This window comes from Pogoniulus pusillus, chromosome 4 (genome assembly GCF_015220805.1).
Source record: "Pogoniulus pusillus isolate bPogPus1 chromosome 4, bPogPus1.pri, whole genome shotgun sequence".
NCBI classification, from domain to species: Eukaryota; Metazoa; Chordata; class Aves; order Piciformes; family Lybiidae; genus Pogoniulus; species Pogoniulus pusillus.
This window is the reverse complement of record NC_087267.1, coordinates 21,121,131-21,264,230: the sequence shown is the minus strand read 5'-3', so window position 1 is coordinate 21,264,230 and position 143,100 is coordinate 21,121,131. Positions and strand designations below refer to the sequence as shown.

General features: G+C 46.9%; 2 protein-coding genes across 2 annotated transcripts; both read right to left on the bottom strand.

Moving 5' to 3' along the window:
• Positions 1-28,212: 28,212 nt before the first annotated feature.
• GALNT8 (polypeptide N-acetylgalactosaminyltransferase 8) lies at positions 28,213-58,029 on the bottom strand. Its single transcript, XM_064142871.1, has 11 exons — positions 57,834-58,029; positions 55,101-55,389; positions 49,653-49,819; positions 47,486-47,669; positions 44,274-44,471; positions 39,610-39,724; positions 38,518-38,703; positions 37,406-37,543; positions 36,177-36,272; positions 34,024-34,191; positions 28,213-28,377 (listed from the first exon to the last, which is right to left on the bottom strand). The coding sequence occupies exons 1-11, from the start codon at positions 58,027-58,029 to the stop codon at positions 28,213-28,215; spliced, it is 1,902 nt and encodes a 633-aa protein (XP_063998941.1).
• Positions 58,030-65,490: 7,461 nt separating this feature from the next.
• On the bottom strand, positions 65,491-88,320 carry NDUFA9 (NADH:ubiquinone oxidoreductase subunit A9). Its single transcript, XM_064142356.1, has 11 exons — positions 88,214-88,320; positions 83,825-83,995; positions 82,743-82,840; positions 82,456-82,547; positions 76,071-76,212; positions 73,861-73,963; positions 72,700-72,767; positions 72,447-72,523; positions 69,905-70,000; positions 67,711-67,777; positions 65,491-65,756 (listed from the first exon to the last, which is right to left on the bottom strand). Exons 1-11 carry the CDS (start codon positions 88,269-88,271, stop codon positions 65,586-65,588), a joined length of 1,143 nt encoding a protein of 380 aa, XP_063998426.1. The 5' UTR covers positions 88,272-88,320; the 3' UTR covers positions 65,491-65,585.
• Positions 88,321-143,100: the final 54,780 nt, after the last annotated feature.

The following is a 143,100-nucleotide window of genomic DNA, read 5'->3' as shown; positions in this document are numbered from 1 at the left end:
CCACTACACTCTGAAGCTGAACCTTTTGAGCAGGCAGCCAAGGACTCTTCCCTCCAGTCTTTCCAGGGGAAAATAAAAAGCTTTTTCCCCATAAAACATTGGTGTCTGACAACATGCATTTTCCTTTGGAAAACTGTTATCACAAAAGGTTCTCAGTCAGCCCTGGTTAGAATGGAATTCCCAGATCATAGCATCATAGAATTATACAATCAACCAGCTCAGAAGAGACCTCCAAGATCATCCAGGCCAACCTAGCACCCAGCCCTATCCAGTCAACCAGACCATGGCACTAAGTGGTTTTCTTGAACACCTCCAGAGATGGCAACACCACCACCTCCCTGGGCAGCCCATTCCAATGCCAATCACTCTCTCTGACAACAACTTCCTCCTAACATCCAGCCTAGACCTCCCCCAGCACAACCTGAGACTGTGTCCCCTTCTTCTGTTGCTGATTGCCTGGGAGAAGAGCCCAACCCCCACCTGGCTACAGCCTCCCTTCATGTAGTTGTAGACAGCAATGAGGTCAGCCCTGAGCCTCCTCTTCTGCAGGCTGCACACCCCCAGCTCCCTCAGCCTCTCCTCACAGGGCTGTGTTCCAGGCCCCTTGCCAGCTTCATCACCCTTCTTTGGATATGTTCCATTATCTCAACAATAAGGTCACACTAAGGCAACCTTCTTGTGGCCTTTCAGTATCTGAAGGGGGCCTATAAAAAAAGCTGAAGAGAGACTTTTTAGGCTGTCAGGGAGTGACAGGTCTAGGGGGAATGGAGCGAAGCTGGAGGTGGGGAGGTTCAGACTGGTGGTGAGGAGGAAGTTGTTGAGCATGAGAGTGATGGGAACCTGGCATGGGTTGCTCAGGGAGGTGGTTGAGGCCCCATGGCTGGAGGTGTTTAAGGCCAGGCTAGATGAGGCTGTGTGCAGCCTAATCTAGGGTAAGGTGTCCCAGCCCATGTCAGGGGGTTTGGAACTGGATAATCCTTGTGGTCCCCTCCAACCCTGACTGATTCTGTGATTCTATGAACATGTCTCTTGAGTTCAGGAGCTCAGAACTGGACACAGCACTCAAGGTGTGGCCTGACCAGTGCTGAGTACAGGGGCAGAATAACCTCCCTTGTCCTGCTAGCCACACTCTTCCTGATCCACACCAGGATGCCATTGGCTCTCCTGGCCACCTGGGTACACTGCTGGATCATCTTCAGCTACTATCTATCAGTACCCCCAGGGCCCTTTCTCCTGGCTGCTCTCCAGCCACTCTGGCCCCAGCCTGTAGTGCTGCTTGGGCTTGTTGTGGCCAAAGTGTAGAACCCTGTACTTGGCCTTGTTCAATCTCATCCCCTTGCCCTCTGCCCACCCATCCAGCCTGTCCAGGTCCCTCTGCAGGGCTCTCTTATCCTCCAACAGATCCACACCTGCTCCTAGCTTGGTGTCATCTGCAAACTTACTGATGCTGGACTCAATCCCTTTGTCCAGATCATCAATAAAAATACTGAACAGGGCTGGTCCCAGCACTGATCCTTGGGGAACACCACTAGTGACTGGCCATAGCATCATAGAATCATTTATTATGGAAAAGACCTTCAAGATCATTAAGTCAAAGCATTATCTAACTCTACCAAGTGTCGTCCTAAACCCTGACTTTCAGTATCACATCTCTGTGTCTTTTAAACACCTCCAGGGATGCTGATCCAATCACCTCCCTGGGGAGCAGACTACGACCTTCATTGTTTGAAAGAGAGAATATCTGATTCTCATCTTTAAGTCCACAGGAAGATAAGAGAAGGAGGCCAGTAAAGAATCACTGAGCTTCTGAGCTCAGTGTTATTGATGTTCCCTGGGTAAACATGCAGAAATTTGTTTGTAGCCATCAGGATTACTGCAAGTCAACATTAGTGTGACTGTGTTCCAAGAGACCCACTGAGCACTGGGGAGGACTGCTCAGTCACCAGATAATTAATACTTGTGTGCAGAATTCGATCCTAGACCAGGAGTGACTGAAGGAGCTGGAGATGGTTAGTTTGAACTAGAGGAGGCTGAGGAGAGACCTCATTGCTGTCTACAGCTGCCTAGGAGAACCTTGTGAAGAGATTGGTGCTGGTCTCTTCTCACAGGTAATTAGTGATAGAACAAGAGAGAATGGCCTCAAGCTGGAAATGGGTAGGTTTAGACTGGATATTAGGAAAGGATTTTTCCCAGCAGGAGTGGTCAGGCATTGGAATGGGAGGTGTTTGAGTCACCGACCCTGGTTGTGTTCAAAGGTTGTTTGGATGTGGTGCCTGGGCATATGGTTTAGGATGGACCTTGTAGAGTAGGGTTCTGGGTTGGACTTGGTGATCCTGAGGGTCTTTTCCAACCTGAATGTTTCTGTGATTCTGTGTAGTGGGAATGAGTGGACCAGGGGATGGTCACAGATTTAAGTTTAAAATATAAGGCAGATGGTTATTTATAGCCTGTCAGAGGGCTTCCTCCAGAGCCCAACCACAGCACCTGTTCTTTTCAAGGGTATTATAGCAGGTAGCATTCATGATAAACACTTCTGAGGGTCCCAATTTGTGTTCTCCAAAATCATAGCAGTGGGTGTGCTGCACATCAAATATGAGGTACAGACCAATATTGCAATTTAGATAATCAGGTAAGAAACAAAAAGTAGGGATCCCCATGAAATGCAGTTCTTTCTCTGCTGTTCCCAGGTGATCACCATTAACTACAAAAGTAGAACCACAGCAGAGAATTCCATATGGGCACCCAAGCATTACGCTTGCTAAAACCTCTTATTTCTTAGGAAGCATACCAACCTCTACAGAGGGGCAGGGGAGGAAAATTAAGAGCAGAGTGACTTACTTTTTCTCCTTCTATAGTTATGACAGAGTCACTTCTATAGTATACAGAGTCACTATATTCACTCTCAAGGTCAAATTGCTCCCCTGGACACAAAGAAAGTTGCTTCTGGAGAAGACTGAACTTAGGCATGAGCTCATTAGTACACATTCACAAGGAGTTGCTGTGTTTGTGTGTTCTTGGTACACATCCAAGTGGAGGCCAGTGACAAGTGGAGTCCTTCAGGGATCAGTCCTGGGACCAGTCTTGTTCAACATCTTTGTCAGTGCCATGCACAGAGGCACTGAGTGCACCCTCAGCAAGTTTGCTGATGACACCAAGTTGTGTGGTGCAGCAGACAGGCTGGAGGGCAGGGATCCATCCAGAGGGACCTGGACAGTCTGGAGACGTGGGCACAAGCTAAGCTCAGGAGGTTCAACAAGACCAAGTGCAGTGTGCTGCATCTGGGTCGGGGCAATCCCGAGCACAGCTACAGTGAGTGGCTGGAGAACAGCCCTGAGGAGACAGACTTGGGGGTGCTGGTGGATGAGAACCTCAAGATGAGCCAGCAGTGTGCACTTGCAGCCCAGAAAGCCAACTAGATCCTGGACTGCATCAGGAGAAGTGTGGCCAGCAGGTCGGTGGAGGTGATCTGCTCCACTCTGGTGAGACCCCACACAGAGTACTGCTTCCAGTTCTGGAGCCTCCATTACAAGAAGGATGTGGATGTACTGGAGTGTGTCCAGAGAAGGGCCATGAGGATGCTAAGAGGGCTGGAGCAGCTCTGCTGTGAGCGCAGACTGAGAGTTGGGCCTGTTTATTCTGGAGAAGAGGAGGCTCCCAGGTGACCTTCTTGTGGCCTTCCAGGATCTGAAGGGGGCTTGCAAAAAAAGCTGGGGAGGGTCTTTTTAGGCTGTGAGGGTGTCGTGGAGGGCCTGTAGGCCTGAAAAGAGGGTTACTTATGCCTTGCCTTGCCTGGACATGTTTTTCTGCCAGGACTCCTGGTTGTAAACAGGTTGTGTAAGCCCCCCACACACACAGCTTGTGTCTCCCTGTGGTAAGCCCATGTGTTCCCCATATTTGGGAAAGTCCAGGCAAGTAGCTTCTGCCTATTATGGTAAGGTTTAGCTAACTGCCAACCTGATTGGTCATTCGAGTGGCCAAAGAGGCCATTAATCTTGGCCCACAGTCAATAAATAGGGGTGCACAGGTAAACAAAGTGTTCTGACCCTGCCCGCATCTCAGCTTGGACCCCATTGCAGCGCCCTGCTGCTCTGACTCACCTGCACAGCTCAGACATAGCTCTGACCCTCACTTGCAGCGCTCAGAGGCTCAGACCTCGTGGTTTGACTCATTTGCAGCTCACCTGCCTGCGTACCTTTCTTGCAGAGCTCATTTAAGGCTGCATATATATATATATGTATATATATGTAAGGAGCCTATAGCTTCCTAAGCCAGCTGTGCACATCTGCATGCTATATTGCTACCAGGACCAGATCCTGCTTTGATTTACCTACAGAGCTCAGACTCCCAGCAGCCGCGCACACATTGCATGCCCGCTGCCTATCGTTGCCTGGTAAAAGCCACTGCTGCTGCGATAACCAGGAAGCAGACTCTGGATTGTCTGCACTCACGGCCTGAAGCCATGAACAACCATTCTCCTGCTCCTGAAGTCCTGCCAGCTGATAATCCCTGGACACAGAATCCAGAAGAAGACAGCAGCACCAAGGCAGGGATCACATCCTTTGCCAGGAGAAAAGGTTAGAGAAAAACAGTATTTCCCCAGAGACTTGGAAGATTTATCCTCTCCCCTCAAGCCAGGAAGATTCCAGCCTCAAGAGTCCACGGGCAGAGATCCTGGAGAACTGGACACTAGGCACAGGCTGTGATGCAGCCCCGATGGGTGATTAATAATTGATAAAGAGTTGTGAGTAAAAGCTTCAGTACCTCTGTAATATAAGTTGTCTCTGCCATAGAGCAGAAAGAGTTTCAGCCAGCTCTGCTGGGCAAATAGCATAAAGATCCCAAGCGGTATTAAGCCGCAGGGAAAACTCCTCTCTCTGTTTATAGTTTGAATGTTTGCTAGTTAGAACAAATCCCTGTACATATTTTATCCTAAATTGTTTCCATAACCATGTGCTGAAATGAATATTAATATACAGTGGTTGGGGATGGCAAGAGTTCAGATTATTGAATTTAATAAATCTATATTTTTATATAAAATTATATTGCCCCAATTAATTTCTCCACTCCGCCAAATAGGTGTAGGTACTGAAATCCCCCTCTGCAACATCGGGAGTGACAGGACTGGGGGGAATGGAGCACAGCTGGAGGTGGGGAGATTCAGAGTGGACGTGAGGAGGAAGTTGTTCAGCATGAGAGTAGTGAGAGCTTGGCATGGGTTGCCCAGGGAGGTGGTTGAGGCCCCATCCCTGTGTGGTGGTAGGCCTGATAGGGCAAGCATGAGCTTATCCATGCCCAGACATATTTGCCTGCCCTCTCCTCCTTCTGTGCTGGGGAAGCAACCTTGGGAGGGGAGGGCACAAGCCCTGGCTATGCCTAACCTGGTAAGGCCTGGCAAAGTGCCACTCCGATGGGCTAATCGATGCCCAACGCCCCACTGGTCGTGGGCTGGATAGTGATAAAAGGGATGTGCAGGTAGCACGAGGCTGCTGCTGCTGCTGCCTCATTTTGCATCCCGAATTTGCCTGGAGAGCTGGCCAGGAGCAGGCTCCAAATGCCTGCAGGCGATCGCCTTGCATAGCCCCAGCGTGACACTGCGCTGAGACTGTGCACACCTCAAGGCATCCTGCCTGCCCCTGAAAGTCTTCCTGCTAAGACTACAAGTGCTGGAGATACACAGATCCTCCAGAGGAGCCGGGGATGAATCAGGGATTGTCTGCCTCCTTTCAACAAGCAATCAAGTCTCAGTGGCCAGTCAGAGTTCCACCTGCTTTGGGTATGTCTGATTCACAGTTTTGTAAATGCTTAACAGCCTCTCCCAGCATAATGTTCACGTTTGCCACTTTAAGAAATAAGTGCCCAGGTGTCACCTGTGCCCTGCCTGTATAGATTTCCAACCTGTGCATTGTTTTGAACCTGTGAATAAGTTTCTGGTGAGTTTTAATGTTAATAAACAGCTTTCATAGTTATTAACAACCATCGCCTGAAGATCAGAATTAACACAGATTATTAAGTTTGCCTAATCCTTCACACCCTGGAGGTGTTTAAGGCCAGGCTGGATGAGGCTCTGGCCTGCCTGCTCTAGGGTAGGGTGCCCCTGCCTATGGCAGGGGGGTTGGAACTAGATGATCCTTGTGGTCCCTTCCAACCCTGACTGATTATATGATTCTAAGTGCAGTTCTGAATCATTAGGCCTAAACCCCCAAGATGCAGACTTCATCCCAATCTGACTGACATTAAAGAGAACCTGCTGACAAATATGAAGATGTCCTGATCAAGTTATAAAGGAGGTAAAAAAAAAATCTTTACCAGTAAAGTGACAGGAGGCAAATGTCTCAGTCTTCTTGTAAAACAAAAGGTCTATTGAGCCTCAGTTGTTCAGGTGAAAGAACCCTTTCATTTCAGGGAAGTTTGAGTATAAATTGAGTAGACTACCTCTCAGAATACAACCATCTTTTGTCTCTCTGTTATATTCAATCAGGTCAGATTCAGTCTCAGAAGTCTGCTGGAACTGACTGCAAGCCCCTAGTTTTTAAGGGTCTTTTGAGAAACAACTATCCAATGTTTCAGGAATGTCTTCCACCCAAACTTCTGGATTCAACTTTAGAATTGCTGGGAGCTTCACCTTTACTCTGTCCAGATATGCAGGTAGCTATTAATGCTTAAAACCTGTGGAATTTGTACAAATCCTTAGGTCTATGTCAGCATGAGTTTGCAGATGACACCAGGCTGAGTGGTGCTGTTGATACACCAGTGGGATGAGATGGCATCCAGAGGGGCCTGGATAAGCTGGAGAGATGGGCACAGGTGAACCTCAGGAGGTTCAAGAGCAAGGGCAGAGCTCTGCACCTGGGAAAGAGCAATCCTCACTATCAATACAGACTGGGGGATGAGGAGATAGAAAGCAGCTCTGTGGAAAAGTACTTGGGAGTGCTAATGGATGAGAAGCTGCACATGAGCACTTAGTCTCAAATTGCGTCAGGGGAGGTCTAGGCTGGATCTTAGGAGAAAGTTCTTCAGAGAGAGAGTGATTGGCATTGGAATGGGCTGCCCGGGGAGGTGGTGGAGTCACCATCCCTGGAGGTGTTGAGTAAAAGCCTGGATGAGGCACTTAGTGCCATGGTCTAGTTGATTGGCTAGAGCTGGGTGCTAGGTTGGACTGGCTGATCTTGGAGGTCTCTTCCAACCTGCTTGATTCTATGATTCTATGAGCAGTCTATGAGCTTGCAGCCCAGATGGCCAGTGGCAGCCTGGGCTGCATCAAAAACAATGTGGCCAGAGATGGAGAGAGGGGATCCTGCCACTTTGCACAGTGCTGTGTCCAGCCCTGGTGCCCTCAATATAGGAAGGACATGGACTTGATAGAGCAGGTCCAGAGAAGGGCCCTGAAAATGACCAGGAGCTGGAGCAGCTCTGCTATAAGGACAGGCTGAGGGAGCTGGAGTTGTTCAGCCTGGAGAAGAGAAGCCCTAATAGCAACCTTCCAATACCTGAAGGGCACCTGCAAGAAGGATGGAGAGAGACTGTTTACAAAGGCCTGCAGTGACAGGGTGAGGGACAATGGTTTGAAATGAGAGAAGAGGAGGTTTAGATTGGGTGCTAGGAACAAGTTCTTTAGCATGAGGTTGGTGTAACTTTGGAACAGGTTGCACTACCAATTGAAGCCCCATCCCTGGAGATATTCAAGGTGAGGCTGGAAAGGCTCTGGACAACCTGATCTAGTTGAGAATGTCCCTGCTGACTGCAGAGGGAGTTGGGCTGGATGAGCTTTGGAGGTCCCTTTCAACCCGAACCATACTATGATTCTATGTTTGCAAGCACAGGTTTGGTTGCAGGGCTGTAGAATAATTCACTGGTTGTAGAAATATGTGTCTTTGTAGATTAATGCATGAAAATGTTCTTTAATCATTTAGGGAGTTGTTTTTTTTTTTTTTTTTCCCACCATATATCTCTACACACACATTAAAAAGTGCTGCATTCACTCTCCTCATGGGTTTTTTTCCTGGTCTCAGGTGTTGGAGAGCAAGTGGCTGATGACCAGCAAGAATAGTGAAGGGTGGAAGGCTTACCTTAAAGCAAGCAGTTCGGGTACACTCTGCATCAGAGGAGCATCACTTCATATCTTCTTTTCACTGCAAAGGTTCAAATATTTATTCCAGGAGAAATCAGGACTGGATGGCTTCAGAGTCTGAGGTAGACTCTGGTAATTTAGCCACAGAAAATAGCTTGGTGAGCTTCAACTCAAAGCTTCAGAAGATGAGCACTCCTATTTTTGGTGCAGCACTCCCTGTAAATTAGCCCAGCTGGAATTTTCCCCAGACAACCTACGAACTCCTAGATGCTTCCTTAAAAAGGATGTGGCTTTAAAACAGGCCAGCCCCAGCGATGAGCATCTTTTTGTAGGTGAGAAAAGGACACAGCAAGCTGAGAGCCAAAGGACACAAAGTACATCAGTGACAGAGTGAGCCCCAGAGCTGAGGTTTTCTTTGCCTCAGTCCAATGCTGTAATAAGCCCATATCTATGTGTGGAAATGTGCCATCACTTGTCACCTAGAGCACCTCTCAGCTGAGCATTCTTGGATGTAGCATTCAACTAAGAGACCTCTAGCTAGGGGGTTGGAGGCTGATAGAGATTTGTGTCTTTAGAGTGGATTTGTTTCAGACAGGAGGTTATCCTGGGGTACATCAGGAAAATTGTGTCTAGCAGGGCTAAGGAGGATCTTCTCCCCCTCTGCGCTAGTGAGACCACACCTAGAATACTGTGTCCAGTTTTGGGCTCCTCAGTTCAGGAGAGACAGGGACCTGCTAGAGAATGTCCAGTGGAGAGCCATGAGGATGAGTGGGGGACTTGAGTATCTCCCCTATGATACTGAGAGCCCTGGGGCTGTTGAATCTGGAGAAGAGAAGGCTGAGAGGGGATTTGATCAGTGCATACAAGTATCTGAGGAGTGAGTGTCGAGTGCATGGGGGCATTGATCTGCAGCAATAAGGCAAGGAGCAATGAATATAAACCGGAACACAGAAGGTTTCACCTCAACATAAGGAGAAAATTCTCTACAGTGAGGGTGACAAAGCCCTGGAAGAGGTTTCCCACAGAAGTTGTGGAGTGTCCTTTTCTGGAGACTTTCCAAACCTGCCTGGATACACTCCTGTGTGAACTACCCTAGGGGATCCTGCTTGGCAGGGTGCTTGGACTGGATGATCTCTGAAGGTCCCTTCCAAGCTCTAAGTTCTGTGAGTCTGTGAAAAGTCTATCCTCGATCCTCCCCACCCCAGATGCCCTATTCTCTCTCTGGAGGACCTCAACTTGCATGTGTCTTTCGGGCAGAAAGGATGGTGAAATATTATAAAACAACAGAAATGTTTCCCATCCATGAATGAAACCAGAGGGAAAGTCAAGAAATTAGAAGCAAGGATTTGCTGTCAGAGAAGCAGTTTTACTCTAATTGGACAGAGGGCACCTGCTCATACTTAGATCTGCATCACTCACAGCTAATTCACCTGCAAGGAAGTGAACAGAATATGTTCTGGCCTCATGAAAACAGGATGAGAACCAGAGACAGGCTGCCCACAGAGGTTGTGAAATATCTCTCTGGAGATGTTCAAAACCTGACTAGATGGGTCAAAAGTGGCTGGAGGGCTGGGCCCAGAGAGTGATGATGAATGGTGCCACATCCAGTTGGCAGCTGGCACTAGTGGTGAGCCCTAAGGATCAGTGCTGGGCCCAGTCCTGTTCAATACCTTCCCTGATAATCCGGACAAGGGGATTGAGTCCAGCATCAGTAAGTGTGCAGATGACACCAAGCTAGGAGCAGGTGTCAATCTGTTGGAAGGTAGGAGAGCCCTGCAGAGGGACCTGGACAGGCTGGATGGGTGGGCAGAGGCCAAGGGGATGAGATTTAAAAAGGCCAAGTGCAGGGTTCTGCACTTTGGCCACAACAACCCCAAGCATTGCTACAGGCTGGGGACAGAGTGGCTGAGAGCAGCCAGGAGGAAAGGGCTCTGGGGGTGCTGGTAGATAGTAGCTGAAGATGATCCAGCAGTGTGCCCAGGTGGCCAAGAGAGCCAATGGCATCCTGGCGTGGATCAGGAGCATTGTGGCCAGCTGGACAAGGGAGGTTATTCTGTCCCTGTACTCAGCACTGGTCAGGCCACACCTTGAGTGCTGTGTCCAGTTCTGGGCTCCTCAATTCAAGAGAGATGTTTATATACTGGAAGGTGTCCAGAGAAGGGCAACAAAGCTGGTGAGGGGCCTGGAACACAGCCCTGTGAGGAGAGGCTGAAGGAGCTGGGGGTGTGCAGCCTGAAGAAGAGGAGGCTCAGGGCAGACCTCATTGCTGTCTACAACTCCCTGAAGGGAGGTTGTAGCCAGGTGAGGGTTGGTCTCTTCTGCCAGGCAAGCAGCAACAGAACAAGGGGACACAGTCTCAAGTTGTGCCAGGGGAGGTCTAGGCTGGATGTTAGGAGGAAGTTGTTGTTAGAAAGAGTGATTGGCATTGGAATGGGCTGCCCAGGGAGGTGGTGGAGTCGCCATCCCTGGAGGTGTTGAAGCAAAGCCTGGCTGAGGCACTTAGTGCCATGGTCTAGTTGACTGTCTAGGGCTGGGTGCTAGGTTGGACTGGCTGATCTTGGAGATCTCTTCCAACCTGGTTGATTCTATGATTCTATGATGTGTTCCTGTACAAATTCCCCTAGGGGATCCTTCCTTGGCAAGGAGGTTGGAATGGATGATCTCTGGAGGTCCCCTCTGTGATTCTATGGGTTTTTTAAATGACAAAGGCAAAAATATATCCTAAGGCTCAGATCCCATTTCACAACAGCCAGCTGGAAACAAAGTGAAGCCTCCGAGTCTGCCACACTTGGAGCTTCAGAGACAACAAAGAGAGCTTGAGAGTCCTAAGTATAGGTTTGTAATTTAATTTATGTTTATTTTGGTCCAAGGTTGAGGTCAATGCACAATGAGGAGGTTATCAGATGACTCATATTAGCCCAAGTGCTGTGCTGGGATAAAGTTAGTACTATGCCTACTGGGAAGATGTAAGATTGTCAGACGGCCACAGTGCAGCCTTATATAATTCATTTCTATTCCTGAAGTAATTCTCTTGACCAAGTCAGAGAAGGGAAGGAACATTCTTTTGTAGTGTGGAAGGGCAAATGAAGCTTTACACATAATGTGCTCAGCTGAATTGACAGGAAAGCTTGTTGAGTTGCAGCATTAATGGCTGTTACCTGCAGTGTTTAACACTAACTGCAAGGATAAGACATACACAGTGACATCTACTTACAGTTCTTTTCTTCCCTACCTGGCAAAACACAGGTGTACATTTCTAAGCAACAGTTCCTTGCTGGTTTGCCTAATTATTAATATAGGCAGAAGGAATAGGATGAAAACTTAAAGAACCTTCTGAGGGTTTTGGTTTTGGTTAGTTTTAAGTCCAAGGCAAAAATAAAAGTCAGTATTTTTATCCTAGAAGCAGAATAGGCCTCCTGGGTGTTGTGGGAGAGACACCTAAAAATAAAGACTATCACCCAGACAGGATATAAAGGAGATGTGGAACAAATGCTTTGCTCATATATTTGAGCATAGGCCTATAGGAAATCCAGTCAAAATGGTTTTGCCATTATTATCTATTATTTAGATGAAACATAATAAAACCTCCTAAAGCACAAACAGCTCTTTCAGGGAAACTTTTAAAGAGAGATTAGAGTTCATCAGGAAGAAATGCTTGTGGATACAGTTTTTATCTGGTGGAACAGAAAGTCCATCAGGAAGTCTTACACTATAGATAAGGTCATAGGTCTATGAATCATAGAATCAACCAGGTTAGAAGAGATCTCTAAGGCCATCCAGTCCAACCTAGCACCCAGCCCTATCCAATCAATCAGACCATGGCACTAAGTGCCTCATCCAGGCTTTGCTTGAACACCTCCAGGCACAGCGACTCCACCACCTCCCTGGGCAGCCCATTCCAATGCCAATCACTCTCTCTGCCAACAACCTCCTCCCTAACATCCAGCCTAGTTCAGCTATGATTTTATGATTCAACTGTTAGAGTTCTCCAGAACCTGATCTGCCTTTAGAGCTGATCCTGCTTTGAGCAGTGAGTTCCTCTGCTAACATCCAGAAATGCCTCCCAAGCCAAACAGTTCTGTGGTTCTAAGCTATGGCCCATGGAATGATAGCTGCTTACATCCCTGAATTCTGTGTGTTTTGTGCAAACAGATGGGAACTAATAAAGGTCATTCTATGCCTTCCTGGCTTCTGAGGCTTCATGAAACCATCACCTGGAAACACAGAGGACACAATAGGAGATCAAGGCCATGAGGGTTTTTCTCGAAACAGTGCATCCATTGTGGAATATTCACATTTTCAGGCAAAACAGTTAGGTGTTAGGGCTTTCAGAAGACAGGAAAGTATCTAAGCTAGTTTATAAACAGTAATTAACACCCTGAACCCAGCCTGCATGCCCTGATCTCCAGTTTGAGGCCTGATTATCCTAAGGATCAGCCTTTTAATTTTTCCTAGAAGTAAGAGGGCCAAGTATAGATCTGGCTTAAACTATTAAAGTGTAATACACTAAATCACCTTAAAAGCAGCAGACCCACTAATCTTTATTTCTGCAGTAACAAGCATATTCTTTTCTTCACTCATGGATTTCTGCAAAGCTTGTTCATGCTACCTGTTGTTGGATGCTGAGTTAACACAGATAATTTTCAAGGGCTCCAGTGTCACAGTAAGTCCATGTTTGGAGGTCTTCAGGAATCATAGAACAAACCAGGTTGGAAGAAACCTCCAAGATCAGCCAGTCCAACCTAGCACCCAGCCCTAGACAGTCAACTAGACCATGGCACTAAGTGCCTCAGCTAGGCTTTGCTTCAACACCTCCAGGGACAGTGACTCCACCACCTCCCTGGGCAGCCCATTCCAATGCCAATCACTCTCTCTGACAACAGCTTCCTCCTAACATCCAGCCTAGACCTCCCTTGGCACAACTTGAGACTGTGTCTCCTTGTTCTCTTGCTGGTTGCCTGGCAGAAGAGACCATCCCCCACCTGGCTACAGCCTCCCTTCAGGTAGTTGTAGACAGCAATGAGGTCAGCCCTGAGCCTCCTCTTTCTCCTGGCTGCACACCCCCAACTCCCTCAGCCCCTCCTCACAGGGCTGTGCTCCAGGCCCCTCACCAGCTTTGTTGCCCTTCTCTGGACACATTCCAGCACCTCAACATCTCTCTTGAACTGAGGGACCCAGAACTGAACAGAGTACTCAAGGAGTGGCCTGAGCAGTGTTGAGTACAGGGGAAGAATAACCTCCCTTGTCCTGCTGGCCACACTCTTCCTGATCCAGGCCAGGATGCCATTGGCTCTCGTGCCCACCTGGGCACACTGCTGGCTCATCTTCAGCTACTATCTACCAGTACCCCCAAGTCCCTTTCCTCCTGGCTGCTCTCAGCCACTCTGTCCCCAGCCTGTAGCAATGCTTGGGGTTGTTGTGGCTGAAGTACAGAACCCTGCACTTGGCCTTTTTAAATCTCATCCCCTTGGCCTCTGCCCACCCATCCAGCCTGTCTAGGTCCCTCTGCAGGGCTCTCCTACCTTCCAACAGATCCACATCTGCTCCTAGCTTGGTGTCATCTGCAAACTTACTGATGCTGTACTCAATCCCCTTGTCTGGATTATCAGGGAAGGTATTGAACAGGATTGGGCCCAGCACTGATCCTTGGGGCACACCACTAGTGCCAGCTGCCAACTGGATGTGGCACCATTCACCACCACTCTCTGGGCCTGGCCCTCTTGACCCATATCAGAGTGAATCTGTCCAAGCCATGAGCTGAGAGCTTTGCCAGGAGCTTGTTGTGGGAGATGGCGTCAAAAAAAGAAGAAAAGCGAAGAAAAAAAAGGAAGGAAAAAAAATAAATAAAAGAAGAAAATAAAAAAGAAGAAAAAAAAGTGTTATTTGAAATGTCTCCTGGGTGCATCTGTGTAAGACAGATTAGGCTTCTTTTGCATTAATTTCAGATCAAAGCTCTTCACATTTTAAGCAGGGAACCAAAGGGATCAAGTAGAGTAAATATTCTCTTCTAACAATTTCTGTCCAATTTCATGTGCAAATAATTGAGTCTTTAGGCTGGGGAGAGATGATTTGGTAGTTCTGCTGCCTTTATATCCTGTTCTTCACATGGATGACTTTGCTCTTGCTCAGGATTTTTTTAGTATGATGATTATATCTAACTAGAGGTAGCCTGGTTGATGTCATCGCAGTCCTCCAGATTACTCCCTGGAACAGGCTGAACAGGAAAGAGGGGGAAAGCTTTGTACCACTGAAGCAGGTCACATGTGATACATTCTACTGGTCACTGATAGTAGGGGCATGAAGTCCCATTCTTGCATTTAGGAGATCTCTACATCTCTTCTCCCTTCATGAAGTCACATGAATAATGCTTCATTAATTACAACATCCTTCCTGATTCTAATTTTCTATCTATAGTTCAATATCTTTGCTGGTGACATGGACAGTCTTTTCACTGTGCCCATCTGCAGAATGTGTCTCTCTTCTCTGTAACTCCTTTTCCTTTCCATTTCATAGAGAAGAGTCACAGAAACACAGAACTCTAGAGGTTGGAAGGGACCTCCAGAGATCATCGAGTCCAACCTCCTTGCCAGCAGAATCCCCTAGGGTAGGTTGCACAGGAAAGCATCCAGGCAGGTTTGGAAAGTCTCCAGAGAAGGAGAATCCACAATCTCTCTGGGCAGCCTGTTCCAGGGCTCTGTCACCCTCACTGTAAAGAAGTTTCTCCTCATGTTGATGTGAAACCTTCTGTGTTCCAGTTTCTATGCACTGCTCCTTGTCTTATTGCTGCTTGCCACCAAAGAGAGATTGGCTCCATCCACCTGACACTCACCTGTCAGATACTTGTACACATTGATCAGATCTCCTCTCAGCTTCCTCTTCTCCAGACTAAACAGCCCCAGGGCTCCAAGTCTCACTCCATAGGGGAGATGTTCAAGTCCCCCAAGCATCATTGTGGCTTGCCATTGGACTCTCTCTAGCAGGTCCCTGTCTCTCCTGAACCTGGGGGTCCAAAATCAAACACAGTATTCCAAGTGTGATCTCAGCAGGGCAGAGTAGAAGGGCAGGAGAACTTCTCTAGCCCTTCTGGACACACTTTTGCTGATGCACTCCAGGCTGCCATTGGCTCTCTTGGCCACAAGGGCACATTGCTGTCCCACGCAAAACTTGCTCTCCACCAGGCACTCCAAGGTCTTTCTCCACGGAGCTGCCTTCCCAACCTGTACTGGTGCCTGCTGTTATTCCTCCCCAGGTGCAGGAGCCTGCACTTGTCCTTCTTGAACTTTATGAGATTTGCCTTTGTCCAGCTCCCAGCCTGTTTAGGTCTCATTGGATGGCAGCACAGCCTGACAGGTGTCAGCCACCCCCACACACACAGTTTGGTACCATCAGCAAAGTTGCTGAGGGTGCCCTCAATGCCCTTATCCAGGTCATTGATAAAAGTTATTGAACAAAACTGGACCCAGTACTGATCCCTGGGGAACACCACTGCAATTAGCTCTCCAACAAAGCTGCTCTGCTTCAAGATGAACAAGCCAAGTACCCTCAGCTTCTTCAGTATATCATGTGCTCCAGCCTCCCATCCTTTTAGCTGTTCTCCATTGGACTCCCTCTGGTTAGTTGATACCTCTCTTGAAGAGTGAGGCCCAGGCAACCAGCAACACAGTCTCAAGTTGTGCCAGGAGTGGTCTAGGCTGGATGTTAGGAGGAAGTTGTTGGCAGAGAGAGTGATTGGCATTGGAATGGGCTGCCCAGGGAGGTGGTGGAGTTGCTGTCCCTGGAGGTGTTCAAGACAAGACTGGATGAGGCACTTAGTGCCATGGTCTGGTTGATTGGCCAGGGCTGGGTGATAGGTTTGACTGGATGATCTTGAAGGTCTCTTGCAACCTGATTGATTCTATGATTCTATGCTGATTTCCTCTGAGGCTGTGCTTTTGCTATCACGTATCAATGTTCATCTGGCCTTGCTTGCTGACTTCTGTTCCACTTGTTGTCCAGCAGGAATCTCATGCTTCTCCTCACAGAACTGCTCACTAGCCAGGCAGCACCCAGCCTGCACAGTCATATGAGGTTGTTCTATTCTAAAACTTCACATTTATCTTTGGTGAGCTTAATGAGGTTGTGGTCAACCCAATCTATCAGCTCATGAAAGTCTAAATTATGTTCACGGTTCAGTAAGTTCCCAGGCTTAATACAGGAAGAACTAGATGAAGTGTCATACCCATGGTCATTAAACATGTGGGGATGGATGTACATGAAAACAAAGTGAGTGCAGGCTTCAGATCCACATCTAAACATTCCCCAAAGATCCCAGACAACTTACAGGCTGTATTATACTGCACTGCTGTACAAACATTGACAGTGATTGTCCAGTTTGGATTTCAATCCTACGCAGATGGAGTCTGCCACACTCCTAATTTGAAATATACCTGGTGGTGGGAAGTGCACAGCCAAAAGGTCAGTACCCAGAATCCAGTTTACTGGGGCTGCTGAAGAAAGTTCCTTGCAGCATTTCACCACCATACCTGAAAGCTGATCTGAACTCGAATGATGATCTTTTCTTTCCGTCATTAGCTGCTGTCTGTTGGCTGTGCTTTACACCTCTAGGCTCTATTAAGCTCTTCCACTCACATCTGAGAGAGTGCTTGATGCCTCCTAATTAGGGGAAGCAGCTGCCACAAAGCTTCAGCAAGCCATGGGTCAAGGACACCTGTCTAAGCCTGTTAGAAACTTCTAGAATTTCTGCAAACAAACAAACAAACAAACAAAACCCAACACAACCTATTTTCATCATGTCCTTTTGGTTACAACTTCTGATGTGAACTTGGGATGAGATTTAGCAAGGCCAAGTGCAGGCTTCTACACTTTGGCCACAACAACCCCAAGCAGCACTACAGGCTGGGGACAGAATGGCTGGAGAGCAGCCAGGCAGAAAGGGACCTGGGGGTACTGGTAGATAGTAGCTGAAGATGAGCCAGCAGTGTGCCCAGGTGGCCAAGAGAGCCAATGGCATCCTGGCCTGGATCAGGAAGAGTGTGGCCAGTAGGACAAGGGAGGTTATTCTGCCCCTGTATTCGGCATTGGTCAGGCCAAACCTCGAGTCCTGTGTCCAGTTCTGGGTTCCTCAATTCAAGAGAGATGTTGAGGTGCTGGAATGTGTCCAGAGAAGGGCAATGAAGCTGGTCAGGAGCACAGCCCTGTGAGGAGGGGCTGAGGGAGCTGGGGGTATTTAACCTGTAGAAGAGGAAGCTCAGGGCAGACCTCATTGCTGCCTACAACTCCCTGAAGGGAGGCTGTAGCCAGGTGGGGATTGGTCTTTTCTGCCAGGCAACCAGCAACAGAAGAAGGGGACACAGTCTCAAGTTGTGCCAGGGGAGGTCTAGGCTGGATGTTAGGAGGAAGTTGTTGTCAGAGAGAGTGATTGGCATTGGAATGGGCTGCCCAGGGAGGTGGTGGAGTCACCGTCCCTGGAGGTGTTGAGTAAATGCCTGGATGAGGCACTTAGTGCCATGGTCTGGTTGACTGGATAGGGCTGGGTGCTAGGTTGGACTGGATGATCTTGGAGGTCTCTTCTAACCTGGTTGATTCTATGATTCTGTGATTCTGTGAGCTGTGCCTGTGAGGTTCACTGCTCATGTGATGTTTGGAGGCACTTGTTAGGAATTTCCTCCTTTTTCCATGGAATCTTTCACCACTGAGAGCTGGCTTGAGGCTGCTTATTCATCTGTGCTGCACTCATTTGAGAGCCTACAGCTTTTTGCCATCTCCCTCAAATCACAGTGGTAGCTGACCCAGCATCAAGTGGGGGACAGGGGTATGGTAGCTGGTTGTGTTCATAATATCACAGTATCACAGTATCATCAGGGTTGGAAGAGACTTCACAGAACAAGGGAGAGATCTTTGAAAGATATGCTAAGTGAAGTCTTTAGGGAGCAGATTTCTTCTCTGCAGTTTGTCACAACCCAGAATTCTTCAACTGGAAAATGTGGCTGGTTTGTGTGGAATTGAAATGACACATTTCAGTGACACAGTTTGTGAAGTCTGAGCCTTACCCAATTATGAAGTTCCTTCACATTGTCAAACACAGCACAGATTTTCTCTACCCTGAAGAACTGATCCAAAATCGATGTGTACATTGAGACTGATCAATGTGTACAAATATCTGAGGTGTGGGTGTCAAGTGGCTGGGGCCAATCTCTTTTTGCTGGTCAGCAGCAGTAAGACAAGGAACAACAGCTGCAAACTGGAACAGAGAAAGTGTCACCTGAACATGAGGAGAAACTTCTTTACAGTGAGGATGAAGGAGCCCTGGAAAAGGCTGCCCAGAGAAATTCTAGAGTCTCCCTCTCTGGAGACTTTCCAAAGCCACCTGGATGCCTTTCTGTGCAAACTACCCTGGTGGATTCTGCTTGGCAAGGAGGTTGGAGTCAATGATCTCTGGTGGTCCATCTGGATGCGTTCTTGTGTGACCTGAGATAGATTGTATGGTCCTACTCTGGCAGGGGGGGTTGGACTGAATGATCTCTGGAGATCCCTTCCAACCTCTAAAGTCCTGTGATTCTGTGAACACTTTCTAAGGGTCCTGCTTTGGAGAGCTGCCAGTAAGTACTGAGAGAACCCTCTGCCTTTTTCCCTTGAGATTGGCCACAAGATTTACCCTAGAGCTATGCAAAGTAGAATCCAGGGAGTTCCAAGCCTTGGGGCTGGGTGGAAGCAAGGCAAATTTCTGCTTATGTGTTTGCAGAAGTTTTGGATGCTGTATTTTTCAAAGGCAGTGCTTCTTTTTTTTGGAAGTGTGGTTCCTTGGAAAACACTAAGGCAGTTTTTTTCTTGCTCTTTCTTCTGCAGAGAAAGGTCAATCTTCCACCCTTCAGGAAACTCTAGCTAGACTGGCACAGAACTGCCTGTCTGGAATGCTGCAGGCTCAAGTGTTTAGATGGGTAAAAACTCATTTGGAAAAAATCAATAATTCCAATCAATAATTCCTTCTTAGGTTTCCCAGCCCCATTGACAATCGATTGTGGTGTCCTTGCCTGTGGAACTCAGGATGTGCTTCATTCAAACCAACAGAAACCAACTCTCTCTATACTCAGGTAGGTGCTCGTTTGTACATTTCTCAACATTCCTGACCCCATAGCCTTACTTTCAAAGCTGATACTCACCCAATATTCCCACTTCAGATGAAGCCATTTTTTTTTCTTGCTCTTTTTCTTCTTTAAGCACTTAAATGCCCAGACACAGTACTCTAGATGTGGCCTCACCAGGGCAGATTAAAGGGCAAGGAGAACTTCTCTTGACCTACTAATCCCAGCCCTTCTAATACACCCCAGAATGGCATTGACCTTCTTGGCCACAAGAGCACATTGCCATGGTGGCTTTAGACTTGCAGGCTGTGTGGACTCTCTGTGTGTGAGGCATTATCATAAACACTTGTATTGGCAACTACTATAGAGCAGAGCTGGGAAATGCTTGCACAGGATTTTCTTCATTGCATCTATCAGACAAAACTGCTGAATCTTTCCTGAGTTGCTGAATCTTTTCTGCAGATGATGAAATCATTGGAGCTTGAGTGCCATCACAAAGCACCTATGTGATGGCCAAAGGATCAGGCCCAGCCAGCACGGGTTTAGGAAGGGCAGGTCCTGTCTCACCAACCTGATGTCCTTTTATGATCAGGTTACCTGCCTGGGGAATGTGTGGCAGGCTGTGGATGAAGTCTACCTGGACTTCAGCAAAGCCTTTGACCCAGTCCTGTTCAGCATCCTTATTGATGATCTGGACAAGGGGATTGAGTCCAGCCTCAGTAAGTGTGCAGATGACACCAAGCTAGGAGCAGGTGTGGAGCTGTTGGAGGGTAGGAGAGCCCTGCAGAGGGACCTGGCCAGGCTGGATGGGTGGGCAAAGGCCAGTGGGATGAGATTTAAAAAGGCCAAGTGCAGGGTTCTACATTTTGGCCACAACAACCCCAAGCAGTGCTACAGGCTGGGGACAGAGAGGCTGAAGAGCAGCCAGGCAGTAAGAGACCTGGGGGTGCTGGTAGATAGTAGCTGAAGATGATCCAGCAGTGTGCCCAGGTGGCCAAGAGAGCCAATGGCATCCTGGCTTGGATCAGGAAGAGTGTGGCCAGCAGGACAAGGGAGGTTATTCTGCCCCTGTGCTCAGCACTGCTCAGGCCACACCTTGAGTGCTGTGTCCAGTTCAGGGCCTCACAATTCAAGAGAGATGTTGAGTGCTGGGATGTGTCCAGAGAAGGGCAATGAAGCTGGTGAAGGGCCTGGAGCACAAACCTTATAGGGAGAGGCTGAGGGAGCTGTGGTTGTTTAGCCTGGAGAAGAGGAGGCTCAGGGCTGACCTCACTGCTGTCTACAACTACCTGAAGAGAGGCTGTAGCCAGGTGGGGCTGGTCTCTTCTGCCAGGCAACCAGCAACAGAACAAGGGGACACAGTCTCAAGTTGTGCCAGGGGAGGTCTAGGCTGGATGTTAGGAGGAAGTTGTGGGTAGAGAGTGATTGGCATTGGAATGGGCTGCCCAGGGAGTCACTGTCCCTGGAGGTGTTGAAGCAAAGCCTGGCTGAGGCACTTAGTGTCATGGTCTGGTTGACTGGCTAGGGCTGGGTGCTAGGTTGGCCTTGATGATCTTGGAGATCTCTTCCAACCTGGTTGATTCTATGATTCTATGAAAAGGTAATGCCAGAATGGCTACATTTTGACTAAAAAACATAGAAGGAAGCAAAAAAAAAAGGCTTTATTCAGTCTACAATGTAGGTTAACATTTATTTTCTTCCCTGAGGACCAAATATTTACTATGTGTGTAACATGCAGTGTTCTACTTAGTACAACACTCTGAATGTGAAAAGCAAGAGATTTTGTACACTGCCACCACTCTCAGTTGACCAAGAATGTGTAGTATCTGCAGACAGATCCAACCCAGGTCAGCATAATATTGATATTATATTATTTGTACAAGGGTTTTGAGTGTGGAATATCAGAGGGGCAGCACAGCTATAACACAACATTATTTCCAGAAGCAGGTTTCCCATGAACTCAAACAATTATTTCTTTGACCAGAGAACATAGAGGCTACTCTTCATGTCAGCCTAAACAACCTAAAGGACTGAGAAGTGAGAACATTCAAGAATCACAGAATCTTAGAGGATGGAAGGCACCTCCAGACATCATCCAGTCCAACCTCCCTGCCAAGGCAGGGATGATCCCCTAGGGTGGTTCATACAGGAACATATGCAGGCAGATTTTGAAAGCCTCCAGAGAAGGAGACTCCATAGCCCCTCTGGGCAGCCTGTTCCAGTGCTCCAGCACTCTCATTGTAAAGAGGTTTCTCCTCATGTTGAGGTGAATCCTTCTGTGTTACAGTTTGTGGCCATTGTTCCTTGTCTTATTGCCACTGACCACCCAAAAGAGATTGGCCCCAAGAGAAGAAGCGATAGGAGTTGTCCAGGAGAAACTGCTTACTGGAGAGAGGCTACCGAGGCTTGTCCATTCTGCAGACCATCACCCACCTTGCTCTTCCATGTGAGCTCCCTCACCAAGTCTGCAGATAATACAGAACTGGGAGAGGAGGATTTATCAGCTGGTTGCACTGCCTTTGGACAGGCTGGAAAGCTGTACAGGGAGGAACTTCACTAGGTTAGATGAAGAGAAATGCAAAGCCCTTCTCCTGGGAAGGATGACTCCATCCACCAAGACACATTGAGTATGGACTGGCTGGAGAGCAGGTTTCCAGCAGGTTTCCTTGGCACAATCATGTGCAATCCTTCCTTTCTCCAAAAAGTTCAGACAAGCCCTGAGATGTACACAGACAGGTCTTGCACTCACCTCATGAGATGTTGTAAAGTATCACTTTGGCCGTCAGGTAATGGTTGGATTCAGTGGTGTTAGAGGTTAGGTTTTTTTTCAAGCCAAAAAAATCTTTGATTCTAGAATGCTTCTATGTAGATAGTCTGAGAGTGCTGGGATCATTCTGCCTGGAGAAGAAAAGGCTCCAGGGAGACCTCATTGTGGCCTTTCAGTACTTAAAGGGGCTTACAGGAAGGATGAGCATTATTTTTTCAGCAGGTCCTGTTGTGACAGGACAAGGGATGATGGTTGTTAAACTGAAAGAGGGGAAATTTAGACTAGGTCTAAGGAAAACTATTTTTTGCACTGAAGGTGGCAAAAACTTGACTCAAGTTGTGAAAATCTCATCCTCAAAACATTTCAGTCCAGACTGGACAGGGCACTAAGCAACCTGCTCCAGTTGCAGATGTCCCTGCTGACTGCAGGGGCTTGGATTAGATGATCTCTAAAAGTCTCTTCTGACCCAAATTATTCTGTGATTGATTCTGTGATTCTGTTGTGGGGTTTGTTGTGGACAGCAGGCTGACTGAACCAGGAACACAGACTTGCTGCAGTGAAAGCCAGCAGCATCTTGTGCTACATTACAAAGAATCTTGCCAGCAGTTTGAGGTAAATCATCTTTCCCCTCTCCTCACAACGGGCACGGATACAGACATGCCTCCTTGCCTCACCCCACCCCCACGGTGGGCTTTGCATGGCATGGTGATTGGAAGCCCATTTGATGCTGCATGGCTTGGGATGCCCAGAATCTGAAGGGATCTAAAATTGGCTGTGCCTTCTTTAGAGCATTACCTCTGATAAATAGAGCATTACCTCTGATAAATAGTGTTTTTAGTGGTCATTCATAGACTTTTAGTGAACTTCTTAAGAGGGTCAGAAAAAGCCAGCACCTCCCATTGTGAACAACTGCTGATGACATATCCTCAATGCTGTGCTCTAGGCTCCCTGTACAAGAGAAGAATAAACTTAGTGGATCGAATAAGTAGAGCCCAAGGCCACAAAGATGGTTAAGAGTCATTCCTGCCTGAAGAAGTGAAAACTTGAGCTGGGGTGTCTTATCACTGCTGATCCTTATGGATCAGTATTGGGTCCAGTTTTGTTCAATAACTTTTATCAATGACCTGGATAAGGGCATTGAGGGCACCCTCAGCAACTTTGCTGATGGTACCAAACTGTGTGTGGGGGGGGTGGCTGACACCTGTCAGGCTGTGCTGCCATCCAATGAGACCTAAACAGGCTGGGAGCTGGACAAAGGCAAATCTCATAAAGTTCAATAAGGACAAGTGCAGGCTCCTGCACCTGGGGAGGAATGACAGCAGGCAGCAGTACAGGTTTGGTCTGCCCTGCTAGAAAGCAGCTCCATGGAGAAAGACCTTGGAGTGCTGGTGGAGAGCAAGTTTTGCGTGGGACAGCAATGTGCCCTTGTGGCCAAGAGAGTCAATGGCAGCCTGGAGTGCATCAGGAAAACCGTAGCCAGAAGGGCTAGGAAGGTGCTTCTGCCCCTCTAGTCTGCCCTGCGAGACCACACCTGGAATACGATGTCCAATTTTGGACTCCCTGGTTCAGATGAGATAGGGACCTGCTGGAGACAGTCCAATGGAGAGCCTCGAGGATACTTGGGGGACTTGAGCATCTCTCTTATGGAGTGACACTTTGGGCCCTGGGGCTGTTTAATGTGGAGAAGAGGAGGCTGAGAGTGAGTCTGATCAATATCTGTAAGTAGCTGAGGGGTGAGTGTCAAGTCACCAATCTGGTTTTGGTGATCAGCAGCAATAAGACAAGGACCAACAGCTACAAACTGGAACACAGAAGGTTTCACATCAACATGAGGATAAACCTCTTTACAGTGAGGGTGACAAAGCCTTGGAACAGGCTGCTCAGAGAGGTTGTGGATTCTCCTTCTCTGGAGACTTTCCCAACCCATCTGGATGCATTACTGTGTAAACTAGCCTAGGGGATCCTGCTTGGCAGGGAGGGTGGACTTGATCTCTGGAGATCCCTTCCAACCTCTAAGGTTCTGTGATTCTGTGATCACTATGCACATACACCTGATGGCAGGTCACAAAGAAGACAGAACTGGACTCTTCTCAATGACAGTATGTGACTGGACAATAGGCAATACAGTTCTATCTGAAGGGAAGAAAAAACCTAGGAGGCTGGACAAACACTGATATAGGTTTCCCAGAGAGTCTGTGGGGTTTCTATTCGTAAGGAACATTTAAAATCCAGCTGGACATAGTCTGGGGAACCTGCTGCAGCTTAAGCTGCCTTGAAAAAGAGTGGACTTTCAACCTCAACCATTCTGTGGTTCTTCGGACTTGCTCCTGGTGATGTAGCAGCACAAAGCAGTGCAGAAAAAGAAAAAAATGGGATCCTGTCAAGGCTACAGAGGGTTCTGGTGAGATATAGAACTGACCTCAGCCATACTGTCCAGTGAAATGTCTGCCAGTGAATTCAAGTTGCTCTGGGAATACAAACTGGAAAGGAATGGAAGGGCCAAGAAGTCTCAGTGTTTCCTTTCTGGACAGAGCACTCTTTAGATCCCCCTTAGTGCATCATGAGACCAGGTTGGATTGAACAGTCAGATAACTGAGGCCTTTAGAAAGTTCTGGGCATACTGTCACAGAAGCAAAGTCCACTGCATGGTCCATGGCATGATGAGACCAACATCAAAGCACTTACAGTCATCAAAAACAACGAAAGAAGCAGGGTGCTTTTCTGTATCAGCAGGCAGCACAAAGCATAGCTTGGGACAGTCTGACTGGACAGGGGAGACATAGACTGAGAGATGAAAGCAGCAGCTGCAGAAACAAACTGGTGAAATAAATAGCTACAAGCATCTGGGTCGAGGCAATCCCAAGCACAAATCCAGGCTGGGCAGTGAGTGGCTGGAGAGCAGCCCTGAGGAGAGGGACTTGGGGGTGCTGGTGGATGAGAATCTCAACATGAGCCAGCAGTGTGCACTTGCAGCCTGGAGGGCAAACCAGATGCTGGGCTGCAGCAGGACAAGTGTGGCCAGCAGGGCCACGGAGGTGATTCTCTCCCTCTACTGCGCTCTGCTGAGACCCCACCTGGAGTACTGCATCCAGTTCTGGAGCCACTGTTACAAGAAGGATGTGGAGATGCTGGAGTGTGTCCAGAGAAGGGCCACGAGGATGCTCAGAGGGCTGCAGCAGCTCTGCTATGAGGACAGACTGAAAGAGTTGGGGCTATTCAGTCTGGAGAAGAGGAGGCTCCAAGGTGTCCTTCTTGTAGCCTTTCAGTACCTGAAGGGAGTCTACAGAAAAGCTGGGGAGAGACATTTTAGGCTGTCAGGGAGTGACAGGACTAGGGGGAATGGAGCAAAGCTGGAAGTGGGGAGATTCAGAGCGGACGTAAGGAGGAAGTTGTTGAGCATGAGAATGGTGAGAGCCTGGCATGGGTTGCCCAGGGAGGTGGTTGAGGCCCCATGGCTGGAGGTGTTTAAGGCCAGGCTGGCTGAAGCTGTGAGCAGCCTGCTCTAGGGTAGGGTGTCCCTGCCTGTGGCAGGGAGGTTGGAACTGGATAATCCTTGTGGTGCCTTCCAACCCTGACTGCTTCTGTGATTCTAGGAACATGTGTCTTGAGTAGAGGAGGCACTCAAGGTGTAGCCTGACCAGTGCTGAGTACAGGGGCCGAATAATCTCCCTTGTCCTACTGGCCACACTGCTCCTGATCCAGGCCAGGATGCCATTGGCTTTCCTGTCCACCTGGGCACACTACTGGGATATTTTGATGAGAAGACTTAGATTACAGGCTGTGAAAAGGAAACAATGGTGATGTCTACTGTATTCATAGGCTTGCTGAGATGTGTAAGAACAAGAACACAAACATAGACAACAGAGTCTCTCTCTGTCTCTGGGGTTGCATGAACTTCTCTCTAACCTAACCTGCCATCTGTGTGACTAATCCATCTGCTTCCTAATCCCCCTGGCCGACCCTCCAAACTACCTTGAGCATAAAGTAAAGTCTGGGGTGAGGTAGAGGTGTGGGCAGAAGGTGGAAGGGTGGTTGGGAGCCCCTCCTGGGGACTCTGGTTTCTGGGAGGGCTGTTGTGTTTCTGTAGTCCTTTTTAACTTGTATATTTCTGTATATATTGTAAATATCTGTTTGCATATTGTGCTAAGCTGTAAATATAAAACTTCATTCTTCAAATTTCCAGCTGGGCTGAGTCTAGTCTGGGTGATTTCCTAAGTGTGAGGGTGCAGGTAACACCCAAACCATCACATTCTATGATGTAGGTGCATATATCTGACCTAAGCGCAGGACCTTACACTGTGCCTCACTGAACCTCATGAGACACTCCTCAGCACACCTCTTCAGACTGTCCACATGGCTATGGATGGCATCCCTTCCTTTAGACTTATCAACCACACCACTCGGCCATAAATGCAGTTGGAGACCTGTAGAACCAGGCAGCTATCCTAGAAGTCACCTCCTGATGTGTCCTCTCTTTGTTTATGCCACAGCAGCAGGTGTGTGTGCCATCATCTTCTTCTGAAGGCTTCTTTCCTTGCAGGCTCAAAGGCACACTTTTAATTGGGCAGTGCTAGCCACCAATAGTTAACGAACAGTGATTAGCTGAGCTTTAATCTCTTGTGCTTCTAAAAAAGGAGCTCACACCTTCAGGGAGAAAAATCAACCCTCATGATGTTTTTTTTCTAAGTTATAACCAGAATAATTCTTTTCCCTCTGAAAGAGCAGCAAGCCCTGTCACAGCGTGACATAAGTAACAAACTGTGAGTCTAATTAAGTGTGTAATTATACAGCAGATTGCAGCACAGTATGCTATTACTTGAATCAACTGACTTGCCTGCCAGAAGCATGGCAGTCCTAGAAGCCACAGTGCTCAGGGCAGACTGAGCTGAACCACAGCAGGAACCACTTCCAGGAGAGGTGAAGAAGGCGTCAGGTTCAGTTCATCCAGGCTAGTGGCACCTGCATGCATCCAACAAAATAAAAGGTGGCAGACAGGTAGAAGTTCAAAGCCTAAAAGAGGTGCAGAAGCAAAGTTTGGCAAGTCTGTGGTGTGGCAGCTATTGTGTGGACTTTTTGTCACATCACTTTGTACACATTTGTCTCAGTCTCTGTTTGGATGTGGTTGTCAGTGTAGAGCTCTAATCACAGAATTGTGCTCAGGACCATATAACAGCGTTTCCAAAGAGAATCATAGAATGGTTTCAGTTGGAAGGGGTATTCAGAGGTCATCTAGTCCAAACCCCTCTGCAGCAGGCAGGGAAATCCTCCACGAGATCAGGTTGCTCAGAGCCCTGTCCAGATGACACCAAGCTAGGAGCAGGTGTGGAGCTGTTGGAGGGTGGGAGAGCCCTGCAGAGGGACCTGGACAGGCTGGATGGGTGGGCAGAGGCCAAAGGGATGAGATTTAACAAGGCCAAGGGCAGAGTTCTACACTTTGGCCACAACAACCCCAAGCAGCGCTATAGGCTGGAGACTGAGTGGCTGGAGAGAAGCCAGGCAGAAAGAGACCTGGGGGTGCTGGTAGATAGTAGTTGAAGATGATCCAGCAGTGTGCCCATGTGGCCAAGGGAGCCAATGGCATCCTGGCCTGGATCAGGAACAGTATGGCCAGTAGGACAAGGGAGGTTATTCTGCCCCTATACTCAACATTGGTCAGGCCACACCTTGAGTGCTGTGTTCAATTCTGCATCCCTCAATTCAAGAGAGATGTTGAGGTACTGGAATGTGTCCAGAGAAGGGCAATGAAGCTGGTGAGGGGCCTGGAGCAAAGCCCTGTGAGGAGGGGCTGAGGGAGCTGGGGGTGTGCAGCCAGGAGAAAGAGGAGTGGAGTCGCTGTCCCTGGAGGTGTTCAAGAAAGGCTAGATGAGGCACTTAGTGCCATGGTCTGGTTGATTGGACAGAGCTGGGTGCTAGGTTGGACTGGATGATCTTGAAGGTCTCTTCCAACCTGGTTGCTTATAAAAAACAAACAAACAAAACCAAAACCACCCACCAGCATGAGCACACCTTTACAAGAAGTTTTCTATCACCCGTATCACACAAGACAAGAAAAATGGAGACCTGGTCTTTCGTTTAGGAGCAGAGGTAGGCACTTCCAAAGGACAGCATACGGAACTTACTCATAAATTTAACTGCTTCTTTGTGGCGGTAATAAAACAGACCAAAGATAATCCCTCTCCTACTTGAGGAAGTTCAGGGGGGTGATGCAATGTCTTGTTTAAGCCAACTCTGGAAATCCTGATGATCAGTGCTGTGTTTGGAGTGCAGCAATTGGCCTGCAATCAATGCTTCGGGTGCTATGTCCTCTGTTCCAGATCCTTTTCCTTTCCCCAGTCCCTAACTGTGTGTTGGATGTTCCATTTTTGTCCTGTGCAGGTCTGCATTACGAGCCTGTATGAAGATTGGTTGTCTGCTGTGATTTCGAGGCATCTTTTAGTGCTTCTGTTGATTATGGCTGATCCCTACAAAAGGAAAGGGAAAGTGAGAGAACTGAAGGGCTTATTAATTTAGTACTCAGGATGCAACTTACTTGGCCTCTGCAACCGTGTCTGAGAAGTAACTAAGAGGTCACAGGATGTTAGGGGTTGGAAGGGATCTTCATGGATCATTGAGTCCAACCACCCTGCTCAGGTCACACAGGAATGCATGCAATCATGGCTTGAAAGTCTCCAGAGAAGGAGACTCTAGAACTTCTCTGGGCAGCCTGTTCCAGTGCTCCCTGACCCTTACAGTAAATAAGTTCTTCCTCATGTTGAGTTGGAACTTCCTGTGCTGTAGTTTCCCTCCATTGCCCCTTGTCCTGTCCCAGGGCACAACTGAGAAGAGTTTGTCCCCACCCTCTTGACCCCCAGCCCTCAGATATTTACAAACATTGATTAGATCCCCTCTCAATCTTCTCTTCACCAGACCAAACAGCCTCAGGTCTCTCAGCCTCTCCTCACAGGGCAGTACTCCAGTTCCTTCATCATCTTTCTAGCCCTCTCTTGGACTCTATCCAGTAGACCCCTGTCCCTCCTGAACTGGGGAGCCCAGAACTCGATCCAGTATTCCAGGGGAGGTCTCAGCAGGCCAGAGTACAGTTGTTCACACACCTGAACAAAATAGGTTGCATTTTCCTTAGGACAATTGTGCATCACAGAACTCTCCAACACATATAAAAATCACAGAAAGCTAGGGGTTGGAAGGGTCCTTCAGAGAACATTGAGTCCAACCTCCCTGCCAAAGCAGGATCACCTAGGGCAGGCCACACAGGAATGCATCCAGGTGGGTTGTAAAAGTCTCCAGAGAAGGAAGCTTCACAATGTCTCTGGGCAGCCTGCTCCAGGGCTCTGCCATCCTCATTGTAAAGAATGTCTCCTCCTGTCGAGGTGGAACTTTCTGTGTTCTAGCTTGTACTCATTGACCTACCACTGGGCACCACCTAAAAGATACTGACACCTTGACATGATATTTATAGACCTGTACTTTATGTCTGGTTTTGTTTTTGTTTTTTATTTTTGTTTTTTTGTTGTGTTTTTTTTTTTTTTAAATAGAGGAGCTACCTTGGCTTGGGGATCTTAATTTTGTTTAATAGTTCCCCCCCGAAAAGTATTTTTCACTACATTTTAACATTACATCCTGTTATGAAAGAAGAGAGGTAGCAACAGCTATGAATATTCATCTCTTATTTCTAAATCAGCATTTCATTACTAACTCTTGTACACAGGGTGGAGTGTGGTTAAGTCAACTCATTGGTCAGGAAATGAGGATTTTCTTAAGGAGGTGGACTGCAGAGCAAACAAGATCTCCTCCTTCTCCTTTAGACAGCCACTTGTTTCACTCTGATAATGCTGATGCATACAAGGAACTGAAGGTTTACTTTTAAGGTGGGCCTAACCCTTCCAGAAACATATCTCCACCTTTTTTCTAAGCTTTCTGCTGGCAGAGCAATCTAAAGGTAAAGGAAAGGCCAAGTTAGTGGAATTTCTGGCAACCATTTCTTGGGGTTATATCACCAAACCACTTACCTTTTCACCAGTCAAACTCCTCTACTCATAGATCCACTCATAGATTCACAGTTTAGGTTGGAAGATCATAGAATGACAGAATGGTACAGGCTGGGCTGGACCACCAAAGGTCACGTAGTCCAACCCCCCCTGCAGTCAGCAGGGACATGCTCCACTAGATCAGGTTTTCCAGAGCCCTGTCCAGCCTAACCCTGAATATCCCCAGGGTTGGGGCCCCAACCACCTCCCTGGGCAACCTTTTCCAGTGTTCTATCACCCTCAGAATCATAGAATCAAGCAGGTTGGAAGAAACTTCCAAGATCATCCAGGCCAACCTAGCACCCAGCCCTATTCCGTCAACTAGACCATGGCACTCAGCCAGGCTTTGCTTGAACACCCCTAGGGATGGCAACTCCACCACCTCCCTGGGCAGCCCATTCCAATGCCAATCACTCTCTCTGACAACAACTTCCTCCTAACATCCAGCCTAGACCTTCTCTGGCACAACTTGAGACTGTGTCCCCTTGTTCTATTGGTCGTTGCCTGGCAGAAGAGACCAACCCCCACCTGGCTACAACCTCCCTTCATGTAGTTGTAGACAGCAATGAGGTCAGCCCTGAGCCTCCTCTTCTCATAGTAAAAAAACTGTTATAAAATGATAGAATTGTCAGGGCTGGAGGGGACCTGAAGGATCATCTAGTTCCAACTCCTCTGCCACAGGCAGGGACACATCTCACATTAAATCAAGTTACTCAGAGCCACATCCAGCCTGGGCTTAAAAACCTCCAGGGATGTGTCTCACCGCTCTCATGGTGGCTTCTGTTGCTAACACCCAATCTAAATCTGCTCTACTTTGAGCCCATTGCCCCTCATCCTATCATTAAAGGCCTCTGTAAACAGTCTTCTGTAGGCCCCATTCAGGTATTGGAAGGCTGCTATTAGGTGTCTCTAGAGCCTACTCTTCTCCAGGCTGCACCACCTCAGCTCCCTCAGCCTGTCCTCATAGTAGAGCTGCTCCAACCCTTTGATCATTTCCATGATGGTCCTCTGGACCTGCTCTATCAGATTCATGTCCTTCCTTACTATGGGCTCCAGACCTCAAGATCATCTAGTTCCAAACCCCCTGCCATGGACAGGGAAACCTTCCACTAGATTAGGTCATCCTGGCTTTGAACACCTCCAAGGAGCAGACACCCATGACTTCCTTAGGCAACCTTTTCCAATGTGTTTCCACTCTTACTGTAAAGAATTCTTCCCTAATCTCCAGTCTAAATCTCCCCTCTTCCATCTTCAATCCATTCCCTCTCATCCTTTTAAAAAGTCCCTAGCTCTAACCCTAGCCCCCTAACCCCAACCCCAACACTAATGCTAACCTCAACCCTATTATCTACCACTCTCTCAAAAGATTTGTCTCCTGCTTATATTCTCACTGAGAGTGAGATACAGGCTCATATTAGATGTAAAAATAATTAATAATTAATTATTAATTACACAAGCTAATAATGTTTGAACTGCCAGGGAGGGGAGAAGCTGAATGGCTGCCTTTCCCACCTCTCCCTCCATCATTATTGCTGCTGATTTTTCATCCTGCCACAGACACACGGCAGGATCTGTCTTAGACTAGCTGACTAGGCCAGTATGATTGTTTTCTGCATCCAGAGGCACTGCAAGCAGCATATGAAAATAAGTTAAGATCCTAAGGATCTTAAACATGTCAGTACTGCCTGCCATAAATCCTGCCCAAACGGAGACAAGTGACCATGGCATGAAGGTTCTAATAATTAGCTGCAAGCTGAGCTCTGGAAGGGTGAATCTAACTTTGTCTCCAACAAGGATTTCTTTGTTCAGATGCTGGTACAGAAGATGGTACCAGAGAGTGAGCAGGTATCATTACCCCACTGTTTCCTAAGACCAGCAGGTCCATGGCAAGACTGGGAAGAGAGTGAAGAGTGAAGAGAGTTCACAAAATGTAGTCAAGCTGTCAAAAGCAACAGAGGCACTTGGGCTTGCACACTCCCTGCCTGTTAGCTGAGCTCTGATGATGAGCAAGGGAGTCTTAGGCTTAAACCAGATGATTCCACCAAGACAGACAGCTGGAAAAACTAAGTGGTTCAGTCACTGATTAAATTCTGGTGACTCAGAATTCTGGTCTCTGGTGATTCAGAATCATTCTGGTGATTCAGTTGTGTGACTGTCACATTAAGCGTGAGCTCATAGAATCATAGAATGCACTGAGTTGGAAGGGACCTCCAGAAGTCATCTAGTTTAACCCCACTGCAGTGAGGAGGAACATCTTCTGCTAGATCAGACTGACCGCAGCCCCATCAAGTCTGGCCTTGGATGTCTGCAGGGAGGGAGCAGCATCCACCACCTTGCTGGGCAACCTGTTCCGGTGTTCCACCACCCTCATGATAAAGAACTTGTTCCTATCATCCAATCTAAATCTTCTCTTCTCTCATTCCAAACCGTTGCCTCTCATCCTATCACTACAGACTGTAGTGTTTGTAAACAGTCCCACCCCAGCTTTCTTGTAGCCTGTCTTCAGGTATTGAAAGTCACTATAAACAAACTCAAGTTGGTAATCGCCAGATAACATCCTACAAAGTCAGAGATACTGACTTTGGGAGAGATTATTTGCAAGGTCTTGTTATGACAGGATGAGGGGTAATGGGTTTAAATTGGCAGAGGGGAGATTTAAACTAGATGTTAAGAAGAAGTTCTTTACCTAATCAGGGTGGTGAAACACTGGAACGGGAAGGCTGGGGAGGGACTACAAGATCTTGTAGAAACAGGACAAGGAGTAATGGGTTTAAAATGGCAGAGGAGAGACCTAAACTAGATGTTGGGAAGAAGTTCTTTATAGTCAGAGTGGTGAAACACTGGCACAGGCTGCCCAGGGAGGTTGTGGATGTTCCTTCCCTGGAGGTGTTATAGGCCAGGTTAGATGGAGGCCTTCAGCAATTTGTTCTAGTGGGAGATGTCCCTGCCTACGGCAGGGGGGTGGAACTGGATGATCTTTGAGGTCCCTTCCAACTTAAACCATTCTATGATTCTAAGAAATCTCTGCAATAGCTTCAGTATATCATATAAATGCTAGCAAAAGGTAAGCCATACAATGAAGGTGCAGTTCTTACCACAAAGGTGTCTCTGTCTTAGGTGGAGGAAAAGAAGCACAACCCATCGATGGTCCCTGTATCTGCTAAAGCTTCAGCCCTTCCCTCCTACCGAGCTGTTCTGCTTGTGGCTTTTTATATCCTAACCCAGCTGCCTCTGCCTTTAGATGATGTTTAGCCTGCTTTGAGTGAAGTAGCATAGTCATAGATGTGCAGCATGCACTTTGTTTGACTCATTAACATACTTAGCAGTGGAAACTTCAGTATGATATTTGCAGTTAATTAGGCAAAGTTCTTCACTCGATCACTGCAGCCTTTGAAACCTGTTTTGGAGCTGCTTGGCCATCTTTAGCCTTTCCTCATTAGTTTTAGCCAAAACAAGACCATCTCATCTTCACAAGACCCCCTCCACTAGCCATCTGGAAGCCCAGCTCTGTGAATCTATATTCCCAGAGATGACACAAGCTTGTCTTGGTTGTAAGCAACCTGCTCAATATCTTTACTGATGATCTGGATGAGGGGATGAGTCCAGCATCAGTAAGTTTGCAGAAGACACCAAACTAGGAGCAGGTGTAGGAGAGTAGGAGAGCCCTGCAGAGGAACCTTGACAGGCTGGATGTGTGGGCAAAGGGCAGTGGGATGAGACTTAACAAGGCCAAGTGCAGGGTTCTACACTTTGGCCACCACAATCCCAAGCTTTGATAAAGGGTGGGGACAGAGTGACTTGAGATGATTGTATGATTCTATGATCTCAAAGAGCACTAAATGAGCCTGCATTCCTGTAACATGGCAAACTAGGCAGTCATGTCACAGTGACCATCCCCTTGTTTTTAACATCACACCCTCCTGGACACTCAGCCACCTTCAACCTAGCTCTTAGTGTGGCAACTGCACATCTTACAATCGGGGCAATGTTTTGCAGAAGCAATCTGGTTAGCAAGGGAAGTGTCTAAAGCCTCATTACCACGGGAGCGCTTATTGAAATGCAGAGATATGCAAATCCACCTACCTGCTTAAAATCCCAGTACATGTTCAGGCCTTTATTCACACCTATGGGACATTGCTCTAGAGCAGGTAGGTCCCCATTTCCAGGGTCTGTAAGGCATCTGTCAAAGTTATTCCTTCGGGCATGTAAACCTCCCACATACATTTCTCCAGAGCTCTGATAAAAGATGAACTGAAAGAGAAGGTGACACAGATATCAGGGAAATCACATCAGAAGGTGGTGGAAGGCAGTTCCCAAACTGATGTTAAGAGATGTTGGCTGTACAGCACCAGCATTCCCTGATCTCTCAGTAATTAGATCAGGATGAATTGGACCCTCTACTCCATCTTTCTGCTTTCCAAAGAAAAGAAAGAAAGATGCTGACAGTCAAATGATAACCCTTACTGAGAGGGTAGGTGCAAGGAAGAATTTCTCCTGTCTTCCATTCATCTCACTTGATCTTCTGTTAGTCAATAAAATCAATCAGTATCAACACAGAGCCTCCATCTTTCAGCAAGGCTAAACCAAAAGCATATTTTAGATGCACTTCGAGCTCTGTGATGGTTTGGGTGTTCCCTGCCCCCCCAAACTCTAGAAATCACCCAGACTAGACTCAGCCAGCTCTGGAAATTTGAATGAAGCTTATATTTACAGCTTAGCTCAATATACAGGCAGATATTTACAGTATATACAGTTATAGACAGAAATAGACAAGGGAAAAGGTAATACAGAAACACAACAGCCCTCCCAGAAACCTGAATCCTCAGGAGGGGCTCCCAACCACCCTTCCACCTTCTCCCACCCCCCCACCTTACCCCAGATGTTGCCTTGTGCCCCAAGGAAGAACGCAGGGTTGGCCAGGGGGGTTAGGAAGCAAGTGGATTAATCAGAGAGACAGAGGATGAGGTTAGAGAGAAATGCAGCTCAGAGCTCAGGCGAAGAGTGACTCCCTTATCTGTGTTTGGATTCTTGTTCTTATACATCTCAGCAAGCCTATGAGAGAAGTAGACATCACCATTGTTTCTCTTTCACAGCCTGTGATCTAGCTCTTCTCACCAAAACATTCTAGCTAGCTTCAAACTAGCACAAGCTCCATGAGAAACAGCTCTGCTGCCCATTGCATCAGGGAGCAGAATTTGATGAAATAAAGGTTACTATTCACCTTCAGATAGCACAGAGCCTATAGTTTTGAAGTGCTTACTTCATGGCCCTGTGGAGGTTTGGAAAGAAGAGTTAGCAACAAGTTACGTGGCCTGTAACTAGTGGAGTCCCACAGGGGTCAGTACAGGGACCAATTCTGTTCAATATATTCATCAATAATCTGGTTGAGGGCACAGAGAGCACTGGCAGCAAGTTTGCTGATGACACCAGACTGGGTGGAGTGGCTGCCACACCAGAGGGCTGCGCTGCCATTCAGCAAGACTGAGACAGGCTGAAGGGTTGGGCAGGGAGAAACTGAAGGAAATTCAACTAAGGCAACCCCAGGAATCAATATAGGTTGGGTGCTGAACTGTTGGAAGACAGAGAAGGAGAAAAGAGCCTGGGGGTCCTAGTGGATGGGAGGTTGGCCATGAGCCAGCAATGTGCTCTGGTGGCCAATAAGACAAGGCCATTTTGGGATGCATTGAAAAGGCTGTGGCTAGTAAGTTGAGAGAGGTTCTCCTCCCCCTCTACTCTGCCCTGCTAAGGCCATATCTGGAGTGCTGTGCCCAGTACTTAACACACCCTCCCCCCTTCAAGAAGGACACAGAACTGCTTGAGAGAGTCCAGTGCAGAGCCACAAAGGTGATGAAGGGAGTGAGACATTTCTGTTAGGAGGAGAGCATGAAAGAGCTGGGGCTATTTAGCTTGGAGAGAAGGAGCCTGAGGGGTGACCTCATACATGTTTATAAATATGTAAAGATTGAGTGCCAGGAGGATGGAGCCTAGGAAGCTCTGTCTAAGCATGAGGAGGAATTTCTTCACTGTGAGATGACAGAATCCTGGAACAGGCTGCCCAGGGGCGGTTGTGGAGTCTCCTTCTTTGGAGGTGTTCAAAACCTGCCTGCATGTGTTCCTGTGTGATCTGGTGTAGGTGATCCTGCTCTGGGAGGGGGCTTGGACTGGATGAGCTTTTGAGGTTCCCTCCAGCTCCTGACATTCTGTGATTCTGTGACCTGGTCAGTTGCTTGCATTACCTGTGGTGAGTACGAATGACAGGGATACAGAATTGGTGTCTGTCTGCGGACATCACCTTGATCAATACAGACATCTTCTTTCAATGTGTTTCTCACCTGCAGAACAAACCAGGAGATTTACCATCAGGAACAGCCAATCTTGTTTTCAACTCCTCACCTCTAATTTTACTAACTGTTCTGAGAGCAAGGCTACTTTGTTCAGAGCTCTGCACTGAATCCTGAAGAGGAAGACACAATATAGATTTGGCTAATGTATCTCAGATACTTTTGTAGAAATGATTCATCACAGCAATAATTGAAAGCAGATCCAAAGTCTTTCAAAGACTCATTAACATCATCCCATGTAGCAAAGTCATCAAACAGCTCCAAAGAAGTGGGCACAGCTTCCCAGATCCAGCAAGATATTCAAGCTTGGGTCCAGGAAAGGGCTACTTATACTAAGAAACTCCTTTATGTTGGGTGTTTGGTTCTTTCATTTGCAAGTCCATTGGATTGCATGCTAGCTTGATTCATATCTTCCTGCTTTCCACATCATCCTGTTAATCTCTACCCCACATAATTTAGCTAAATAATCAGGCCCTTACAAGAAGGTATTGACTCATTCTTCTTGGTCAACAGAGGAGTTTTGTTTGCACGTTAAACACTTTCCCAAACAACGTTTCAGCTCTCATAGAATCATACAATGGTTTGGGTTGGAAGGTACCTCCAGAGGTCTTTCAGTTCAACCCCCCTGCATTCAACAGGGACATCCTTCACCAGATCAAAGCTCAAAGCTTTGTCAAGCCTCACACTGAATATCTCCAGGGATGGGGCTTCAACTACCTCCCTGGGCAACCTGTTCCAGTGTTCCACCTCCCTCATGGTGCAGAACTTGTTCTTCACATTCAATCTAAATCTGCTTTTCTCTCATTTCAGACCATTGCCCTCATCCTGTCACTGCAGACCTTTGCAAACAGTCCCTCTGCAGCCTTCTTGCAGGCCCTCTTCAGATATTGGAAGGCTGCTACTAGGTACATAAACAATAAATACAGTTTAGAAATTCCAGATGGACAACATGAAAGAGACTTTAGAAAACTTAAGTGCCTAGAAGGACACGTAGGAGTCTTTTTTTTTTCAGTTTCTAGGATAATATAATCGTCATCAGCAAAATAATGTTCACAACATTTTTCTTCCTGACAGTAGAGCTGATGACTTGTGCCATATTTCAAATAAATGGACTCAATACTTACAGTTCCATAGCCAACAATGTTGGGAAGAAATATTAAATTTGGGTAAATGTTTTTTATGTACCAGTCAAAGCCTTTGCAGTTGAGTTTTTTCCTTAGCTCTTTTCTAGAAGAAACATCTCCATAGTCTATTCCATGATTCTGCAAGAACAACATATTTAATTTCAGAACTATTTAAGGTGGCTTGAGGAAGTAGGTAAAACACAGACTTGTTTCTCCATGTTGTCTATTCATAGAATCATTCAGGTTGGAAAAGACCCCTGGGATCATCAAGTGCAGTTGTTAACCCTGTTCACCACTAAACCATATCCCCAAGCACCACTTTTAAAAAACCTCTAAGCACATCCAGGTGACCTAAGCAGCAACAGAACAAGGGGACACAGACTTAATTTGTGCCAGGGGAGGTCTAGGCTGGAAGTTAGGAGGAAATTGTTGGCAGAGAGAGTGATTGGCATTGGAATGGGCTGTCCAGGGAGGTGGTGGAGTCACCGTACCTGGAGACGTTCAAGCAAAGATTGGATGAGGCACTTAGTGCCATGGTCAAGATGACTGGATAGGGCTGGGTGCTAGGTTGGACTGGATGATCTTGGAGGTCTCTTTCAACCTGGTTGATTCTATTATTAACCACTTCCTTGGGCAGCCTATATCATAGAATCATAGAACTGTCAGGGCTCGTAGAGACCTCAAAGATCATCTAGTTTCAACCGCCCCTGCCATGGCCAAGGATGCCTCACACTATATCAGATTGCTCAAAGCCACATCCAGCCTGGCCTTAAAGGCCTCCAGGGATGGGGCTTCCACCACCTCCCTGGGCAACATGATCCAGGGTCTCAACACCCTCATGGTGAAGAACTTCTTCCTAATGTCCAGTCTAAATTTCCCCTCCTCTAGCTTGGATCCATTCCCTCTAGTCCTATCCCTACCCAACATCCTAAAAACTCCCTCAGCAGCTTTCTTGTAGCCCCCTTTCAGATACTGGAACATCGTAAGAAGATGTCCTCATAGCCTTCTCTTCTCTAGCAGCACACTATGCCTCTTTTTCTGTGCCCAGAGGCTTATCTTTGAATGACTTTTAGGCTTTGGATTCCCATTTACACCTAGGGCAATAGTGCTACCTCAAAGGGAAGATTCCAGGCAAAGTAGACCATGTCCTTGTACTCATCCATCCACACCTCAGCTACACGCAAGGCATTGCGCTTCATCGCTATACTCAAGTCCAACAAGTAAGGCTTGTGAGCTCTTTCCAAATGAGCAATTCTTGAACAGGGCAACACTTCTACTTTACCTCCACACTGCCAGGCCTAGGTGAAGAAGAGAGAAATTGAGGTGAAGTTGCCTATTTATTAAATTCTTTGCACTTTTTTAGTTAGAGTTCTTCTATTTCTGCTCCTCCCTCTCCTTCAAAGTATCACAGGATGTTAGGGGTTAAAGAGACCTCTGCATATCTTCAAGTCCAACCTCCCCTTCCACAGCAGGACCATAAAATCTACCACAGGTTGCACAGGTACACATCTACCAGATAAAAGTATCTTTCGATCTGGCAGGCTGAAATGAAGAACTCTTCCAGTGTTCTGACTCCTCAATGAACAGAGGGCAAGGAGAGAGCATAACCTGATGTAGGTTCAACACATTAGCAGGCCTGGATGTGGAAGCAACTTTTCCACTGCCTCCTTTTGAGTGGTGCTTATGAGACAGCAGATCACAAACAATACATTCTTGTCTCTTCTGCTGCAAAGCAGCAGAGTCGAACTCCCTCTCAAACAAATTCCAGAGTTTGAGAGAAGCTTTCAAGCTTCTTTTGCTCAGTTATGGGCCACAAAGTTAGGTTAGCTGTGTAAAATCTGCAGACTGTGGTGCCTGGCACTGACAAGAACCAAGTTTGAGCAGAACTTCAGAGACCACAGGATCACAGGATGTTAGGGGTTGGAAGGGACTCAAAGAAATCATTGAGTCCAACCCCCCTGCCAGAGCAGGACCACACAGTCAAGCACAGATCACAGAGGAACACATCCAGACAGGGCTGGAAAGTGACCAGAGAAGGAGACCCCACAGCCTCTCTGAGCAGTGAGGTTCTTCCTCATGTTGAACTGGAACTTCCTCTGCTGTAGTTTCCATCCATTGCCCCTTGTCCTATCCCAGGGCACATCTGAGAAGAGTTTGTTCCTGTCACTATTTTTTTCAGAGAAAGGTGAAAGAAATAGGCTTACCCTCAGGGCAACTTCCACATTTTCTCCCCCATATATGTGCATTCCACTGTCCAGCACACCAATCTCTCCTAGGAATTTCCTATCTGCAGCAAGTATCCCCATTATGGATGGGCTTCTGTCAAATCAAACAAGTCAAGTTAGAAACAAAAGCAGCAGTGATGGAAATAAAGTCACTCAGCCATCAATCTCATCACAAACTTCCAGAAGAATTCCAGTTGTATCCAAGGGAAAGCAACAGATTTCATGCAGAACAACATTAAAGCATCCAGAGGACAGCAAATATCAGTGGTTTAAACTGTATGACGTAGCATTTTTGAAGAATGAAATCTCTTTGGAGAGGTGCAAGCAGGATTTTCAAGTGTTTTATCAAGAAGAAAGGGATCAGATTAAACTGTAGCAAGGAAGGGCTGTGTTGGACATTCTGGATTTTTACCTAATATTAAGGAAACGGAAACAGCAAGGCTTGTTGCCAAGGGGGGTTGTATGATTGCTATCACCTGAACATGGGGAGGAACTTCTTTACAGTGAGGGTGACAGAGCACTTGGAACAGGCTGCCCAGAGAGGTTGTGGAGTCTCCTTCTCTGGAGACTTTCAAAACCTGCCTGGATGCATCCCTGTGTGAACTACTCTAGGGTGCCCTGCCTTGGTTGGAGGGTTGGACTTGATCTCTGGAGGTCCCTTCAACCTCTAAGGTTCTGTGTTTCTGTGATTTGAAGTGAGGTTTTGGAAGAAAAGCCAACTGCTCGACAGGACCAGTTCCACTGTAGATGAATCCAACTGACAGGTGGGGGAAGGACAACTGAAGGGAACTTCAGTTCCCTACTGGGAAAGGAATTCAGGGTCAAGGCAATCCCAAGCACAAATCCAGGCTGGGCAGTGAGTGGCTGGAGAGCAGCCCCGAGGAGAGGGACTTAGGGGTGCTGGTGGACCAGAAGCTCAACAGGAGCCAGCAGTCTGCACTTGCAGCCCACAGGGCCAACCAAAGCCTAGGCTGCATCAGGAGAAGTGTGGCCAGAAAGGCAAGGGAGGTGATTCTTCTCCTCTGCTCTGCTGAGACCCCACCTGGAGTACTGCATCCAGTTCTGGAGCCCCCATTACAAGAGGGATGTGGAGATGCTGGAGTGTGTCCAGAGAAGGGCCAGGAGGATCCTCAGAGGGCTGGAGCAGCTCTGCTATGAGGACAGACTGAAAGAGTTGGGGCTGTTCAGTCTGGAGAAGAGGAGGCTCCCAGGTGATCTTCTTGTGGCCTTTGAGTATCTGAAGGGGGCTTACAAAAAATCTTGGGAGGGACTTTTCAGGCTCTCAGAGAGTGACAGGACTGGGGGGAATGGAGCAAAGCTGGAGGTGGGGAGATTCAAATTGGATGTGGAGAGGAAGTTGTTGAGCATGAGCATGGTGAGAGCCTGGCATGGGTTGCTCAGGGAGGTGGTTGAGGCCCCATGGCTGGAGGTGTTTAAGGCCAGGCTGGATGAGGCTGTGGGCAGCCTGCTCTAGGGTAGGGTGTACCTGCTGGGGATTGGAACTAGAAGATCCTTGTGATCCCTTCCAACCCTGACTGATGCTATGATTCTATGAACTTGGTACTCTTGATACCCCCATTCCCTGTGACCAGAACCATGTCTTGTTTTCTCTGCTCTAGGAACTGTGGACATAGAATCACAGGCTCACAGAAGGTTAGGGGTTAGAAGGGACCCACAGATATCATCCAGTCCAACCTCCCCCTGCCAGAGCAGGACCATTTAGGGCAAGTCACACAGGAAGAAATCCAGGCAAGTTTAGAAAGTTTCCAGTGAAGGAGACTCCACAACCTCCCTTAGCATCCTGTTCCAGGGCTTTGTCAGCTTCACTGTAAAGAAGTTTCTCCTCATGTTGAGGTGGACATTGTTGAGCTTATATTTGGTTTACTTTCACTCCATTCTCCTGCCCAAATGGTTAATGTCCTCTGAACAATGTTTTTAACACATAGAGGTGTCAATGTCATCCACAGTTCTTTATTTAGATAACTGTGCAGCCAGCAAGGTGGTTGGGACCCCATCCCTGAAGGTATTCAAGGTGAGGCTCAACAAGGCTCTGGGCAACCTCATGTAGTGGAGGATGACTTCCAACCCAGACCATTCTATGATCCTATGATCTCCAATTCTCGGTTACCAGGTGCAGTAGGATACAAATTAAGACATCTGCCATTTCATCTGACAAACACAATACCTTAATTTCTCTTTTTCTCTTTTTTTTTTCTTTTTTTTCCCCCCTCAGGATCTACACAGTAAATTTTAAAGCCATTGATATAAATAAGTATGTTGAGTTAACCTTAGCTGGCTGCCACCAACTGCCCACAAAGCTGCTCTCTCATTCTCAACATGACAGGGGAAGATAAGACAAAGAAGCTCAGGGGTTAAAATAAGGATAAGGAGGTCATTCACCAGGTAACATCACCAGTAAAGAGATTCAAGTTGGGGAGGACTAATTTAATTTAGTTTATTACCAATTTGAATTAAAAGAAGAGAGAATAATAGAATCATAGAATCAAGCAGGTTGGAAGAGACCTCCAAGATCATCCAGTCCAACCTAGCACCCAGCCCTAGCCAATCACCTAGACCATGGCACTAAGTGCCTCAGGCAGGCTTTCCTTGAACACCCCCAGGGATGGTGACTCCACTATCTCCCTGGGCAGCCCATTCCAATGCCAATCACTCTCTCTGCCAACAACGTCCCCCGTTAGGGGGGGACTGTGCAGCCTTTACTTCCCCTGACACAACTTGAGACTGTGTCCCCTTGTTCTGTTGCTGGGTGCCTGGCAGAAGAGACCAACCTCCACCTGCCTACAGCCTCCCTTCAGGTAGTTGTAGACAGCAATGAGGTCAGCCCTGAGCCTTCTCTTCTCCAGGCTGTACACCCCCAGCTCCCTCACCCTCTCCTTGTAGGGTTTGTGTTCTAGGCCCCTCACCAGCTTTGTCGCCCTTCTCTGGACACATTCCAGCACCTCAACATCTCTCTTGAATTGAAGGACCCAGAACTGGATACAGCACTCAAGGATGTTTTGTCTCATGTTTCTTCCTTGCTCCTCTCACTCACTGCTGCCACACACCTTTTTTTTTTTTTATCCTATTTGAAAGAAGTTATTGCAGAGGCCTCAGCAGCATTGCTGACTGCCCTCCTTTTGACCTGCTCCATGTCCGTTTTGAAGCCAGCTGGAAGTGACTCTGCCCAGTGCAGTGGGGCAGCCCCTCACCTCTTTTCACAGAAGACAACCACACAGAATCTTGCCAGGTAAACACAATAAGATAAGATAGGGCTAGAAAAGTCTGATGACTGTATCATATCTCATTGTTAGTTTTTCTAACATTGCTTGACAGATGGCAGCTAATAGCTAAGGAACAGCCCACAACACCTTACATCCTTGTGGAACAAGGAAGTAAATGGTTTTATATCTTCAGCATGAGATAGCTGCTGGTATCATAGAATCATGGATTTGTCAGAGCTGGAAGGGACCTCAAGAATCACAGAGTCATAGAATCAACCAGGTTGGAAGAGACCTCCAAGATCATCCAGGCCAACCTAGCACCCAGCCCTAGTCAGTCAACTAGACCATGGCACTAAGTGCCTCACCCAGACTTTGCTTGAACACCTCCAGGGATGGTGACTCCACCACCTCCCTGGGCAGCCCATTCCAATGCCAATCTCTCTCTCTCTGCCAACATCTTCCTCCTAACATCCAGCCTAGACCTCCCCTGGTGCAACTTGAGACTGTGTCTCTTAGTTCTGTTTCTGGTTGCCTGGCAGAAGAGATCAACCCCCACCTGGCTACAGCCTCCCTTCAGGGAGTTGTAGGCAGCAATGAGGTTCATTTCCACACCCCCTGCCATAGGCAGGGACGCTTTCCACTTATCTATTGAGTCAGAGAAGAACCACATGTCACATAGTAAGTTCACAGAATCACAGAATTGTCAGGGTGGGAAGGGACCCCAAAGGTAGTCTAGTTCCAACCCCCCTGCCATGGACAGGGACACCTTCCACTAAACCAGGTTGCCCAGAGCCACATCCAACCTGGCTTTGAAAATTTACAGGGATGAGGCTTCCACCACCTCCCTGGGCAATCTGTTGCAGTGTCTCACCACTCCTATGATGAGGAACTTTCTCTTAATGTCTAATCTAAATCTCCCCTCCTCTAACTTGGATCCATTCCCCCTAGTCTTATCCCTACCTGATCTCCTAAAAAGTCCCTCACCAGCTTACCTGTAGGATCCTTTCAGATACTGGAAGGCCACAATAAGGTCTCCTCAGAGTTTTCTCTTGTCCAGACTGAGCAGCCCCAACTCTGTCAGTCTATCTCCATAGCAGAGGAGCCCTTTGATCATCCTCGTGGCCTTTCTCTGGACACGCTCCAGCATGTCCATATCCTTCTTGTACTAGTGGCTCCAGACAGCACTCCAGGTGGGGTCTCACGAGAGCAGTCTAGAGGAGGGGAAATCACCTCCCTCGACCTGCTGGCCACACTGGTCTGTCATGCACTGCTGCCACAGGGCTGCTAAAGAATCTACACTCCCCAATCATCTATGTGCTTTGCAGGTATTGATCCCATCACCTAAGAAACCTCCTTCCCTCTGCTAGCTGCACATTGGACATCCTGGATCTTGGCTCACTCCTGCATGCTGTTCATACTCACCGGACTGGAGCAGTATCATCTTTCAGAGCATACCACTCAGCTGGCAAGGGCTCATAAAGGCACCAGAGTGCCCAGTCGAATCCATCTGCAGCCACTGAATACTGTGTAAGCCCAAAGTCATCAAAGCGAATGTTATCGAACACTGGCGATATTATAACGGTGCGATCCTCTTTCAGTCGAGACAAAATAGGTTCAGCCCTTCCAAAAATCAACAAACAAAGTCCATTCAGCTTGAAAAAGTGGAAATCCAATGAACAGTACTAAACAGGACTACCTGCTTCTAGAGCTAGGTTAGCTGCTTTGGCCTCTACAAGAAGTTTTATGGCAATCTTGGAGTGATAGTAACCTAAATTGCCAATGCCAGGGCATGGTTTTCCCTTCCACTAAGCTGCTTCTACATTTTCATAGAATCATAGAATCAACCAGGTTGGAAGAGACCTCCAGTTTATTGCTGAGTCTGTTTCCTAGAGGGTCCAAAGAATCTTCATTATCTACATATCTACAAGACAAGAAGGCAAAAGGAAAGGAAGGAGGGGTGCTGTGAACCCTGAGATTGACCATTCATTGTCTTTCCCCTGTGCCATCCTGCTGTGGCTGCCATGTGAGGTAAATAACATGACTGAACAGTGGATATCTATGATGGAAGAAGGCTTAGAGAAGATAGGCAAGGAGGATGTGTTTATGAAGCTCAGAGAAGAATATAAGGAGTGACCACAGCTGTCTTAAAAGAAGCTGAACTTATCAAGAAGACTGGAGATTGACCTTTTTTCCAAATAAAGAGCAGTATCAGCCTGCAGGTCAAGTTGCTTGTGCAGACAGAAGACATCCTGAACCAGCCAAATCAACATGGGAGAAGTGTATATATGTGGCTTAGCCCAACACACAGTATAAAATTAAAACATGCAGGAAAATGAAGTTTGAAGGCAGCAAAACACTGGAGTCTGCTCCAACTAATGTATTTGCTCCTAGCAAGTAGGGATGCCCAGCATCTGGAGAGTGAGCATCCAGAGAGCACCAGTGTGAGTCCTGTCTGTATCACAATTCAGCTGTATATTGCAATGCATAGACTCATAAAATCAGTCAGGGTTGGAAGGGACCACAAGGATCATCTACTTCCAACGCCCCTGCCATGGGCAGGGACACTCTACCCTAGATCAGGCTGGCCACAGCCTCAACCATAGAATCAGTTGGGGTTGGAAGGGACCACAAGGATCATCTAGTTCCAACACCCCTGCTATGGGCAGGGACACCCTACCCTAGATCAGGCTGGCCTGATCAGTAACTGTGTTGTGATTTGAGCATATTGCTGTGTACTAAACCAAAATCCCATGTATCTAAAATAAGTAAATATAGCATTACAACCAAAACCCCTCCTCCTGTGGTGTAGCCCTAAGAATTTGGGTCTCCAGCAGTCATTTTGCTTGAACTCAGTTGCTGCTAGGTTTAGAAGAACTGAACTTATCTCTCAATACATATTTTTGTCAGCCCAGCTTATACAAATGAATCCTGAAAGCCACAACTAAATGACTTCAGCATTACCTTTAACATTTGGGGAGCATCAGTTAGCATGTTATTAAGAGAGAAAGAGATCTGAGCTGTGCAGATCTATGCAGAACCATTTTGGCCTGAGAAGGGCTGGGAGAAAACCACTGGTCCCCCAAAATGAGACAACACAGATGATAGTCTACCAGTGAACCCAGACAGGAGACAATATAAAGACATTTCACATAAAACAGTGCTGCAGACTCCAACAGCATGTAAATCTCCATCATCAGAACATAAATCAGTTGCTTGTTTTGCCCCTCTCTGCAATGAGAGTCCTGCAGAACTGGGGCACACTATAACTAACAGGAGGCAGTAAATATACATTAGGAACAAATTCTTTTGCCACGAGGATGGGGGAACATTGAAACAGGTTGTCTAGAAAGGTAGTTGAGGTTTCATCCCTGGAGATATTCAGAGTGAGGCTTGACAAGGTTCTGGGTGATCTGATCTAGCTAGGGATGCCCCTGCCGACTGCAGAGAGGATTGGACTAGACGACCTTTGGAGGTCTCTTCCAACCCAAACCATTCAATGATTATATGATTAGTCAAAGCTGGAATAAGAACCACATCAAAGTCATTAGGTATTATGGCTAATATACTTAAAAGATCCAAAGTTGCTAGGAGTGTAGCTTCATAACATGCATTCTTCTTAGGTTATTAAACTTCATGAAGTCTTTGTTTCTGTTCCCCAAAATGTAATAAACACACAGAGAAGGTTGGCATTTCTCTCTTCTTTTCACTAAACAGCTTATGCTGCTGCCTGCCTGCTTTGTTGCTGATTTCAAGCAGTGGCATCTCTTTTCCTCTCAAAATTAAATGACTTGCTGGCTGTCAGGGCATAGAATCATAGAGTCATAGAATCACAGAATGGTCTGGGTTGGAAAAGGATCTCCAAAGGTCATTTAGTTCAAGCCTCATATGTGGCAGGTAATGTGGCAGGCCAGAAAGGAGGACTACATCATCACAGAATGGTTGTGCCTGGAAAAAAACTCTAAGATCATTGACTGCAACTGCCAACTCAGCACCACCATGTCTCACAGTGCCATGTCCACATGTTTTTTTTAACACCTCTAGGGGCAGTGACCCCACTAACTCCCTGGGAAGCCTGTTCCAATGCCTGACCACTCTTTTAGGAAAGAATTTTTTCCTAAGATCCAGCCCAAATCTCACCTAGCACAATCTGAGTTTAGCCTGGAGAAGCAGAGGCTCAGGGATCACCTCATTGCTGTTTACAACTACCTGAAGGGAGGCTGTAGCCAGATGAGGTTGGTCTCTTCTGCCAGGCAACCAGCAACAGAACGAGTGGATACAGTCTCAAGTTGTGCCAGGGGAGGTCTGGGCTGGATGTTAGGAGGAAGTTGTTGGCAGACAGAGTGATTGGCATTGGAATGGGCTGCCCAGGGAGGTGGTGGAGTCACTGTCCCTGGAGGTGTTGAAGCAAAGCCTGGATGAGGCACTGAGTGCCATGGTCTGGTTGAATGGCCAGGGCTGGGTGCTAGGTTGGCCTGGATGACCTTGGAGTTCTCTTCCAACCTGGTTGATTCTATGATTCTATGATTATGAGTCCATTAATCTATGGGATACCTATCCCAGCTATGCAGTTACACTCCATGTCCAACCCCTCCTCTTCCCACTCCAGAAGCCTCCTCTAGTCTTCATGGTCTTACCATGCAGTGTTGACTTCAATATGGGCATCCAAAATTGCAACAGCATCTGCAGTTGATGCCTCCCAGCCAGTAATACGGGCTTGAGTTAGGCCTTCTCTTTTCTGATGTCTGATGATCTTCAGCAGTCCGGGATGTTTTGCATTGTAGTTTTGGATTTGCATTTCCAAAGGTCCCTTCAGATCATCTGCAACAGACCCCAGAGTTTAATGATTAAAAAGCAACAAACAAAGAAACAAACAAAAAATCTTAGAATGGTTTGGGTTGGAAGTGACCTCCAAAGGTCATCTAAGAAATAGAAAAGATTATGTAGCTTTCCAGCTTCTTCCAGTAGAATTATTCAGGTATGCATAAAGAAGCTCATTTCAATCACACCAGCTTCCATTCCAGGAGTTCAATGAGTACCTAAATTTCATTTACAAACAGTGCTATTGTACTGCTTCTAAGCTGTACATAAATACATCAGCAGGTAGACACTTCAGGTGCATGACGTAACTGCACGTTCCACCACGTGGGAAAGAAAATTAAACCCAAAGAGCCCTGGAATGATGAAATGCCACAATTGTTTCCTACAGATGCCATTCTGGGGTGGATTAGAAAGGCTGTGGTTAGTAGGTTGAAGGAGGTTCTCCTTCCCCTCTTCTCCACCCTGCTAAGGCCACATCTGGAATATTGTGTCCAGTTCTGCCCCCTGCCCCAGTTCAAGAAGGACCTCAGGGAACTGCTTGAGAGAGTCCAGCACAGAGCCAAAAAAAAAATGATCAAGGGAGTGGAACATCTCTTTTATGAGGAGAGCCTGAGGGAGCTGGGGCTTTTTGTCTTTGAGAGAAGAAGCCTGAGGGGTGACATCATTCATGTTTATAAAGACATAAAGAGTGAGTGCCAGGAGGATGGAGCCAGGCTCTGCTCAGTGATACCCAATGACAGCACAAGGGGCAATGGGTGGAAGTTGAGGCACCAGAAGTTTCATGTAAACAGGAGGAGGGATTTCTTCACTGTGAGGGTGACAGAACACTGGAAGGGGCTGCCATGGGGGGTTGTGGGGTCTCCCTCTCTGGAGATACTCAAAACCCACCTGGATGCATTCCTGTGTGATCTGGCTTAGGTGATCCTGCTCTGGCAGGGGGGTTAGACTGGATGAACTTGAGAAGTTCCTTTCAGCCCCTGACATTCTGTGGTTCTGTGATTTTACAACATTTTCCTCAGCTCAGTTTCAAGAGCAGCAATGTAGTCATTGCTTCCCTTAGGAGCATTTCCCTAAGACACCACTCTTCAAGTAGTTATTGCAGATACCTACAGAGATTGCTTTCTTAGCACACACCTACTTTGGTACTGTGCTTCAGCAGCCAGTGATGACAAATAGAATCATAGATTCAGCTAGGTTGGAGAAGACCTCCAAGCTCAACCAGTCCAACCTATCACCCAGCCCTGTCCAATCAATTAGACCATGGCATTAAATGCCCTATCCAGGCTTTTCTTGAACACCATTGGAATGGGCTGCCCAGGGAGGTGGTGGAGTCACTGTCCCTGGAGGTGTTCAAGAAAAGCCTGTCTGAGGCACTTAGTTCCATGGTCTAGTTAATTGGACAGGTCTGGGTGCTAGGTTGGACTGGATGATCTTGGAGGTCTTCTCCAACCTGGCTGATTCTATGATTTTATGATTCTATGCCCTCCAGGGACAGCAACTCCACCACCTCCCTGGGCAGCCCATTCCAATGCCAATCACTCTCTCTGACAACAACTTCCTCCTAACATCCAGCCTAGACCTCCCCCACCACAACTTGAGACTGTGTCCCCTTGTTCTGTTGCTGGGTGCCTGGCAGAAGAGACCAACCCCCACCTGGCTACAGCCTCCCTTCAGGATGTTGTAGACAATAATGAGGTCACCCCTGAGCCTCCTCCTTTCCAGGCTGTAGACCCTCAGTTCCCTCAGCCTCTCCTCTACCACTTTGATTTTTAACCCTTCCAAATGCTTACACAGCAGCATCCTGCTCCTTATTATCTGCAGTTTCCCAGGTTATTATGTTTGTGGGTTGGTGTTTTTTTCTTTTCTGTACTCCATTTATTCAGTTTTGAGCAGTCTCTCTGTGCACTCCAAAGGCCAACAACATTCATCTAATGCAATAGTGGCATAAATTACTAAGGCTCCTGCCTTCCCTAGGCCACTTACCATTTGAACTGTAATCATCTACCAGAATGATTTCTTTCAGCAGATGCGAAGGGGTTCGGTTAATTACGCTGGTGATTGCACGTAAGACGATTGACAGTGCTTCGTTCATAAATATAAGGACAACGCTGAGTGTTGGAAGGTCTTTTGGGTAGGTTTTCCTTTTACAGCTGGAAGAGAAGACAAACACCTTTAGCACTGTGCCTAAAGAAAGTCAGAGAGCAACGATTGAGATGTTGGGCTTAAAAACTGGAAATTATAGAATCGTGGAATCATAGAATCAAGCAGGTTAGAAGAGACCTCCAAGATCATCCAGTCCAACTTAGCATCCAGCCCTAGCCAGTCAACTAGACCATGGCACTAAGTGCCTCATCCAGGCTTTGCTTGAAGACCTCTAGGGACGGTGACTCCACCACCTCCCTGGGCAGCCCATTCCAACGCCAATCACTCTCCCTCTGCCAACAACTTCCTCCTAAGGTCCAGCCTAGTCCTCCCCTGGCACAACTTGAGACTGTGTCCCCTTGTTCTGTTGCTGGTTGCCTGGCAGAAGAGACCAACCCCCACCTGGCCACAGCCTCTCTTCAGGTAGCTGTTGACAGCAATGACAGCCCATTCCAATGCCAATCATTCTGTCTGGGAAGAACTTCTTCCTAACATCCAGCCTATGTCTCAGTGTTAAGGATGAAAAAAAGGAAATGCCAAATGTAAACATCCTTGTTTATTTGACTTGTGCTATGTATGTGTACAAACTATTGGGGTGAAGTGGAAAGTTTGGTTTGTTAAGTTCTTCAGCATGAGAATGGTGAGAGCCTGGCATGGGTTGCCCAGGGAGGTGGTTGAGGCCCCATGGCTGGAGGTGTTTAAGGCCAGGCTGGATGAGGCTGTGGGCAGCCTGCTCTAGGGTAGGGTGTCCCTGGGCATGGCAGGGGGAGTTGGAACTTGATGATCCTTGTGGTCCCTTCCAACCCTGACTGATTCTATGATTCTATTCCATGATTCTATGGCCATAAAAAAAAATCAAACAAACAATTACTGTTTCTCAATCCAGAATGGTTATAAAACATTGAAAACATATAGAGTCATAGGATGGCTCAGGTTTAAAGGGACTTCAGAGCTCATCTACTCCAACTTCCCCACCATGGGAGAGAACACGTCTCAACCAGACTCAGCTGCTCAAGGCCTCATCCAGCCTGGCCTTGAACAACCCCAGGGAGAAGGCAACCACAACCTCCCTGAGCAGCCTATTCACCACCTTCATACTGAAGTACTTCTTCCCATGATCCAGTCTGACCCTGCTCTCCCTCAGCTTTAAACCATTCCACCTTGTCCTGTCTCTATATTCCCTGATGAAAAGTCCCTCTGCAGCCTTCCCGGGGGATCCCTTCAGGTACTGGGAGGCAGCTCTAAGGTCCCCCTGGAGTCTTCTCTTTTCCAGGCTGAACAACCCCTGCTCCCTTAGCCTGTTCTCATAGCAGAGATGCTCCAGCCCTTGATCATCTTTGTGGCCTCCTCTGGACCCTCTCCACCAGCTCTGTGTCCTTCCTATGCTGGGGATGCCAGAACTGGAGAAAGGATTGGATATGAAGTCTCAGCAGAGCAGAGTCAAGGGGCAGAACCCCTCTCTTGCCCTGCTGCCCACACTCCTCTGGATGCAACCCAGCACAGGGCTGCCTTCTGGGCTAGATGAGAGCACTGCTGGCTCATAGGAGCTTCTCCTTGATCAACATCCTCAAGTCTCTTTCTTCAGACCTGCTCTCAACCCACTCTGCACCCCACCTGGATTTGTGCCTGGCACTTGTCTGATCCAGATAGAGATTTGAGTAAATTGAACACAGGCAATGATTATTTACTTATGAGGGAGGGGACAAGCAAGTGACCTCCTGGTCTGGATAAGGAGCAGGTAAAAGGTAATACAGAAACACAATAGCCCTCCCAGAAACCTGAGTCCCCAGGAGGGGCTTCCAACTGCCCTTCCACCTTCTCCCCCCGACGTCAGCCTTACCCCAGTCCCAAGGAATGGAGGTTTGGCCATGGGGTTAGGAAGCAAAGTGGATTAGTCAAAGAAATGGCAGAGAGGCTAGAGAGAGGAAAAAAATGCAGCTCCCCAGCAGAAGTACCTTACCAATGCTTGGATTCTTGTTTTTATACATCTCAGCAAGCCTTTGAGTGAAGTAAACACCAGCCTTGTTCTCCTTCCACAGCCTATAATCCAGTTCTTCTCACCAAAATGTTCTAGTTAGGCTCAAATTTTCAACAGTAAGGAGAGAGGAGGAGGAGGCAAATGGCCTCTTAAACTGGGGGATGGGGTCAGGGAGCAGTGTGTTGCCCTGGAAATTCATGAGGAATTAGTTCAGGACCTGCTGAGCCATCTGGACACCCACAAGTCCATGGGACCAGATGGGATCCATCCCAGGGTGCTGAGAGAGCTGGCAGCTGAGCTGGCCAAGCCACTCTCCATCATTTTCCAGCAGTCCTGGCTCACCGGAGAGGTCCCAGGAGACTGGAAAATGGCCAACGTGGTCCCCATCCACAAAAAGGGTCGGATGGAGGAACCTGGGAACTACAGACCCGTCAGCCTGACCTCAGTGCCAGGGAAACTGATGGAGCAGGTTCTCTTGGGGCCAATAACTGCGCACCTGAGGGATGGCAAAGATCTCAGGTCCAGCCAGCATGGGTTTAGGAAGGGCAGATCCTGCCTTTCTAACCTGATCTCCTTCTATGATCAGGTGACCCGCTTGGTGGATGTGGGGAGGCCTGTGGATGTGGTCTATCTGGACTTCAGCAAGGCCTTTGACACTGTCCCCCACAGCAAACTGCTGGCTAAGCTGTCAGCCCGCGGCTTGGATGGTAACACTCTATGCTGGATTAGGAACTGGCTGGAGGGCTGGACCCAGAGAGTGGTGGTGAATGGTGCCACATCCAGCTGGCGGCCAGTCACTAGTGGTGTCCCTCAGGGATCAGTGCTGGGCCCCATCCTCTTTAACATCTTCATAGATGATCTGGATGAGGGCATCGAGTCAGTCATCAGCAAGTTTGCAGATGACACTAAGCTGGGGGCAGATGTGACTGAGCTGGAGGGCAGAAGGGCTCTGCAGCGGGACCTTGACCGCCTGGACAGATGGGCAGAGGCCAGTGGGATGGGGTTCAATAGCTCAAAGTGCAGGGTGCTGCACTTTGGCCACAACAACCCCATGCAGAGATACAGGCTGGGGTCGGAGTGGCTGGAGAGCAGCCAGACAGAGAAGGATCTGGGGGTACTGATTGATACCCGCCTGAACATGAGCCAGCAGTGTGCCCAGGTGGCCAAGAGGGCCAGTGGCATCCTGGCCTGCATCAGGAGTGGTGTGGTCAGCAGGAGCAGGGAGGTCATTCTGCCCCTGTACTCTGCACCGGTCAGACCACACCTCGAGTACTGCGTTCAGTTCTGGGCCCCCCAGTTTAGGAAGGACACTGAGATGCTTGAGCGTGTCCAGAGAAGGGCGACGAGGCTGGTGAGAGGCCTCGAGCACAAGCCCTACGAGGAGAGGCTTAGGGAGCTGGGGTTGTTTAGCCTGGAGAAGAGGAGGCTCAGGGGTGACCTTATTGCTGTCTACAACTACCTGAAGGGTGGTTGTGGCCAGGAGGAGGTTGCTCTCTTCTCTCAGGTGGCCAGCTCCAGAACAAGAGGACACAGCCTCAGGCTGCGCCAGGGGAAATTTCGGCTCGAGGTGAGGAGAAAGTTCTTCACTGAGAGAGTCATTAGGCACTGGAATGGGCTGCCTGGGGAGGTGGTGGAGTCGTCGTCCCTGGGGCAGTTCAAGGCAAGGTTGGATGTGGCACTTGGTGCCATGGTCTAGCCTTGGGCACTGTGGTAAAGGGTTGGACTTGATGATCTGTGAGGTCTCTTCCAACCTTGGTGATACTGTGATACTGTGATACTGTGAAATTAGCACAGGCCACAACAACCCCAAGCAGCACTCCAGGCTGGGGACAGAGGGGCTGGAGAGCAGCCAGGCACAGAGAGACCTTGGGGTACTGGTAGATAGCAGTAGCTAAAGATGAGCCAGCAGTGTGCCCAGGTGGCCAAGAGAGCCAATGGCATCCTGGCCTGGATCAGGAACAATGTGGCCAATAGGACAAGGGAGGTTATTCTGTCCCTGTACTCAGCACTGGTCAGACCACACCTTGAGTGCTGTGTACAGTTCTGGGCTCCTCAAGTTAAGAGAGATGTTGAGGTGCTGGAATGTGTCCAGAGAAGGGCAACGAAGCTGGTGAGGGGCCTGGAGCACAGCCCTGTGAGGAGAGGCTGAGGGAGCTGGGGGTGTGCAGCCTGGAGAAGAGGAGGCTCAGGGCTGACCTCATTGCTGTCTACAACTTTCTAAAGGGAGGCTGTAGGCAGGTGGGGGTTGGTCTCTTCTGCCAGGCACCCAGCAACAGAACAAGGGGACACAGTCTCAAGTTGTGGTGGGGGAGGTCTAGGCTGGATGTTAGGAGGAAGTTGTTGTCAGAGAGAGTGATTGGCATTGGAATGGGCTGCCCAGGGAGGTGGTGGAGTTGCTGTCCCTGGAGGTGTTCAAGACAAGACTGGATGAAGCACTTAGTGCCATGGTCTAATTGATTGGGCAGGGCTGGGTGCTAGGTTGGACTGGATGATCTTGGAGGTCTCTTCCAACCTGCTTGATTCTATGATTCTATGAGAGCTGGGCACAGAGGAACCTAATGAGTTTCAACAAGGTTAAGCGCCTGCACCTTCGAAGGAAAAACAACCTGCACTAGGACAGGCTGGGAAGTGATCCATGGCACAGCAATGGCCAAGGTCAATGGAATCCTTGGGAGCATTAAGAGGACTGTGGCCAGCAGATGAAGTGAGGTTTCCCTCCCCCTCTGTTCTGCCCTTCTGAGACCTTACCCAGAATGTTGCATTCAGTTTTGGGCTCCCCAGTTCAGGAGGGACAGGGATCTACTGGAGAGAGTCCAAGGGAGGGCTACAAAGACGATGAAGGAACTGGAGCATTGCTCTGTGAGGAGAGGCTGAGGGACCTGGGGCTGTTTGATCTGCTGAAGAGAAGACTGAGAGGAGATATAATAAATGTCTATAAATACCTGAGGGCTGGGGGTCAAGAGGGAGGGACCAAACTCTTCTCAGTTGTGCCCTGGGATAGGACAAGGGGCAATGGATGGAAACTACAGCACAGGAAGTTCCAGCTCAACGTAAGGAAGAACTTCTTTACTGAAGGGGTCACAGAGCACTGGCACAGGATGCCCAGAGAGGTTGTGCAGTCTCCTTCTCTGAAGACTTTCAAGCCCTGTCTGGATGCCTTCCTGTGTGACCTATGCTAGATGCTATGGTCCTGCTGTGGCAGGGGGGTTGGATTTGACCTTTGAAGGTCCCTTCCAATCCCTAACATCCTGTGATCCTCTTCCCTTTAAATTCCTTTCTCCTTGTGAATGTAAAGAGTGCTTATACTGCACCTGAGAGATCTGGTGTCGTTGAGAGGTCGATCCAGAGGTAGACGATCACTGAGGTAAACATTATACCCGTAATTTAAGAACAAGTTCTGTGCAACAGTTTGTTCCTCTTCACTTAAATCTGCTCCCCAGTGTTTGAACAAAAATGAATCTGGGTACAGCAGTCGGTGCTGAGTCTTCTTTTTCTCCTCCATGCCAGCAGCTCTGTGTGCTTTAGCCTCGGCGTTAGCTTGCAGCTTCAGCTCACGTTCCAGACGGTTCATGTTTCCATGGAATGCCTGCACTGACTTTGCTGATTGGAAACAGAAGAGGATTGAGCAAAACAGCAAAACCATCATCACAGGGCAGCCAATTCAGAGAATGTTACAGGTTGGAAGGGATGTCCAGAGATCATGGAGTCCAACCCTCACTGCTAGATCAACTAGGGCAGGTCGCACAGGAAAGTGCTGGGTTGTTCACTAAGTCTTAGAGTGCTTTGGGTTAGGAGGGACCTTAAAGATCATCTAGTTCCAACCCACCTGCCATGGGCAGGGACACATTCTATCAGCCCAGGTTGCTCAAGGCGTCATCCAACCTGGCCTTGAACACCTTCAAGGAGGATGCATCCACAACCTCCCTGGGCAACCTGTCCTAGTGTCTCATCCACCCTCACTGTAATTTCTTCCTAATCTCTGGTCTGAACCTGACCTCATCAAGCTTCAATCAATTCCCTCACCTCCTGTCACTACAAGTCCTTGTAAAAGGTCCCTCCCCAGGAAGGTTAAAAGGAAATTCTCCTTGTAACAGCACAGCACAAGAGGCAAATACTCTTACAGTATCTGTGCAGTATACAGTGCAGTTACAGCTAAGCTGCTATTCACATGAGTAGCCTCAGACTCTTCCTCCTCCACAAGAACAGTTTTTTAACCACACCCTGCATCAGATTCTGCTCTCAGTTGCAGGAGCACAGAGCGAAGGACACTGCACTGGCATCAGCAGAGAAGTCTGGGTGTAGAGACAAGACACAGGCTACTAAATGGAGGTCAAATAATTGCCATCTTGTTATATTTTAATCGATGACTCATAATAGACTTCCCATCCAAGTCAGGTTGGTGATAACCATGTTTATCTTGAAGGTAAACACAGTACATAAGCCTTTGCCCTCTCTTTTTGTAAGTTTACTGGAATTATTTACTTGTGGTCAGGAGGATGTGAACAGGATGAACCCCAACCCCTGAGAGGTTTTATTAGCTTCACAGTATTATGCCATTAAAAAAAAAGCAAACCAAATCAAACCAAAACCCACACCCACAGACGATCTGAGGCTATTCAGGACATATTCCCGAAGGTAAATATGGTAAACCAGCCCTCTACAGCAGAACAAAGGAGAATCTCAGAGTCATAGAGTTCATAGAGTCATAGAATTCAGAGTCATAAAGTCATAGAATTCATAGAATCCTAGAATGTGAGGGGCTGGAAGGGACCCTGAAAGATCATCTGGTCCAGCCCCCTTGCCAGAGCAGGATCACCTAGAGCAGTTCACACTGAAATGCATCTAGAGGGTTCTTGAATATCTCCAGAGAGGGAGACCCCACAACCTCCCTGGGCAGCCTGTTCCAGTGCTCTTTCACCTCACAGGGGAAAAAAAAAATCTTCCTCAGGTTCACATGGAACCTCCTATGCCTCAACTTCCACCCACTGCCCCTTGTCCTGTCGCTAGGCATTCATAGAATGGTCCTGGATGGAAGGAACCTCCAAAAGGCATCTAGTCCACCCCCACTCAGCCAGCAGGGACATCTTCCATTAGATCAGGTTGCTCAGAGCCCTGTCCAGCCTCACTTTGAATATCTCAAGTAATGGGGCCTCAACCACCTCCCTGGGCAGCCTGTTCCAGTGTTCCACCACCCTCATAGTAAATAACCTGTTTTAAACATCCAGTCTAAATCTGCTCTTCTCTGCGTTGGAGCCATTGCCTCTCATCCTATCACTGCAGGCCTTTGCAAACAGTCTCCATCCATCCTTCTTGTAGTCAGGTACTGGAAGACTGCTATTAGGTTTCCCTGGAGCCTTCTCTTCTCCATGTTGAACAACCCCAACTCCATCAGCCTGTCTTTGTAGCAGAGGTGTTCCAGACCCTTGATCATTTTTGTGGCCCTCCTCTGGAGCTGCTCCATCAGCTCCATTGTTTTGTGTGTAAGTAGAGAAGTTTGGCAACTCTCATGTGTGGGCAGCAGGGGAAGAGAGGGGATTCTGCCCCTTGACTCTGCTCTGCTGAAACCTCCCCTCCAATCCTGCTTCCAGTTCTGGCATCCCCAGCATAGGAAGGACACAGAGCTGGTGGAGAGAGTCCAGAGGAGGCCACAAAGATGATCAAGGGCTGGAGCATCTCTGCTATGAGAACAGGCTAAGGGAGCAGGGGTTGTTCAGCCTGGAAAAGAGAAGAGTCCAGGGGGACCTTAGAGCTGCCTCCCAGTACCTGAAGGGATCCCCCGGGAAGGCTGCAGAGGGACTTTTCATCAGGGAATATAGAGACAGGACAAGGAGAAATAGTTTAAAGCTGAGGGAGAGCAGGGTCCCCTATCAACCTGAGCCATTCTATGATAATCTTCTTCAGGATTACAAGAAAAGCAACAAAAAATTAAATAAACCTGCCAAAACTGTTGAGGGACACCCACTGCTCCCTGATATTTTTTTTTCCCTTCAGGAAATCTGGACACCTAATCCTCAAAACATGGAGCAATCTGGCACTTTACTTACAGAGATTATGAAGGTTCCAGTCCAAATGGTCCAGTCTCTGAAGGATGTTCATTTGCTGGTCCAGAACACCACCATTCATTCCCAAGGAAGCAAGCTTTCCCTTGCTCTTCTCCTGCAGTAGGTGCACAAGGTAACACACAAACCCTGCATTGATGAGCAACAAGGCGACTTTATGGGGTCTCTTCCAGGGTGCCATTGCGAGCTGAACAAGGTCTCAGTGCTCTGCAGCTGGTTGGAGTTTGTCTGTGGTTCTGCACTCTTCTTTCCCAACACTCCATTTCAAGTTGCTTTTACTGCTTTGACTGACAGCTACGATGAAGCAACAGAGAGAGTTTAATGAGTCATAAAGCAGATTATGATAGGATCAAGCTTAGACCTGTTCTCCACTTACGTGGAGCTAAATGAGCTGAGCTTTACAAAACACCCCAGGTCAGGGAAGCTTGAATGACTTTTCTGATCCTGGAACACCAACAGCAAACATCAAGCAGTTCCCTCAAGTCCTTTTCAAACTGACAGGCCTAGAACTAGACAAAGTGTCCTGGATGCAGCCTCACCAGGGCTCCCACCTCTTTTGACCTGCTAACCACTTCCCCTTCTAATCCACCCTAGGATACCATTGGCCTCCTTGGCCACAAGGGCACATTGCTGGCTCATGGTCATCCTGTCGTTCACCAGTACCCCCATGTCTCTTTCCTCTATGCTGCTTTCCAACAGGTCATTCCCCTGATAATCAATAGGATTTTTTGTTTTCTTCCTGATGCGTATAGCAAAATGTGCTTACTTGTGCTAAAATACTGCTGCTGCTTCTAGACTTTCAGAACCTTTTCTTGGTTGTTTTTGTTGTGTTTGGGGTTGGGGGTTTTTTGGTGGTGGTGGTGGTGGTTGGTTGGTTGGTGGGGTTTTGTTTGGGAATCATAGAATCAGTCAGGGTTGGAAAGGACCACAAAGATCATCTAGTTCCAACCCCCCTGCCATGCCCAGGGACACCCTACTCTAGAGCAGGCTGCCCACAGCCTCATCCAGCCTGGCCTTAACAACCCTGATGATACTGTGATACTGTGATACCTCCAGCCATGGGGCCTCAACCACCTCCCTGGGCAAACCATGCCAGGCTCTCACCACTCTCATGCTCAACAACTTCCTCCTCATGTACAGCCTGAATGTCCCCACCTCCAGCTTTGCTCCATTTGCCCTAGTCCTGTCACTCCCTGATAGCCTAAAATGTTCCTCCCCAGCTTTTTTGTAGGCCCCCTTTAGATCCTGGAAGGTCACAAGAAGGTCACCATGGAATCAGAATTGTGGGTGTGAGTGTATTTTGTTGTTCGTTTCTTCTTCTTTTTGTCTTTGGAAGGGGAAAGGTTGGAGCAGGGAGGCAGAAATAAAAAGATGAAGCCCAGCATCAGAATGAGTTGTGTGTTTGGAAAGAAAGAAATCAATTTTATTTTTTTCCCCACAAATGTTAGCAAAGGGAAGGCAAAAGTGGTTTCAGCAGAAGATACAGATCCTGCTTTTGTCTAAATATTATGGAAATCCAGGCAAGAGAAAAGTAAAAGATCTCAAACAGAAATGGGTCTTGAAACAAACAAATGAATTAAATAGAATCATAAAGGCTGAAGAGATCTCCAAGCTCAAGTCCAACCATAACCCAACTACCATGACTTCAGCTGTATCCTGAAGCATCACATCTACACCCTTCTTGAATGCCTCCAGGGATGGTGACTCCCTCACCTCCCTGAGCAGCCTTTTCCAAGTCCTCACCACTCCCTCACTAAAGAAGTTTTTCCTCCTGTCCAATCTAAACCTCCCCTGGCATAACTCAAACCCATTTCCTCTCATTCTGTTGCTGTTTACTTGGGAGAAGAGAGCAACACCAGCCTCACTCCAACCTTCTTTCAGGCAGCTGTAGAGAGCAGTAAGATCTCTCCTCAGTCTTCTCTTCTCCATAATGAGATTCAACTTGCAAAATGAAGAAAAAAAACCAAAACCAAGCTAGCAAGAACACAACAGAGTGTCTTGTGACATGCAGCTGCCATCAGATCAACCATTGTGTGAAGGGCTAAGGTGAAAAGGCAGAGCAGGTCCAGGGTTCACACACCACCACACACAGCACGGTAAACCTGCTGACCACAGCTGAAATACACTGGGTTTATTGCAAAGCTCATTTCAGAGCCATTAAAAAATACAAGAGAGAGAGAATGGGAAGGAACAAAGAGCAGCTTGTGCGACGAGGCTGATGAGAGACCTCAAGCACAAGCCCTACGAGGAGAGGCTGAGGGAGCTGGGATTGGTTAGTCTGGAGAAGAGGAGGCTCAGGGGTGACCTTATTGCTGTCTACAACTACCTGAGGGGTGGTTGTGGCCAGGAGGAGGTTGCTCTCTTCTCTCAGGTGACCAGCGCCAGAACAAGAGGACACAGCCTCAGGCTGTGCCAGGGGAAATTTAGGCTGGAGGTGAGGAGAAAGTTCTTCACTGAGAGAGTCATTGGACACTGGGATGGGCTGCCTGGGGAGGTGGTGGAGTCGCCGTCCCTGGGGCAGTTCAAGGCAAGGTTGGACGTGGCACTTGGTGCCATGGTCTAGCCTTGAGCTCTGTGGTAAAGGGTTGGACTTGATGATCTGTGAGGTCTCTTCCAACCCTGATGATACCGTGATACTGTACTATGTCCTAGTGAAGTCACAAACACCTTGCTATGCACTGCAACAGTATGAGTGCAGCGCAGCAGTATTTAAATACTGGGTCTTGTAAAATATATAAAGCACTCAATGCTTGCTTACAAATACCAACAAAATTACTTCTTTGGTAATTAAGGAGCATTTTCTGCATGGTTTGAGTAGGCTGGGGTGAAAACAAGAGTGAACATAAACATGCCAACGAGATCAGTACCATCCCATTCACTTCCAGGATCATGAAGTGCTCCTTTATGTGTGATACAGTTAAAAAAGGAGGGAGGGAATACAGCTTCTGAGATGCAGAAGTTCTGAGGTCACACACTCAGCATTCTCAGCAGGTAAGAAGGAAACACTAAGTGAAAGTCCCACACTAACTGAAGTCAGTGGCATTTTATCCAAACCTAGGAATTCTTTTTGAGGTCAGGCTCTGAGCAACCTGATCTACTGGAGAGTGTCCCTGCCCATGGCAGGAGAGTTGTAACTAGATGATCCTTGAGGTCCCTTCCAACCCTGACAATTCTGTGATTCTTACTCTCTGTGGTACCACCCAGAGCAGGCTCCCAGGGCCACCAGTCTTCCAGGGCAAGAAAGGGTAGTACATTGGTACTGTAGAAAGAAGAGATAAAAATCATAGAATCAAGCAGGTTGGAAGAGATCTCCAAGATCACCCAGGCCAACCTAGCAACCAGCCCTGGCCAATCAACCAGACCATGGCACTAAGTGCCTCATCCAGGCTTTTCTTCAACACCTCCAGGGACAGTGACTCCACCACCTCCCTGGGCAGCCCATTCCAATGCCAATCACTCTCTCTGAAGAACTTCCTCCTAGCATCCAGCCTAGACCTCCCCTGGCACAACCTGAGACTGTGTCCCCTTCTTGCTGGCTGCCTGGGAGAGGAGACCAACCCCCACCTGGCTACAGCCTCCCTTCAGGTATTCTACAACTACCTGAAGGGAGGCTGTAGTCCACACCAAGGAAATATCCAGCAAGAAAAAAGCTGCGTGAAGGCAAGAACAGAGGGGACAAATGGCAAAGCCAGAGTAGGAACCAGGCTGCAAGGAGCAGCGGCACCCAGCCTGCTTCAGGAGCATTGCCGCTTTCTGCTCTACCGGTGCCCTCTTGTGGGAAGGACGGGAAGCAGCAGCCCTTTGCTTCCTTCTCCCCCAGGGCTGTTAAGCGGGAGTCTCACACCCACACATTTAAGGAACCTTCATGGCTCTGCAGATTGACTGAAAAACGATTGCAAGCTGAGAAACTAGGGGTAAGAAAGAAGATCCTCTCACAGATAAACGAGTAGGGAATGAAACAAAACCGAACAAACAAACTAAATTCACTGATGGAACTGAATTTATTTTTTTTACTCTGGACTATTCCAAAATAAGCAACTTCCCCCTCCCCCCTACCATTTCAAGATTCCTAATGGAATCGATTTAGTCCAGAGGAGGGCCACCAAGATGCTCAGAGGGCTGAAGCACCTCTGCTATGAGGACAGGCTATGAGAGTTGGGGCTCTGCAGCCTGGAGAAGAGAAGGATTCGAGGAGACCTTATAGTGGCCTTCCAGTATCTGAAGGGGACCTACAGGAGGGCTGGGGAGGGACTATTGACAAGGTCTTGTAATGACAGGACGAGGGGTAATGGGTTTAAACTAGCAGAGGGGTGGTTTAGACAGGATGTTAGGAAGTTCTTTCCAGTGAGGGTGGTGAAGCACTGGAATGGGTTTCCCAGGGAGGTTGTGGCTGCTTCCTCCCTGAAGGTGTTTAAGGCCAGGTTGGGTGAGGCCTTGAGCGACCTGCTCTAGTGGGAGGTGTCCCTGCCTATGGCGGGGGGTTGGAGCTGGATGATTCTTGAGGTCACTTCCAACCTGGACCATTCTATGATTCTCTTCTACGATACAAAAGAAATCACACTGTACTTTGAACAAAGTAGGAAACAAAATTGCTGTAAGACAAAGTGTTGTGGAAAACACCAAGAGCCACACAGGGCCTCCAACTGGACACTGCACTGCTGATCACAACTCTTCCAAGCTCAGTAGCTGAGCCAGTTGCCAGCTCAGCTCACAGTTCAATTATCTAACCCACCTTTCTTGAGTTTCCTCTTCTATGTGCTGTGGAGGCAGGGAATTAATGTGGCCGAGTCAGCAATTAATAAACAATAGAACAATTTCATTTTCCTGGAACCTCACCCCCAAAACTATATTAAAAATTAGTTCAGTTTATTAATAGATTCAGTCCAATCAGGAATTTCTTCCAAAAGGATATTGCAGATAAATTTAGACATTTAGAAGTCAGGAAACGGAAAAGGCTAAGCTATAAACACAGTTTTACCCCACTATCAGGCTGAGCAGAAGATTAAGGGAACAGCTTACTCACAGAGGTGAGATAGGCATTTGGCAATGATCCCTTGCTGGATTCCTCCACAGGAGCAGCCTTCTCTTTTGCCAGGCATCCAGGAGTAGAACAAGGGGACATGGTCCCAGGTTGTGCCAGGGGAGGTCTAGGCTGGATGTTAGGAGGAAGTTGTTGGCAGAGAGAGTGATTGGCATTGGAATGGACTGCCCAGGGAGGTGGTGGAGTCTCTGGAGGTGTTCAAGCAAAGACTGGATGAGGCATGGTCTAGATGACTGGATAAGGCTGGGTGATAGGTTGGAGCGGATGATCTTGGAGGTCTCTTCCAACCTGCTTGATTCTATGATGCTGCAGGCAATATCCAGTAATAGAGATCCACACAGCAGAAGCCCTTAGGCGAGTGGCAGAGCCACCAAACTCGGAAATGTCTCGAGCACTTCTTGCCAAGTGGGACAGTCATGGAAGGATGCTGCCTTCACAGTGGCAGGGGAGAGCCAAAACTGCTAGCATGCACAGTCTGGGAGGCAGCCAGGAGGTTGGCTACTGATAGGGTCTGAGAGGGGGTGGTCCAGACACTGCCAGTGACTCTCAAAGGACCCCGGGGCTTGCCAAGCCTACAAGTTTGCACAGAAGGGTGCAAAAGTGGGAGAACCGTCCAAAAGCAGGGACGAGATAAAACCAAGAAGCATTCAAAAGCAGGGACGGTCCAGTCACGGCAGGAACCTGTCCTTCGCAGTGGCAGGGGACTCAAGATGGAAACTCTCAAGGTGGGAACCTTTGTTCTATTTATCCTTTTTCTAGACAAAGTGTCCATTTACCATTTATACTGGGTACAAAAACCGAGACAACCCCCAGCCCAGTTTCAGCACAGGCTCCCACATGGGTCAGCCCACATGCAGAAAGGCAGCTTTTGCTGCCCCCCTTCAAGCCCACGGGGTGGGGAAAGCACTTTTCACACCTTCTTCTCCACTCAAACCCGCAGAGGGGGAGGGAGAAGAAAGGAATTTGTGGTACCCCTGGACAATATGTGGTTAGGGATGGCCTCCAGAATGAGCTGCTCCACCAGGGATGGAGATGAGGCTGACCAAGTCTGTTTCCTGGGTCTTCCTTCTCATCCTCTGTGAAGACCAGAGTGACTCTGGTCCTCTTCAAGCCCTCAGGGACCTCTCCTGTTTTCCACATTCTTTAAAGAGTTGTACAGCAACAATACCATCCATCTCTCTCAGCACTCGTGGATGCATTCCATCCGGGCTCACTGCAGGGGGCTTGAACTAGATGACCTTCAGAGGGTCCCTTCCAAACCCAAGTGATTCTACAATTCTAAGATTTGTGGGAGTTCAGTTCCTCGAAGCGATCTCTAACCAACCCACACTGACCAGTGGAGACTCTCCTCTCTCCAGTTTTGCTCTCTTACCTCCAGTGTCCAAGATTCCTGAGGGCTGGTATTAGCAATAAAAACTAAGACAAAGAAACCATTCAGGGATTCCACTACCTCTGCATCCTCTCTCACCATGTCCTCCACATCATTTAAGAGTGAACCCACTTTTGCCCTATCCTTCCTTTTACAGATGTATTTAAAGAAGCCTTTTTTGTTACCCTCCTTTGTGGCCAGATTTAATTCCAAGTGAAAGTTGGCCTGACACTTGTTCTGACAGCATTTCAGGCAATTACACGTCTGTGACCACACAGCACACAAAATTATCACCAGAGCTCTGATGATATGTAGAAACTTGTTTCCATGTTTGATTGATGCTCATTACCTCAGAAAGACCTTGTACCACCCTGCTCTGGCAGGGAGGTTTGGACTAGAGGACCTTCCAACCCCTAATGTTCTGTGATTCTGATTAGTATTTTCTATAACAGCTGTGCTCAGGGAAGTACACAAACATCAGATAAGTCAAGAACTTCACAGGGGAGTTTTACCTGAGGCCTCACAGCTTGAGTAGGTGGCAGCCTCTGCTCTCCCTGTTGGAAAGAGCAGGTACTAGGCCACACATTCTTCAAATCACTTGTGCACTTAGTACAGCTCAGTGCTATGCTTGCTCTGAAAGCCAAGGCAGGTACTGTCTAGTAGCACCTGCCCTATATTTTAATGCTCATGAGAAAAGCAACAATATATAAATTTGCTCTTGTGATGACCTTTTACAGAGATGCTGCACTTCAATCACAGCCTTCCCTAATTGGAATGTGTCCAGAGAAGGGCCATGAGGATAACCTATGAGAACAGGTTGAGATAGTTGGGGTTGTTCAGCTTGCAGAAGAGAAGGCTCCAAAGAGACTTTATTGTGGCTTTCCAGTATCTGAAAGGGGAAAGCTGGTGAGGGACTTTTTAGGAAGTCAGGTAGTGGCAGGACAAGGGGAAACAGCTCCAAGCTGGAGGAGGTGAGATTCAGATTAGATGTTAGGAAGTTGTTCTTCACCATGAGGGTGGTGAGACACTGGAACAGACTGCCCAAAGAGGTGGTGGAAGCACCACTCATGGATGTTCTTAAGGCCAGGCTGGATGTGGCTCTGGACAACCTTATCTAGGGTGAGATGTCCCTGCCCATGGCAGCATGTCTGGAACTAGATCACCCTTGGCATCCCTTCTAGCCCTGAAAATTCTGTGATTCTATAATTAAGACAAGAAAACTGGTGAAACAGTTTATGTGACTTAATGTATTTTACTCAGTATGTACACAGTTCTCCAAACAAATTGAGTCGTACAAAGGCAGTTTAATTAACCACCACATCAGCTGTTACATGGGATAGGTCTTAGCTGGTTTTGCTTCCTCCAGCTCAGTGTCCAACCAGCGGAATCTGCGGTGACGGCGCAGGACTTCAATCGCTTTTTGTTCTAGGGGTGTTGGTTGCACACCCAGGTCTTTCAAACCAGGAAGGTCAGGATGGGTCATGTCTGTTGTGTGAAACTTTTTAACAAAACCAAAGCAGAAACAACAAAACAAAAAGGAAAGGAAAAAATTATCTCAAGGTTTTCTTTCACAGAAACAAGCTACCATAAATCCATACTGCTGGGAACATTTTAGTATGCACCAAAACAAATCACCTGGGAGATTCTACTTAAAATTGTCAAGGGTGTTTCCCCTATCCCCCACCAGAAAGAACCCTACAATAAAAGACACTGCTGTGTCTTGCAGATCTGAAGACCAAATACAAATGTGGACTCAGGCAACTCTGCATCAGCTTCAGTTCATTTGCTGACTTTGATTCAGTCTTTTTAACTTGGAAGGAGGAAAAGAATCAGCATGGTCCTACAGAACCATGGCAGTGTAGACCTTGACAAGAAATAGAGATGTTCTGCATCTGGCAAAAAGTCACAGAATCATAAAATCAAGCAGGTTGGAAGAGACCTCCAACATCATCCAGGCCAACCCAGCACCCAGCCCCATCCATTCAACTAGACCATGGCACTAAGTGCCTCAGCCAGGCTTTGCTTGAACACCTCCAGGCACAGTGACTCCACCACCTCCCTGGGCAGCCCATTCCAATGCCAATCACTCTCTCTGACAACAACTTCCTCCTAACGTCCAGCCTAGAACTCCCCTGGCACAACCTGAGACTATGTCCCCTTGTTCTGTTGCTGGTTGCCTGGGAGAAGAAACCAACCCCCACCTGGCTACAAACTCCCTTCAAGTGGTTATAGACAGCAACGAGGTCAGCCCTGAACCTCCTCTTCTCCAGGCTGCACACCCCCAGCTTCCTCAGCCTCTCCTCATAGGGTTTGTGTTCCAGGCCCTTCACCAGCCTTGTTGCCCTTCTCTGGACATGTTCCAGCACATCAACATCTCTCTTGAATTGAGGAACCAAGAACTGGACATAGCACTCAAGGTGTGGCCTGACCAGTGATGAGTACAGGGGAAGAATAACATCCTTCAGGAATAAACAGCAGAGAGACATGCAGAAAATGGCTTCAATTTCTCTCCATCAGATATACATTACCAGCAAAATGTACTGCATTGCAACCACAAAGCTCACCCAGATCTGTAAGAGTGTATTTGAACTGCAATTACATACATTCTGCTTTGCCTAGAAAACAGATGGTGAGTTATTTACCTGGGTCACAACCACCCCATGGTAAGCTACAGGCTCAAGGACATGTGGTTGCAAAGCTGAAACTCAGAGAGGGACCTGTATTGGTTGATAACTGACTGAATATCAGTCAGCAGCGTGCCCAGGTGCCAAAAAAAGCCAATGGCATCTTGGCATGGGTTACCCTGTGGCCAGCAGAGACATGAGGTGATCATCCCTCTGTGCTCAGCACTGGTGTGGCCACACCTTGAGTGTTGTGTTCAGTGATGGGCCCCTTGCTACAGGAAGGACATTGAGGGGCTGGAGCATGTCAAGAGAAGGGTAACGAGGGCGGAGAAGGGCCTGGAGCACCTGGCTTGTAAGTAGCATCTGAAGGAGCTGGGGATGTTCAGTCAGGAGAAGGCAAGGCTCTGGGGACACCTAATAGTGCCAGTACCTGAAGAGGCCCTATCAGAAGGCTGCAAAGGGACTGTTTGCAAAGGTCTGCAGTGATAGGACAAGGGGCAATGGTTTGAAATTAGAGAAGAGCAGATTTAGATTGGATGTTAGGAACAAGTTCTTCACCACAAGGGTGGTGGAACACTGGAACAGGTTGCACAGGGAGGTAATTGGGGTCCCATCCCTGGAGAAATTATTAGGCAAGGCTGATCAAGGCTCTGAACAACCTGATCTAGAGGATGCTGTCCCTGCTCACTGCAGGGGAAACAGACTTGATGATCTTCGGATGTCCTTTCCAATCTAGACCATTCTATGATGCATACATATTTAAGTGCAAATTACAAATACACAACAAACCATTTCCCAAGAAGCATCTGTGAGTAGCCCTAAACTTACCCGGTCCACTTTGTCTCGTGTTATCCATGGTTCAAATGGATTAATCTCAAAGAATCTTGCAGCTAAACTGTAACCAGAAAGAGTATTGCAGAAGTGTGGTCATTTTCCAGAGGCACAGAAGAAAATGAGAACTGGTAAAAATATTTCACACTTAAGAGACAGTGAACAAGAGCTTGTTCTGTAGCTGTTCTTGCACATTATGAATTCATTAAAGCAGTGAATTTGCCAGCCAGCAAGTTCTCAGTTGTGCTTCTGGTAACTTTAACTGTTTTCTACTGTATTATTTCATCTCCTATTCTTTTACTTTGGAAGGGAATGGAGGAGCAGGTATCTAAAAGTAAAAATGAGTGTTAGTGGATGAAGAAAATCAACCTCCACATCCAACTTCCCACATGCTGCAGTTCAGTCTTGTCCCTGCCTTTCCTTCATTATCCATTCCCTGGTAGTGCAGGCAACAATCCAATCAGCCATGAAGCTTGATTCAATGCCTCCCTGAGGAAAAACATGCTTGCTGACAACTAAATGACTTAACAGCCATACAAACAAGATGATGGAATCTTGAATGATCTGCATCTATCAAAAGGATGAGGATTAGTATATTTGAAGTTTCCAGAGACAAAATTTACCTTTAAAGAATGAAAATCTGACAGAGGAAAAAAAAATTACACAGAAGCTCTTGCTCAGTGTCTCAGGGTTAACAATACTCAACGAGGAGGAGTCTCTTACTCAAATGCTCCCCTGGCAGGCCAGGTTGTTACTAGGTGGCTGCACATAAACAAAACTAGGCTCACCCAATTTTCAGATGCACCATTTCCTCAAAAATACAAAATACCACTTAAAACTAACCCACAAATTAAAAAGCATAACATGCACTGCAGCTAAGGTGATTAAAACTAGTAAGTACCCACACAGCTGCTTTTTAAACAAGCTGCTTTGTGTCAGCTGTATCAAGTTCACCTCTACAGCAAATCCAGGAACAGCCACAAAATGTTGTTCTAGTATTACTCATCATCAGTTACATGAATCCAGTGTTGAGTCCCATTAGCTGACTGGTAGAAAGCTCAGAGCATTGGTGGATTTTTTAGCTTAGAGTTTGAACCATACTAAAACTGATTAGGACCTGCAACCCAAATGTGTAACATATCTCAACCATGTGTTGAGTACCATTAGCTGACTGGTAGAAGGCTCAGAGCATTGGTGAATTTTTTAGCTTAGAGTTTGAATCATATTAAGATTGAGTAGGACCTGCAACCCAAAATATCTCAACCATGCTGAGGGTAACCTATGAAACAGCGTTTGCTGTTTGAGGTAGCTCTTCAAGAGGATGTGATGATGCTTGGAGGACTAGGTCCAGGCACAGCTTTATACTGCACTTTTTCATGCACTATTACTCAGTACCTGCAAGTCAGCAAATCAGCTTCTATCCTCAGTGTCCCATGGCCAAAACATACAGCTGTAGAAGCAGCTCAGCACATGAAAACACAGCCCTTGCAGTCCATCCATTATGTTCAATCGATTCTACATCCTCCTCTTTTATCTTCCAACTCACTACCATCTTCTAAAGATGTTACTGCCCTCATATTGCAGACTGAAAAAAAATGATTGCTGACCCATGCACTGCTTAAAATCCCAGGCCAAGATTTCAGAACAAACTTACCTCCAACATTCAAATCAATACAAACCACTGAACAAACAATAAAAAGTCACTCAATACTCACATACTCCCCCTTATCCCAAATCTGCTCCTAGGGCAGCAATGCTTACAAGAATGGAAGCACTAGTGACAACAGCAATATCTTAAGGTGCTGTATAAAAATCTGCCCCTACAACCAGCAACATGCACACAGACTTTCCTCGTGCCTCTACTAAAGCTCTGTTTAGTTTGCTATTACTACTTAGGACCTTTTGCTACTTCCTGACACAAAACTATTCCATGATTCTGGGATAAATTAAACTAATTCCATTTTCCACATAGATGCAGGCCTGAGCAGGTGAGGCTTGCTCATCAAATGCAGGCCTGTAGCTGAGCAGAGACCTCAAAGCTAGCTAATGAGTACCTAAGGAAAACCAATTTCTACAGCCCTGCCACGTTAAGTAACAGCTGGTAACATCAACCCACTAAGGCAGCAGTTATTTGTGCTTCTGTGCTGACTGGTGGACAGCAGGTTCTTTGTGAGGGAAGAGTCCTACTTACCGGTAGAGAGGACGTGGCAGTGGATAGGGAATAAAAGCTCGGAAGGAAACAGCATAGATGTATTCTACCATGTCGTACAGGAGGTATCGGTTAGGTCTGAAAGACAAACCAACAAACACTTAAGTATACCTAATTTACCTATAATAATTACAGCAAGAGGCAAATTTTAAAGCACTCCACCTCCAAGCCTACCTAGGACCTGTTCTCTTGAATCTAAATTTGTCATCTGTGTCATTTTTCTTACAAGAGCAGAATAAACTTTGGGTCTGCAGATTCTGTGCTGTCGTGTTCACAGGTAATTAGTGATAGAACAAGAGGGAACAGCCTCAAGCTGCACCAGGGTAGGTTTAGGCTAGACACTAGGGAAAAACAGAAACACTGAAAGAGTGCTCAAGCATTGGAACACGTTTCCCAGGGAGGTGGTTGAGTGAATAACCCTGGAGATATTCAAAATCTGGCTTGAGAGAGCTCTGAGCAATCTGATCTAGTGGAGGATGTCCCTGACCACTGCAGGGAGATTGGACTGGATGACCTTTGGAGGTCCATTCCAATCCAAACCATTCTGTGATCCTAGCACACAAGCTCTAGAGAGGGAGATAGGACTGGATGACCTTTGGAGGTCCATTCCAATCCAAACCATTCTATGATCCTAGCACACAAGCTCTAGAGAGGGAGATAGGACTGGATGACCTTTGGAGGTCCATTCCAATCCAAACCATTCTATGATCCTAGCACACAAGCTCTAGAGAGGGAGATAGGACTGGATGACCTTTGGAGGTCCATTCCAATCCAAACCATTCTATGATCCTAGCACATAAGCTCTAGAGAGGATTAGTATTCAAGGCAGAAGAATTATTACCCAGTGGATGAAGCAAAAACCTACGCCATGAAGGAATGAGTCAAACAGGTTAAAAAAGAAACAAGCTACAACAAAATCATCAGTCATTCAGGAATAACAGTGACATCACTCTATAGGAGGAAAGAAAAACTAACCCAAATCAAACCCCAAAACCCACAGAAACAGAATATTCTTTATCCAAAAGTATTATTTTAATCTGAAACTGGTAGCTCCTCTAAAAAATAACAAAGAAACGTCTCATACAGCTGTTGTCAAGGGTTATAGCGGTTATGCCCCAGAGTTCCTTTGGTTTTCCAACAACACTGATTTGGATCTTTGGATCACAGAATCAGAGTTCTTTGGGTTGGAAAGGACCTCCAAAGATCATCCAGTCCAACCTTCCTGCAATGGTCAGGGACATCCTCCACTAGATCAGATTGCTCAGAGCTTTCTCAAGCCAGATTTTTAATATCTCCAGGGTTGTTGACTCAACCACCTCCCCGGGAAAGGGAGTCTTCAGTTTCAATCATTGTTCACTCAAAATCTTGTCATTCATTTTTTAGGTGCTTGAAATGACAATTCCTTGCAATGAGAACCTGGCATCTTTGCTTGAATTTCTGTCTCTGAAGCCTGGGCACTGAACTCCTGGCCTTCTGTAAACTGCCAAAAAATTGAGATTTGGAGGCTGCAATGATACGTTCCAAATTTAGCTACCTGCAAATAATGTTCTGTTCATCAGTGGAGTGAGTGATTGGCACTGGAATGGGCTGCCCAGGGAGGTGGTGGAGTCACCATCCCTCGAGGTGTTCAAGACTGGATGGTCTAGTTGACTGAATAGGGCTGGGTGCTAGGTTGGACTGGATGATCTCGGAGATCTCTTCCAACCTGGTTGATTCCATGATTCTACATATTTGCTAGGTTTTGAACAACAGAATTTTGAAGATCTGCTTGCTGCCTTTGACAGAACATCAGCATAGCTGCCAGGGTAACATCATCAACAGCTCAGTTACAGCACCAAAGAAAGTGGCATTACAGGAGTAAAATGATGAACAAGCAACAGTCTCTGCACTGCAGGAATAAAGAGCTGCCACTGTAACAGCATCACCAAATGACCATGGGAAAAGCAATGTAACTTCAGATTATTAAGCACATGTTTTGGTATCTAAGAGAGGATATGCACAAGAGCTACTCAGCATCATTTGTATTTTGACTGAAAGCTTTTAACACCAGGCTGGAGGTGGCTGTGGGCAACCTGATCAAGTGGAAAGTGTCCCTGCCCATGGCAGGAGGGTTGGAACTAGATGATCCTTGAGGTTCCCTCCAACCCTGACAATTCTGTAATTAGCTACTGCTTTCTTTATCAGTTCCAACGTTTTTATCCATTCTAATCCATTCTTTTTCCAAGTGGTTTCCACATAGCTTTAGGAGAATTTACTCCCAATCTGTGTTGTCTAGCATGTTCCCCAAGACTGCCTACTTCTTTGTGTGCACACACATAACACAAAATGCAATGGGGCCCAAACTAGGATTTTCAGAGTACTCACAACAACAGCCTGAGTCATTTTTCCTCCCAAAAAGGAGGTGGAATTTATTGCAGCTCAAACTGTGTGCATGGATGGAGAAATTAAATGTACCATGCAGCATGCCAAAAAATGACACTAAAAAGAAGTACTGAAGTTAATGAGAATCAGAAAAGTAACCTACCCAGCCAAGGCGTATGTTTTTCCTTTAGTATCAGGATCCTTAATTGCATTAATTATTGCCTTTGCTACATCAACCACCTGTGAGAAGCAAATTCAGACAATGACCAATATAAAAGAGATATCCATGTACACAGTCCTCTTTCAGAATTGAGTTACAGGAGGGGAAAGGGAGGGGAAAAAAAAAGCAAACCCAGAAACAAATCACAACACACAGACATAGGAAGGATTGGAGAGCTGTCTTATTAAAAACTTACATAGACTGGCTGCTTCACTGTTTTTTTGCCCAGAGAAATAAGAGGCACTCCGCCAAACCAGCGCATGTCTGACAGAAAGACACACATACATCACTTGAGTAAAACTACAGAATCACAGAATGTTAGGGGTTGGAAGGGACCTTGAAAGATCATCCAGCTCAACCCCCTCTCCCAGAGCAGGGTCACCTAGAGCAGGTCACATGGCAATGCAACCAGCTGGGTTTGGAAGTGCTCCAGAGAAGGAGACTCTACAGCCTCTCTGGGCAGTCTGCTCCAGGAGTCTGGCACCCTCACAGGGAAAAAGTTTTTTCTTCTGTTCACATGGCACCTCCTCTGCTCCAGCTTGCCCCCACTGCCCCTTGTCCTGTCACTGGACATCCCTGAGCAGAGTCTGGCTCCGTCCTCCCAACACTGCCCTGCACATCTTTATCCATATGAATGAAGGCAGCCCTCAGGCTTCTCTGCTCCAAGCTCCAAGCCCCAGCTCCATCAGCCTGTTCACTGCCTTCAGCATCTTTGTGGCTCTGTGCTGGACTCCCTCAAGCAGTTGCCTGAGGTCCTTCTTGAGCAGAGGGGCCCAGAAATGGACACAATATTCCAGATGCAGCCTCACCATGGCAGAGTAGAGGGAGAAGAGAATCTCTCAACCTACTAACCACAGCCCTTCTAATACACGCCAGGATGCCATTGGCCTTCTTGGCCACAAGATCACATTGCTAGGTTGTGGTCATCCTTTTGCGCACCAGGATTTCCAGGTCTTTTCCCCCTTCACTGCTCTCCAACAGGTCAGTCCCCAACCTCTACCAGTCCATGGGGTTGTTCTTTCTCAGATGCAAGACTCTACACTTGTCCTTGTTGGATTGCATTCAGTTTCTCCTTGCCCAACTCTCCAGCCTGACGAGGTTTGGCTGAAGGGCAGAACAGCCTTCAGATCTGTCAGCCACTCCTAGTTTGGTGTCATCAGCAAAGACCAATGAGATTCAGGAAGAATTCAGTAATGAGATGAAAATTTATGTTTCCCATTACAAACCTTCAATTAAACAAAAGAGGGTACATTTCTGATGAAAACACATCTCCCTGCTTTCCAAAAGCAAACCCCATTTTCCCCCTGTACAAGACCACAAACCATACCTGGCTGTATTATTTCAAGAGCATACATACTTGCATAATGATTGAGAAATCGATCCTCTCTCCCAAACATCTCAGAGGGTTTCAAAATTGTAGCATCTGGAAATTCTTCCCTCACTGTTTTCTCTCCAACAGCCTATCATGCAATTAAAATGAATGCATTTGTTAGATCTATCCTGAACAGACCAGAAGAAGACCTTTCAGAATTTAGTATGTCCTGACTAGTGAAAGAAACCACCTCAATAGCATAAAGATTATTTATATCAGAGCCATTTAAACTTTGAGATTCTGTGCTGAGATAAAGATCTCAGCACACCCCAAAAATTACATAAAACCACAGATCATTTCTTCTCTTTGAGATACAGAATCACAGAATTGTTCAGGTTGGAAAAGACACTTGGGATCATCAAGTCCAACCATTAACCCTACTCCATGCAGTGCAGTCTCTCTAGTCAAGCAACACAACTTTCAAGAGGTAAAGGCCTAAAATATCAGAAGCCTTAACGTAAATACCTCTCTTGATTTCAGATTAGAGCTTGGAAGAAAAGAGAAGGTTTACATAATCCATACTGCATTATCAGAACACTCCAAGAACTTCTTAAGTACAGTCAGAAGCTTTCCACATGACAATAGCCAATACAGTATTCAGGAATTATCTCTGAGTTGTTACACACTGAGAGCTATCAAATCTTACTCCCAGTTTTAAAAGAAAAACTAAACTGAAGAGAAAGCAGAGTACACTGTGCTCAAAGAAAGCAAAACCAGCTGAAACTGGCTACATTAAAAAGAGAAAAATGGCTATACGAAAAAGAAAGACCAGTAACAGAAAATTATACCTCCTAATAAGAAGTAAAATGAAATAGGATATCAAAGCAGACCTCTCTTTTTGTGTACAAGAGCAGGTAACAATCCCACTCCAAGGGCAGTGACTGCAGTAATCATCTGTCTTTGCAACATTTATTTTGGCATCTATTTATTTTGCTAGGTCATTCCAGTCTTAGACACAAGGCCAAGGTGAATGAGCCTTGAGCAACCTCATCTAGCCAAAGGTGACCGGGCCCATGGCATGGGGAGTTGGAACTAGATGATCTTCAAAGTCCCTTCCAACCTAAACCATTCTATGAATCCATGAATCAGATGTCAAGCCATGAGATTGACTCCTTATTAACAATAGTTTTAGATGCAAAGATATTAAAAGATATTTTGGGGAACATAAGAACTATTTCCCTCCAAAGCCCATGAAATACAAAGGAAGACTTCTAGCTCAAATAAGCAGAGTAACTCAAAAACTCCTCAACTACAGAAAATAGAATCACAGAATGTTAGAGGTTGGAAGTGATCTCAGTTAAACCCCCCTGCCAGAGCGGGATCACTTACGGCAGCTCACACAGGAACATAGCTAGGCAGGTTTTGAAAGTCTCCAAAGAAGGAGATTCCACAACCACTCTGGGCAGCCTGTTCCAGGGCTCCTCACCTTCACCATAAAGAAGTGTCTCCTCATGTTGAGATGGAACCTCCTGTGTTCCAGCCAGCACCCACTGTTTCTTGTTCTATCACTGGGCACCATCAGAATGAGCCTGGCACCTTCATTTTGACACCCAACTCTCCGGTATTTATAGACATTTATAAGGTCCACTCTCAGCCTTCTCTTCAAGACTAAACAGCCCCAAGTCTTGCTATCTTTCTCCATAGGAAATAGTTCCAGTCCTTTCATCATACCTGTAGGTCTCCATTGGACTCTCTCCAGCAGATCTCTGACCCACTTGAATTCAGGAGCCCAGAAACGGATGCAGTATTCCAGGTGTCATCTCACCAAGGCAGAGTAGAAGGGCAGGAAAACCTCCCTAGCCCTGCTGGACACTTTTATTGATTCACCCCAGGCTGCCATTGGCTCTCTTGGCCACAAGGGCACATTGCCGTCCTATGCAGAACTTGCTCTCGACCAGCTCTCCAAGGTCTTTCTCCAAGAAGCTGCTTTCCAGCAGGGCAGACTCAAACCTGTACTGGTGCCTGCTGTTATTCCTCCCCAAGTGCAGGACCCTGCACTTGTCCTTACTGAACTTTATGAGGTTTGGCTTCATTCAGCTCTCAGCCTGTCCAGATGTCATTGGACAGCAGCATTCTGACAGGATGCCAGCCACCCAACTACCCCCAGTTTCATGTCATCACATTAAAAACCCCAACCCCCCCAGACTTAAAATGCAGGCTCTCAGACAATATATTCAATATGACTTCAGACTTACTTTATTCCTGAGATATTTGGATGGACTCTTCAGGCTGGCATTCAAGTGAGAGATATGAATGAATTTTTCCACTCCAGCTTCCCTACTTATCTGTGCAATACTTTTAGGAATATTTACAAATTCATCTTCAAAACTGAAGTTTCTAAAATGAGACAAACAACAACAACCCAACCCCAAATTTTACTTCAACAGCAACCAACAGTGCCTGCCTGCCAAGTAATTAGCAATCATTACATATCACTTGAGTGTATTTCAAAAACTTCATTTAATGCTGTTAGAAGCAAAATTTTCTTTTATTCATATAATAACAACTAGAGGTTAAGTGAAATGCAATGGTAAACTCCAATCACAGTTTTAATAGTGTTCATTTTTCACCTGTTAAGCTTAAATTAGGACGGCAAATCCTCTTACCCATTTGTTTTGTGACGAACACAAAGCTCTTTCCCAAGTGGAAATGACTCATTTTATGGTTAGGAGGACTGCTGCAACCTGAGATTTGCATGAAGCTTTTTACAACACTTGTTCAAAATTTGATTTCTTTTGATGAATTCAATTGCACTACCAAAAAAGAAATTAAAAGCTCTAAAATTCTGAGCAGTCTGAGTTAAGGCAGATGCTAGGTATGGGGGAAGTGGACAAAGCCCAAAGAACATACATTTGCTTATGTAAATGGAGGGTTTTACATTGACACAACAGTCAGAACCATTTCACAGCAGTTGCAAGGGACTTCAAGAGAAGCAGGCACAAAGAACAAATCCAATCATATGGCATTCAAGAGGCCTAAATTAGGGGGTTTAGCTGTAATCTAGTTTGGCATCTGATCAAGAACAATACAGAAGCTCTGCCTCCAAGCAGAACTGACACTATAGGTTGGCAACAATTCCAAAATTCTTTCCAACTATTCCAAGACTACACGAAGTAAATCGGCTTCTCATGTCTTTATATTGTCCTTGCAAGCACCCCACTTCATCTTCTCCACTTGCTTTGGGCAACAAACATCTTGTTCAAATGCCTCTCTTTCTGTTCTTATCTACTCCCACAGTTCTTCAGATCCCACTGGAGTCTAAAGAAAGCCTCAAAAATAAAAAGTTATTTTTGAGCCGTCAACTAATCTGATCCTGGGAACCATCCCTCCTGTTCTACTCACAAAAATAGATTTTAGAAACATACAAGAAGGAACAACATCCCTCCTGTAACTATGGAGTCCTCAAACAACATAGTACACACAGCTGAGACTGTAACACCACTACTAAGCAAGGAAGAAAGTATTTAACGGCAGGCTTTCCTCTTGTTTTTGATGGATCTAATAATTTCCAACACCTCCCTCCTCCTTCCCAGCTTAATTTTTTCAAAGGCTTAGAATCATAGAATCGGTCAGGGTTGGAAGGGACCACAAGGACCATATAAGTCCAACCCCCCTGCCATGCCCAGGGACACCCTACCCTAGAGCAGGCTGCCCACAGCCTCATCCAGCCTGGCCTTACCTCCAGGAATGGGGCCTCAAATGCCTCCCTGGACAACCCATTTCAGAGTCTCACCATGATGGTTAGCCTGATCCTGTGTTTAATAGTTCATAGTATTTTATCTCAGGGTTCCAACACTATCTAATGGTGTGGTCAGCAGGAGCAGGGAGGTCATTCTGCCCCTGTACTCTGCACTGGTTAGACCACACCTTGAGTACTGTGTTCAGTTCTGGGCCCCCCAGTTTAGGAGGGACATCGAAATGCTTGAGCGTGTCCAGAGAAGGGCGACGAGGCTGGGGAGAGGTCTTGAGCACAAGCCCTACGAGGAGAGGCTGAGGGAGCTGGGATTGTTTAGCCTGGAGGAGGCTCAGGGGTGACCTTATTGCTGTCTACAACTACCTGAGGGGTAGTTGTAGCCAGGAGGAGGTTGCTCTCTTCTCTCAGGTGGCCAGCACCAGAACGAAAGGACACAGCCTCAGGCTGCGCCAGGGGAAATTTAGGCTGGAGGTGAGGAGAAAGTTCTTCACTGAGAGAGTCATTGGACACTGGAATGGGCTGCGAAAGGACACAGCCTCAGGCTGCGCCAGGGGAAATTTAGGCTGGAGGTGAGGAGAAAGTTCTTCACTGAGAGAGTCATTGGACACTGGAATGGGCTGCCTTGGGAGGTGGTGGAATCGCCATCCCTGGAGCTGTTCAAGGCAGGATTGGACGTGGCACTTGGTGCCATGGTCTAGCCTTGAGCTCTGTGGTAAAGAGTTGGACTTGATGATCTGTGAGGTCTCTTCCAACCCTAATAATACTGTGATCTTTGATATCAACAAGTATAAACCACACAATAACGACATTGTGCAATGAAATGCAGCATTTTGGAATGCCCAAAAATCTTTATCATGTGCTAAAGCTCCTCTGCTTTTGAATCTGTTCACATTGCCCAGAGTTACAAAGTTTAGGGGGATTTAACTGAAATTAATCTCCTTATTGTTGAAGTGTGACAATGCCCACAAAAAAAAAAATCCCTTCCTTATCGAAGTCAGGCTTTTCACTTAAGTCCAGAAATTTCAGAGGAGGAGGGACACATGAAATACATAAAGAGAGATTACACTGTCCTTGGGCCGACTGCATAACCTTTCTTGTCTTCCCTCACTCTCACATTACAAAGAAATTTCAACTGCACAACCTTTCTTGTCTTCCCTCACTCTCACATTACAAAGAAATTTCAACTGCACAACCTTTCTTGTCTTCCCTCAGTCCTACATTACAAAGACATTTCTTCCATTTGACAGCACTAAGCATTTCACTCAGAATTTAGTAACAGTGCAAAACAATTCTGACAGCTCAGTTGGTACATTTTTACCTATATATTGAAGTACGAAGAAACAAAAAGAACCAAAACCACTTTGCCAGATGCACAATACAGAAATTAACTAAGGTTTGGCCAGGCCTTTCCCCAAATAAATAAGTTAATAGACTCCAACAGTGAAATAAGAAGCTAAATGACTATCAGAACAACAAAAAAATAAATTCCACTACGAATTTGAATGTGAAATTGAAGTGTTGTCCAGAAGCTATGTAGGGTGAGGAAAAAGGAAAAAGTTGGGGAAAAAAGAGAGAAAAAAAGAAAGGGGGGAAAAAGGAGTGAACAAAATAAAAGCAAGGGGAAAAAGGGAGCAAAAGATAAAAGGAAGGAAAAAAGGAGCAAAAAAAAAAAAAGGAAAAAAGGAGCAAAAAAAAAAAAGGAAAAAAGGAGCAAAAAAAATAAAAGGAAAAAAGGAGCGAAAAAAATAAAAGGAAAAAAAGAGCAAAAAAAAATAAAAGGAAAAAAGGAGCGAAAAAAATAAAAGGAGGGAAAAAAGGAGCGGAAAAATAAAAGGAAGGAAAAAAGGAGCGGAAAAAATAAAAGGAGGGAAAAAAGGAAGGAAAAAATAAAAGGGAAAAAAGGAGCGAAAAAATAAAAGGGAAAAAGGAGCGAAAAAATAAAAGGGAAAAAGGAGCGAAAAAATAAGAGGGAAAAACGGAAGGAAAAAATAAGAGGGAAAAACGGAAGGAAAAAATAAGAGGGAAAAACGGAAGGAAAAAATAAGAGGGAAAAACGGAAGGAAAAAATAAGAGGGAAAAACGGAAGGAAAAAATAAAAGGGAAAAAAGGAAGGAAAAAATAAAAGGGAAAAAAGGAAGGAAAAAATAAAAGGGAAAAAAGGAAGGAAAAAATAAAAGGGAAAAAGGAAGGAAAAAATCAAAGGGAAAAATGAAGGAAAAAATAAAAGGGAAAAAAGGAAGGAAAAATAAAAGGGAAAAAAGGAAGGAAAAAAAAAAAGGGAAAAAAGGAAGGAAAAAAATAAAAGGGAAAAAGGAAAGAAAAATAAAAGGGAAAAAGGAAGGAAAAATAAAAGGGAAAAAGGAAGGAAAAATAAAAGGGAAAAAAGGAAGGAAAAAATAAAAGGGAAAACAGGAAGGAAAAAATAAAAGGGAAAAAAGGAAGGAAAAAATAAAAGGGAAAAAAGGAAGGAAAAAATAAAAGGGAAAAAAGGAAGGAAAAAATAAAAGGGAAAAAGGAAGGAAAAAATCAAAGGGAAAAATGAAGGAAAAAATAAAAGGGAAAAAAGGAAGGAAAAATAAAAGGGAAAAAAGGAAGGAAAAAAATAAAAGGGAAAAAAGGAAGGAAAAAAATAAAAGGGAAAAAGGAAAGAAAAATAAAAGGGAAAAAGGAAGGAAAAATAAAAGGGAAAAAGGAAGGAAAAATAAAAGGGAAAAAAGGAAGGAAAAAATAAAAGGGAAAACAGGAAGGAAAAAATAAAAGGGAAAACAGGAAGGAAAAAATAAAAGGGAAAAAGGAAGGAAAAAATAAAAGGGAAAAAAGGAAGGAAAAATAAAAGGGAAAAAAGGAAGGAAAAATAAAAGGGAAAAAAGGAAGGAAAAATAAAAGGGAAAAAGGAAGGAAAAATAAAAGGGAAAAAGGAAGGAAAAATAAAAGGGAAAAAGGAAGGAAAAAATAAAAGGGAAAAAAGGAAGGAAAAATAAAAGGGAAAAAAGGAAGGAAAAATAAAAGGGAAAAAGGAAGGAAAAATAAAAGGGAAAAAGGAAGGAAAAATAAAAGGGAAAAAAGGGAAGGAAAAAATAAAAGGGAAAAAAGGAAGGAAAAAAATAAAAGGGAAAAAAGGAAGGAAAAAAAGGGGAAAAAAGGAGAAAAAAATAAAAGGGAAAAGAAGGAGAAAAAATAAAAGGGAAAAAAGGAGAAAAAATAAAAGGGGAAAAAAGGAGAAAAAAATAAAAGGGAAAAGAAGGAGAAAAAATAAAAGGGAAAAAAGGAGAAAAAAATAAGCAGAAAAAAGGAGTGGAAAAAATAAAAGGGAAAAAAGGAAGGAAAAAATAAAAGGGAAAAAAGGAAGGAAAAAATAAAAGGGAAAAAAGGAAGGAAAAAATAAAAGGGAAAAAAGGAAGGAAAAATAAAAGGGAAAAAAGGAAGGAAAAAAATAAAAGAAAGGGGAAAATGGAGCAAAAAAAATAAAAGGAAGGGAAAAAGAGAGAAAAATTAAAGAAGGGATAAAAAGAGCAAAAAAAATAAAAGGAAGGAGAAAAAAAGAAAGAAAAATAAAAGAGGGAAAAGAAAGAAAAAATAAAAGAAGGGGGGGAAAAGAAAGAAGAGGAAAGAAAGAAAGAAAAAATGAAGAGGGGAAAAAATAAAAATAAAGAAAGGAAAAAAAAGAGAAGGCTATTAGAGGCATTTTAAACCTAAAACAAATAAGGGAAATTTTAATACATTTCAAATAAGAATTCTTTTAAAAAACGATTACAAGAAAATGCATCTGTAACTAAGAGTGCCTGTGCCAAAATCCTACCAAGGAATAACGCTATAATCCTAACCACTGGGACTCTCCATTAGCTATTGCTGTTTATTAACATTCACCAGAGACCAGGAAAAGCTTGATCATAGTTTATTCTATTAGGCTACAATTCATCACTACAGTGCAGTCACAGGACAAAAGCCCACTCCTGAAATAATGTAAATACGAGCTCACAGAGCCTTGGTGAGCCTCTGACAGCTGTACGACTCACAGAATGTTAAGGATTGGAAGCGACCTCAAGAACTCTTCCAGTCCAACCCCTCTGCCAGAGCAGAATCACCTATACCAGATCACACAGGAATATGTCCAGGTGGGTTTTGAATATCTCTAGAGAAGGAAACTCCACAACCCCCCAGGCAGCCAGTTCCAGCGTTCTGTCACACTCACAGGGAAAAAATCCTTCCTCGTGTTTACATGAAACTTCCTATGCCTTAACTTCCACCCACTGCCCCTTGTCCTGTCACTGGGCATCACCAAGCACAGCCTGGCTCCATCCTCTTGGCACTCATCCTTTACATCTTTATAAACATGGATGAGGTCACCTCTCAGTCTCTTCTTCAAACTAAGGAGCAGCCTCAGTCTCTCCTCGTAAGGAAAATGTTCCACTGCCTTAATCATTGTTGTGGCTCTGTGCTGGATTCTTTCAAGCAGTTCCCCGAGGTCCTTCTTGAGCTGAGAGGCCCAGAACTGGACCAAATATTCCAGATGTGGCCTCACCAGGGCAGAGTAGAGAAGTAGGAGAACCTCTCTTGACCTACTAACCACAGCCCTACTAATAAACACAAGAATGGCATTGGCCTTGGCCACAAGACCACATTGCTGGCTCATGGTCAACCTTCCATCCACTAGGACCCCCAGGTCTTTTTCCCCTTCACTGTTCTCCAACAAGTCAGTCCCCAGCCTATATTGATACTCATACAGAACATTTGTAAGCTGTAGGAAAGCATCACATTGAACTCCAACAGAACAAAAACTGTACACTAGGAAATTATAGAAAGCATGCACTTTTGCAGCAGGCATTGGATGTAGTTATGAGGTGCTCTTGAAATCTATCTATATAGGAAAAAAAAAGGAAAATTACTTTGTTTCCCATTCCTTTCCAACAAGATTAACGACCACATTGCTGTGCTCCACGGCTCTTCTGATAGAGTCTTTGTCCTTACTGTCCCACTCCTGTAACCAGAGCATCAAACAGAGAAGACAAAAAGGAGATAATGTGTAAATAGGCACAATCAGAGAAAGCTCTTTCACACCATTGCCATTTAGAGGCTAAACAATAGCTGCAGTTCTGGTTTTGACAATGATTAACAGACTTCCTTGTATAGCAATGGTATTGTATTTGATCTAAAGCCAAAGCAAAAGACTTACTAAGAAGAGAAGTTGCCCCAGGTCACCCATGGGCCGCAGATACATAAGGTCATACTGATCACAGCGATAGGGGATGATGACTTGGGATCCAATACGACCTAGGCATTCAAAACAAAAGGAAATGCTTCATTTAGCTCAAACTGCTACATGATATTAAGTAGATGAATTTCTGAAGACACAAAAATTTTATTTTATTGTTTTACTCCCCCATCATTAAGCACACCAAATACTCATTAAATGGTTATCCACAAAGCTAAAAGTAGAATTCAACTAAGTTTTTGAATCTCCATGACTGGAATTTTTACACAGTCATACACTTGAGTATTTGGGCTTGGAAGACAAAATATAGAAGCTTACAAGAAGCTTCTTAACAAATAACAACAAAAAAAAAATACTACACTCCATGAATATCATACAACACCTACCAATGTGTCACATCTAAGGATATTTATACTGAAATATATTGGGTGGTGGAAATACATTGGGAGGTATTGAAGGCCACACCCCTGGAGATATTCAAGGTCAGGCTTGACAAGGCTCTGAGCAACCTGATCTAGTGGAGGATGCTCCTGCTGACTGCAGGGGCATTGGTTTAGATGACCTTTGGAGGTCCCTTCCAACCCAAACCATTCTATGATTCTATTCCAAGTTGCATGGAAACAAGAAAGAAAAAAAATGAAAAGTTATGTTCTAAAAACTTCAATTCAAAAGGGCAATTTTAAAGAATTACAACCAAAGTCCTGCAAACATTTTAGGAAAATGCCCCAGTAAGTCCAGAACAAGAAAAATTAAATAGATTCTTGGACCTCAGATCTTCACTTAACAGACTGGAAGACAGGACTTGAAGAATTACTTACTAAAGTAGCTTTAACCTTCAAAATTTCTTCTAATTTCCTACATTAGAAGTCTTTACTGTCACATGTTGGATCTTTAGCAGAGCAAATACTATGACAGCATCACACAAAACACTTTTAAGATGCAAACTGGCAGAGATTTCTAGATTATCCTGCAAAGTGAACCAAACCCAGTTTTGCTAACCACAATATATTATGTTTTTTGGTGGTACTAGTGGGGAACGTTACCTAAACGGTTGACAACGTATCGTCCTAGGAAGCCTGTGGCTCCAAAGACAGTGGCCACGATGCCACTAACAGAGGATCGTCCACTTCTTCCATGAGGGATCACTGCATGATGAACTTGACGGTGCTGCTGCAACACAGATGGTGCTGCAGCCAGCACAGAAATGCCAAGGCCTACAACACAAAACAGGAAGGAGTATGTGAAAGAAGCTAAAAGCAGCATTGAGCCATAGTTCACATTATTTTTCTCATTAGAGATCCATTTTCTCTAATCTCCACCAAAATTTCTCCTGACAGGCTTAAGAGACACCTGAATAGATCAGAGGACAATAAGCTTGGGAGAGCTGTTGATAAATTCAGAGACCAAGCTAAGATATAAAAAGGGCAGACCCAGGTTATCAGTTCCTGAACTGACTAGCATTAGTACTTGATGTATAAGGTGAAGCACAGAAACTAAGCAAATAAACAATATGGGTACCATCCATGTACATTCACATGCTCCTCCCAAACCTGGATGAGAACTACGGGGAAAAAAACCTCAGAACCACTCTAGTCACAGTTAATCAGACTTTTTACCTCAGCCTACATATAGCAGACCCAATGTTGAAAGAGGCAGCAGTCCTCCTGTATCATAGAGAGAAGGGCAATGAAGAGATGCAAAGAGTCAGATCTATGATACACCAAATACTGCCTCAAAGCTGTTTCTTTTCTCAAGGAGCTATGAAAACTTGAAAGCCATGGCACTCTAACATGACTAGGATATTGACAAAAATTGACAAGGTAGCTCCAACAGGGAGTTTGAAATGAAGAAACATCATACCTTCTCCAGTTTAGCTAGTCAAAACCAAGAAATAAAATGGTTGCAAGAGATTTCTGAAATTAGAATTTTTTTGTCTCATTACATGTCCATGCTCATAAAAAGGCAGGAAAAGATTAAATATAGAGTGCATGAACACACCACAGACACCAGGCTGTGAGAGTTGGGGCTGTTCATCCTGCAGAAAAGAAGATTCCAGGGAGACCTCACAGCAGCCTTCCAGTACCTGAATGGGGTCTCCAAGAAAGCCAGGAAAGGACTTTTCCCAATGGCTTGTAGTTATAGGATGAAAGAGTATGGATTGAAGTTTGAAGAGGGTGCATTTTTACTAGATATTAGGAAGACATTCTTTAGAGTGAGGGTAAAGAAACACTGCAACACATTGTCCAGGGATGTCATGAATGCCCTCGAACTAGAGGTATTCAAGGCCAGGTCAAATGAGGTCTTGAGCAGCTTGGTCTAGTGGAAGGTGTCTCAGGGCAGGGAGTTTGGAACTAGATAATCTAAAGGTCCCTTCCAACCTTAGCCATCCTACGAATCTATGCATTTGGCTGTTGACAAGAGTAAACTGTAAGAGCCATCACTGGAAAACTAACTTGACGAAACATATGTAAAATATATCACATATATCTACGAACCAGAAATCTACCAAACAATGCTCCAACTTTCAGTAATTCATGGCTACAAGCATTTCCTGGGTGACAGAATGACAGAGGTTGGAAGGGATCTCTGGAGATCATCTAGTTCAAATCCCTTGCAGAGTCCATTCACCTAGAGCAGGTTGCACAGGACAGCATCCCAGTGGCTTCTGAACAACTCCAGAGATGGAGAGACTCTGCCACCACTCTGGGCAGCCAGTTCCAGAGCCAGTGCTCTACCATCCTCAATGTAAAAAAACCCTCCTCCTTGTGTTTAAATAGAATTATAGAATCAACCAGGTTGGAAGAAACCTCCAATATCATCCAGGCCAACCTAGCACCCAGCCCTGGCCAATCAACTAGACCATGGCACCAAGTGCCTCATCCAGTCTACTTTTAAACACCTCCAGGGACAGCAACTCCACCACCCCCCTGGGCAGCCCATTCCAATGCCAATCACTCTCTCTGGGAGAAACTTCCTCCTAATATCCAGTCTAGACCTCCTCCACCACAACTTGAGACTGTGTCCCCTTGTTCGGTTGCTGGGTGCCTGGCAGAAGAGACCAACCCCACCTGGCTACAGTCTCCCTTCAGGGAGTTGTAGACAATAATGAGGTCAGCCCTGAGCCTCCTCTTCTGCAGGCTGCACACCCCCAGCCCCCTCAGCCTCTCCTCACAGGGCTGTGCTCCAGGCCTCTCACCACTTCATCACCCTTCTCTGGACATGTTCCAGTATCTCAACATCTCTCTTAACTTGAGGAGCCCAGAACTGGACACAGTACTCAAGGTATGGCCTGACCAGTGCTGAGTAGAAGGGCAGAAAAACCGCTCTTGTCCTACTGGGCACACTGTTCCTGATTCAGGCCCAGATGCCATTGGCTTTCTTGGCCACCTGTCATGCTGAGAAATAACATCCAATAACTGTCTTCTCTGACCTTTGTGTGATGCAAACTACTGTTGCCTGCAAAGTCTTTCTGGCGTACATCTTTTCTTGTTCATTACCTGTACAAGATCTGTCACAAATTATCAGCAGTTACAGCCATGTGTTCAATTATGCTATTAAAAAGGTTAAAATGTAAGGGTATCCATGAGACTTAAAGAAAGAGTGCTGGTTCTCATGCAGATTGTCACAACCAGTAGAGGACCTTACACATGGTAAGAAGCCCTGTCAAAATGAAAGATAAGGTAACTCAGGATAATACAACAGAACCATACAGCCTTCATAACTCCTCTCTGCACCTCCAGACTAAGCAGCACTGCTTAAAGCTCTGGGCTCCTGTGTTAACACAAACTCCCACAGTGACTCTTTCCCAAAACAGCAGAATTTAACTTTCTCTGCTACCCAGAGTCTATTGTTCTTTGGAAGTTAACTTTTACAATGCATATTTTAAGCAGTTTATCAATACTGGTTTGAATTAAAACTTAAATATTCACAGTAAATGAGAATCATCTTTTTCTTGAAAATATGCATTGATCCAAAGTATGGCAAAGCATTTGGCACTTTCTGCCACAACGAGCTCCTGGCAAAACTGGCAGCTTGTGGCTTGGACAGATTCGCTCTGATATGGGTCAAGAACTGGCTGGAAGGCCAGGCCCAGAGAGAGGTGATGAATGGTGCCACATCCAGTTGGCAGCTGTTACTAGTGGTGTGCCCCAAGGATCAGTGCTGGGCACAGTCCTGTTCAATAATTTTGTTGATGATCTGGACCAGGGGATTGAGTCCAGCATCAATATGTTTGCAGATGACACCAAGCTAGGAGCAGGTGTTGATCTGTTGAAGGGTAGGAGAGCCCTGCAGTGGGACCTTGACAGGCTGGATGGGTGGGCAGAGGCCAAAGGGATGATTTATCAAGGCCAAGTGCAGAGTTCTGCACTTTGGCCACAACAACCCCAAGCAGCACTACAGGCTGGGGACAGACAGAGTGGCTGGAGAGCAGCCAGGAGGAAAGGGACCTGGGGGTACTGGTAGATAGTAACTGAACATGAGCCAGCAGTGTGCCCGGGTGGCCAGAGGAGACTCAGGGGTGACCTCATTGCTGTCTACAACTCCCTGAAGGGAGGCTGTAGCCAGGTGGGGGTTGGTCTCTTCTGCCAGGCACCCAGCAACAGAACAAGGGGACACAGTCTCAAGTTGTGCCGGGGGAGATCTAGGCTGGAGGTTAGGAGGAAGTTGTTGGCAGAGAGAGTGATTGGCATTGGAATGGGCTGCCCAGGGAGGTGGTGGAGTTGCTGTCCCTGGAGGCATTCAAGCAAAGCCTGTCTGAGGCACTTAGTGCCATGGTCTAGATGATTGGCTAGGGCTGGGTGCTAGGTTGGCCTGGATGATCTTGGAGGTCTCTTCCAACCTGACTGATTCTATGATTTTATGAAATTCCTTCCTCATCAGTATCAACTAACAAAACCTCTTTCCCCAACCACTTTCCTCATCAGAGAAGCATGTGCTGACACAATTAGCTAAAAATTAGTTCTATTTTGTTATCAAATACCCAAATAGAAGCTTTAAATATGATTTCAGTAGTTCAGCTTGTTTACAGACCATGGTCACAACGTTACGGTTATCTAAGATATCGTCAGAAGGAATGCATACTTTTAGCGTAGTATTTATCTGCTGAGGTTCTGACAGTCCCAGAGTGACAATATCCTGTACAGCCACACCGGCAGTCCTGAGCCAAGCCCCTGCCACCCCTCTGAGCTACAACAGGCGGCAGGCAGGATCACTTCTGTCAGGCGTTATCTGAGCCAGATGCTCTTCAGACGCGGCTCTGGGATCCCTCCCCCAGGCTCTGCTCCGGGCTACCTCTGGGAAAGAAGGCAGGCCCGCGGGCAGGCGGCGGGCACGACACCGCACAGACTCGGGCAGAGAACGCAAGAGCTGCCTGACTCCTCACGGGAAAAAGGGAGACGCGGGTCCAAGCCCTCGCCGGCGGTGACACTCACCTGTCCTTGGCAACAAGGGGCCGCGGCGAGCGCTGCCACAGCGAGCTACGGCTGCCATCTTGCCTTACCCAGCAAGCCTCGCGGCAGGCGGCAGGCGGGCGCAGCCGAACCGCGTCCCCTGGCGTGCGCAAGCGCAATGGACTGGGGGGCAGCGGTGGGGAGGGGAATGGTGCTGCGTTCGCTGCTCTGCCTGCGGCACCGGGGATGGGTGGCAGGGGCCGATCCGTTCCACTTTCCCGTGGGGGGCGGGAGGTGGGAGGGATGCTTCAGGTGCTCTGCAGCTGCTGTGACCGCGCGATCTTCCTGGAGCAGCTGCCGGCTTTGCTGAGCCCTAACCTCTGCCCGGCCCCGAGCAGAGCTGTGGGCAGCCAAAGCCCCTCACAGCGGAGGGGGTTCCTGAGCTGGTGGCCTGGAGCCAAACCGGCCAGGGAGTGGAAGGGGAGGCTGGGGGTGAGCTCCTTGGCAGGATGTGGTGCACAGCTTGAAACCGATTGGGGATGTATGTTTGAGGTCACTGTTACATGTTACCTTAGGCACATGCCAGTTCGTACCAAAGACTAGGAAATGCATTCGTTACAGCGAAAGCAAGCAGTGCTGGGCAGGACAAGAGACTCCACCCTGCCGACTCGTTGCTCTACCAACCCTGAGTGCTGTGTCCAGTTCTGGGCTCCTCAATTCAAGAGAGATGTTGAGGTGCTGGAAGGTGTCCAGAGAAAGGCAATGAAGCTGGTGAGGGGCCTGGAGCACAGCCCTGTGAGGAGAGGCTGAGGGAGCTGGGGGTGTTTAGCCTGGGGAAGAGGAGGCTCAGGGCTGACCTCATTGCTGTCTACAGCTACCTGAAGGGAGGATGTAGCCAAGTGGGGTTGGTCTCTTCTACCAGGCAATCAGCAACAGACAAGGAGAGGACACAGTCTCAAGTTGTGTTGGGGGAGGTCTAGGCTGGATGTTAGGAGGAAGTTGCTGTCAGAGAGAGTGATTGGCATTGGAATGGGCTGCCCAGGGAGGTAGTGGAGTTGCCATCCCTGGGAGTGTTTAAAAGTAAGCTGGATGAGGCACTTAGTGCCATGGTCTAGTTGATTGGCCAGAGCTGGGTGCCAGGTTGGCCTGGATGATCTTGGAGGTCTCTTCCAACCTGGTTGATTCTATGATTCTATGATCTCCAGAGATAGAGCCTCTACCTTCCTGGACCACCTGTTCCAGTGTTCCACCACTCTCATGGTGCAGAACACTTCCATCATGCCTGATAGTCTCACAACAGCTTTGCGGAATTGCCCAGCCTTGTTGCATTTGGAAAAACCTATTTGTATGGTTGTAGTTAGAAACAGTAAATGAAATCTGATGCTAGCAATCTACCAATGTAATGGGTGCTCATGGAGAGTGATCCAAACTATGTGTCTCGCCTCCTTTCAGAAATGGCACACTGCTCCATGAAAGTGTCCAAGACGTGCGTCTTGCGCACACGTCTTGTAATTGATCCAAGTCCAAGCCAATTGTTGTGGGGCTTGACCCTTAACTGTTCTCCACACTGCCATAATTGTCCATAGGAAATGATTTCATAACAAATTCTAAACTCAGGTCAGGAGAAGAATGATTTAGGGCTGCGACAAAAGGCTATCAATCAAGACACGTCTTGTGCTCCAGGCTTGCCACCCCCTGATTTTAGGAGACATTAACCAGACTGCTGTGATTTCCACTCTCCACATTTTCCTAAAGGAATAGTTTCCTGTTTCAGCTGTGTTGTTGTAGGGATAAGATGTGGACCAGAGATGCTTATGTCTTATGGTGATGTAATAATTTAAAAAAGCAGTAAGATAATGGACATGTCCAGCTTGTTAAAGCTTCAATTACAAGTTAACTAGGTTAAATGTGCCATTTCCAGGGAGCTGAATTTGATTTTTAAAACCAATTTGGAACATCATATTGCTGATTAAGGACTGACTCACTCTGTTTGAATCCCGAGGAAGTTAAAGCCAAATACCTAAAAGCAGCCTCAGGGCTACTGGTCACCTAAAACTTGTGAGGATTTATTAAGAGTCCCATGCTGAATGTTTCTGGCATCTCTCAGCACTCCCATATCAGGGAACAGCAAGCTAGTTGCAAACACTGGATTTAAGAGCTGGCATGCCTCAGTTTCCACACAACATTGCACTCCTGGTCTGTTTGTGGCCTTACTGGTGTTGTGTAAATACTGAAATCTCTGAGGTCTGTCTGGGCTAAGATAAGCAGGACACCAAAGACCCTGTCTAGTGAGAATGAGGCTGTAGAAAACATCCTTCAAAAGCTCCCAACAAACACAGCAGTGCTGCTGGAGTCTGAAAGTCCCGTCAGTTCTTCAGATTATTCGGTGCAAGTGAGGGATAAGTAAGAACATGAATGAATGCCCAGAGGCCCCCCATTTGCTTTCTGATTTCACCAACCTTTGAATTGATCTGAATCTTTCAGCAGCTTAAGAAACTTGTCATAGAATCATAGAATGGTTTAGGTTGGAAGAGACCTCAATGATCATCCAGTTCCAACCCCCTGCCATAGGCAGGGACACCTCCCACTAGAACAGGTTGCTCCAACCTGGCCTTAAACATCTCCAGGGAGGGAGCATTCACAGCACCCCTGGGCAACTTGTGCCAGTGTTTCACCACCCTCACTGTAAAGAACCCTTTCCTAATATCTAGTTTAAATCTCCCTTCTGCCAGTTTAAACCCATTACCCCTCGTCCTGTCATTACAAGACCTTGTCAATAGTCTCTCATCAGCCTTTCTGTAGGTCCCCTTCAGATACTGGAAGGCCAGTATAAGGTCTCCTTGAATCCTTTTATCCAGGCTGCAGAGCCCCAACTCTCATAGCCTGTCCTCATAGCAGAGCTGCTGCAACCCTCTGAGCATCTTTGTGGCCCTCCTCTGGACTGGCTCCAACAGTTCCTTCTCCTTCTTGTATTAAGAGCTCCAGAACTGCACACAGGACTCCAGGTGGAGTCTGAGGAGAGCAGAGTAAAGGGGCAGAATCCCTTCCCTTGCCCTGCTGGCCACACTGCTCTTGCTGTGTCCAGCACACAGTTGCTGTCTGTGCTGCAGGTGCACACTGCAGGCTCATGTTGAGGTTTTCATCACCCCAGACTCCTAGGTCCTTTTCCTCAGGGCTGCTCTCAGCCATTTACCACCCAGCCTGTGTCTGTGCTTGGGATTGTGCTGACCCAGGTGCAGGACCTTACACTTGGCCTTGTCGAATGTGATGAGGTTGGCCTGGGCTCACCTCTCCAGCCTGTCCAGGTCCCTCTGGATGGCAGCATTTCTCTAGACTGCTCACTTCTGAGACATTCCCTTGCTGTAATCCCCTTGTCCTTGCTGTGGCTTTATTGAGAGGTCTGCAGAGAACAGCTGGTAGATATTTTCTGTCCTCTGAAAACTCCTTCTACCTTTTCTGCTTGGTTTCTGTTCTCAGGTGTTTCTGTGGCTTAGGCCAGCAGTCAGGAGGGGTGCATCCATTAACCAACACCCCCAGGTCTTATTTTCACAGGCAACTTTCCAGCCACTCTTTCCCAAACCTGCAGTGTCGCATAGAGTTGTTGTGGCCAAAGTGTAGGGCAGAACACTTGGCCTTGTTAAACTTCATTCGATTAACCTTAGTCTATCGAGCCAACCTATCCAAATCTCTCTGTAGAGCCTTCCTACCCTCAAATAGATCAATACTCCCACTTAATTTTGTGTTGTCTGCACAGTGCACTCAATCCCCTCATCTAAGCCATTGATAAAGATCTTAAACAGGACCAGCCCTTGGGAACACCACTTGTCACCAGCTAGATTTAACTCCTTTTACCACAACTCACAAGTCTCTGGGCTTGGCTGTCCAGCCAGTTTTTAACTCAGTGGAGAGCACATCTGTCTAAGCCATGAGCCACCAGCTGCTTCAGCAGAATGTTTCAGGAGGCTGTCAAATGCTTTGCTAAAGCTGAGGTAAATAGCATCCACAGCCTGTCCCTCATCCACAAGGTGAGTCACCTGGTCATAGGAGATCAGGTTGGTCAGACAAGACCTGCCCTTCATGAACCCATATTGGCTGGACAGAATCCCCTGGTTGTCCTGCACTTGCTGTGTGAGCACACTCAAGATGAGCCACTTCATAATCATCCCTGGTACCAAGATCAATCTGACAGGTCTGGAGTTCCCTTCTTGTATATAAGTATCAGATTTGCAAGCCTGCAGTCATCGGGGACCTGCCCTGTAAACCAGGACTGCTGGTAAATGATACCTCATGGTGTCTTGTGTCTGTTTCGTTTGCCAGCTCCCTAAGCAGCATTAGATTAGTAAGAGGTGATGTAACGTCTCCTGTATCTAAACTTCTCATACCGCCATCGAAGCACCTCAAGAAAGCAACTTCCTAGTGCCAGAAAACAGACAGAAGCTGCAGGGATCTTTGTGTGATAGGTTGTTTGCTGCAATGTTACTTGCAAGTTTGACTTGGATGCAGCTAGTCTATACTGTAGGTGGCAGAAGGGGATCACAGCATTGCCAGTGAACCAGCCACAGATCTAGCACTCAGGGGACCAAGCAGCTTTTCTGCTGCTCTGCTTAATGACATACAGGAGCCCTGTCACAATGTCACATCACAGCTTTCTCATCTATAAAGCAGAATAATCATGCCAACTCTCTGAAAAGCTTAGAAATATACTAATCAAAAGCACTAAATCAGAGTAATTCCTATTATTGTTATTGGTTAATATTGTTTCCTAAAGTTAGTATATTTTTAGGCTAATATCCCAATTCTCCCCCTCTCTCTGTTTATATAGAATTATGACTTATACTGGTTTGTTAGGTTGCTTTGAAATTGTTTCTTAGCAGTGTGATACTGTTAGTGATTTCTTTACCCTTGTAAGAGTGATAAGTCATAGAATCTTAGAGTCATAGAATCAACCAAGGTGGAAGAGACCTCCAAGATCAGCCAGGCCAACCTAGTACCCAATCCTAGCCGGTCAACTAGAGCATGACACTGAGTGCCTCATCCAGGCTTTTCTTCAACACCTCCAGGCACAGAGACTCCACCACCTCCCTGGGCAGCCCATTCCAATGCCAATCATTCTCTCTGCCAACAACTTCCTCCTAACATCCAGCCTAGACCTCCCCTGCCACAGCTTGAGACTGTGTCCTCTTCTTCTGTTGCTGGTTGGCTGGCAGAAGAGACCAACCCCACCTGGCTACACCCTCCCTTCAGGTAGTTGTAGACAATAATGGGGTCACCCCGAGCCTCCTCCTCTACAGGCTGCACACCCTCAGCTCCCTCAGTCTCTCCTCACAGGGCTGTGCTCCAGGCCCCTCACCAGCTTCATTGCCCTTCTCTGGATACATTCCATTACCTCAGCATCTCTCTTGAATTGAGGAGCCCAGAACTGGACACAGTACTCAAGGTGTGGCCTGACCAGTGCTGAGTACAGGGGAAGAATAACCTCTCTTGTCCTACTGGCCACACTGTTCCTGATACAGGCCAGGATGCCACTGGCTCTCTTGGCCACCTGGGCACACTGCTGGCCACCATCCCAAGGTCCCTTTCTTCCTGGCTGCTCTCCAGTCACTCTGTCCCCAGCCTGTAGTGCTGCTTGGGGTTGTTGTGGCCTGTGCTAGTTTGAGCCTAACTAGAATGTTTTGGTGAGAAGAACTGGATTATAGGCTGTGGAAGGAGAACAAGGCTGATGTCTACTTCACTCAAAGGCTTGCTGAGATGTATAAAAACAAGAATCCAAACATTGATAAGGCACTTCTGCTGGGGAGCTGCATTTTTTTTCCTCTCTCTAGCCTCTCTGCCATTTCTTTGACTAATCCACTTTGCTTCCTAACCCCCTGGCAGAACCTCCATTCTTCCTTGGGACTGGGGTAAGGCTGAGGGCAGGGGGAGAAGGTGGAAGGGCAGTTGGAAGCCCCTCCTGGGGACTCAGGTTTCTGGGAGGGCTGTTGTGTTTCTGTATTACCTTTTACCTTGTCTATTTCTGTCTATAGCTGTATATACTGTAAATATCTGCTTGTATATTGTGCTAAGCTGTAAATAATAAACTTCATTCAATTACCAGAGCTGGCTGAGTCTAATCTAAGTGATTTCCAAAAGTGTGGGGGCAGCAGGGAACACCCAAACCTTCACAGGGCCGAAGTGTAGAACCTTGCACCCGGCCTTTTTAAATCTCATCCCATTAGCCTCTGCCCACCCATCCAGCCTGTCAAGGTCTCTCTGCACGTCATCCCAGCCTCTCCACAAGTTGTCTTTCTCATAGTCTACAACCATAAATAACACCAAGAAAAACAGTCATGACCATCTCACATTAGGGCCGACACAAACAGAATAGTTTAGTTCTGAAAAAGGAAAGGTTGTTTGTAGATAAAGTAAACCTTACAGAGGGATAAATTCAGCCTTGGTTAAAATTGATGTTACACCTACAGGTGGGACCTCTGGGACAGAAGTGTCATTGGAAAGAGGAAGGTGGAGGCACACAGCAACCACGCCTAATGGAACTGCACCTGGAGCAATGTGCAGAGTGAACAAGGCATTGTTATGCCAGCAGTGTGAATTTGTGGTTACTTTTTGCTCTAGGGAAGAAAAGTGAGCACCTACATCCTTTGTCCTTGCAATATAGCTTGTATCTAAGCTAAAGGGTAGTCATAACTATGCTGGATGACTCTCTGTATTTTATTAGCAATTGGAAAATCTCATTGGATGCTGCAACAATAACAGGAGTGTGGAAAAGAAAAAGGCAGCAACACAAGAACCTCTTAAATTCTCTTGAGTTCTCATTTGGTCAAAAGTGACAGTTTAGGTGTAGGTAATATCTTGGATTAAATTTGGCTCTCATTTAGTCCCTGGGCAGGAATTTGGTGAAGCACTGTACTCCTGAAGTCCAGCCTTGTACACAGTAATGCACAACAGAAAAAAATATAGAGACAATCTTCAGTGGCAAGATGGAAAAATCATAGAATCATCAAATGGTATGGGTTGGAAGAGACTTCCAAAGGTCGGCTAGTCCAACCATATTCACATATTTTATGCCACTGCTGGCATTAACAACATACTGCTGAGCTCAGTGTGAATACTGATTCTTCTGTGATCACCAAGACCAATCAGTGTGCTAGTTTGAAGCTAGCTGGAATATTTTGGTGAGAAGAATTAAATGATAGGCTGTGAAAAGGAAACAAAGATGATGGCTACTTCACTCACAAGCTTGCTGAGATGTATGAAAACAAGAACATAAATATAGATAACAGAGTTGCTCTCTGGCTCTGGCTTCCTGCCCTTCTCTCCCTAACCTGCTATCTGTATAATTAATCTGTCTGCTTCCTAATCCCCCATGCCAATTCTCCAAACCGGTTTGGTATCATCAGCAAACTTGCTAGGCAGACCCTGCATCCCCTCATCAATGTCATTGGTGAAGATGTTGAACATGTTATCACTTGAACATGAAAACCACTCCAAATGGAAAGGCTCTGAAGGGTGAAGAGGATGAAGCCCCTACTTGAAGGCAAAGGAGAGCTAGAAGAGGTTTCCTTTTATGCTGACAGGCTCTCTAACTCTGTCATCACGATGGCACATAAAGAGATTAATGAAAAGTCAGATGGCCCTGACCCATGTTTTTGCTGTTCTTGGAAAGCCTGCTCATAAATCTGTTGGACTGAGTACATATACAGATAAAAATAATCCAGTAGCCAATGTTGCTCATGTCAATATGAAATAAACTAAATATGAGGAGTCCACCTTCCAAGAAGACGTATCTTTTAAAAGGAATAAACCAGTCTTCCACAACAGATGGGTAGGACAGATCTGGGCTCCTCAGTTCAAGAGAGATGTTGAGATACTAGAATGTGTCCTGTGATGGTTTGGGTGTTACCTGCCCCCTCCCCCCCCCCTTTTAGAAATCACCCAGACTAGACTCAGTGGCTCTGGAAATTAAATGAAACTTTACATTTACATCTTAACACAATACACAAACAGATATTTACAGCATATACAGATATAGACAGAAATAGACAAGGTAAAAGGTAATACAGAAACACGTCAGCCCTCCCAGAAACCTGAGTCTCCAGGAGGGGCTCCCAAACACCCTTCCACCTTCTCCCACCCCTCTCTACCTTACCCCAGATGTTGCTATGTGCCCAAGGAAGAATGGAGGTTTGGCCAGGGGGGTTAGGAAGCAAGTGGATTAATCAGAGAGATGGAAGGTGAGGTTAGAGAGATGTAGCCCAGAACCTGGACAGAGAGCAACTGTCCTATCTATGTTTATATGCTTGTTCTTATATATCTCAGCAAGCCTATGAGTAAAGTAAACATCACCATTGTTTCTCTTTCACAGCCTGTAATATAGTTCTTCTCACCAAAACATTCTAGCTAGCTTCAAACTAGCACATGTCCAGAGAAGAGCAACGAAGCTGGTGAGGGGCCTGGAGCACAGCCCTGTGAGGAGAGGTTGAGGGAGCTGGGGATGTGCAGCCTGGAGAAGGGGAGGCTCAGGACTGACCTCACTGCTGTCTACAGCTACCTGAAGGGAGGCTGTAGCCAGGTGGGGTTGGTCTCTTCTGCCAGGCAAGCAGCAACAGAACAAGGGGACACAGTCTCAAGCTGTGGCAGGGGAGGTCTAGGCTGGATGTTAGGAGGAAGTTGTTGGCAGAGAGAATGATTGGCATTGGAATGGGCTGCCCAGGGAGGTGGTGGAGTCTCTGTGCCAGGAGGTGTTCAAGAAAAGACTGGATGAGGCACTTAGTGCCATGATCTAGTTGACTGGATAGGGCTGGGTACTAGGTTGGCCTGGATGATCTTGGAGATCTCTTCCAACCTGGTTGATTCTGTGATTTTATGGTTCCATGACAGCAGGAAAAGGGAAAGTGACATCACAGAAACTTTTGTCCGAGATCAATTCAGAAACAATTTAAGCAAAGAGGCACTTATGTATGCAAATAATGTGCTTGCAGTCAGGGTCATTGTATTTATGAAGCCTATGGAGGGCCAAGCTTATATTGTACTAAAAACTTGTTACTGAAGCATTCTGAGGCTGTAGTTTCAGACTTAACAGAACCCTGTATGAAAATCTTTCTTGACATAGCAGTCAAGCTCTTGATCAATACAGATTTTGCTTCTTCAGTAAATCCTGGGGTTATTCAGCCTGGAGAAGAGAAGGCTTCAGGGAGATCTCATAATGACCTTTCAATGGTATCTTGGCCTGGATCAGAAGCAGTGTGTCCAGGAGGAGTAGGGCAGTGATGGTACCCCTGTACTCAGCCTTGGTGAGGCCACAGCTTGAGTGTAGGGTTCACTTCTGGGTGCCATAGGATAGGAAAGACATTGAGGGGTTGGAGGGCATCATACACATGTCCAGAGAAGAGCAACAAAGCTGGTGAGGAGCCTGGAACACAGCCCTGTGAGGAGAGACTGAGGGAGCTGGGGGTGTTTAGTCTACAGAAGAGAAGGCTGAGAGAAAATCTTATTGCTCTCTGCAACTGCCTGAAAGGAGTTTGTAGTCAGGCTGGTGTTGATCTTTTCTCCCAGATAACCAGCAGTAGGATGAGAGGAAATAGATTTAAGCTGTGCCAGAGGTGGTTTAGGTTGGACATTAGGAAAAATCTTTCTTGTGAGAGTGGTGAGAGCTTGGAAAAGGCTGCCCAGGCCCAGGGGGGTGGTAGAGTCGCCATCCCTGGAGGTCTTTAATAAGCTGTAGATGTGATGCTTCCAGATATAGTTTAGTGGTCGTGGTAGTTGGGTTATGGTTGAATTTGGTGTTCTTGAAGGTCTTTTCCAGCCTTAATGATTCTGTGATTCTACTTTGGGGCTCTCATCTCAACAGAACAGATTATAGGTTAGTTCCTTTGCAAACTTTACCTTCTGTTTCCTCCCAAATGGACAAGTAAGAGTTGCCATGTGCACTGGATTAGTTGGAAAAGGAAAAGGACACAACAAAGGAAGCATTGGAGGTAAAGGGAACCAATAATGGGATGTCAAACTCCTCTGTGTAAGTGCAACCAAGATCACTGTGGGAGTCTATAGATCTCAGAGCAGACGTAGACTGCCATTGCTGTCATCAGCTGCTGTAAGGTCCTTCATGAAGTTGTGCTGGTTTTGGACTTGAGCTTATAGCAGGAGCTGGTATGTGCCACTGACAGAATGGAAAACATTGTGTAGAAGGAAACATCCAAAATTGTTACTCCTGGGTTCTGAGGAAATAGATATCTCTGAAATGAATATGTTGGTTTTATCCATAACTAGTTTAAAAAGTGCTGCCAAGAAGACACTGGATAGGCTATAACATTTCTGTCATCTCTCTCTACCCATATTAAAGTTCCTTGCCTAAGCAAGGGTCTGGAATTCAAACTGATTGCTCTTGCCAGATTGTAAAGCAACTTTCCTTAGTAGCTTTAGATCTCCTTTTGAGCCGACAAGTAGAGACCATATGTGGTAGCCAAGGCAGGTAAATGACACTATGTCTAATGATTTTTAAGAACTCAAACACTAAGGGATTGCCAATATCTTCATTCTTGGTTGTTGTTTGGGTTTTTTTTTAACCAGTTCTTTCTGTGATGTATCTCATCCCATGAATTGTTTCACAAAATCACAGAATTTCTTAGGTTGGCAAAGCCCTCCAAGCTCATCAAGTCCAATCATTAGTTTCACACTGACAAGTCCTTGACTAAACCAAATCCCTCAGCACAACATCTAAGCACTAGGAATCACTGTGGTTGGAAAGGACCACCAGGATCATCCAGGCCAACCTTCATCCCAGCATCCTTCATCACTAGACCATAGCCTCAAGCGCCACATCCACTCTGCTTTGAAACACCTTCAGGAATGGCGACTCCACCACCTCCCTGGGCAGCCTGTTCCAGTCCCACCCAGTCGCCTCCTTTTCCTTACAGCTAATCTCAGAAATGTTGAATGTCCAGTATTGGTGCAATTCTGTGTCCATAGAAGCCAGCAAGAAGAATGTTAATGTTTACTGATGTTAGTGCATCAAGACCTTGCTCAGACTGCCTTACTACACAAAAACTGAAGAAGAACAGAAGGATGCCTCTTACCTCACTCAGTCTGTCAGAAAACAGTGTTCAGCCAGATCATAATCAGGCCATATCTCTAGAGTTGCCTGTTGGTCTCTAGAAGATGCTGCAGGGACTCAACGCCAGAGCTGTTTCCCAAGGCATTGTAACATAGCAGGAATTTCTAAACCCTTCCAGCCCAATTTTCAGTGGAGGTATAAATCAGCTGGCAGACTGATACTGTGAGTGCTGGGAGATTTATTTGTGTGCCTCGCTTGCAGCAGCAGTGAACCCAAATGTGAAAGTCCCAGCTGAGCTCCATCCATTACAGTGGTGCTTTAAACACATCAATCTGATTCGCTGTCCTCAAGCACCCAGAAAACATCCTTTGTAATATTAATGATTTCCAGGTTTTGTTTTCCCACTGAGGATATTATTTCAGATTCTATTTCCCCAAGTATGTTAGTAAGCATTTTCCAAGCTGAACCCTGTTTTATTTTCTGCCCACGTTTCAAATGCCTGTGTGTTATTTCTCTGTCATCTTTCATTTGCAGTTCTTCATCTCATATGTATATTTTCTTAAACTTTAGCTTGTATATAAATGGATTTCAAACATAGCCGCACACCTTTCCAAGTTTAGCATGTTCTTGGCTAATACTCCCTTTGTTTGTAGGCATGGAATCAAAGAAACTAAATTTCCAGAAGACTTGAAGGGGTTCTCTTGGTCTATCCTCCTGCTCCACTATAGCATCATCACTGCCTAAATTGTTCTTAGCAAATGTTTGTCTGGTCTCTGCTTAGAATCATAGAATCAGTCAGGGTTGGAAGGGACCACAAGGATCATCTGGTTCCAACTCCCCTGCCATGCCCAGAAACACCCTAGCCTAGAGCCTCAGCCAGCCTGGCCTTAAACACCTTCAGAGATGGGGCCTCAGCCACCCCCCTGGGCAACCCAATTCCAGCCTCTCACCACTCTCATGCTGAACAACTTCCTCCTCTCATCCACTCTGAATGTCCCCACCTCCAGCTTTGGTCCATTCCCCCTAGTCCTGTCACTTCCTGAGAGCCTAAAAAGTCCTTCCCCAGCTTTTTTTATAGGTCCCCTTCAGATACTGGAAGGCCACAAGAAGGTCAGTTTGGAGCCTCCTGTTCTCCAGACTGAACAGCCCCAACCCTTTCATTCTGTCCTCATAGCAGAGCTGCTCCAGCCCTCTGAGCATCCTGAAGTTTCCAAAATGAAAAGTTCTGTGATTTCTCTAGCCCATGTCGCAGGATCACAGAAAATTAAGGATGGGAAAGGACCTCCAGAGTCCATTTAGTCCACCCACCATGACAAGGCAGAATCTAGCTCAGGTCACACAGGAATGCATCTAGACAGGACTTGGAACTCTCCAGAGAAGGAGACTTGACAACCTCTCTGGGCAGCCTTTTCCAGTGTGCTGTGACCCTTACAGTAAAGAAGTTGTTCTTCATGTTGAACTGGAACTTCCTGTGCTGTAGTTTCCATCCATTGCCCTTTGTCCTATCCCAGGGCATAACTGAGAAGAGTTTGTCTCCTCCTTCTTGACCCCCAGCCCTCTGATATTTGTAAACATTGATTAGATCCCCTCTAAGAGTCCTATTCTATTAACCAGCTTTAACAGCAGGAAAGTGTTGCAGTCTTTAACTTTCCCCTGAAAGACTTGCAGTGGCTGAGTAATCACCACTTTAATCCTTCATTTTAACCAGCTTTTCATTCCAATGTCTTCTTTCAGGTTGACTAGAAATCTGTACCCCCTTAGAGACATGCTTCTGAGTGAGTTTTGGTGAGATTAGGAAGAAATATTACCCATTCCATAACAGTCTCGTTATTCTTTTTGTTGTTGTTGTTTTTCACCAGGTGTGGCTTGAAGAGTGGCCCATAACAAAAGAGAATTTCAGAGAAGGTTTTGACTTGCCATTTAAAAAAGCATAACAGCACAGAGACTACAATAGTTAACAGCCAAAGACATCTCAGGAAATATGGTACACAAAAAAAGGCACAGTGAGAGCAAATTCTAAGAAATCTCAGTTGTATTTGGCATCATAGCAGTTGCAGATCAACTCTTGGATTCTTGTTCTAAAGCAGTAGTTCACTGCTGGTAAAAGGAGTCAGCAGGACAGGCACAGTGACTTCATCTTGCAGTCCTCTGGACCAAAATACCTGTTGGAAAACAGAGTGGGGTTTACATTCCTCTGACTGTCCCTCCAGACACCTCAATGTGGGACATGCATGGACTGATAGATTAATTATTGCTGCCTTTCTGGTCTTCTGACCCCAGACCTCTATGTAGAGTAGAAAGTATTTTGTGCCTGCAGCCATTGGTCACTGAGCGCTTTCCTGCGACCGGCTATTTGCTGAATAACCATTGGTTGGTAGCAACTTCTGGCAGCTGTGGGCCTCAGCTGGATCTCATCCAGTCTCTCACAGACCAATTAAACACTCAAAGAGACAGAAGAATCTTTCCATCAACTCTAAAAAGCATTTACTTGGGCCATCTCCAGAGACTCCACCTCCTCTAACAATATTCTGAGCCATTTAGCTGTTACTTGCAACCTTTCAGAATTGTCCCTGGAGGTGTTCAACAAAAGCCTGCATGAGGCACTTAGTGCCATGGTCTAGTTGATTGGCCAGGGCTGGGTGCTAGGTTGGACTGGATGATCTTGGAGTTCTCTTCCAACCTGGTTGATTCTATGATTCCATGATTCTATAAAGCTGAGGTACCTCCTGGCTTTTGCACATAAAAAATGCTATTACTGTGTCTGCTCTCACTCCAAAGCCTTGATACACTTTGTGCACTGTATGAGCAGGGCTGACGGTGTTCTCAAAGCCAGACCTTTCCACGCATGGTTATAAGCTTTTAGAGCCTGGATGATTTTTGCTCCTTGGGGTGTGTCATAGCTCCTTTATATATGACACAAGGAAAAGGAGAAATAAAACAACCTATGTTATTTACACACCATGGGTTCAGCTTGCTTAACCACAGTGTTAGACACTCTGAGCCCTTGTTACAGCCAGCCTTGTGGACAGAAAGTCACTGAACCTGCCCTGCATAAGCTTGCTTCTCACTTCACAATACAATCCCAGCTGCTTCTCCACTTCCTATGACAGCTAGGAAAGTTTTGATATGAACACGTTGCTAGAAGAATTACTTCAGGTTCATGATTCTTTTTAAGAATGAGGGGTGACATGATCTTCTTCACCTTTTTCATCTTGCCTTTGCCACCTTTGCCCCCTCAGCTTTTGTGGAAATGTTGCAAGTGTACTTCTCTGGTGAGACTTCACCTGGAGTACTGCTTCCAGGTCTGGAGACCTCAGTGTGGGAAGGACTTGGACCTGATGGAGCAGGTCCAGAGGAGGGTCGTGAAAATTATCAGGGGTTTGGAATGCCTCTACTAAGAAGACAGGATGAGGGAGCTGGGCCTGTTCAGCCTGGAGATGAGAAGGCCCCAAGGAGACCTAATAGCCTTCCAGTACCTGAAAGGAATCTACAAGAATCATAAAATCAACCAGGTTGGAAGAGAAGGATAGAGAGAGACTGTTTGCAAAGGCCTGTAGAGATAGGATGAGGGACAATGGCTTTAAAGTAGAGAAGAGCAGATTTACACTGGGTGTCAGGGACAAGTTCTTTATTATGCGGGTAGTGGAACACTGGAACAGGTTGCCCAGGGAGGTGGTTGGGGCCTTGACCCTGGATATATTCAAGGTGAGGCTCAACAGGGTTCTGGACAACCTGATCTAGTTGAGGATGTCTCTGCTTGCTGCAGAGTTGGTTGGACCAGATGACCTTTGGGTGTCCCTTCCAACTCAGATCATTCTATGATTATGATTCTGTGGACAACAGCTCTTCATCTCTTGTAATCATTGTTTGGGAGCTTCTTAGATTCTATGATTCCAAGAGCTCTCATGTGAAATAATGAGGAAGGTCCATGCAAAACAGCAGATTTGTAAGAGCAATCCTGAGAGTTTTTCCCTTCTTCCTCCTCCTTTTTCCTATATATTCCCCTCACTGCATCTAAACAAAGTATTATCACTCCAACAGTCTCCAACTTGTATTTTCAATCAGTTGAACAAATGCTTGTTTAAAAGGTCTTTTTCCAGCCCTATGGAAAGAAAGGTGAAATTATAATCAGTAATGGTTATAATCTGTAAAGGGTCACAGAGCACTGGAACAGGCTCCCCAGAGAGGTTGTGGGGTGTCCTTCTCTGGAGATTTTCAAGGCCTGTCTGGATGTGTGATCTGTGTTAGATAGTGTTGTCCTGCTGCAGCAAGGGGGTTGGACTTGCTGATCTCCTTGGGTCCCTTCCAACTCCCAACATCCTGTGATCCTGTGATGATGTTAGCGTCAAGTCTGAGCTGTATTAGCATCTAAAAAACCGCAACACCGATTAAAACCCCAAACCCAGCAGACAAGCTTATTTCACAGGGGAGAAGACAAGGTATAAAACTGAGACCCTCCACAGATAGTTTCCTTTCCACAGAAAATGCTGATCTTGGAGAGATTTTGACAAGCCCAAGGCTTGGGCTCTGTGGTGCTAGGTGCTGCTGTCAGCAGATGCATTTTGTGGGTTTCTTCCTGTGGTGGTTTGGGTGTTACCTGCCCCCACACACATTTTGGAAAATCACCCAGAGTAGATTCAGTTGATCCATTGCTCCTTGTCTTATTGCTGCTGACCTCTGAAAAGAGATTGGCCCCATGCATTTGACACCTACTCCTCAGATATTGGTATACGTTGATGAGATCTCCTCTCAGATGAGATCTTCTCTTCTCCAGACTAAATAGCTCCAGGGCTCTCAGTCTCTCTTCTTAAGGCAGCTTCAGGAGAGAGCTTATTGTTGGAAAGCCCAAACAGGGATGGATAATCTACCACACAATGTTCATGGTGACTAGATAGGTATCTCCCTTAGGTTTTTTTGGGATGCTATGTTTGGGTTCATCTGATTCTCTGCACATGTTAATGTCTGTGTTCTTTTCTCCATCAAGCACTCTGAAGTCCATTAAACACTTTGGGTGCAAAAAAACTGTGTGTGTGCTAGTTTGAGCCAGACTAGACTCAGTTGATCTGGAAATTGAAGCTTTCTATTTACAGCTTAGCACAATATGCAAGCAGATACAGTCTATACAGCTATATACAGAAATATACAAGTTAAAAAGGAATACAGAAACACAGCAGCCCTCCCAGAAACCTGAGCCCCCTTGAGGGTCTCTCAACCATCCTTCCACCTTCTCCCCCACCCCTCTACCTTACCCAAGACTTTGCCTTATGCTCAAGGTAGTTTGGAGGGTCAGCCAGGGGGGTGAGGAAGCAGATGGATTAGTCACACAGATGGCAGCTTAGGTTAGAGAGATTTCATGCAGCCCTAAGAGACAGAGAGTGACTCTCTTATCTATGTTTGTGTTCTTGATCTTATACATCTCAGCACGCCTATGAGTGAAGTAGCCATCACCGTTGTTTCCTTTTCACAGCCTATCAGCTAATTCTTCTCACCAAAACCTTCTAGCTAGCTTCAAACTAGCACACTTCAGAGACGCTCTCCAATTCCTTGGGTTTGTGTTTCAGCGCAGGGCTGTGTTTTGTATTTCGCTTGTGTATGTGTCAGGAGATATCCATTGGGGCTTTCAGGAGGATATTCCAGAGCTGTAAGCTTTTGAAATCGTACACACAATGTGGTTCTTATTTCCCTATGGCATTCTGCTTGCATCTGCTTGGTATTTGGAACATCCAGGCCAGTCGCGTTTCAGTGGACCGTTTGTCTCCCAGTGATGGAGCACGTGGCTGATAATACAGGGCCATGTAAGCATTCATGGTGCTTTGCTTTTGAGAGCACGTGCCCCGTGTTTAACACAGTCAAGACTTTTCAGGACACAACCAAGGCAGAATTGTCCTCTGTACCCAAGAAGAAGGGAAAATGTTGGAGCGTTTCTGCTTGCGGAAACTTCGCATTTAAGGTTCATAGAAAAATGGCCTTGAAATTCCTCCTCCTAACACAATGGTGAGGATTCACAAAGGATGTGGATTATGTTTGCTATTTTATTTCCTAGTGAAAACCCTGGATCTGTCTCAGTGACTACAGAATCAGGGTATTTCTGCTTCACAATTAAATAGTTTACTGAGAGCGGCAGCAGCCAAACAGGGCAAAACCTGAGGAGAAGAATGCTGCAAGAATATCTGAGAGAGAAGTCTTCCTGTTCTTCCCATTTTCTTTCCCACACTCTGCACAAAGGAGCAAGAACAAAATCCAAAGACAAGGGCTGGGATTCCTTAAATTCCTCAAACACCATGCAGCTGCCTAAATGTGTTTGCCTCTACCAAGTGTTTTCCCACAGGTCAGTAAGCATCTGAACATCTGCTGCTGGATGGATGTACTTCACTCCTTTCTCCGACCAGGGTGAGTGCACTGAACCCTGGTTAAGCTCTGAGTCTCCTCAGGAGCTCTCCGTGTAATTCAGCTGCAGAGTTGAGTCTAACCAGTATTTTCAGAGACCACTTCCTAGGTGAGGTTCCACACAGAGAAGCCAGAAAAGAAGTTTCTTTCATTGGCTTGTGATGGACATTTGGATAAAATAGTTAATTAACATCCAGAGGCAGATTTCTCTGCAGCCCAAACATGTGTGTATTTATATCACCAAAGCAGATGGCAAACACTCAAGTGAACAACTTCAGAGGAGACTAAGCCAGCCTCCCTTCCACAGATAGCACTCTTGCTGGATGTTCACCTAGCACTGATAGCAAAGTTAGCGTACAGACCAGGGACTGAATCTGAACCTGGCATCAGCTGTGCTTGCAGAAGGCTGTACTTTGCAAGCAGGAGCTTTTGTGGCTCAAACACAGAATTACAGAACCTTAGAAGTTGGAAAGGACTTCCAGGGATCATGGAGTCCAACCCCCCTGCCGAGTCAGGATGTCCTAGGGTAGTTCACACAGGAATGCATCCAGACAGGATTTGAAAGTCTCCAGAGAAGGAGACTCCACAACCTCTCTGGGCAGCCTGTTCCAGGGCTCTGTCACCCTCACTGTAAAGAAATTTCTCCTCGTGTTGAGGTGAAACCTTCTGTGTTCCAGTTTGCATCCACTGCTCCCTGTCTTATTGCTGCTGACCTCTGAAAAGAGATTGGCCCCATGCGTTTGGCACCTACTCCTGAGATATTGGTGCACGTTGATGAGATCTCCTCTCAGATGAGATCTTCTCTTCTCCAGACTAAATAGCTCCAGGGCTCTCAGTCTCTCTTCTTAAGGCAGCTTCAGGAGAGAGCTTATTGTTGGGAAGCCCAAACAAGGATGGATGATCTACTATAGAAGACCGATGTTCATGGTGACTAGATAGGTATCTCCCTTAGATTTTTTTGGGATGCTATGTTTGGGTTCATCTGATTCTCTGCACATGTTAATGTCTGTGTTCCTTTCTCCATCAAGCACTCTGAAGTCCATTAAACACTTTGGGTGCAAAAAAACTGTGTGTGTGCTAGTTTGAGCCTAGTTAGGATGTTTTGGTGAGAAGAATTAGATTACAGGCTGTGAAAAGGCAACAATGGTGATGTCTGCTGAACTCATAGGCTTGCTGAGATGTATAAGAACAACAACATAAACATAGATAAGAGAGTCGCTCTCTGTCTCTCTCTGGATTTTGGGCTGAACTTCTTTCTCTAACCTAACCTGCCATCTGTGTGACTAATCCATCTGCTTCCTAACCCCTCTGGCCAACCCTCCAATCTTCCTTGGGCATAAGGCAACATATTGGGTAAGGTAGGGGGTGGGAGGAAGGTAGAAGGGTGGTTGAGAGTCCCTCCTGGGGACTCAGCTTTCTGGGAGGGCTGTTGTGTTTCTGTGTTACTTTTTCACTTGTGTATTTCTGTATATATTGTAAATATCTGCTTGTATATTGTGCTAAGATGTAAATACAGCTTCATTCATTTAATTCCCAGTGGCTGAGTCTAGTCCGGGTGATTTTCCAAAGTGGGGGGGGGGGGGCAGGTAACACCCAAACCATCACAATATATATGTGGAAGATTTCCTTATCAGATGTGGTAGACCAGATGAAAGAACCCACAAGTAGTTATTGGCTCTGCTGCTTCCCTTCCTGCCCTTCCAGCAGTTTCCAGTTTTCTGTAAAAAGGGCCAGTGGACCTGGGGGTGCTGGCAGAGAGCAGCTGAAGATGAGCCAGCAGTGTGCCCAGGTGACCAGGAGAGACAATGGCACCCTGGCCTGGCTCAGGAGTAGTGTGGCCAGTAGGACAAGGGAGGTTATTCTGCCCCTGTACTCAGCACTGCTCAGGCCACACCTTGAGTACTGTGTCCAGTTCTGGGCTCCTCAGTTCAAGAGAGATGTTGAGGTGCTGGAAGGTGTCCAGAGAAGGGTGATGATGCTGGTGAGAGGCCTGTAGCACAGCCCTGTGAGGAGAGGCTGAGGGAGCTGGGGGTGTGCAGCCTGGAGAAGAGGAGGCGCAGGGCTGACCTCATTGCCGTCTACAACTCCCTGAAGGGAGGCTGCAGTGAGGCAGATCTCGTGGAGAAGGGCTAATCTCACTATGCAAGGACACCGCACAATCCAATGTGGATCAAAAGCGAGTGACAACTTTATTTAGTAGACGTGTGCTTATATGTGTTACAGATAATATATGCATACATGTAAGAAGCTAAATGGCTGAATCTCTAAACACCCCATTTGCATGGTGCACCTACTTGCTACGTGCAGCTGCAAGCAGCAAACCTACTTCTTATTCAGAGTTAGCTGGATTCTGCTCTGCTTGAGTTGTCTGCTGACTCGTCAAGGACAGTGCCTCCCTAGCTAGTTATATTAAATGCTGCCTTTGTTTCAGTGTGGCCTAGTGCAGCCTTAATTTAGTTCTATATACTCATCCTGCTTGCCCACCTCTAAGTCATGTCCATTTTCCTTTAACCATTCTGCAACAGGAGGCTGTAGGCAGGTGGAGGTTGGTCTCCTCTGCCAGGCATGCAGCAACAGAACAAGGGGACACAGTCTCAAGTTGTGGTGGGGGAGGTCTAGGCTGGATGTTAGGAGGAAGTTGTTGGCAGAGAGAGTGATTGGCATTGGAATGGGTTGCCCAGGGAGGTGGTGGAGTCACTGTCCCCAGAGGTGTTGAAGAAAAGCCTGGATGAGGCACTTAGTGCCATGGTCTAGTTGACTGGATAGGGCTGGGTGCTAGGTTGGCCTGGCTGATCTTGGAGGTCTCTCCCAACCTGATTGATTCTATGATTCTATGATTCTGTGTTTCTAAAATGAAGAATTTTGGAGAGACAGAGACTCAGCATCATTAAGCTGTAATGCTTCATAAAACAATCCTGCAAATGTCAGTTCATATTCACTGGGCAATCACCGTGGTTTTAATCTTTTTTTTACTGCTCATTAATGTTGTACAATGGTTTATAAATCTCAATATCATGTTTTTTGGGGGTTTGGGGTTTTTTTTCTTTAATAGGGAAAACTGCAGTCCTTTAGTAACTCAGAATCTTAACAAGCCATAACTGAACCCATTTTGTTTCCTCCACTTAAAATTGTGCAGGGCCTGACGGAGCAGGAGGTGCCATCGAATGGGTTCAGTATCCCCTTTCACACATAAAGCGTGTACAAAGTGTGTCAGCATTTCAACTGGGGCCCTTCTCCTGAAGGCCGTTAATTAGTGCAGGACGCAGACTTCAGTTCTTTTGCCAGGACAGATGAAAATGATTTTGGAAGTCAGCCCAGATGGAGGAATTTGTCATAGGTTAGAACTGTTCCAACTCTAAGAACCAAGTGTACAGCTTATGCAAATCACTTTGCTGAACACAGATTCTGTGTTAATCTTTCTCTTTTGCTTTTTTAAGGCTTTTTTTTTTCTTTGATGAGCAACAAGAGCTCACTTGCCAGATCTTGTCTGAAATTAAAAAGAAGTGATTCCTTCTCTGGGCCCCCCCTGCTCCCCCTTCCCCCCCTCCCACCCCCCAAAAGAGAAAAATATTTCTAGTCTAAAACATGTCAAGAAAGAGCTGGGATGTAAGAATAAAGCAAATGTTCATAGGAAGTAGAAATGGAAAAGCCCAATGACATCATCACTCCATCTGCCCAGGGCTGTCAGATTCCTCAGTACAATGTGCTCCACAGTACATCGAAGATGAGGGTGAAGGAAGCACTGAGCAGCAGCTCAGACTGCGCTGAGGAAATTACGTATTGAATGGCAGAGCATTTTCCTGATAACTGGCAGATGCCATCACCATTCTCTCCAATAGACCTATTCACAGGATCACAGGATGTTAGGGGTTGGAAGTGACCTCCAGAGATCATGAAGTCCAACCCCCCTGCCAAAGCAGGACTATAGAATCTAGCTCAGATTGTGCAGGAGCACATCCAGACAGGGCTTGAATGTCTCCAGAGAAGGAGACTTCACAAACTCTCTGGGCAGCCTGCTCCAGTGTTCTGTGACCCTTATAGTAAACAAATTCTTCCTCATGTTGAGCTGGAGCTTCCTGTACTGTAGCTTATACCCCTTGTCCCTTGTCCTCTCAATGGGCACAACTGAGAAGAGTTTGTCCCCTCCCTCTTGACCCCCAGCCCTCAGATATTTATAAACACTGATTAGATCCCCTCTCAGTCTTCTCTTCACCAGATCAAACAGCCCCAGGTCCCTTAGCCTCTCCTCACTGGGCAGTGCTCCAGCCCCTTTGTCATCTTCATACCCCTTGGACTCTCTCCAGTAGATCCCTGTCCCTCCTGAGCTGGGGAGCCCAAACACAAACACAATATTCCAGGTGAGGTCTCATCAGGGCAGAGGAGAGAGGGAGGAGAACCTCTTTTGATCTTCGTAGTGCATTAATTCTGAATGCAGGTAGGCCTGCTTCAAATTAGTAATGCTGAGTTTTGTCAATTGTTACCAAGCTTTTGCTACTTCAAAACCGGCAAGAAGGCAGAGTTTGTGAACTGCCTATTTGCACGGTTTAGTTTTTCCAAATATAGGTGCATGCTTACATCAAATATTAAATTCAGATCCAAAAGCACAACCTCATAGACCTTGTTAAGCTTCTGGGTTGATGAAAAGCTCTACATGAGCTGGCAATGTGTGCACGCAGCCGAGACAGCAACTATGTGCTGGGCTGCAGCAAGAGAACTGCTACCAGCAGGGCAAGGGAAGGGATTCTCCCCCTTTACTCTGCTCTTGTCAGACCCCACCTGGAGTACTGTGTGCAGTTCTGGAGCCCCCAACACAAGAAGGACATGGAACTGTTTGAGCCAGTCTAGAGGAGGGCCACGTAGATGCTCAGAGGGCTGCAGCAGCTCTGCTATAAGGACAGGCTATGAAAGTAGGGGCTCTTCAGCCTGGAGAAGAGAAGGATTCGAGGAGACCTTGTAGTAGCCTTCCAACAGGAAGGCTGGGGGAGGGACAATTCACAAGGTCTTATAATGGCAGAAAGAGGAGAAATGGGTTTAAACTGGCAGAGAGTAGGCTTAGACTAGATATTAGGAAGAAGTTCTATACAGTGAGGGTGGTGAGACCCTGGAATTGGTTGCCCAGGGGTGCTGTTAATGCTCCCTCCCTGGAGGTGTTTAAGGCCAGGTTGGATGAGCCCTTGAGCAACCTGGTCTAGTGGGAGGTGTCCCTGCCTATGGCAGGGGTTTGGAACTGGATGATCATTGAGATCCCTTCCAACCTGGACCATTCTGATTCTATGAAGCAACACAACTATTATACCATCTTTTAGAAGTTCTCTAAAATGCCTCAGAATTGGCAATTCTCTGCTTGGGTCAGTACAGAACATCAGTGAGATTTGCAGTGTGGTCATTTACAGTAGAAAGTTTCTGCTCCTTGTCTTCAGGTGGCAGAATGTCTTCAGTCAGAAATGAGAGACTCTGTCACTCCAGAATACAAATTCCCATTAGGTTAGTTTTGGTATTTCCATTGTATCACCTTAAAACCTGATGTTTAATGCTAAGGGACAATAAATTCATTCTGGATCCACACAAAAACATAAACCACCCTATCTCTGTTGAATCTGGAGATCCAAGTAGGAAAGTTGTCCTCAAAATAGAGGTTGTTTAGAGTTTAATGTATGAGCCATCTATCATAGAGCTTTGAGCATTAACCACATGAAGTTCAAAGAGGACAGATGCAGGGTCCTGCATCTGGGAAGGAATAACAACAGACTACAACAGTACAGGTTGGGGACTGCCCTGCTGAAAAGCAGCTCTGAGGGGAGGGGAGGGGAGGGGAGGGGAGGGGAGGGGAGGGGAGGGGAGGGGAGGGGAGGGGAGGGGAGGGGAGGGGAGGGGAGGGGAGGGGAGGGGAGGGGAGGGGAGGGGAGGGGAGGGGAGAGGAGGGGAGGGGAGGGGAGGGGAGAGGAGAGGAGAGGAGAGGAGAGGAGAGGAGAGGAGAGGAGAGGAGAGGAGAGGAGAGGAGAGGAGAGGAGAGGAGAGGAGAGGAGAGGAGAGGAGAGGAGAGGAGAGGAGAGGAGAGGAGAGGAGAGGAGAGGAGAGGAGAGGAGAGGAGAGGAGAGGAGAGGAGAGGAGAGGAGAGGAGAGGAGAGGAGAGGAGAGGAGAGGAGAGGAGAGGAGAGGAGAGGAGAGGAGAGGAGAGGAGAGGAGAGGAGAGGAGAGGAGAGGAGAGGAGAGGAGAGGAGAGGAGAGGAGAGGAGAGGAGAGGAGAGGAGAGGAGAGGAGAGGAGAGGAGAGGAGAGGAGAGGAGAGGAGAGGAGAGGAGAGGAGAGGAGAGGAGAGGAGAGGAGAGGAGAGGAGAGGAGAGGAGAGGAGAGGAGAGGAGAGGAGAGGAGAGGAGAGGAGAGGAGAGGAGAGGAGAGGAGAGGAGAGGAGAGGAGAGGAGAGGAGAGGAGAGGAGAGGAGAGGAGAGGAGAGGAGAGGAGAGGAGAGGAGAGGAGAGGAGAGGAGAGGAGAGGAGAGGAGAGGAGAGGAGAGGAGAGGAGAGGAGAGGAGAGGAGAGGAGAGGAGAGGAGAGGAGAGGAGAGGAGCCACACAAGTCAAACTGGGAATTACTTGGCATGTACTTAAGCGCAAGGACTGAAATCCTGGCATTATTGGTCACAAAAATCCCAGCAGAGGGTGCCAGCACTTCTCTCAATGAAAAAAATCAACACAGTTCCCCAAACAGACACTGAATGTTCAGCAGAGAGAAATGAGAGAAAGGCCTACAAGAATGAGATGTGAACATGCACCATCTCTTAGTGCATTTAAGCCTTTTCAGCTGATTGAACTTCCAGGCATTTCAGACAAAGAACATATAGTGCTGACTGCTGCTGGGGACTAAAATACGTATACATATTATACACACATACACACACATATACACACACACATCAGTTGCTTCCTTTTGTGAAGGAAACTTGTTGGTTAGAGGATAAACTCTATTCGCAATAGGATCAATGTCTATAAATATCTGAGGGGTGGGTGTCAAGTGGCTGGAGCCTATCTCGTTTTGGTAGCAATAAGACAAGGAGAAATGGATACAAACTCGACCACAGAAGGTTTCACCTCAACATGAGGAGAAACTTCTTTGGAGTAAAGGTCACAGGGCACTGGAACAGGCTGCCACGGCAGGATTGTGGAATCTCCTGGATTCATTCCTGTGCAGACTACCCTAAGTGATCCTACCTTGGCAGGGGGATTGGACTCCATGATCTGTAGAGGTCCATTGCTGTCTACAACTACCTGAAGGGAGACTGTAGCCAGGTGGGGGTTGGTCTCTTCTGCCAGGAAACCAGCAACAGAACAAGGGGACACAGTCTCAAGTCATGCCAGGGGAGGTCTAGGATGGATGTTAGGAGGAAGTTGTTGACAAAGAGAGTGATTTGCCATTGGAATGGGCTGCCCAGGGAGGTGGTGGAGTTGCTGTCCCTGGAGGTGTTTAAAAGTAGGCTGGATGAGGCATTTAGTGCCATGATCTAGTTGATTGGCCAGGGCTGGGTGCTAGGTTGGCCTGGCTGATCTTGGAGGTCTCTTCCAATCTGGTTAATTCTATGGTTCCAACCTCTAACATTCTGTGGTTAACAAGAGGGAGAGGTTATTTGTCGTGTCCTTCACAGTCAGAGAAGCAAGATCTGGGGCAGTGGCACCAAATGCACCCAGAAAACCTCTGATAGAACTAAGAGACCAGAGTCTTTAGATCCCAGCCAGCTCTGTTGGCCAAAAGAGTCTTTGGTCTGTCCTGAGATAGATTGTACCTCTGCAGTGTATGGCTGCAGCTTCCTGTTAGCTCTTGCTGAGGCTCTGGGACTGGTGGGCAGACAAGTCCACAGGAGATGGGCTGCAGCATGAGGCTCTTCAGTATGGCTCTCACCCACCTTTGGCAGCTCCCTGAAATTCCTTCATCCCAGACCACAGGGAGTGAGGGCAGGTATCCTGTCCAAGGGCTGCAGCAGGACCAGTCTTGTGGAGAAACAGCTTCTGCACGTCAAGAACAGCCACCAGGTCTGCCCCATCCTCGAGGCAGACACAAGTATACCAAATAGGTCAAGATAGCTGCTCTTTGACACCCATTTGCACAGTGTGATCAGACTTTGCAACTCAACCAGAGCAGGTGGCTCCCCATCTCTCCTGCCCCACTCAGCGGGGCTCCTTGCAAGCTGTAGAGAGCACTCCTCATTTCTCCCCTTCCCAGCTCCTGCACCTTCCTGGTATTACCTCTCTGTGTCACTTGCCCTCCTTCTCACTTGCCCTGTAATTCTTTCTGGCATTTTGGCCACTCTCTTGCTTACTTGATGTCTATGCTGATATGACTGGGGAGAGTGAAGACTTGCTGTCTTGTACTCCCTGCCTTGGCCGTGACTGTGAGGTCTCCATTGCTGAGATGAGAGCTGCACCACAACACCTCAATTACATCTGTGCTGCAGTCTCATTTTTCGGCATGCAAACTGTACCTGCCTCTTGTATTTAGTTTTCTTTTCTACTGTTCTTCAACTTTCTGCCTTGTGGCTATTTGATGCTTGTATTAGTCTCTTGTATTTTCTAGTTGTGATCTATGTACACTGTGATTCATATTATGTCTATTTGGCTCCTATATAAAGCCAAGTTTCTTGTTGGGGCTGATCCAAAACTGGAAGGAATATATCATGGCTATTTTACCCTCCCCATCAAAATTTGAGGCTTCACATTCAGCCCTGTGAGTGGGGTGAGAGTTCTGCTATTTTCAGAAACGTTTTAGTCCAATCCTCCAACTCTGTTGTCCAACAAAATCTGAAATGGTGCTGAAAGATTTTCACTGAAGCTTCGAGTTCCAGCCAGCTCTCCTCTATTGCTGCAGCTCTAAAATCATGTCACTCTGTGGCCAGTTCCTAATAAACAGCTGCCAGTTTAGGGAAAACAGTCCGTTCTCTTTAAAAGAGCCCTGCAAGCTCCACCTCATAGAATAACAATAAGAAGCCTTAAAGAAACCAGAATGATGCTTTGGGCTCAAATGACCTTTTGTTTGTTTGTTTGATTAAGGGAATTTCGAGATTGGTAAATTGTCAGTAGGCAGAGCAAAACTCTTAACCAGCAATCTAAGCTCTGTTTCATATCTTAGCCACATGCTCATACACCACAGGGAAAAAATACTTTGAAATGTCATTGTCGACAGCACTGAAAGGATGAAGCAGAACTCCCCTCAGTGCAAATGCAGCACAAGTTCAGAGAGGTTTTACAGCTTGTATCATGGTTAAACCTGCTGCTTTTCTGCTGTGTTCCTAATGTCACTTCATAACAAAGTCTCTGAGGCACCCAGAAATGGGCTGGGAAGAGATCCCACAGAGCACGGCAGGATCACTCAGACCTATTGGAACAGCAATGGCATTCTGGGGTGCATCAGGAAAAGTGTGGCCAGCAGGGCTAAGGAGGTTCTTCTCTCCATCTTCTCTGCCCTAGTGAGACCGCACCTGGAATACTGTGTCCAGTTTTGGGCTCCCCAGTTCAAGAGAGACAGGGACCTGATGGAGAAAGTCCAATAGAGAGCCACAAGGGTGACTGGGGGACTTCAGCATCTCCCCTATGAAGAGAGACTGAGAAACCTGTGGCTGTTTAGTCTGGATAAGACTGTGAGGGGATCTGATCAATGTGTATAAATATCTGAGGGGTGAGTGTCAAGTGGCTGGGGCCAATCTCTTTTCAGTGGTTAGCAGTAATAAGACAAGGAGCAAAAGCTACAAACTGGAACATGAGGAGAAACTTCTTTACAGTGAAGGTGATAGAGCAGTGGAACAGGCTCCCCAGAGAGGTTATGGAGTCTCCCCCTCTGGAGACTTTCAAAACCCACCTGGATGCTTTCCTTTGCAAATCACCCTAGGGGATCCTGCCTTGGCAAGGAGGTTGGACTGGATGATCTCTGGAGGTCCCTTCCAACCTCTGATATTGTGTGATTCTGGGATTCTGGGATGTATGATAATGGTCTCAGGAGGGTTGTCCTTTTTTCATCTTACAACTTTGAAATTCATCCCTGCACCTCTCTAGCTTGTCTTGCGGCTCTCACTTCCATGGTTCAGAACTGGTTATCCCACTTGGTGGGCATACAAAATTGTATTACTGGTAGATTCAAATACAAGAATTACACAGTGGGTCATTTTAAGAGCTGTGTGTGGATATGCACCCTGTTTCCAAGAGGACCAGAAGAACAAGAGCAACCCCAAACAGCACTATAGGCTGGGGACAGAGTGGATGAAAAGTAACCAGGTAGAGAGGGACCTGGGGGTGCTGGTAGATAGTAGCTGAACGTGAGCCAGCAGTGTGCCCAGGTGGCCAGGAGAGCCAATGGCATCCTGGCCTGGATCAGGAAGAGTGTGGCCAGTAGGACAAGGGAGGTTATTCTGTCCCTATACTCAGCACTGGTCAGGCCACAGCTTGAGTACTGTGTCCAGTTCTGGGCTCCTCAAGTTAAGAGAGATGTTGAGGTACTGGAATGTGTGCAAAGAAGGGTGACAAAGCTGGTGAGAGGCCTGGAGCACAGCCCTGTGAGGAGAGGCTGAGGGAGCTGGGGGTGTGCAGCCTGCAGAAGAGGAGGCTCGGGGCTGACCTCATTGCTGTCTACAACTACCTGAAGGGAGACTGTAGCTTGATGAGAGATGGTCTCTTCTGCCAGGCAACCAGCAACAGAACAAGGAGGGACAGTCTCAAGTTGTGCTGGTGGAGGTCTAGGCTGGATGTTAGGAGGAAGTTGTTGGCAGAGAGAGTGATTGGCATTGGAATGGGCTGCCTAGGGAGGTAAGTGGCAGAGTCACCACCCCTGGAGGTGTTGAAGAAAAGCCTGGATGAGGCACTTATTGCCATGGTCTAGTTGATTGGACAGGGCTGGGTGCTGGGTTGGCCTGGCTGATCTTGGAGGTCTCTTCCAACCTGGTTGACTCTAAGATTCCATGATTCTAAGTGAGGATCCTAATCGGATTGACTGCTTCAGGTATTAAGGCAAGGCGCAGTAAGCATGTAAGGCATGATGTCTTCACTGCTTTTCCTGGTTGTAAAACAAAATATGGATGTGATACTGCTCACATAGGTCATGTTGAGGAGATCTGACCATGGCAGCTTAGCATTTAAGCACACCCTGCATTTCATGAATGTGCTTAAATGCCCTTTTCTTCTCTAGGCTGGATTATTTTGCTAAACCTTTAGAGTGCTCTGCCAAAGTGAGGGACTCAAATCACACAAGACAGACAAGTAAGAGCGCTTAGCCTGATGTCCTAGTGAACTACTATTACTAACTGTAAAAGAAATGACTGGAAAGTCATGGTCTTTGTCATGTGAGGCTCTCACTGGGCACAGCAGCATCCCAGCTCTGCATTCTGCACATGGCTCTCGAGGCAGCTGCTTACAACAATGGCAGCTCTATTCCTTCTCACCCAGGCAGGAAAACAGAAGCATGGTGAAAACATAAGCTACTCAGACCAGACTAAATGCAAACCATGTAGCAGCAAACACCACGAGAAGCATTCAGGTTTCCTTTCTCAGGTCTATGCCCTGAGAGTAGATGCCACTATTGGAATACTGAGCTCACCTCAAGGATCACAGCATCACAGGATGTTAGATGCTGTAAGGGACCCAAGGAGATCATCAAGTCCAACTCCCCTGCCAGAGCAGGACAATACTATCTAACACAGATCACAGAGGAACACATTCAGACAGGCCTTGAAAGTCTCCATAGAAGGAGACTCCACAACCTCTCTGGGAAGCCTTTTCCAGTGCTCTGTGACCCTTACAGTCAAGAATTTCCCCCTTGTGTTGAGGGGGAACCTCTTTTGCTGCAACTTGCACATCCACCTCTGTGCCCATTTGAGTGTTCCTCATCCCCAGGGAAATATCCTGGAGTCCTGCCTGAGCTTGGCTAGCAGAGATGTCTGAGTAAATCTGTGAGCATATTTGCAGCTGAATGAAAGAACAGCAACATTTCCAGCACTGCTATCATGAAAGACATGACCAGGACAGAACCTAGTGCTGATCACAGGGTTCTGCCAGTTCATAACATCCCTTGATCTGACTGGCTGTGCTTTCCTCTACATAAAAATTAAAACCCAAAACCAAAACAGAGCTGTTTTCAGGGTCAGATTCCAATGCAGAAGTAATTAATAACGATGTTATATGTCTGATCTTAGCAAATTCTGTCGCAAATCAGCACATCACTGTGATTAACTTCATGGGTTGCATGGCATAGTCTGCCTTGTAACAGTTGGAAGAACAGTCTTTTCCCTTGATAGCACTTGAGTGTCAGGTTCAGGTTGCCCAAGTAGATTTGGTGGCCGTGCCTTCTCCCCTGACTGAGATTAGCTACCATCTGCTAGTGCTTCAGCAAAGAACCTTACCCCATTGTCACTTGCTTTGTCTGGTGGCCTGTGACGTATGACCTCTGCTTCACAGGTCATGGCCTTCACCTCCTTCCCTTCCAACAGGAGTAATGACAGCAGGCTTAAGTTTATATGATACCTCTGGTAAGTGCTACATGTGAGCAATGGGCTTTCACAGCACTCCTCCTTCCTTTGATGCTAAAGTTTCTGTTTCGACCTCCTTGCAACATTAAATCAGTCTGCCCTGTCTGCCACCAATCTGGCCTCTTGCTTTTCAGGGAACTGCACTTCTAATTTCTCCCTTCTGACCCACGGGCTGTGAAAATGCTAAGCTGAGGGTGCACAGCAGTTGTCTTTGCAAGAATACCATGTTCTCCCCCACCCCAACCACTGACTTAAATTCTCTCCTATGCCTTGTTCCATGTGCAATAGATGGATTAAAGCAGCACCAAACATCAAGGCAAGAAACAGTCCTGACCCCAAAGCACTTCCTCCCTGTTGTCAGACAGGGGGCATTTCTCATTTTTGTTTATTAAAGGGCTGAATTCCACAGCAAGACTCTCATCAGCTGCTGTGAAAACAAGATTCCATGTTAAGTTACTTCCCCAAACTCATGGCAGAGTGTTCCGGTGGGACAAATATGGAGCTCTAAACCCCTGGATGTCTGTCCTGCTTCGTAACCACACAAGTAGACCCACGGAATAAAGGACACCATCTGAGTTCGATGGTGAGATACTAGAACAGGTTGCCCAAAGAGGTGGAGAAATCCCATCCCTGGAAATTTTTAAGGCCAGGCTGGATGTGGCTCTGGGCAACTTGATCTAGTGGAAAGTATCCCTGCCCATGGCAGAGTGGTAGGAACTAGATGATTCTTGAGGTTCCTTCCAACCCTGATAATTCTGTGATTCTGTGAAGTACATCCCATCTTGTACAGACCAGTGTCATTGGCAGGAAGATCATTGACACTGGCAGGCTCCTGGGGTAGCAGGACATGCTGTGGTTTTCCAGTATCACAGTATCACAGTATCACAGTATCACCAAGGTTGGAAGAGACCTCACAGATCATCAAGTCCAACCCTTTACCACAGTGCCCAAGGCTAGACCATGGCACCAAGTGCCACATCCAACCTTGCCTTGAACTGCCCCAGGGACGACGACTCCACCACCTCCCCAGGCAGCCCATTCCAGTGCCTAATGACTCTCTCAGTGAAGAACTTTCTCCTCACCTCGAGCCGAAATTTCCCCTGGCGCAGCCTGAGGCTGTGTCCTCTTGTTCTGGAGCTGGCCACCTGAGAGAAGAGAGCAACCTCCTCCTGGCCACAACCACCCTTCAGGTAGTTGTAGACAGCAATAAGGTCACCCCTGAGCCTCCTCTTCTCCAGGCTAAACAACCCAGCTCCCTAAGCCTCTCCTCGTAGGGCTTGTGCTCGAGGCCTCTCACCAGCCTCGTCGCCCTTCTCTGGACACGCTCAAGCATCTCAATGTCCCTCCTAAACTGGGGGGCCCAGAACTGAACGCAGTACTCAAGGTGTGGTCTGACCAGTGCAGAGTACAGGGGCAGAATGACCTCCCTGCTCCTGCTGACCACACCACTCCTGATGCAGTATCACCCATCCTATCACTGTGTGGTGTCTTCACATTCTCATTGCACAGTGGGTGGACAATCTCTATGAACAATGATACAGTTTCACTTTCCCTGGCCATTCTGGAACATGCTTTTGAATCATAGAACCATAGAATCAGTCAAGGATGGAAGGGACCACAAGGATCATCTAGTTCCAACCTCCCTGCCATGCCCAGGAACACCCTACCTCTATCAGGATGGCCACAGCCTCAGCCAGTCTGGCCCTAAACACATCCAAGGGTGGGGTCTCAATCACCTCCCTGGGCAACCCATGCCAGTCTCTCACCACTCTCATGCTCAACAACTTCCTCCTCACATGCAGGCTGAACCTACCCACCTCCAGCTTTGCTCCACTCCCCCTAGTTCTGGCACTCCCTGACAGCCTGAAATGTCCTTCCCCAGTTTATTTGTAGGCCCCCTTCAGATCCTGAAAGGCCACAAGAAGGTCACTTTGGAGCCTCCTCTTCTCCAGACTGACCAGCCCCAACTCTTTCAGTCTGTCCTGGTGGCAGAGCTACTCCAGCCCATGGGAAGCGAGATGTTCTCACCACGCTCTGGAGTGAACATTCTGCATTTCGTTCTCTGCTTGGTGTTTGCTAAGGGTTGACCTGCAGCGCTGAGGCTGCCCCGTGCCTGGAGTGCCGGGAGAGCTCCCTCGGGCATCCTGCCTTACTGTGCGCAGCTGCCGCCAGAGGGCGGCCGCGGCTCGTCGGTGCCAGGGCTGGAGCCGCCGCTGCCGCCCCCGTCCTGCCCTGCCGTCCGCCTTGCTTGGCCCCCGCTGGACTGGAGTTACCGGGAGCTCGGCTCCTTTCTTCCCCGCTCCTGCCGAAACCACGGCTGTGTTCCAGGTGTAACAGCCTCTAACCGGAGTTGGGCGTTCCGGATCTCGGGGTTCAAGCTACCTGCTCAGCCCCTTCTTGGTCGCCGGGCGTATTCGGGGAGTTCTCCGCTAAGGAGGCGAATCGGACTGCCCCGGCTGGATCTCATTCCCAGCACGGCACAGTTCTGGTCTCCGCAGGGGCCTCTGCCTGCTACTGGGGTCCCAGAAGAAAACAGCCCACGACTGAGACTTTTTTGAGAGACAAGTTTTCTGTGTTCCCTTTTCCATCTGCTTTTGCTCCTTCTCTGCTTTTGCTCACCTGGTGAAAGCGGAGCTGCTGAAATGGATGCTCTTCTGCAGCCAGCTTCCCTTCAACAGAAGACTGCAGCATAACCATGCCCTACCTCTCCTGAAGGGCTCCAGACGGACTGGGGAAGCTTTAACAGAGAACACAAGCCACTGCTTGATCACTGCTTTGGTCTGATGTCTCAGACTGGCATTACCTAGAGGCCAACACAGACATGCAGAACTGCTAGGACAAAGTTAACACAAGGCACACAGAGATTGACTTCTCATCTTAGCTAGGGAATGCCCACTTAAGGATACTTATGGATGTTGCACCTTAGCTCACTTATTGCCATAATGCATAACAACTGCCAGGTCCTGCATCTGGGTCACAACAACCCCATAGCAAGCTACAGACTTGGGGATGTGTGGTTGGAAAGCTGCAACTCAGAGAGGGATCTGGGGGTTCTGGTTGAGATTTGCTTACCTATGAGCCAGCAGTACCTAGGTAGCCAAGGAAGCCAATGGTATCCTGCCTTGGGTTAGAATTCTACACTGTGGCCAGCAGGGACAGGGAGGTGATCATCCCTCTGTGATCAGCACTGGTGAGTACCAGGGGAGGTTCAGACTGGATGCTAGGACTTACTTCTTCATAGAGAGGGCTCTCAAACACTGGAGTGGTCTGCCCAGGGCAGCTCTGGAGTCACCATCCCTGAAGGTGTTTAAGCAGCCTGTGGACCTGGTGCTTAGGGACACGGTTTAGTGTTGACCCTTCAGTGCTGGGTCAAGGGTTGGACTGAATGAGCTTGGAGGTCTCTTCCAACCAGATGTTTTCTGTGATTCTCTGAACATGCAAGAACCTAGAATACCTAGGGCGAAATACTCCAGGGCATCTCTCCTTGGATTTGATGTTTTACTGTAGCACTCAGAAGTTAACCACACACCTAAGAAAGAAAAGAATGTGCAGTAATTAATTTCCAATGATCGTTTCCTGGGTGTGGTAAGTGGTTTTGTCGCTTTAAATTCTTATGCAAATAAAATCAGGCTAATCTTCTTTAAAAGGTAGCTGTAGCTGTGTCAGCCTATTCTGAACTGGCAGGAGAGCTGCGTAATACTTGGAATTCTCTAAATTGTTTGTGCCAGTGGGATATCAACAATAGGCACAATAATAATGATAATGGGCATGTGTTTGCTTGCAGAGAAATTATTGCATAACTAAGGGACTCATTAAGGGTTTGCAAAACCTCAGAAGAATGCCCCTAACTTTCTGATTGTTTTCATGCTATTAATACCAGCATCACACAAGCCACTCCCCAAGAAACTTCTAAGAAGCATGTTGTTTTAATCACTGCTTGGTTAGGAAACTCAGATGCAACATCTTTGAAATGAGTCAACAGTGCAGCTATGCCTTCCATGCTTTGATGAGCAGAGAAGAATGCCTGCTTACAAGACTCCCATACCTCCAAAGCAATGGGCTCTCACTCCAGCTTTCTTGAATCATGCAATGAAGCTCCCAATGTGATTCCTACCAGCCCACATGAATGGTAGAGGAGCAGTAATCGTTAAGCATAAACCTCCCAAAAAAGTGAACAGTACCAACCCAGCCCCACCCCAGCAACACAGGAAACCAAGCGAGGGCTCTGAGGCACTCAGGCAAGATCACCCTCATCACCAAGGCCAGGGCATCACAGTCATAAGCGTTCTGCAGCAAGTCACAAGCGCCCTGACAAATTCCAGAGTGTATAATCCATGCCCTGTCCTCCCACAGCACATCTCAACAAATGTTCCACCACCCAAAACAGTCTGAAAACCTTTGCCACCCAAACCTACTGTTCCACAGGGAAAGAGCAAGGGATTTGAACAGTGTGGCCAGATTTCCAAATTACATACTTGAAGAGCTTTTATTAGGTGGAGATGCCTGGATGTTAGGGCACTCTGAATGGGTGCTGACAACCTTGATGATGCCTTGTATGCTTCTGAGCCTGGAGTCTCTGTGCACAGAGAGTGATTTGAGAGAGTGATTTGCCATTGGAATGGGCTGCCCAGGAAGGTGGTGGAGTTGCTGTCCCTGGAGGTGTTGAAGAAAAGCCTGGATGAGGCACTTAGTGCCATGGTCTAGATGACTGGATAGGGCTGGGTGCTAGGTTGGCCTGGGTGATCTTGGAGGTCTCTTCCAACCTGCTTGATTCTATGATTCTATGAATACAGTCACCAAGAGTCTGCACAGTTATATGAGGCAAAGCTGAGATCTAGAGGGTTGGGACTGCTTTTCCACTTGTAGGCCTAAAGCCTGGGTCTTTAGTGTTTCTTGAGATGGCAGTAGATAATCTAGGAAGCCAACCACAACCCACGCTGTGGAACAAGGAAAACACAAACAACACAACCTTCCCTGCCAATGTGACCTAGGGCAAAATTCCTTCCTGACCCTAGATCTGGTGATTGGTTTAGCCCAAGTATGTGAGCCACACCTGCCCACAGGTACTTGAGAAATTTTCCAATACCACTGCAAGCACAAGCATGCTTGTTCAGCCTCCTTTTATTCAGCCAGGGTGATGCTGGTACTTCAAAAGTGAAATTAAACTCTATGGTGCAGGTGATAAATCATAGCAGTTGTGAAGAAGATTTCTTCCTACTCCTCAGGCAGGCAGCAGAAGCATGAAACACTACTGACATAAGATAAATACAATACAGAAAACAGCAACTGAGTCAGCTTTGAACTCCTTTCCCCCTCCTTCTCATCACAGCCTTGAGAATAACAACAGATCAACCTCCACATCCCCTAGTCATGTCCTGGTATGCTTCCCACTTGCAGATGCAAAGGGATGAAACAAAACTGCTTGACAGGGAAATTAAAACAGCAACACGGAAAGAGCTGAAGGAGCCAGTGCCATGCTAGCTAACTGCCAGCCCCAGTCCTGTGCTGCCAGCACAACTTGCTTCAGCATCTTGTACTAGCCACCCTGTTGTGGTCATGGATGCAACCACCAGGCATCTTCCTCCCATGTTGTGCTCCACAGCCTGCTGTTGAAACCAGCTGCTGCCCCATTTCCATGGCTTTCTCTGCTGAGGCACCCAGCTGGTGCTTTCTAAGTTATTCCTCACAAACTTTGTAGAGTCTAGCTGTAAGGTCAATTTTTACCTCCAGCGAGGTGTAAATTACACCAGGGTTATTCTAGACAGCCAAAGAGCTCAGCCCCTGTACCTTAAGGAAAACGTAGGCAGAACCCCGTGCCTGCATTGCTGCTTTCAACCAAAGACCTCATCGTTCTCCTCTGCACCTCAGTGCTCCCTACTTCAATTCTGTAGGGCAAAAGCAAAGAAATCTTCAAAGGAGTCTTTAGCACAGATAAAACTTCTACCATCTTTTCCAAGGTTGCTGCTCTCAGGATTCCTTGACTGCAGTACAGATTGTGGTGAACTTCACTGCTAGGCACATTAGGCACAATTTTTCTGTCCATCCATATGCAGTGTGAATAGCAGCATTGTGTTCACTCCACCTTCACGTGCTAGCACGAGTGTGTGAAAGGCAGCATAACCACACACACCTAGAGTCTGGTCTATCCAAGTCAGTTCTTCACTCATCAACACGAGACAACAGACAGTGCCCACCACGGAGGGCTTTGAGTTGGGGTTTCTCTACCTGTGAGTCCTTCCCAGCCTCTGCCCCCCCTTGAACTGATTGCAGGTAGGGTCACATCCTCTTCCCTTTGGAGTTAAGAGCAAAATTGATTTTGTCTTTGTTTCTGAACAGGCTTAGTCCCCATGAAGTCTGTGGGGTGTAGGCTCCTGAAAGCCCACGTGGCATGTGAGATTGGTACTCCAGAACCAAGGGAAGGTGGCTGGCTTTGAAAGCTCCTCAGCTAGGGCTCTATCACTGCATGCAGCTCATGACACATTGTGTAACTAATTTGCACCTTTACTCCTTGTGGTTCTCACAGGGAACTTGCCAAGGATTCACCTAACACTTAACACAACCATAGCCACAGAGGAATTACTACAGGAGTTGTGCCACCGACTGTGACCTTGCAATACAGAAACTACAAGAAACTATAACAACCACAAGCAAGTTAATGTTTTATCACTCTCTCAGCTTTGATTACCCTACTTCTGAAGGCTGTGCATAAATACACCTGCTCCCTCCTTTTCCGTTAAAGTTGGTGCTTGGGTGTCAGCATAAAACCACACAGAGCAGATAGGCCATGACAAGCAATTTGTGATAATTGGAATAGCCTGGAGGGCCAACCAGAGCCTGGGCTGCATCAGAAGTGTGGCCAGCAGGTCAAGGGAGGTGATTCTCCCCTTCTACTCTGCTCTGCTGAGACCCCACCTGGAGTACTGCATCCAGTTCTGGAGCCCCCATTACAAGAAAAATGGGGACATGCTGGAGTGTGTCTAGAGAAGGGCCTCTGGGTTGATCAGAGGGCTGGAGCAGCTCTGCTATGAGGACAGACTGAAAGAGTTGGGTCTGTTGTCTGGAGAAGAGGAGGCTCCCAGGTGACCTTCTTGTGGCCTTTCAGGATCTGAAGGGGGCCTACAAAAAAGCTGGGGAGGGACTTTTCAGGCTCTCAGGGAGTGACAGGACTGGGGGGAATGGAGCAAAGCTGGAGGTGGGGAGATTCAGAGTGGATGTGAGGAGGAAGTTGTTGAGCATGAGAGTGGTGAGAGACTGGCATGGGTTGCCCAGGGAGGTGGTTGAGGCCCCATGGCTGGAGGTGTTTAAGGCCAGACTGGATGAGGCTGTGGCCAGCCCCATGGCTGGAGGTGTTTAAGGCCAGACTGGATGAGGCTGTGGCCAGCCTGATCGAGGTAGGGTGTCCCTGGGCATGGCAGGGGGGTTGGAACTAGATGATCCTTGTGGTGCCTTCCAACCCTGACTGATTCTCTGGTTCTATGATCTGTGTTCTGTATTTTGAGTCTACCAAACTGGATTAAAAACATAATTAAAGGGGGGGGAAAATGAAACAAGCTGTGTATTAAAAAAAAATAATTCTGGCAGCTTAGGATAAGGTCAGGGCTAGGCACACGAGCAAAGCTGGGGAAAGAATTATGGTTAAGGATAAACTCATCTGGGACTTCAGAAGTGAGGCCAAATGAGCATGTGCAGTTCTCCTTAGGTTCTGATCGATCACTGCTGGTAATCCTGAATATGCAAAGGAGACCAGGTGGGCAGTCAGTAGAATTTAGATCACATTGTTAACAAAGCCAGAATATTTATGTATCTTGCAAACCAGGTTGTGTGTTCTAGCAACATGTGGCAAGAACCAAAACCTCCCGATTTGTGCGAGGGCATTTGGGAACCAGCCCCAGGCTGATTGTTACAAGTAGGGCATGAGAGGTTTGCTCTCGGTTCCACCTCAGCCGTGGAACCCCCCTAGGAATAGGGGAACTCCATCAAGTCCTTCATCCAGGCTTCTGCTTTCCCCCAAGCTTTGGCCTGATTTTATTTAGTCTGAACACTTGGGAACAAACACTGTCTCTCCATAAAGTATCTGCCTTCTTCAGTGCCTGGAATGACAGTTTGATTTCACAAGGAGACTCCATCTTACAGAAAACATCAACAAAAGCTGCACTAAAAGAACACTGTTTACACTGTGATTTGTGGTCCAGCAGTAGATAAGTAGTGGGCAAAGACATCTGCCAGAAATGAAAAGGCATAGACTGTGCCTCTTCTGGAAAAAGATGGGCTCCCATGCCCTCCTTTTACTCCCATTGGGCAATCAGGATCTGTCTCTTGCTCACATTCAGACACATGGCGGTGGCAAGTCATTAACTCTGCTTTTGTACCTGTTTCCCTTGGATTTATTTAGAAGTCAAACCTTGTGAGATGGTGCCACATCCAGTTGGCAGCCAATCACTAGAGCTGTTCCCCAAGGATCAGTGCTGAGCCCAGTATTGTTCAGTATCTTTATTGATGATCTGGACCAGGGGATTGTGCCCAGCATCGGTAAGTTTGCAAATGACACTGAGCTAGGAGCAGGTGTGGATCTGTGATCCTTTGCCTGAATCTTGTTCTCCTAGAGTGTCACACCCTGTGTGGTTTGTGTTGGGATGGTGTCCTACACTCATGATTTCCTGTTGAAACAGATGCATGTGAGCAAGAGCAACCTGGTGTGAGAGACTAAACATCAAGGATGCACTATCTGGTCTTTGCAAACATAAAGGCCTGAATAATCAGTTCACAGAATCACATGATCATAGAATCAACCAGGTTGGAAGAGACCTCTAAAATCATCCAGTCCAACCTAGCACCCAGCTCTATCTATCTAGGCCATGGCACTAAATGCCTCATCTAGTCTTTTCTTGAACACCTTCAGGGATGGTGACTCCACCACCTCTCTGGGCAGCCCTTTCCAATGGCAAATCACTCTCTCCGTGAAGAATGTTAGGGGTTGGAAGGGACCTCTGGCGATCTTTGAGTCCAACCATCCAACCAACCAGCTGGTTGACTCTGAACTTCACTCTTTGCTTCGCAAAAAAACCAAAGCAGGAAGCCTGCCATCCCTCTGGATCCCCCCAAGACTGCCCTGGAGGATTTCTCTTTTCCTCTTGTATAGCATGTTAAGCTTCTGGCTTTTACTCTGAGTTATTCTATGGAAGAATTCTTCTGCCATGACCATTATTTATTATATTCTGAGTGGTGGCAATGTGTTTCCATCTCAGAAGAGGGAAACTTCTTTATCTGGCAGATAGACATGAGGATGCCCTTACTTCTACCTCAAATTCCAGTCAACCATTGTTTCTGAGCTTCTGCATGCAGTACGCCTATACAGGAGTGATGCCTGGGTGAAGAGACAGCCCAAGACACTACATATGGACTTGATCAAGAACACTTAGTGTATGTCTTCTGGAATGAACGCTGTCATGTGGGAGAAACTCATCAGATCTGCTTCCTCCAGTTGTGCAGAGCAGCCCCAAACAGGAGGCACATTTTGGGTCGTTATGGCTGAGTGCACACCAGATGTAGCCACTCTTCCAGGTCCATGCCAAGAGTGATGGCAATCCCGTTGTGTGCATCTCTCCGAGGAGAGACATGAGGAATGACGGGAAGTGGAACAGCTCTTACCAGAACAAGGCTTCAGATGACTCCTACTGTAATTTTAGAGTACTGTGCTCAAAACCATGTGTGCCCCATGGACAAGACCAGAGCTTCCTTGATCCTTCTGGACTTGGGAGTGACAGCCTAAAAGCTCTGGGGCAGCTCTCTATAAACACAAGCTGGACTCCAGTATGAACCCCTTACCTTCAGCTGGTAAAATAGAGGAAAAGAAACCTTGCGCACCAGTACTTTTGATTTGCATCCACAGAACTTCATAGTATCCCTTGATTTTACTCTGCTCTTACCAGACCTCACCTGGAGTACTGTGTGCAGTTCTGGAGCCCCCAACAAAAGAGAGACATGGAACTGTTTGAGTCAGTCCAGAGGAGGGCCACAAAGATGCTCAGAGGGCTGCAGCAGCTGTGCTATGAGGACAGGCTACAAGAGTTGGGGCTCTTCAGCCTGGAGAAGGATTCAAGGAGACCTTATAGTGGCCTTCCAGTATCTGAAGGGGACCTACAGGAGGGCTGGGGAGGGACTATTGACAAGGTCTTGTAATGACAGGATGAGGGGTAATGGGTTTAAACTGGCAGAGGGGGGATTAAGACTAGACATTAGGAGGAAGTTCTTTCCAGTGAGGGTGGTGAAACATTGGCACAGGTTGCCCAGGGAAGTTGTGGATGCTCCCTCCCTGGAGGTGTTCAAGGTCAGGTTGGATGAGCCCTTGAGCAACCTGAGCCTATGGCAGAGGGTTGGAATTGGATGATCCTTGAGGTCCCTTCCAACCTAAACCATTCTGTGATTCTACGAATACAAGCTGCACATTAGCCTCTATTATTTATTTTGACATTGAAGTACATTTATCTTAGCCTTTCCCCAAACATCCTCAGCAGTCTTTTACTGAAGTGGGAAGAGCAGCACAAGGAATACCACAAATACCAAGGTAATGTTATCTTTTTTTCTAAAGCAAACTTGGCAGCTTTTGAAAGGACACCCACTGTGGCAAATTCCAGGCTTCAGTAAAAAGCTTTTGATAATGAAAATATGAAATCTCAGCTATCGATAATGGAGCCCAGATCCTGCATTTTGCTGCGGCCTTTTCAGACAGGCCCAGAAAAAAAGACCCAGACAGCTTTGCAGCCATGGAGTGGTGGGAGAGAAGCTCAGCGGTGTGCCCTCTCCTACAGCTCCTGAAAAAAAAATGGGGCTTACCAGGGAGCTATGGAGATGGGATATAACAGCTCATGAGGGACTGGGACAAATTGGCTAGGCATTAATAATAATAATAATGTGATGCCCATCCACAAGAAGGGTTGAAAGGAGGAAACAGAAAACTGCAGACCTGTCAGCCTGACCTCAGTGCCAGGCAAGGTCATGGAACAGGTCATCTTGAGTGCCATCGCAAAGCACCTACAGGATGGCCAAGGGTTCAGGCCCAGCCAGCATGGGTTTAGGAAGGGCAGGTCCTGTCTCACCAACCTGATCTCCTTTTCTGATCAGGTTACCTGCCTGGTGAATGTGGGGCAAGCTGTGGATGTAGTCTACCTGGACTTCAGCAAAGCCTTTGACACTGTCTGCCACAACAAGCTCCTGGCCAAGCTGGCAGCTCATGGCTTGGACAGATTCATTCTGATATGGGTCAAAAACTCTCTGGAAGGCTGGGCCCAGAGAGTGGTGATGAGTGGTGCCACATCCAGTTGGCAGCTGTCACTAGTGGTGTGCCCCAAGGATCAGTGCTGGGCCCGGTCCTGTTCAATGTCTTTATTGATGATCTGGACAAAGGGATTGAGTCCAGCATCAGTAAGTTTGCAGATGACACCAAGCTAGGAGCAGGTGTTGATCTGTTGGAGGGTAGGAGAGCCCTGCAGAGGGACCTAGACAGGCTGGATGGGTGGGCAGAGGCCAAAGGGATGAGATTGAACAAGGCCAAGTGCAGGGTTCTACACTTTGGCCACAACAATCCCAAGCAACATTACAGGCTGGGGACAGAGTGGCTGGAGAGCAGCCAGGTAGAGAGGGACCTGGGGGTGCTGGTACATAGTAGCTGAAGATGAGCCAGCAGCGTGCCCAGGTGGCCAAGACAGCCAATGGCATCCTGGCCTGGATCAGGAACAGTGTGGCCAGTAGGACAAGGGAGGTTTTTCTGCCCCTGTACTCAGCACTGGTCAGGCCACATCTTGAGTGCTATGTCCAGTTCTGGGTTCCTCAATTCAAGAGAGATGTTGAGGTGCTGGAAGGTGTCCAGAGAAGGGCAACAAAGCTGGTGAGGGGCCTGGAGCACAGCCCTGTGAGGAGAGGCTGAGGGAGCTGGGGGTGTGCAGCCTGGAGAAGAGAAGGCTCAGGGCTGACCTCATTGCTGTCTACAGCTACCTGAAGGGAGGCTGTAGCCAGGTGGGGTTGGTCTCTTCTGCCAGGCAACCAGCAACAGAAGAAGAGGACACAGTCTCAAGTTGTGCCAGGGGAGGTCTAGGCTGGAGGTTAGGAGGAAGTTGTTGGCAGAGAGAGTGATTGGCATTGGAATGGGCAGCCCAGGGAGGTAGGTGGTGGAGTCTCTGTGCCTGGAGGTGTTGAGTAAAAGCCTGGATGAGGCACTTAGTGCCATGGTCTAGTTGACTGGCTAGAGCTGGGTACTAGGTTGGCCTGGCTGATCTTAGAGGTCTCTTCCAACCTGCTTGATTCTATGATTCTAAGAATATTTTCTCTTTGCACTGCCACCCCAACTAAGCCAGTAATTTCCAACTGGACAATGCATGGACATTGGGCTGGATGAAGAATCTGTCTCCTGACACTGCTAATTAAACATTTCAGAAAACTTTCAACTTTGTAAATTCTGCCATGGTAGAAATACTGGCAAATACTTACTCCTTCCTTTTCAAACAGATGTAAATGGAACATATTATTGAAGGATCACAGGATCACAGGATGTTGGGGGTTGGAAGGGACCTCCAGAGATCTTCCAGTCCAACCCACCTGCCATAGCAGGATCATAGAATATAGCTCAGGTCACACAGAAACACATCCAGATGGGGCTGGAAAGTCTCCAGAGAAGGAGATTCCACAACCTCTCTAGGCAGTCTCTTCCAGGGCTCTGTGACCCTTACAGTAAAGAATTCTTCCTCATGTTGAGCTGGAACTTCCTGTGCTGTAGTTTCCATTCATTGCCCCTTGTCCTATCCCAGGGCACAAGTGAGCAGAGGCTGTCCCTGTCCCTTCCTTCCTGACCCCCAGCCCTCAGATATTTATAGACATTTAATAGATCTCCTCTCAGTCTTCTCCTCTCCAGACTAAAAATGTGTTATCAAAACAGAGGCAGTTTGGGCAGAAGACTAGGGAAAACCTTCTGATGATGAGAAGCTACTCCTGCTCTGTAGCCTCAGTATAAAGAAAGTGTCATATTTGATTACCAAGGACTTCAGTATGCAAACCCCTAGCAACTCACTCTGGGGCAAACCAGTTCTGCCTCAACTGGAAGTGGATGGTCATGCTGTGTGCCCTGGGAAATTTTTCTCTACCTAATGCACCACATAGACAGCTTTCAGGAAGAAACTTCTGTCCCTGTTCCCTTTTGTAAGAACATTCTCCCTCTCTACTCCACCCTGGTGAGACCCCACCTGGAGTACTGCATCCGGTTCTGTAGCTCCTATTACAAGAAGGATATGAACATGCTGGAGCGTGTCCAGAGAAGGACCATAAGGGTGATCAGAAGGCTGAAGCTCCTCTCCTATGAGGACAGGCTGAGAGAGCTGGGGTTACTCAGTCTGGAGAGGAGAAGGCTCCAAGGAGACCTTATTGTGGCCTTCCAGTATCTTAAAGGGGGCCTACAAGGAAGCTGGGGAGGGACTTTTTAGGTGTCAGGTAGTGATAGGAGTGGGGGGAATGGAGCAAAAGTAGAGGTGGGTAGATTCAGATTGGATGTTAGAAGGAAGCTCTTCAGCATGAGGGCAGTGAGACACTGGAACAGGTTGCTCAGGGAAGTTTTGGAAGCCTCATCGCTGGAGGTCTTTAAGGCCAGGCTGGATGTGGCTCTGAGCAACCTGATCTAGTGTGAGGTACCCCTGACCACGGCAGGGAGCTTGGAGCTAGATGATCCATGAGGTCTCTTCCAACCCTGACAGTTCTATGATTCTATGCTGAATGTAGGCTGTATTGAAGCTGCTTGGATAGAAACCATCCACCCGAGTGTTTGTTTCCACCACCACCTACCCACGGGTACTGCAGCGAGTGTTTCTTAACAGCAGAGTATCAGAAAGCTTGAAGTGAGGTTGCAGCCAGACTCTGGTTTCTTCTCTCTCTCTCTCTCTTTGAGGCACAGAACATTTGTAACCACTTTCCTGTCTTCACAGAGCTGATGATGACTGCATCTTCTTGGAATTTGCTTGCTAGTGCTGGCGCACAGCAGCAGCAGAACCACCACAGCCTCCGGGGGCTCGCAGATTGTCTCTACTCTCCCGCTGCTAGCTATGGGTCACTCTGGTTTCTGCTCCAAGGGAAGGAGAACCCAGGGGCGTGTGTGTGTGATCTGGCTCCAGCTAAACTGGCTGCGGATAGCAGAGCCTGAGGAGGGGTGAGAGGAAATGAGAGTGAAGAGGAGATTAACTCTGCTTGATACCCAGCAAGGCGCTAAACCAAGCTGCAGCAGCTGATGGGCGGTGGGATGGGCGTGGGACATTTAGCCCTTACATTTCCACATCAAAGCTCTTGAGAAAAAAAACAAATCAAAACAAACCAAAACAAAAAAACAACAATCCAGCATCCGGAGAATAAGGGAGGGTAATTCAGCAGTGTCACAGTGCCTCTCCTACAGAGAGCAAGCACTTCTAACAAAAGGCAGCTGACCAGAGCAGCGGCAACTGAATGCATCTTAGGAAAGATGTCTTGGGGTTGAACTTCCTATGAAATCATTGTGTGGCCTCAAAGGTGCATGGCTCCTCGACCTCTCCCCCTTTTAGGAGGTGGTCTCAGGCTCAAACGGAAGCAGCAGCTTGCGGGACACATGTGCAAAAGCTAGCTGCTGCCATCGGCTCCCGGTCGGGGCTCAGCTGGGATGAGTCCTTAACCTCAATGGCAGGAGGGCTTCCCCATTTCACTCCAGGTGAAGATTTGGCTCAGCTCCTGCAATATCCACTCAGCAAAGCCGTATAGCCTCTCTTGGGAAAAGCATGTCCTGAGGAGTTCCCCGGTTTTGGATTAGACCTCTGTCTAGCCTTTAAATCTCTCTATCTGTTTTACTAATCTCGCCTGCCTCTGTACAGCTCACTCTATCACTGCTTCCATCCAAAGCTGGTCTAACCATGGTCCTTTCTTTTTCTTCTCTTCCCCTGCCCCCTTCTTTTTTCCCTTTTTTTTTTTTTTTCTTTTCCTTTTTCTCTTTTACCTTTTTTCCTTTTTTTTTTCTCTTTTAATTTCCTTTTTTTCCCTTTTTTTTCTTTCACTTTTTTTCTTTTGCTCTTTTCCTTTTCCTTTTTCTTTTTTTCTTTTTTTCACTCCTTTAATTTTTTCTTTTTTCTTTTACTTTTTCCCCTTCTTTGTTCTTCTTTTTTCTTTTTTCTTTTTCTTTCTTTTTCTTTTCCCCCCTCTTTTCCTTTTTCCCTCTTTTCTTTTTTCTTTTTTCTTTTTTCTTTATCTCTTTCCATTTTTTCTTTTTCCTTTTTTTCCTTTTTTTGTCTTTTTTCTTTTTCCTTTTTTTCCTCTTTTCATTTTTCCTTTTTTCTTCCCTCCCTTTTTTTCTTTTTTTTTTCTTTTTTCTTTTTTTTCTTTTATATCTTTTTTATTTTTTCTCTTTTCCTTTTCCTGTTTTTCTTTTTCCTTTTTTTTCTTGTTTTTTCTCTTAACCCTCCTCTCTCTTTTCCTTTTCCTTTCTTTTTCCTGTTTTCTTTTTCCTTTTCTCTTTCCCCCTCCTTTTCCCCCCCCCCTTTTCTCCTTTTTTTTTTTTTTCTTAATTTAGTATTATTTTTAATACTTCAACTATATCCAGTTCAAAATACATCTGCTTGTGCTGGTGCTGTTCCCTGATGGGAAGCTACTAAGTAATGAAGATTAGTGATTGCATAAAGCAGAATTGAGGAGACTGGGCTCTCTGGACCACCTTTTGCAGCTCCTTCTGACCAGGGTTCTGCTCACGTGGGTTCCTCACAGGCTCTGCAATGATTTGCACAGCCCACAACCTCTGAAGACCAACAGCCCGTGGTAGTTAACTAACTGCTTGGTTTTGCCTCAGCCTGCTCAGCCTTTAAAGTGTTTTTTGTTTCTCCAAGTAATCTCTTTAAGCACATGCAGCAGGGTAGATGCTAACCTCCTCTTGCTTATGCATTAGCTGCTTACTGGATGAAAAGAGCCCTTCCCCTGTGCCAGCACCCTTGCTTCAAGAGCTGTGTGGAGTCAGTTCTGGAACCCAATCCATTGATAGGTAAACCTGGAGTGGGAAATAACTTGTTTTCAGCCAGCTTAGTTCTCTTACTCAGCTGAGCCTGTTGCAGCTTGAGATCTCACAGAGCTCTGACACCAGGAAGAAGCAAAGCAAGCACCAAGGGAAAGAAGGAGAGGACCATCTCTTTCTTAGTTAAAAGCCATCCTATCTTGCAAACATGCGTGTCCTTGCTGCCACCTTCATTTTGAGTACTCTGAGTCCAAAATCCTGCTTCCAGTGCCCACACAGTCCTCTCTGTCCTCTCCTATCCAACTGCTCTTGGGACACTCTTCCCCGAGTTTGGAGTTTGCATCTTCTGCCGCATTACCTTAGATCCACAGTCCTTCTCTAATGGCTGAATATCACCAACTAATTGAAGATTCCTGGGCCAAGTTTTCTGATGAAGGGTTGCATGAGTCCAGTTTTGCTGTGCCATCACAAGGAGGACACAGGGCTGCTGCAGCAAGCCCAGAGGAGGACCACAAAGATGATCCAAGTGCTGGAATACCTCTCCTGTGTGGACAGGCTGAGGGAGCTGGGGTTGTTCACCCTGGGAAATAGAAGACTCTGAGGGAACCTTAGAGCTGCCTTCCAGCACCTGAAGGAATCCTACAGTAAGGCTGGAGTGGGACTTTTCATGAGGATGTCCAGCAACAGGACAAGGGGGAGTGGTTTTAAGAGAGAGTAGGTTTTGAATGAGTCTTAGGAAGAGGTTCTTCAGCACAAGGCTATAAAGACTCTGGAACAGGCTGCCCAGGAAGTTTTGTGGATGCCTCCCCTCCAGGAGTGTTGAAAGCCAGATTGGATGAGTCTAGTTGACAGGCATCCCTGTCTGTGGTGGGGAGTTGCTCTCTGAGGTCACTTCTGACCTGAGCCATTCTGATTCTCTGAGCAATTACTGCCAAGAAATTAAACAGGAGGATAAGATTTAAAAACAACAACAAAAACAAAAACAAGCAAAGAACAAAACCCCAAACATAGAATCATAGAATCAATCAGGTTGGAAGAGACCTCCAAGATCATCCAGTCCATTCTATCATCCAGCCCTGTCCAATCACCTAGACAATGGCACTAAGTGCCTCATGCAGTCTTTGCTTGAACACCTCCAGGAATGGCAACTCCACCACCTCCCTGGGCAGCCCATTCCAATAGCAAATCACTCTCTCTGGAAACAACTTCCTCCTAACATCCATCCTAGACCTCCCAAATGTGCCTTTAGGTCTTGACAACTGAAATGAGTGGAGAGGTCCACTGTGCATTCTTTTTCTACTCCATTACAGCCTTAAGTCTAAATTCAGAATGACAGAGTATGTTGTAGGAGCAGAGCCCAATTCTGGATCACTAAGACAATCCCCAAGTTTGCTGCCTGCTTGCACTAGAAACCTCTTGGGATTTTTGTCAGCTTAGATGACCTCCACTAGCACAAGCAGTAAGTAAAAAATATCAAATAAAATAAAACCAAACAACAACAAAAAAACCCCAAACCACTACAAAACCAAACCATTTCCAAGACTTTGAGAACTAAAGATAAAAGAAAAGAACAGATTAAATGTGAAAAAATATGTCAGGGTGAAATGTTAGACAGATCCATGCCCTTTGTACTTCAAAAGACTGCAATACCCTGCAAGGCAGTGGCCACACCAATTCAATTTAACCTCCAGTGGGTAGGGAGAGGAATTCAGGTGCGACTCATGCAGGTGAGTTAAGCCACAAGCCAAGGGCTGTTCCACATTCAGAGTAAAGTGATTTGTAAAGGCACAAGTGCTGGAAGAGGGCCACACAAGATCTCCCAGCAATGTCCAAGGGGTTTTCAGAGGTGGATGCTGGTTCTCAGTGAAGTCCAGGATCATCATTTGTTGAGGTGCTGGAACATGTCCAGAGAAGGGCAACAAAGCTGGTGAATGGCCTGGAACACAAACTCTAGGAGGAGAGGCTGAGGGAGCTGGAGGTGTTTAGCCTGGAGAAGAGGAGGCTCAGGGCTGACCTCATTACTGTCTACAACTCCCTGAAGGGAGGCTGTAGCCAGGTGGGGTTGGTCTCTTCTGCCAGGCAAGCAGCAACAGAACAAGGGGATACAGTCTCAAGTTGTGCCAGGGGAGGTCTAGGCTGGAGGTTAGGAGGAAGTTGTTGGCAGAGAGAGTGATTGGCATTGGAATGGGCTGCCCGAGGAGGTTGTGGAGTCACCATCCCTGAAGGTGTTCAAGCAAAGCCTGGATGAGGCACTTAGTGCCATGGTCTAGTTGACTGGCTAGAGCTGGGTACTAGGTTGGCCTGGATGATCTTGGAGGTTTCTTCCAACCTGGTTGATTCTATGATTCTATGATTCAGAGCATCAACCTGAGGTTGGGAGTGCCTGGTTGCCTTCTTGACTCCCCATAAAAGGACATGCCTCCTCAGGACTGCTCTAATCTGTAGCCAGAGCACAGGAGGCACAGCTAAAAGATGCTAAAGGACACTCAGGATAGATAAACCAAAGAAAGGGAGGAATTTCAGTTCAGGAATTTGTAAACAGCTGAGAAGGGAATTAAGTGGAAAGACTCCTCAGGTCAGAGTGAACTCCTTTTGCAATGGCATGTATGTCTGCACTCAAGCAGGAGGCACACATGGACATTATTCCCTTTAGAGGGGTCTTTGGCAGGCTTTTCATTTGTGCTTGCTTCATTCCTTCCACACACACCTTCCAGTTTAAGCAAGAGGGAGGCAATAGGCGCAGATGAGACAATGTTCCTATGCTAACACAGGCAGGGACTGAGGTGTGAGACCATGTTCCCAAGCTAACACAGACAGGGGCTGAGCTGTGAGACCATGTTCCTGTGCTAATACAGGCAGGGGGCAAATCCCACTGAACCATGCCACTCATGCCAATGGCAGCAGCAACACAGCGAGCAGGATCAGTCAGCACTGACTTTGTCACGGATGGGCATGCCGGTGAGCCCATGAAAGCAAAGGTAAGAGTGTGTCAAAACCTGAGCCTACAGCAGGAGAGAAACAGCTAACAGAAGCAGGGACAGGAATGTGCCTGAGTGACACTTTGCTGGTGTGTGTGTGTGAAATGAATTGCACATATGTAGCCTGCTGCATGTGTGTGTGTGTGTGTGTGTGTGTGCAATGAATTGCACATATGTAGTCTGCTCCATGTGTGTGTGTGTGTGTGAAATGAATTGCACATATCTAGACTGCTCCGTGTGTGTGTGTGTGAAACGAATTGCACATATGTAGTCTACTCCATGTGTGTGTGTGTGTGTGTGTGCAATGAATTGCACATATGTAGTCTGCTCCATGTGTGTGTGTGTTACATGCCTCAAACTTCAGCATTTTGAATTACTTCTATTTTTCTCCCTGCTATTTTCCAGCATGGGAAGGCTGCCTCCCACTGCTCCCCACTCTCTTGATGGCCCAGCGATGCTGATAAGGTTTCATCTGCATCCATCTATAACAAATGTGAGTATTTAAAGCTGTTAAATTGATGGGCTGAGTAAATAGGATTAGCTCCGTGTGCCCAAGGGGGGAGCACCACTGCTTGCACACACTGATAGGAAGACATGGAGGAAGGCTGAAGAGGAGACTGCTTTCAAGGGGACAAGAATATGCTATATGGGAAGTACACAGATAGCTTCCAATCTGCCAGTGATTGGATTAGATATGCTCTTAAACGTGAAGTGCCTATACAAGTCTGAGGCTTGTCTGGTGCCAATCTGCTGAGAACCTGCCAAGGGGGTCCCCAAGGACTGTGGCCACCCCAGCAGGCCCTGGAAACTGTCAGGGGCAGAAAGCCCCCACTGCTGAGTCCTGTCTAGCCCACCATCCCAGGCTCCTGGTGAAAGCTGAGATCCTTTGCCTCCATCTGTTTGCAAGAGCCTGCTTTACAATTGCCCCTGTAACCTGCCAAAGGGAAGCATGAAGTGCTCGCTCACTGCCTTCTGGAAGGCAATCTCTCCCTCCATCTTCCCCCTCATTTTTTTTTTTTCTCTTGGGGTTTATTTTTTTCTTCTAGATGAAGAATTTGGACATCTTTCATGGTCTGTTTAAAATACAAAGTGAGTTCTTGAAACATTTTTTGAAGCCACTCTTGTCCGGGCATTGATTGAAGGGAGGCTGTAGCCAGGTGAGGGTTGGTCTCTTCTCCCAGGCAACCAGCAATAGAACAAGGGGGCACAGTCTCAAATTGTGCCAGGGGAGGTCTAGGCTGGAAGTTAGGAGAAAGTTGTTGGCAGAGAGAGTGATTGGCATTGGAATGGGCTGCCCAGGGAGGTGGTGGAGTCACCATCCCTGGAGGTGTTCAAGCAAAGCCTGGATGAGGCACTTAGTGCCATGGTCTAGTTGATTGGCCAGGGCTGGGTGCTAGATTGGCCTGGATGATCTTGGAGGTCTCTTCCAACCTGTTTGATTCTATGACTCTATGATTGCTCGTGATTCACTATTAAGAAGCAATGTGTACCTATTACTATTAAGAAGCAATATATACCTATTACTATTAAAATAGACATAGCCACAGAACTTGGTCTTATGGCAAGGAATCAGCATCTCCACTTAAAGAGCTGTTTCGTTGTCCAACACCTGGACTATGAACATTTGTCACATTTTGTAGTTAAGAAAGCTGACACATAGGAGGATTAAATGACTGCTGTAGGACCCACAGAGCACTTCAGATAGGTAGGGGAACTCTTGGACACCTAAGTCTGTTCATTGGAATTTCCTTCCTTCTTAGATTACCTTACTAAAGCTCATCAAGGGCAGCCTTAATTAAACATTTCTATTAGACTTTTCTCACCCCTTGCCTCTCGTGTGGCTGAGTGCCAAACTGTATTTTATAATCCCCTTATATAGGGCTTGGCTTAAGCGCAAAATGAATTGGTTTGCAGAGCTGGGTTTCAGGTTTCTGTTGGAGAGATTCTTGCTAGCAGAGGACACAAAATGATAAACATGAGCAACCTGTGTCCTTGAGTCCATCTTGGGAGCTAAGATATCAGGCGCAGGGTAGCACCCCCCACATGCAGCTGCAGGGGGTGGAGTGCCAGCTGCATGTGGGCAGAGTTAGCCAGCCCCAGAGGCTGACCCTCAGATTGTTATGGTATATTACCCTATCCATGCTTCACATGTAACCCTGTACCCTCTATATGTAACCAATCTTGGTGGAGCACGCCTCTTGCAAGAAAGCATAGCACTCACTGTATCAGGGAAGTAAAGTGGACTATGACCATCTAACCATATTGGTGAACAAAGAGTCATTTTACCCAGGTGCTCCACCGGCAGGTTTCCTGCCATGTACTGGGGAGATTTAGCACTCAAGCAACAACTCCTCTCCTTTGCTCAGAAACACAGCTTCTTGGAGGTGACCTGGAGAAGCATCATTGATCTCCACCAGCCGCACCAGCTGGTTGAAAGGCAGGAGTCAGAGCTTTGCTGAGTTCCCCGATGTTGTTGAGTCACCCTCAGCTTGCTGCCTGGATCCCTGCCAGCAAGTGGCCACCTAAACTGTTCACGTGCTCTCCTAGCCAGGCACTGCTGCCTCCTGCATCTCAGCCTCTGCATTCCACAGGGCTTGCAAGCATGTCAATAACACAGGTTGGTGATTGCATTTGAATATCTTAGAGATCTTTTCCAGTTGAAACAATTCTGTGATTCTCTGAATTCTCCCACCAACACACAAGCTGGTTCCAATGACAAGAACTCTGGCAGACCCACATTTCTTATGAACAAGCACTGATTTTCCCAGGATTTCTGGGAAACCATTCTAGTGCAAATCCTGCAAAATGAAAAGAGATCAGAACTTGCCCATTCAAATTTTCTCTTCCTTCTCTTGAGTTGATGTTAAAGAGCCACCCTCCAGGTTGTCTCACTTTCTTCTTGCTGCTGGAGACCTAAGGACATTTATCTTAGAGAATATACACCCCCACCGCCCACAGGTCCCACAGGAAAGGTATTCAGTTACCTATGTGTCCCTAGATGCCTTCAAAATGCCTTGCCCCAGGTCCCCCAAAATATTAAGTGTTCAAGTTTGTGATACATTTGAATGTTTGGCTAAATCAGGAACCAAGGCTGCTCACAAGCCCTGCTACAACGCAGCACTCTAGTGCCTTTCACGGATCTCCCCCTACCTTGTAGGAGGTACCAGCAGAGGCTTGTAATATTTAGTACCACAATAAAGGTACAACCAAAATTTGTAGCAGTCCCTCTCCAAACCCTACCTGATTCCAGCACACCCCAAGTAGCATACCTTGCAGAATGACTTTGAAATCCCTGTATGTATCTGACTGGCCTGTCTTCTTGAATACCTTTGTTCATGGTCTGGAGGAGGGGATTGAGAGCACTCTCAGTAAGCTTGAAGATGACCTTCACTCTCCTTTGTGCAGTTCTTAACTAGAGCATTTTCATAGAATCATAGAATTAACCAGGTTGGAAGAGACTTTCAATATCATCCAGGCCAACCTAGCACCCAGCCCTAGCCAGTCAACTAGACCATGGCACTAAGTGCCTCATCCAGGCTTTTCCTCAACACCTCCAGGGACAGTGACTCCACCACCTCCCTGGGCAGTCCATTCCAATGCCAATCACTCTGCCAACAACTTCCTTCTAACATCCAGCCTAGACCTCCCCCAGCACAACTTGAGACTGTATCCTCTTATTCTGTGGCTGCTTGCCTGGCAGAAGAGACCAACTCCCACCTGGCTACAGCCTCTCTTCAGGTAGTTGTAGACAGCAATGAGGTCACTCCTCTTCTCTTATCCAGGGCTTTGCATGAATTTTCTGCTTCAAATACAGAAGGTGGCTGTATGGAAACCTCTCTTTGGGACTCTCTAAAGGTGTTTGCAGGTTCACTGGTGATACCAAACTGGAGTGGATGGCTGTCACCCATCAGTCTGTGCTGTCACCCAATGAGATCTGGACAGGCTGAGAGCTGGACAAAAGGCAACTTCATGAAGTTCAATAAGGTCAACTGCAGGGCTCTGCACCTGAGGAGGAATAACAACAGATACCATGCAGGTTGGGGGCTGCCCTGCTGGAAAGTAGCTCCACAAAGATCTTGGAGTGCTGGTGGACACCAAGTTCTCCATGGGACAGCAATGTGCCCTTGTGGCCAAGAGAGCCAATGGCATCCTGGAGTGCAGCAAGAAAAGTGTGTCCAGCAGGGCTGGGGAGGCTCTTCTCTCCCTCTACTCTGCCCTACTGAGACCACACCTGGAATATTGTGTCCAGTTTTGGACTCCCCAGTTCAGGAAAGGCAGGGACCTGCCAGAGAGAGTCCAGTGGAGAGCCATTAGGATGCCTGGGGGACCTGAGCATCTCCCCTACAAAAGGAGACTGAGAAACCCGGGGCTGTTTCATCTGCAGAAGCGAAGGCTGAGAGGAGATCTGACCAATGTGTATAAATATCTGATGGGTGGGTGTCAAGTGGATGGGGCAAATCTCTTTTTGGTGGTCAGCAGCAATAAGACAAGGAGCAAAAGCTACAAACTGGAACATCAAAGGTTTCACTCCAACATGAGGAGAAACTTCTTTACAGTGAGGGTGACAGAGCCCTGGAACAGGCTGCCCACAGAGGTTGTGGAGTCTCCTTCTCCAGAGACTTTCACAACCTACCTGGATGCATTTCTGTGCAGACTACCCTGTGTGATCCTGCACCGGCAGTGGGGTTGGGCTGGATGATTTCTGGTGATCCCTTCCAACCTCTCATGTTCTGTGATTCTGTGATCATTTGTGTTCTCTTCTAACTCTACTATTCCCCCTGCATGATTGGTTTTGTTAGGTGAGATACTGGAAGATTTGTTTCCAGCCTGCATGTCTCCTAGATGGAGGATACATCAGCTCTTATCAAGCACATGTTCCAGCTTCTGCAAAAGCATCACTGGGAATGTTGACTTAGGTTGTTTATCACAAACAAGTGAAGGTGTTGGGAGAAACTAAATCAGAATTCATCTGAGACAGACTCCTAAGATACAAATACATGAACAAGTTACCACGAGATGGATAAATTTGCAATGTAACTGTTCTACCAGAGCAAATGCACAAGCACACACTTTCTTTAGTCAGTGATGAGGAAGCAAAGCTGCCATTGCCATCCCAGGGGGTATGCTGGGCTAACAGCTAGGGCACAAGTGGTTTCATCTGGTGCAATGGACACTCACAGTTGACCTTCTTGTTAAGTACTCCCATGCCTGCAGAAGCAGTGTTCCCTCTGCTCTGTCCCTGCACTAGAGGCATACATGGACAGACAGACAGCCTGGTAGAGCTCAGCAAGCAACAAAGGTGACAAATCTGTTGCTGTTGCCAGGGGAGGTGAGTGCCCAGGCATGAATGGAACATCTCTCTTATGAGGAGAAACGGAGGGACCTGGGGCTCTAGCTTGGAGAGGAAGAGCCTGAGGGGTGCCCTTGTTCATGTTTATAAAGACGTAAAGGGTGAATGCCAAGAGGATGGAGCCAGGCTCTGCTTAGTGATGCCCAATGACAGGACAAGGGGCAAGGGGTGGAAGTTGAGGCATAGGAAGTTCCATGGGAACATGAGGAGGATTTTTTTTCCCAGTGAGGGTGACAGAATGCTGGAAGAGGCTGCTCAGGGGGGGTTGTGGAGTCTCCCTCTCTGAACACATTCAAAATCCACCTGGACACATTCCTGTGTGACCTGGTATAGGTGATCCTGCTCTGTCAGATGGGTTGGACTGGAGGATTTTTTGAAGTCACTTCCAGCCCCTAACAGTCTGTGATTTTGTGACCCTCCCAGTGAGCAGTGGCACTCAGCAAAGAGCAAACAGTACCCATCCTAACACAACCCTAACACATCCTGTGGCCATTTACCCTCTACACCCCTAAAAAAACTTACCCTACATTCCCTCTAGGCTGGCAAGCAGCCTACATGTGCAAGCTTGTTTTTCTTCTCTTTGCAGCTCTAAGGGCAGCAGATGAGCACCTGATCATCTACATTTGCCAGCATTTGCTGATGGCTCACTGGCACCACAGCCCATTGGTCCTCC

What these genes read in the sequence shown, in the direction of transcription:
- GALNT8 (XM_064142871.1), bottom strand. Translation starts at nt 58,029, where the DNA reads ATGGCACCCTGGAAGAGACCCCATAAAGTCGCCTTGTTGCTCATCAAT. An exon ending in AACGACACCAGATCTCTCAG is followed by an intron (nt 49,820 to 55,100) that starts GTGCAGTATAAG and finishes CTTCTCTTCCAG; the next exon opens with CTGTAAAAGGAAAACCTACC. An exon ending in ATTGAAGTCAACACTGCATG is followed by an intron (nt 44,472 to 47,485) that starts GTAAGACCATGA and finishes GATTTTTGGAAG; the next exon opens with GGCTGAACCTATTTTGTCTC.
- NDUFA9 (XM_064142356.1), bottom strand. Translation starts at nt 88,271, where the DNA reads ATGGCAGCCGTAGCTCGCTGTGGCAGCGCTCGCCGCGGCCCCTTGTTG. An exon ending in ATACGTTGTCAACCGTTTAG is followed by an intron (nt 82,841 to 83,824) that starts GTAACGTTCCCC and finishes TTGAATGCCTAG; the next exon opens with GTCGTATTGGATCCCAAGTC. An exon ending in TGGGGCAACTTCTCTTCTTA is followed by an intron (nt 82,548 to 82,742) that starts GTAAGTCTTTTG and finishes CTCTGGTTACAG; the next exon opens with GAGTGGGACAGTAAGGACAA.